This window comes from Nicotiana tabacum, chromosome 8 (genome assembly GCF_000715075.1).
Source record: "Nicotiana tabacum cultivar K326 chromosome 8, ASM71507v2, whole genome shotgun sequence".
Classification (NCBI taxonomy): domain Eukaryota; kingdom Viridiplantae; phylum Streptophyta; class Magnoliopsida; order Solanales; family Solanaceae; genus Nicotiana; species Nicotiana tabacum.
Window position 1 is genome coordinate 82,384,195 of NC_134087.1, and position 144,179 is coordinate 82,528,373.

The 144,179-nt window shown below is 40.0% G+C and overlaps 2 long non-coding RNA genes across 5 annotated transcripts; both read right to left on the reverse strand.

The window, feature by feature from the left end:
• Positions 1–49,817: 49,817 nt before the first annotated feature.
• Positions 49,818–100,908, reverse strand: LOC107829419 (uncharacterized). 4 transcript variants are annotated; one of them, XR_012694109.1, is made up of 8 exons: positions 100,724–100,908; positions 100,236–100,277; positions 100,052–100,140; positions 99,426–99,486; positions 84,103–86,801; positions 83,668–83,755; positions 57,048–57,117; positions 49,818–50,064 (listed from the first exon to the last, which is right to left on the reverse strand). It is a non-coding gene; the product is annotated as an uncharacterized LOC107829419 (long non-coding RNA). The 4 variants fall into 4 exon arrangements; XR_012694107.1 differs by lacking the exons at positions 49,818–50,064; positions 57,048–57,117 and adding exons at positions 68,139–72,864; positions 72,945–73,130; XR_012694108.1 differs by lacking the exon at positions 49,818–50,064 and having other exon boundaries at positions 56,870–57,117.
• On the reverse strand, positions 62,452–66,369 carry LOC107790212 (uncharacterized). Its single transcript, XR_001648981.2, has 3 exons — positions 63,260–66,369; positions 62,585–63,187; positions 62,452–62,502 (listed from the first exon to the last, which is right to left on the reverse strand). It is a non-coding gene; the product is annotated as an uncharacterized LOC107790212 (long non-coding RNA).
• Positions 100,909–144,179: the final 43,271 nt, after the last annotated feature.

A 144,179-nucleotide genomic window follows, 5' to 3' on the forward strand; every position in this document is an offset into this window, starting at 1 on the left:
ATGATATTCTGTATTTTAGAGATTGATACTACATATTTTGGGTTGTATGCCATGTTTGGGGCCTTGTACTGACCTGTTGAGACCCTTAGGGGAATTTTTACTATTTTCCACTCTATTTGTTTTGAAAGCATCCTCAGTCATGTTTTACCTGTTTGTTGTTTAAATCTGGTTTTATCACTCTACTTCTTAAAATGTGAAAAACGTTTGGGCTGAGTTTCCCTAATTTCCACTGTTATGCCCGAGTGGTTGTGAGGTTAATGACTGAGAGAGGTTGAGGACCTAATGGTGAGGATTATATATATTATGGATCGGGCTGCACGCCGCAGCAATAGTATATATATATTATTGATCGGGTTGTACATATATATATTGGATCGGGCTGCACACCGTAGTGATATGATGCTTGGGTTGTAGGATCCCCTCCGGTGTCTGTACACTCCCAGTGAGTGTAGTCGACTTTAAACTATGGATCGAACTGCGCGCCGCAGTGGTTATTATGATTATTACTATTATGAGATATTATTGAGCCGTAGTGCTGAGTGTGAGTACTTTGTGATGAGATCCGAGTCACGAATGACTGAGAGGCTTTCCCAAGAGGCTATATTTATGAGTGATACATTACCCGAGGGGCCCCTTTATGATATTTTTGCTTATTTCACTCTTCTTCTATAATGAGCCTCTGTTGAAAACTACTAAGTAAATGATTTAAAAGTATTTCAATTGAAACTGAAGTTTTACAAAGTAATTGGATATTAAACTGTGGAGTTTGACTTGATATTCTGTTGAATACCTTTACATATATGATTTTTAACTGCTCGTCACTACACTCAGACCTTATTTACTTTAGTTACTTACTGAGTTGGCGTACTCACGTAACTCCCTGCACCTTGTGTGCAGATCCAGGTGCCCGAGCAGCAGAGTGAGGGTCCCCAGCATTTTAAGAGCTTACCAGAGACTGCAAGGTAGCTGCACGGCATCCGCAACCCTGCTTTCCTCCTTCCTATCTTAGTTTTCTGCATTTTTAGACTTATTATGTATTAGTTAGTCAGATTGGGTTGTATTTAGAGGCTCTTGACTTGTGACACCGAATTGTTGGGTTGTGTTGGTATATTTTTGAACTGTTTTTCGCACATTTTAGTGATTTATATATTTCTAATGAAAATTCGAGACTTACTCAGTTTTAGAAAATGTTTTTATAAAAAGAATTCACTATGGTTACTTTTTTGGGTTGGCTTGCCTAGTATTGTGATAGGCGCCATCACGCCCAAGGTATTTGGGGTCGTGACAAGTTGGTATCAGAGCCTAGGTTACATAGGTCTCTCAAGTAATGAGCCGGTTTAGTAGAGTCTCGCGGATCGGTACAGAGACGTCTGTATTTATCTTCGAGAGGCTGCAGAACCTTTAGGAAAACTTCTAATTCTTGAATTCCTGTCGAGCGAATCTATTGATTCTAGTACTAAACTTTTGTCATTCTATTCTCTTATAGATGGTGAGGACACGTGCTACCGGTCAGGCTGGACTACCACCAGTACCACTAGTTGGGGACACTAGAGGCCAAGGACACAGTCGAGGCCGTGGTAGGGTCAGGGGTGTAGCCCGCACAGCAGCCAGGGTAGCACTTGCAGATCCACCAGTCGCCCCAGTTTAGGATCAGGTCCCAGTTGTGGACGCTCCAGCAGCACCAGCTCAGGCACCGGCTGTGCCATTGTGATTTCAGGCCTTCAGGAGGCTCTAGCTCAGATTCTATCAGTGTGTACTGGCTTGGCTCGGGCGGTCTTAGTTACTACGGTCATAGCTAATTCTTAGGCTGGGGGAGGCACTCATACTCCCATTGCTCGCACACCTAAACAGGTTGTGCAGGGACTTCTGACATAGGGGGAACCTCCAGCCCAGTCGGTTGCACCAGCTCAGGAGTATGTGGTACAGTTATGCCTGACAACAAGCAGCATCGATTGGAGAGATTTGGTACACTTCATCCTCCAACTTTCAGTGGTATTGAGGGCGAGGAAGCCCAGGGTTTCTTGTACAAGTGTTAGAGGCTCCTTCGTATAATGGGTATTCTAGAGACCAGTGGTGTAGCATTTACTACTTTTCAGTTTTCTGGAGCTGCCTTTACTTGGTAGGAGGCTTATGAGAGGTGTAGGCCTGTTGGTGTAGCGCCCCTTACCTGCCAGCAGTTCTCCATTCTCTTTTTGGAGAAGTATGTGCCACAGTATCATAGAGAGGAGCTGTACAGGCAGTTCGAGCAGTTGTGTCAAGGAGATATGACTGTGACACAGTATGAGATGCAGTTATCTGAGCTAGCTCATCATACGGTCTGGTTGGTTCCCACAGATCGAGAGAGGATCTGGAGGTTCGTTGATGGCCTCACATATCAGCTGCATATTCTTATGACTAGAAAGAGGGTGTCAAGTGCTACTTTTGAGGAGGTTGTTGACATCGCCCACGAGATTAAGTCAGTTCGTCGCTAGGAGTAAGAGAAAAGGGAGGCCAAGAGGCCTCGGGGATCTTGTAACTTTGATAGTGCTCCTTTGAGAGGTCAGTTTCTGCACGACAGAGGCCGCCCATTTAGGCATGCTGAGTCAGCTTGCCCAGGTTATCGTGGGGCATCGTCAGGTCATGGGTCTCACAGTTCTCATTAGGGCCATTCATCACTCGATGCTCTTCCAGCCCACAGTTCGTCCCGTGCTCCATCAGTTTAAGGCTCTTTTATGCTAGGTGTATCTGCTAGTCATCCTGGTGCTAGGGGTTCCCTTCAGTCCCCGTTTCCAGCACCGAGGAGTTGTTACAAATGTGGAGAGTTTAGGCATATGAGGAGGCAGTGTCCTCGTCTTTTTGAGGGTCCGTCTCAGCAGAGGGGTCAACCCTCGACTTCAGCTCCAGTTACTTCACCACCCGCTTAGGTAGCTAGGGGTAGGGGTCAGTGAGCTAGGGGTCGCCCTAGAGGGGGAGGTCGATCAGGTGGTGGTCAGGCTCATTTCTATGCACTCCCAGCTAGACCAGATGTTGTTGCTTTAGATGTTGTGATTACAGGTATTGTCTCAGTCTGCACAGAGATGCCTCTATATTATTTGATCCTGGTTCTACTTTTTCATATGTATCATCATACTTTGCCCGTTATCTGGATATGCCCCGTGAGTCTCTTGTTTCATCTGTTCATGTATCTACTCTGGTGGGCGATACTATAGTTGTGGACCGTGTATATCGGTCGTGTGTGGTGACTATTGAGGGTCCGGAGACCCGAGTGGACCTATTGTTGCTCTGCATAGTGGACTTTGATATGATATTGGTCATGGATTGGCTATCTCTGTGTCGTGCTATATTAGACTGTCATGCTAAGACAGTGACGTTTGCTATGCCGGGTGTGCCATGTATTGAGTGGCGAAGTTCGACTGATTTTGTCCCCAGTATGGTGATTTTGTTCTTGAAAGCCCAACGGGTGGTTGGGAAAGGTTGTATTTCATACTTAGCCTTTGTGAGGGATGTCAGTGCAAAGACTCCTAGTATTGATAATGTTCCTATTGGGAGGGATTTTCCCAATGTGTTTCCTACAAATCTGTCGGGCATGCCACCAAACAGGGATATTAATTTTGGTATTGATCTGGTGCCGGGAACCTAGCCCATTTCTATTCCACCGTATCGTATGGCACCAGCGGAGTTGAAAGAATGGAAGGAGCAGCTTCAGGAACTCCTTGATAAGGGGTTTATTCGGCCTAGTGTGTCACCTTGGGGTGCGCATGTTCTATTTATGAAGAAGAAGGATGGCACGATGAGGATGTGCATTGATTACAGGCAGTTGAACAAAGTAACAATAAAGAACAAGTACTCTTTGCCTCGCATTGATGATTTGTTCGACCAGCTTCAGGGAGCGAGAGTGTTCTCTAAGATTGATCTCCGTTCAGGTTATCACCAGTTGAAGATCATGGACTCGGATATTCTTAAGACAACTTTCAGGACTAGATATGGTCATTTTGAATCCTTGGTGATGTCTTTTGGGCTGACCAATGCCCCAGCAGCATTCATGCTTTGATGAACAGCGTGTTTCGGCCTTATCTTGACTCGTTTTCCATAGTCTTCATTAATGATATTCTGGTGTATTCGCATAGTCAGGAGGAGCACGTGGAGCATTTGAGGGTTGTGTTGTAGAGATTGAGGGAGGAGAAGCTTTATGCAAAGTTCTCCAAGTGTGAGTTTTGGCTTAGTTCAATAGCTGTCTTGGGGCATGTGGTGTCTAGTGAGGGTATTCAAGTTGATCCGAAGAAGATAGAGGCGGTTCAGAGTTGGCCCAGACTATCCTCAGGCATAGAGATTCGCAGTATTCTTAGTTTGGCAAGTTATTACCGCCATTTGTTCAGGGATTTTCATTTATTGCATCACCCTTCACCAAGTTGACTCAGAAAGGTGCTCCATTCAAGTGGCCGGATAAGTGTGAGGGGAGCTTTCAGAAGCTCAAGACTGTCTTGACCACAGCTCTAGTGTTAGTTTTTCCATCAGCTTCAGGTTCATATACCATGTATTGTGATGCTTTGAGAGTTGGTATTGGGTGTGTGTTGATGCAGGAGGGTAGAGTTATTGCTTATGCTTCCCGTCAATTGAAGCCCCATGAGAAGAACTACCCTGTTCATGATTTAGAGTTGGATACCATTGTTCACGCATTGAAAATTTGGAGGCATTATTTGTATGGTGTGTCTTGTGAGGTGTTTACTAATCATTGTAGCCTCCAACACTTGTTCAATCAGAAGGATCTCAATTTGAGGCAGCAGAGATGGTTGGAGCTGCTAAAATACTATGATATCACTATCTTGTAGCATCCGGGGAAGGCCAATGTGGTGGCCGATACCTTGAGTAGGAAGGCGGTGAGTATGGGGAGTTTGGCATATATTCCAGTTGGGGAGAGACCTCTTGTAGTTGATGTTCAGGCCTTGGCCAATCAATTCTTGAGGTTGGATATTTTGGAGCCCAGTCGGGTATTAGCTTGTGCGATTTCTTGGTCTTTCTTATTTGATCGCATCAGAGAGAGACAGTATGATGATCTACATTTGCTTGTCCTAAAGGACAGAGTTCAGCACGATGATGCCAGAGATGTGACTATTGATGATGACGGAGTATTGAGGATGTGGGGCCGGATATGTATGCCTACTGTGGATGGGCTTCGGGAGTTGATTCTAGAGGAGGCCCATAGCTTGCGATATTCCATTCATCCAGGTGCCGCGAAGATGTATCAAGATATGAGACAGTATTATTGGTGGAGGAGAATGAAGAAGTACATTGTAGGATTTGTAGCTCGGTGTCTCAATTGTCAGCAGGTGAAATATGAGCATCAGAGACCGGGTGGCTTGCTTAAGCAGATGGACATTCTAGAGTGGAAGTGGGAGCGGATCACCATGGACTTTGTAGTTCGGCTCCCATGGACTTTGAAGATGGTTGATGCTATTTGGGTGATTGTGGATCGGCTGACCAAGTCCGCGCACTTCATCCCAGTGTGTAATACCTATTCTTCAGAGCGATTGGCAGAGATATACATCCACGAGATTGTTCGTTCGCATGGTGTCCCAGTTTCCATCATTTGAGATAGAGGTACTTAGTTTACTTCATAGTTTTGGAGGTTTGTGCCGCGAGAGTTGGGTACTCAGGTTGAGTTGATCGTAGCTTTTCACCCTCAGACAGACGGGCAGTCCGAGTGCACTATTCAAATATTGGAGGACATGTTACGCACCTGTGTCATTGATTTTGGAGGTTCATGGGATCAGTTTCTACCGCTCGTAGAGTTTGCTTATAATAACAACTATCAGTCGAGTATTCAGATGGCTTCATATGAGGCTTTGTATGGGAGACGGTGTAGATCTCCGGTCGGTTGGTTTGAGCCGGGTGAGGCTAGACTATTGGGTACAGACTTGGTGCAGGATACGTTAGAGAAGGTGAAGGTTATTCAGGAGAGGACTTGGATAGCGCAGTCGAGACAAAAGAGTTATGCTGATAGGAAGGTTTGGGATATGTCCTTCATGGTTGGTGAGAAGGTTCTGGTTGAAGGTTTCACCCATGAAGGGTGTTATGAGATTTGGGAAGAAGGGTAAATTGAGTCCTCGGTTCATTGCGGTGCTTCGGAGGATTAGGGAGATGGCTTATGAGCTTGCTTTGCCACCCAGCTTATCGAGTGTGCATCCGGTATTTCATGTTTCTATGCTTCGGAAGTATGTTGGCGATCCGTCTCATGTTTTGGATTTTAGTACGGTCCAGTTAGATGATGATTTGACTTATGATGTGGAGCCAGTGGCTATTTTGGAGCGTCAGGTTCGAAAGTTAAGGTCAAAGGATATAACTTCAGTGAAAGTGCAGTGGAGAGGTCAGCCCATGGAGGAGGCTACCAGGGAGACCGAGCGAGAGATGTGGAGTAGATATCCTTACTTATTTGAGGCTTCAGATATGTTTCTTGACTTGTTCGAGGACAAACGTTTGTTTAAGAGGGGGAGGATGTAACGACCCGGTCGATCGTTTCATGAGTTGCCGCTCCATTTTCCCCATTTCTGCTTCTTATTGCCTTGTTCAGTTGTATAATGTGTTATTGGGTTGGTTGATTCAGGTTCAGAGAGGTTTTGGTAAGGTTTGAGACACTTAGTCGCTTTTGAGTAAGCTTAAGTTGAAAAAGTCAATTGGATGTTGACTTATGTGAAAAAGGGTTTGGATGTGAATTTCGATGGTTCGGATAGCTTCGGGAGGTGATTTGGGACTTAGGATCGTGATCGAAATGTGTTTTGGAGGTCCGGAGTAGATTTAGGCTTGAATTGGTGAAATTGGAATTTTGGAATTTTTCGGTTAATAGGTGAGATTTTGATATAGGGGTTGGAATGGAATTCCTGAAGTTTGAGTAGGTCTGTTGTATCATTTATGACGTGTGTGTAAAATTTTAGGTCATTCGGACGAGGTTTGATAGACTTTTTGATCGAAAGCGGAATTTGGAAGATTTTGGAATTTCTTAGGCTTGAATCCGATGTGATTTTGGTGTTTTGATGTTGTTTTGAGTGTTTCGAAGGTTGAAACAAGTTTGAATGAGGTTATGGGATATGTTGGCATGTTTGGTTGAGGTCCCGAGGGCCTCGGGTGAGTTTCGAGTGGTTAAACGGATCAAATTTCATGTTAAAAAGTTGCAGATTTTGGCTTTAGTTCTGTTGTAGGTTTTCCTTCTTCGCGATCGCGTGAGGAGGCTCGCGATCACGTAGAGCTTGGGTAGGGGGCTTTCCAGGTTGTTCATCGCGTTCGCGTATTTGGATTCGCGATCGCATGAGTTGTGCAGGTAATGAATCGTGAACCGTGGGTTCATTCGCTATCGCGTAGGTGTAAGACCTTGATCATCGCGTTCGCGTGGGAGATGACGCATTCGAGTAGAGTGAAATTTTCGGCCAGCAAAGTTTGTGCTTCGCGATCGCGATTAAGTAAATTTAATAGCTAGGCAGAATGTTTAAAAAGGTCATTTTCGGGATTTTTGGCCTAAGTTCACCATTTTGACTCGGTTTTGGAGCTTCTTGAGAGAGATTGAAGAGGGAATCAAAGAGAACTTCTTGGAGGTAAAAATTATGGACGTAATACTCGATCCTATTTTGATTTCTACCTAATTAAACATGAAATTTGGGGGATTTGAAGCCTAAAATTAGGGAGTTAGGGCTTGGAAACTTGAGACCTTAATCTAGGGATTTGAGGGGCCATTTGTGGTCGGATTTTGGTATTCTTGGTATGTATGAACTCGTGAGAGGATAAGGATTCCGTTGATGTAATTTGTATTGAATTTCGAGACGTCGGCCTTGGGGTCGGGTTAGACCAATTCCAGAATTTTTGGTATAATTTGATTATTTTCGTATGGGCTTCGTTCCCTTAGCATATTCTAATATTATGATTCTGATTTTGGGTAGATTCGACGTGAGTTAAGGCCGAGGCGAGAGTCAAAGGCGTCGTGGAGTAGTATTTCATCCGGTTTGAGGTAAGTAACCATTGTAAATCTGGACTTGAGGGTATGAAACCCCGATATTTCGTATTGTTTTGATAAATGAGGTGATGCACATGCTAGGTGATGAGCGTGTGGGCATGCACCGGTAGGGATTGTGACTTGGTCCGTCCTGTAGCGACTATTAAGCCGCATATTTGATTTGAAATCTTATGATATTATGTATTTTAGAGATTGATACTATATTTTGGGTTGCATGCCATGTTTGGGGCCTCGTGTCGACCTGTTGAGACCCTTAAGGGCATTTTTACTATTTAAAAATCATATATATAAAGGTATTCAACAGAATATCAAGTCAAACTCCACAGTTTAATAGCCAGTTACTTTGCAAAACTTCAGTTTCAATTGAAATACTTTGAAATCATTTACTTAGCAGTTTTCAATAGAGGCTCATTATAAAAGTAGAGTGAAATCAGCAAAAATGTCATAAAGGGGCCTCTCAGGCAAGGTATCACTCATAAATATAGCCTCTCGGGCAAGCCTCTCAGTCACGCGTGACTCAGATCTCATCACAAAGTACTCACACTCAGCACTCCGGCTCAATAATATCTCATAATAGTAATAATCATAATAACCGTTGCACCGTGCAGCCCGATCCATAGTTTATAGTCGACTACACTCACTGGGGGTATACAGACTCCGGAGGGGCTCCTACAGCCCAAGCGTCATATCGCTGCGGTGCACAGCCGGATCCAATATATATATCGCTACGGCGTGCAGCCCAATATATATATATATATCTACGGTGTGCAGCCCAATCCATATAAGTATTGCTGCGGCGTGCAGCCCGATCAAATATATATACATATAATATTGCTACAGTGTGCAGCCTGATCCATAATATTTATAATCCTCACCATTAGGTCATCAACCTCTCTCAGTCATTAACCTCACAGCCACTCGGGCATAACAGTGGAAATCGGGGAAACTCAGCCCAAACAGTTTTCACATTTAAGAACTGCTCGTCACTCCACTCAGACCTTATTTACTTTAGTTACTTTCTGAGTTGGTGTACTCACGTTACTCTCTGCACCTTGTGTGCCGATCCAGGTGCCCGAGCGGCAGAGTGAGAGTCCCCAGCATTCTAAGAGCTTACCTAAGAATGCAAGGTAGCTGCACGGCATCCGCAGCCCTACTTTCCTCCTTCCTATCTTAGTTTTCTGCATTTTTAGACTTATTATGTATTAGTCAATCAGATTGGGTTGTATTTAGAGGATCTTGACTTGTGACACCAGATTGTTGGGCTGTGTTGGCATATTTTTGTACTGTTTTACGAACATTTCAGTGATTTATATATTTCTTATGAAAATTCGAGACTTAATCAGTTTTAGAAAATGGTTTTATAAAATAAATTCACTGTGGTTACTTGTATGGGTTGGCTTGCCTAGTATTGTGATAGGCGCCATCACGACCGGGGTATTTGGGGTCGTGACATACTTTTACCTTGGTAATAAAAATTTTATAATTACCACAAAAAAAACTAATAGGATTATAAGGTTAATATCTAGAATTCTGATTATGTCATTTTATTATGAGTTATTATGCTTAATATTATAAGGTTATTTTTGTAAACCGATATTGTATTCATGCTTTTATAATAATATCGAAAGATATAAATTACCAAAAAATAATAGTTAATAATGTGAATATACTTGTTACCAAAAAAGTGTTAATATGAAACTCATGATATTAAGACTTACTTTTAGCTAATTCATTTTCTTTATCACTATTAGTCTTTTTAGTTACTTTTTTTTTTTGTCTTTTTAGTTACTTATACGAAAAAATGGGTAAGAAAGACTTTCGTGCATATTAGAAGACTTGAGAGATTGAACCATAAGAACTTACTTGGTGTCGTATCTTTTACAATATAAAGAAGAAAAAACGTTTGGTCTTTAAATATGTCAACATGACCTTGCAATTTATTTAGAATTGTTATCATTCATACTCTCATATAATTAATTAACCATTATTATTTTTGCTCTTTCTCCTTTATGTATGCAAGACGATTCGAACATCTAGGCGGTTCGAAGTGATTTTAAGCATCCAAAATGTATCCCTTTTTTGTTGTCGATTTTTCTGATAGTACAAAACATGGGTTATGATATAGACATTACCAAGATCAGTCATATAACGTTTAATGTTTGTTTACATGACTTATTTATGCATAAAAATATATAGTACACGAGTAAATAATGTTTGCTTTGGATTAAACAATTAATATTTAAATTTTAATGGGTTTTTAAACCTTTTTCCTGGGGATTAATATTCTCCCAAGGGACCACTTTGCTAATGGAACTTTTATGAAATAAATAAATTTAGTCGAAATAGCAACAACCAAATAAATAAATACACACAATAGAGCTTAAAGGAGTACTCCTACACTTCAACACATCCATAGAAAAAAAATAACTAATTGGTTGTTACAAAATTCAGTGTAGCAATTGAAAACACCGAGGGTTGTTTGGTAGGGTGTATAAGAATAATGCTGAACAGGGTGCATTAATTATGCTTGTATAAGTTATAGTAGTATTAGTTATGCTAACATATTTCTTATCTATTGTTTGGTTTGATGTATTAAAGCATTGCACAGTTTCTAAAAGAATTGTTTGTTTAAAAAATGCCCTCAAAGCTAGTCCACACTCTAACTTTTTAAAAAAACATATGTTGAGAAATGTTTTTATATGAAAAAGTTTTAAAAAAATTATTTTATTTGTCTACCTAATTGTAAAATAAAATTAAATATTTATTTATAAAAAGAGAAATATGCTAAGTATTTATTTATTTACTAGGGATATAATTTTATTTCTCATTATTTGGATTATTTTGAATTTGCATTAATATACTAACTAGCATATTTTAATCAAGCATAAATTTTGAAGGACAATTTTATCTTTAACTAAGCTAATGCATGTATTAAAACTTATTGCATTGTTAATACCATTGTTTTCTATGCATTAGTTATGCGTAGGCTAATACCAAATAAGATGTATAACTAATGCTTGCATAACTAATGCATAAATTAAAAATATCTACCAAACAATATATTATTAATACACAAAGCTAATACATGCATTAGCTTATCTAATACATCCTACCAAACGACCCCAAGTTTCTTGGAATTCCGACTAAGTTTGATAAGATGAATGCAGGGAGGTCTGATAATACCAAGCCACAAGTTACACAAATTAGTTGACACAAGTCATTCCTTCTCAAATTGAGACTCCTTTACCGAACAGTTTTCTTATCATTTAATCGATTTCCTTTCGACTTCAAATCCTAGATATTAGAGTATTACATATTAGGTAAAGTTTTGGGTGTTACAATTTTATCCATCATGGAGTTATTTATTTGAATAAATAATTCAATTTCATAAGGGTAAAAAAGTCTGTTAATATTTCAATGATATTTTGTCGTTCAATATTTGGCGTTTTACATTCGTGTTTTTTTAATAACTAGTCAATATTTTATGTAAAATATTACAAAACGCGTAGTAAAATTAAAAACTTTCACTTATCTAAAAATTCTAATTAACCTAGCTACTTGTTAGTGAATATGTATAAAAGTTCAATACCCATTTCCTTAAAACCAAACATATATATTATATAATTCTGACAACTCATTAATAAAAGTTTTACAACAATGTAAGGACAAAATGGAATTAAACATTATGAATGTTATGTTAAAAGTAGTAAAATCATTTTAAAATCCAACTTATAGGGATATTATTTTGCTTCAATTTTGTAATACTCCTAATAAATTTAATTTCAGTATTTTAAAAATATCTGACTATATACAATTGATCTAACTTCACCTGAATTGGAATGGACGTACTCTATGTTTACCTAGAGGAAAGTTTTGTATATTTAATCTTAGGTTTCGAATTTCACATAAGTTATTAAAGGATAACTTTTAGTTGAATTTAAAGTCGTAAATATTGGATAAACTTTTCATAACACAATCTTATCCAATATAGAATTGTCTTTAGAGGGAACTTAACTTTGAAAAGACATAAAAATCGATGAAGTGATATATATATTTTTAGGAAAAAAATTGATTTAATATATATTACTATAGTTTAAATATTAAATAAATATCTGTTGAACGTAAAAGCATAGCATAGGAGTAAGTACAAGCTCTTTGATCATTCAAATTTATAGCTTGTTTGATCAAGTTTTTGGGAAGCCAATTTCCTTAAAAAGTGCTTATTTTGGAGAATTGAGGTGTTTGACCAAGCTTTTAGGGGGAAAAATTACCTTTCAGTAGCAGCATAAGCTATTTTCAAAAGATTAAAAAAAGTAGTTTTTCCTTGGAAACATATTTTAAACTTAGCCAAACACAATTTGATGCTCTAATATTAGAAAATGTACTCTTCAAATTACCTAGACAAATTATAATTTTTTTTTAAAAGTACTCTATCGAAAAACACTTCAAATAAAAAAAATACATTTCAAAAAAAGTAAATTTTAAAAGCTTGATTGAACAAACTATTAATTTCTAATTTGTTTCCTAACCATATAGGCCAGAAAGCAGACCGAACACAATAACTAAGAAACAGTCAAAATTATTCATTACCGTCAAATTCATTGACCCAAATCCAAATACATGCTCAATTTCCAAAAAGGAAAACAAAAGGCAAAAGAGAGCTAAGAATAACTTCAAGAACTTTACCGTGTTTTGTCTGAAACTCCCTAAAAAGATTGGTGATGAATAATGTGGAATAATAATATTTTTTAAATAAAGTATTTGGCTTATCCTTTTTGTACATGAATTGATGTAATATATTTAATTTTCATACAAATTGGAGAACCGAAAATCAAGCGTACAACATGCATATTGCTATCCATAAAGTATAATGATACTATCCTTTAAGCCATATGCATATTGGCGGTGAGTACGATAGTAGTCCAAAACTAATTAGAATTTTATGTTCATGTGTAGTTAATATCGAATAAGAAGTTTATCCGCCGATAATGTTTTAAAAATTACATTTACATCCATTTTTAACTTGATTCATTAACAAATATTTTAATTTTTTAAGGGCATAAAAGTCTATCAATATTATAGGAATATTTTTGTCGTTCAACATTTAGCGTAAATTATTCATGCTTTTATAATAATATAGATATAGATACATATAGATTATCTTTATTTTATACAATTCTTTTTTACAAAATTTAAACATTTTCTTTGATATAGTCTCTCACAACGTTACAAAAAATAAAACATATTAATACTTCAGCTTTTAGTTCAATCGAACGCTGTTTTATAAAATGAATGGAGAGTAGTCTACTTTTTTTTCTTACATCTACCTACAGAATCTATGACGAGATCATATATTACTGCCACTAACTAGAAGATTAAGATAGTGGGATACATCAAATAACTCCCAGTGAGTTTCGGTTATACTTAGGTTGTCACTTGTCAGCACTATAATATAATTAATGTGATTTGGATCTCTTTCCAGTTGATTTCCTCAGATTATTTGCGCAACTGATCAAGAATGACAGTATTATAGTATTATCTTTTCGGGAAACCAAATATATCGAATATATGTTTTCATTAACTTTTCAATCTAATAAAACTTCCTGCGCTTCCTTTCTCTGCAGTTTTTAAGGATAGTACAAAGGGCAGCACAGCTGCAAAATTTTAACGTGTCCGAAACTTAAATGTTGTATTTTTGGACACAAAATACATAAATAGGTGAAAAAAATTTAGTGAACAAAATATGTAAAACACAGTTTTGAACCACGTTTTACCTTAACGGCCGTTTAGGACGATAAGATAAAACGCGGTTCATTAACGCATTTTATATAAAACACCTTTTGTAAGTATGTTTTACTTGTTTTGTGGGCCCACCAATAACTCTTCTGTGCTTAACTGACATAATAATAATTCAAATATGTAAAACGTCCTTTTAAAATGCGTTTTACTTCCAAAAATTTGATCTCCCCCCCCCCCTTGAGTATTCCTTATTTAAAGGCGTTAAGGGTTTTGCAAAAATTCATTCAAAAATACTCCAACTTCATGATAAATTTTTCTTATTGCTAAATTCTCATCCTTTTTTTCATAATGTCTGAAGAGCGAAAAGTAAGGTTTCATTATATTGGGGTGGGGGTGGGGGTTGAGGTTTTGGTGGCGAATAACTTAGTGAGCTATAGTTTATCTCCACAGAGTCATGTTAAGTTGTCACTTACAATGGAGCATAATAGACTGATATCGTTGTTATGCAATAAAATGAGGTTGAGCAAACGTTCGGCGAATCTTAAAATAACCGAAAGATATCCGTATTTTGTGGCTCCGCTAGGGGTTTCTTATTACGCTAAGTTTACATCGAGGATGATGAAACTCTGAGAGATTTTTTGGGACTCCGGATGAATACCGGGAACTTATTTTGATAAAAATGTTGGAAATATATGTGAAGGTTGAAGACATTCGCAATAATGAGGTTGCGCAAAGCAGGGATACCCCTCAATCATCGGATGGTTATTCTGGAGCAGTTTTAGCCGAACAGGTTCCGGCTGAAAGAGTTTGGCCGGATCTAAACTTATCTCCACGGGCGAACGAGGAGCGAGGAAATAATTTTTCTCCTACTTTACATAATGCACAAGACGACTAGTAAACTTCAATTTTCCTTTGTGTTACGATGTTTATTTTTGTTGTATTGAATTTGTATTATCACTCGTATATTCCACAGGGGATACCGTCCAGATATGAATTTTACAAGTTATGAACCCACACCCAATTGGAAAATGCGTAGTTTTGGTGTGTTAGATTACGATGGTCCATCCGGGAGTCATCACCAACAGGATAATGTCCATCATGGAATATCAACACATTACGACTTGCAAGTGAAGTGATATAGCTATATTTAAAGTATTTATCAATTTGAGTAGCTTATTATTTTGTTGTGTGTGCAGTGAAAATGAGCAACTTGATGATCATGTCCTCACTCAGTTTCCCATAGACGAAGTATTTACTCGGAATTTGGTAGATGTGTAGAGTCAAGAAAATAATAGTGATTATGACAACAATGCTGTCACGACCCTAAATCCAGACTCGGTCGTAATGGAGCCTCTCGTGAAGACAAGGCCAGCCGACACACTCCCAATTCAATTTAAGAAATTAAAATAATACAAATTAAGTCTTTAACATAATAATAATCCCAAAATAAGGTAAAACAGTACAATTGCGGAATAGACATAGCCCGACATCGGGGTGTCACCAGTCATGAGTTTCTACTAACCGATTTAAAAATAGGAAGGGTCTACATAGTCTGCCTTCGCGTTCGCGAAGATGGTTCCGCGATCACGAAGGGGTGAGGTCAATGGCCACCGCGTTCGCGAGGTGTATGCCGCTTTCGCGTAGAGGAAGAGGAATAGCTGGGTCCCCAAGGCGATTGTTCTACTCGTTCGAGTAGTAGAGGTCGCGTTTGCGAAGAGTTGAGTCAGCTGTGCATCGCATTTGCGTAGAAGGAATTCCGGTCAATGAAGCTGTGTGCTACGCTAACGCGAGGGAGATGTCACGTTCGCGATGAAGAAAAATCTGGGCAGACAGTTTATATTTAAAAATCGAGGATTTAAGTCCAATATCATAAAAGCCACTGGAGAGCTCAGGAGAAGGTGAAATTTGAGGGGATTTTCAGTGGAGCAATTAGGGTAAGTATTCTTCACTCATATTTAGTTTAATTCCATGATTTAGTCTTGAATTTCATCATTTAATTTGAGAAATTAGAGTGGAAATTGGAGGAAAATGGAAGAAAAGTTTGAGAATTCTTTTGGGGATTTGAATGGGCAATTGAGGTCGGATTTTGTTGAATTTAATATGGGTAGACTCGTGAGAGGATGAATATTCTATTAATGTGATATTTATCGGGTTCCGAGATGTGGGCCCGGGGGCGAGTTTGAGCAATTTCAGGATTTTTGATGTAAATTGAATATTTTCGAGTGGGCTTTGTTCCCTTAGCATATTTTAGAGGTTATGTACTGATTTTTGTTAGATTTGGAGCATCCGGAATTCGAGAGGGCAAAGGCATCATGGGCTAGAGTTTGGACCGGATCGAGGTGAGTAATGATTGTAAATGTTGTCCTGAGGGTATGAAACCCCGGATTACAGATCGTTGTGCTATATTGAGGTGACGTACATGCTAGATGACGAGCGTTGGGTCGTGCACCGTTGGGGATTGTGACTTAGTCCGTCCCAAATGACTGTTTTACTGCGTATTTGATGGAAAATTGTTTGCTATCATTATCTTTTGGGAGAAATGCCATATTTGGGCCTCGTGCCAACTATTTGGACCCTTAGGGGATCTTTACTGATATTTCCTCATTGTTTTGACTTTATACTTGTACTCAGTCATACTATATTCTACTATTTTCATAACTCAGCCATGTTTACTCTATTTTAATATATTAAATGATATTTTAAATGATAATTTAGGCTGAGCATCAAGTTTTACTGTTGTCCGAGTGGCTTATGAGATTCTGACTGAGTAAGGCCGAGGGCCTGTGTTGTGAGAATACACTGATTTTTGATTATGTGGTCGAGGGCCTGAGTTGTACGCCACGAGGTGGCTTGAGATGAGGCCGAAAGCCTATTGATTATGCCACGAGATGGCTTGATATTGCGCTTGGGCCGTAAAGAACCCCTCCCGGAGTCTGTACACCCCCAGTGAGCGCGGGTACCCATTGTGATATGAGATATAGCCCGATGGGCTGGTGTTGTTCCATGATATTGCCTGAGGGGCGAATTTTGTTGACATTGTGCTCAAGGGGCGGATTTTATGTGTTTATCTATTCTAGCTGCTTTTCATTTGATTGTTTAATTGTTAAAAAGGTATTTTAAAGAAGCTTCTTCTGAACTAAGGTGTCTTTATATGTTTTCACTGTTTCATTGATTTTTACTGGTTTTATACTGTTTCTTTACAGCATGTTGATGTGCTCTTACGTGATTTCTTATCACTCATCCTTTATTTATTATTATTACTCACCGAGTTGGAGTACTCACTTTACTCCCTGCACCCTGTGTGCAGATTCAGGCGTTTCAGGTCCCGCTAGCGAGTGTTGATTCTTCCAGCTCAGGCGGATTCGGAGATTCACTAGGTAGTTGCTCGGCGTTCGCAACCCAGTGCTTCTCCCTCTATCTTATTTTCTCTTGTTTTAATTCTGTAATCCAACTCCACATCCTCACACCCTAACCCATCGCGAATGCGGGACATGCATCGCTAACGCGAAGGCCAAAAACCTGCAACACCAACAGCAGTAATTCTACAATTTCCACCAACATGAAACGATCCATTTAACCTCTCGAAACTCACCCGAGGCCCTCGGGACCTCAACCAAACATGCCAACATATCCCATAACCTCATTCAAACTTGTTCCAACCTTTGGAACGCTTAAAACAACATCAAAACACCAAAATCATATCGGATTCAAGCCTAAGAATTCCAAGAACTTCCAGATTCCGCTTTCGATAAAAACATCTACCAAACATCGTCCGAATAACCTAAAATTTTGCACACATGTCACAAATGACACAACGGACCTACTTCATCTTCCGGAATTCCATTCCAACCCCTATATCAAAATCTTACCTATCAACTAGAAAAGGCCAAAATCTCAATTTCGCCAATTCAAGCCTAAACCTTTTGCGGACCTCCAAAACACCTTCTGACCATGCTCCTAAGTCCCAGATCACCTAACGGAGCTAACCAAATCATAAAAATTCTAATCTAAGGTCATCTACTAACAAGTCAAATCTTGGTCAAACCTTTCAAATTTTAAGCTTCAAACTGAGAACTGTTTCTTCCAAATTCATTTTGATTACCCTGAAAACCAAAACCGATGATTTACATAAGTCATAATACATCACACGGGTCTAGTCATGCCCGAGAACTGGCGAGCAAAGTGCAAAACCTCAAAATGACCGATCGGGTCGTTACATCTTCCCCCCACTTAAACATATGTTCGTCCCCGAACGTGCCCGGAGTTGCTTCAAAAGCCAGCCAATCGCTGAATAACCTTACCATGCACATACCCGGGGGTGATCCCACATCACCCTATCTCATGTATGTCTGATAACACAATGTAACTGAAATTTCACAATCCAACCTAGCCCATAAACCTTAGAACCACATTTCTACTTTTGAAATCATCCACAAGATCAGAATCTCACATCTATACTCTAAATAAGCCCGAACAAGCTGTAATAACCCATACACGCAACCTCAGATGCAATTACATGATATACCACATAACTCAAACATTTGTAACGATAACTTCTAATCATAACAGTTGCATACAAAAACCGAATACCGATAGTAAACCTCTTATCAACTAAAGTCTCATTCCAACACTTTCATATACTGCCAATGATAAATGAAACACGTAGAAAGTCAATAACCATTCCTCAGATCAACCATTCATGAAGTCACTCCTCTTTTGACAAGGACCGTAGCAAATTTTTGAGCCGAACATCGATATTATCCTTCCAACATATTGAAACCGAATCCGTTTGTATTCATTTTAGATCCCGGCAATCTCATCTAATCCAACACAACTACTCTGGTGACACAACACATCAATACAATCTAAAGCCACAACTCGTGCAACCCGCGCATCAATAAGCAACAATCCGAACGTACTCAAATCATAAAAAATGACTCAAAGAAGAGAGATGTAACGCAAGCTCAAGAGTACCACCACACACAATGCTGAGAACCCGTCACACATCGTAGAAACAGAGCATACACATCTAACCCGAAGGGTCATACCTCCACTTAACTTCGCTGCAATGCACGACCCTATCCAAACACTGGTCCACATGAAACACCTCAAGTCACTATGCTCAAAATCGACAACCATGTGCAACTTGATGTCTGGAACCAAAGCAAATCATCATACCCACAGTGAAGCAAATAACATACACGCCACACAAACCCAAAAGGAGACAACTGATACGCCATCCACTGAGTAATACCCAATACTCTTCTCGCTCGAACTCCACTGAGAGACCCTAATAAAACCGCACCACATGTGCCTATAACCAACAAATTCCAATGTCTCGCAACACATAAAGGTAACTTATAGATCTCTCCAGGTCACTAATAAGCTCAAAAACAATTGAATCAACACATCCCTCAATAATACAACTCGGAGTCAACCAAGCCGACTCAAGTTGGAACTCACATCCACATTGGTCTGCCAATGAACCCCTTATTAAGGAATCCCTGAAGTTGTTCCATATAATACGGTGCCCGGCACCAAATCAATACCGAAATCAACAACCCTGTCCGGCGACATGCCCAATAGCATGATACATATCCGGAAAACCCCTCATCACCGGAACTAAATCAGTGGTAGGAGTCTCTGCACTGATATCCATCACGAAGGCCAAATAGGAAAGACAACCCTTCCCAGCCATCCGCTGGGTCTTCAAAAATGAAACCACCCTACTGTGAACATAATCCGTCGAACTTCGCCACTCAATCCGTAGCATCCCCGGTGTTTCCAACGTCGTTGCCTTAGCGCAACAGTCCGGAATAATACGACATAGAGACAACCAGTTTATACCCAATATCACCTCCAAAACCTAACATACCAAGCAACAAAGATCCACTCGGGTCTCCAAACCTCTCATAGTTACCACACAAGACCGATATACGCGGTCCACAACCACGAACTAACCTGTTTATGAGAACTCCCAGTGTCCAACTTCATATAGCACACAAATCACCCTATCTGATCCTAACTCCGCTGTCCGAATATACAACACACATATAATATCCAATCATCCCAAGAGAGGTACTACTATAATTCTTCTATGCCACCAAGCAAACTCGAATATCAGTAGTCGATCCATCAAGAGAGTGCCACAATACTAATAATGTATCCTCAACTCAAACACATCGCCCTTTCTAAAATGTATACCCTCCTCAAGGCACACCAATCCGTGATCTCATTTATCTAGTCATCTAAAACTACCCATTCTATCTAAGAATTTGCGACCTTCCTTTCAAATCTGAACCGTGACCTTACACATACAAATCTCAATACTACACAACATATTACGCATACCATATCATCCTAGGATACACATGAGAACTTTATACCCCTTACGGGCTTCAAGCAGCTACGTACTCAACTAGCCAAGGACTTTCCATTGATCCCATCTAGAAGAAAATCATTAAACATCCCATGCTTCTCACACTAATAGAAAATATGCATCTCTAACCGTGGTAGACACAATCAAGAACTCTCTGAATTCCATTTGCACAAAACTAAACCGTCAGTACTAAATACTTCTAACTCAACCTAGCTACGCAGGCCACTAAAACCCAAGAACATTGCCATGAAACACTTGTGTAAACTCACTACCTCATAAACATCCAAAGAACTAATCATATCCTTACCATGTCGATCCGGCCTACTACCAAGCTATCCCATCTATCCGAGTTTCCTTTTGATTTACTTCAACTTGATACTCCTTCTTGCTATAACACCACAATTCCTCAACCCAGACTCACCACACGAGACCCAACCATAAAACTACATCGTCTAAGGCTCATAAGCCGCTGAGTACTCTCTTAAATATTTCCAAAAGCACTACGTTCAAAATACCTACCCCAAAGAGACTTCCTGCAAATCCAAAGTCATTATCTTCACCTTCCTGATACTGCTATATAGAATCCCCTAATGATATAGAAATACCACGAGTCTTGATACCCTCCAATGCAAACCTCAATTTCTAGCCAAACATACAACCTGAAAATCTCCGATTATTACATGTAAAATCTCTAACCCACTAGAACCATTCTCGAGAGTCATCCACTCTACTCAAACTTAAATTAGACTAATCAAATGAACCGAACAACCTGTGCCTCATTAGCACTCCGACGCCGCAGGATGTAACCTCACCTACAACCAAGTAGCTTCCTGCTCTATGCACCGCACATCCTTTACCAATAACCACTCAAGACATTTCGTGATTCTCATACACCTATGAAGCATAATATAACCTTTGTCAAAATTTTTCTTTACTCGAGCCATCCTCTGTCTCAATCTCCGTAAGCCATAACTGATTCACCAGCACGCCTCAAACTGGAACCAACATAGCACATAACAGTGCAATCAACTAATCAATAGCAGACTCCCCCACTTGGCTCGAAGCCATAGATCAAAACACATACAATAACTCATAACGCATATACTCTATTGCTACCATAATACCATAGTGAGATTAAACTCAATCCTTCATAAGCTCGTGAAGCACAGACCATCTAGTACTTTAAATCTTCTGCAAATCTCGCATTCACTCTCGTAACAGTTAAACCCACTCTCTTATGCGACCCAAATTCAAATTGCAACACATATATTTCCCTGGTAACAGAGATCTTCCAATAAACGACATAAAGGGTTACGCAAACTTTAGAACAATCCGCAGGAGATAACCCATATGCTTCGCCTCAACTAACATCTCTTTATATCCTTCCACCATCATAGACATTACGCAGTCACTTGATCTTCCTGAGTCTGAACTCATATCACAATGTGAAGTCCACTTCACTCCCCCAGATAGAAAATATGAAAAGATTCTTCACACACCCATAACTTGGGGCTATACCTCAAATCAAGATGGAAATCAAGCATCTAATAGTTCTTCTATCCTCCAGCAGACCCTTCTCGTCGCTTCCAAATCATATGAATACATTTTGCAGTCATAACATACTCATCACAAAGCCATCCAGCCATCACTTCTACTAATAGGGATACTACTGAACATATAAGTTCAAAAACACATGCTCACACAATCAGCACCTCGGTGCTCAAGCTGCAGGCAAAACCCGGCCTCAAGTCCTCCAGACTGGCCCAACATCAACGCACAGAAAATCACATCTTGCCCCTCGATCAAAGAATCAAAAGCCATCAATGCACATCTGATACTGAGCGCTCATGCGCGCATACGAATGCATGGAAGGAATCCAAAGAGTTACATTCCAAGCTTAATCAAGGACGCACGATAAGAATTCAAGAATGTAAAGTTTTTCCTAAAGGTTCTGCATCCTCCCGAGGATAAGTACAGACGTCTCCATACCGATCCGCAAGACTCTACTAAACCTACTCATGACTCGTGAGACCTATGTAACCTAGGCTCTAATACCAACTTGTCACGATACTAAACCCAGACCCAGTCGTGATGGCACCTCTCGTGAAGACAAGGCCAATCGACACACTGCTAATTCATTTTAAGCAATTAAAATAATACAAATTAAGTCTTTAACATAATAATAATCCCAAAATAAGGTGAAACAATACAATTGCGGAATAGACATAGCCCGACATCGGGGTGTCACTAGTTATGAGCATCTACTAACCGATTTAAAAATAGGAAGGGTCTACATAGTCTATTACAAAACTGGGTTTAGAATGCTGAGTAGCTACCTAGTGAATCTCCAAATCCGCTTGAGCTGGAAGAATCAATACTCGCTAGCGGGACCTGAAGCGCCTGAATCTGCACACAGGGTGCAGGGAGTAAAGTGAGTACTCCAACTCAGTAAGTAATAATAATAAATGAAGGCTGAGCGATTAGAAATAACATAAGAGTACATCAACATTCTATAAAAAGCAGTATAAAACCAGTAAAACGCAATGAAACAGTGAAAACATATAAATACACCTTAGTTCAGAAGAAGCTTCTTTAAAACACCTTTTTAACAGTTAAAAAAAAATCAGCTAGAACAAATAAACACATAAAATCCACCCCTCGGGCACAATGTCAACAAAATCCGCCCCTCGGGCAATATCATGGAACAACACCAGCCCCTCGGGCTATATCTCATATCACAATGGGTACCCGCGCTCACTAGGGGTGTACGGACTTCGGGGGGGCCCTTACGACCCAAACGCAATATCACGCCATTTTGTGGCATAATCAATAGGCTTTCGGCCTCATCTCAAGCCACCTCGTGGTGTACAACTCGGGCCCTCGGCCTCATAATCATAAATGAATGTATCCTCACAACACAGGCCCTCGGCCTTACTCAGTCAGAATCTCATAAGCCACTCGGGCAACAGTAAAACATGATGCTCAGCCCAAATTATCATTTAAAATATCATTTAATGTATTAAAATAGAGTAAACATGGCTAAGTTGTGAAAATAGTAGAATATAGCTTGACTGAGTACAAGTATAAACTCAAAATAGTTAGAAAATATCAGTAAAGATTCTCTAAGGGTCCAAATAGTTGGCACGAGGCTCAAATATGGCATTCCGCCCAAAACATAATGATAGCAAACAATTTTCGATCAAATATTTGGCAAAATAATCATTCAAGACGGACTAAGTCACAATCCCCAATGGCGCATGAACCCACGCTCGTCATCTAGCGTGTGTGTCACCTCAAAATAGCACAACGATCTATAATCCGGGGTTTCATACCCTCAGGACAACATTTACAATCATTACTCACCTCGATCCGATCCAAACTCTAGCCTGCGATGCCTTTGCCTCTCGAATCGACCCCGGATGCTCCAAATCTAACCAAAATCAGTACGTAACCATGAAAATATGCTAAAGGAACAAAGCCCACTCGAAAATATCCAATTTACATCAAAAATCCTGAAATTTCTCAAACCCGGCCCCCGGCCCATGTCTTGGGACCCGATAAAAATCAGATCAATATAATCCTCATCCTCTCACGAGTCTACCCATATCAAATTCATCAAAATCCGACCTCAATTCCCCATTCAAATCCCCATAAGAATTCTCAAACTTTTCTTCCATTTTCCCCAATTTCCACTCTAATTTCTCAAATTAAATGATGAAATTCAAGACTAAATAATGGAATTAAACCAAATATGAGTAAAGAATACTTACCCCAATTTCTCCACTAAAAATTCCCTCAAATTTCACCTTGGACTTAAACCCTCGATTTTTAAATATAAACCGTCTGCCCAGATTTTTCTTCATCGTGAACGCGGTATCTCCCTCGCGTTCGCAAAGCATACAACTTCACTAACCAAAATTTCTTCTACGCGAACGCGATGCACACCTGACTCAACTATTCGCGAAAGCGACCTCTACTACGCGAACGCGTAGAACAATCGCCTTTGGGACCCAGCTATTCCTCTTCCTCTACGCGAACGAGGCATAAGCCTCGCGAATGCGGTGGCCATTGACCTCACCCTTTCGCGATCGCGGAACCATCTTCGCGAACACGAAGGCTAACTCCACAGCCTCACACCCTAACCCTTCGCGAATGTGGGACATGCATCGCGAACACGAAGGTCAAAAACCTGCAACACCAACAACAGTAATTCTGCAATTTCTACCAACATGAAACGATCCGCTTAACCACCCGAAACTCACCCGAGGCCCTCAGAACCTCAACCAAACATGCCTCCCATAACCTCATTCAAACTTGTTCCAACCTTCGAAACTGTCAAAACAACATCAAAACACCAAAATCACATCGGATTCAAGCCTAAGAATTCCAAAAACTTCCAAATTCCTCTTTCGATCAAAAAGTCTACTAAATCTCATCCGAATGAACTAAAATTTTGCACACATATCACAAATGATACAACGGACCTACTCCAACTTCCGAAATTCCATTCCGACTACTATATCAAAATCTCACCTATCAACCGGAAAACGCCAAAATCTCAATTTCGCCAATTCAAGCCTAAACCTTCCGAGGACCTCCAAAATACATTCCGACCACGTTTCTAAGTCCCAAATCACCTAACGGAGCTAACCAAATCATAAAAATTGCAATCCGAGGTCATCTACTAACAAGTCAAATCTTGGTCAAACATTTCAAGTTTTAAGCTTCAAACTGAGAACTGTTTCTTCCAAATTCTTTCTGATTACCCTGGAAACCAAAACCGACGATTTACATAAGTCATAATACATTATACGGGGCTATTCATGCTTGAGAACTAGAGAGCAAAGTGCAAAATCTCAAAACAACCGGTCGGATCGTTACAAATGCCGACGAGTCTGGATATGGAACACCCTTCCTTGACGAGGGTGATGAGGAGGAGGAAGAGAATGCCGAACCTGAGCTGACAAGGGAGCATGCTCCACCTCCCGTTAGAATAAGAGTGTACCAGTCCCACTTGTCGTTTCATTCAAGGCATATTCCCTACCTTGATCATTTGCCAAGTATGCCGGATGTGGATGCCCTCACAACGGATCTTGATGAAATTCGGACAACAATGTGGGATGAGTCTAAACCAACGGTGCTAGCAAAGGTCATGCTTTTTCCTGACAAAGCTCGCCTAACAAGGGCTGCAAAAATGTACAGCATAAGAGAGTATCATGAGATGATAGTATGAGAGTCAAGTCTGAATGTATACAAGGTTGTTTGCCGTATATGGTTTACGGGTTGTCATTGGATACTGCATGTGAGCAAGAAGGAAACAGGGTTCTAAAAAGTGGGTAAATATATTGGCACCCACAACCGTGAAATGGACACATTCAATGGGAACCACTTCAACTTGGATGTTGACTTGATTTCTCTTCAACTCATTCTACACAATGAAGCGTCCATAAGATACAAGATCAAAGAGTGTATTACATCCTCCACCAGGAATATTGGTGTACTATTACCAAAAGAAACACATATCTCGGGCGCAAACGTGCATTTGAAATTGAGTATGGTGACTAGGATAAGTCATTTGCATCTTTACCGAGCTACATGGCCGCATTGAAACACTTTAAACCCAGGACTATTGTTGAATGGAAGCTTGAGCGAAGTGCAGAATTACCAGAATATATATTCATATACATGTTCTGGGCATTTAAACCAGCAATTGATGTTTTTATGCATTGCTGTTCGGTAATTTCCATAGACGGTACTCATGTCTATGGAAAGTATGATATTAAGTTGTTGATCGCAGTTACAGTAGATGCCAATGGACGTGGACAATATTTTTGAACCACTTGAAGCAGCACATTGTTAAATAACGTTCAGGTATTTGTCTAATATCTGATCGGTATGGTGGTATATTAAGTTCTGTAGAGCATTTGCCTGAATAGCAAGAACCTTATGCATACCACCGTTACTGTGTGAGGAACCTAAATGCCAATTTTTAGAAAAAATATCCCAACAAGGACATATATGATTTAATGTGGATGGCTGCAACTGATCACCAACAATGCAAATTCAGGATGTGCATGGAATCGATCTGGCAGTTAGACAAAAGAGCCTATCATTGGTTGATGCGACATGAGCTTCACAAGTGGACATTGTATGCGAATGGTGGCTGATGTTGGGAAACTCTAACTACAAATATGTCGGAGTCTTTCAACGGATTATTGAAGTTTGTATATGGATTGACTATCACTGCCATGGTACGAATGTCATTCAAACAGATGGCAGAGAGGTTTGTTGAAAGGCATAGAGGTGCATTAGAATTGATGGAGATCGGTGTTAAAAATTTATGTCAATACCAATAAAAGGATTTGAGAAATACAGGAGGCGAGCATATTGGCCTTTATTTTTACAATATGATCACGACTGGAGTATTTTTGAAGTTCACACCACTATCCATCAATACCAGGGGAATAATGTACACACCATAAATGAAGCCAGCAAGTTTGTTCTTATGGGAAATGGTCCATCTACCACATGATATGTTCGCATGCCATGAAGTGCTTTTAACATACAGGTTTAGGACCAACCAACTATGTTGATAGGCAATACAGTGTTGCTGCATACTTAAACACGTATAGTGGACAGTTGCAGGCAGTGGGTACTGAGAATTATTGGCCGCTGGAATAATTTAAAATAGTGCATAACAAGGACTATTTGCGTAAGCTACAAGGGCAAAAAAGAATGCGTATACGAAACCAAATGGATGTTGGTGATACCATTTATGCGCGTAAATATGGCATATGCTCGCAAACAGGACACGACCATCATAAATGTCCTTCAGCTGGTTGGGGTGACGGTGGTAATCCATCTCCTGGTGGAAGTTCATCTAATGTGCCCAACTATCAAGGATACACGTAGTGTTTTATTTTCTTAATTTGGTTGTAATAAGTGTATGTACTTGTTTATGTTGCAGGATATATCAAATAAAATTATGTTTTCATTGTTGTTAAATCTTATTAATATTTAACATTTTTCAGTTGAGTAAATTAATGAATTTCTCCCTCCCATTCATGTAATCAAAAATAGTATTGGATTAAAAAATGGAAAATTTTTACGTTCACTTTCGAATTTCACTCTAAAATTATTAGAAAACTACACTATCAGAGGAGGAAGATGTTTGATAAATAAGTGAATATATATAGCGCGATTAAATACTACGTTATGTGTGTTGTCTTGTCGATCTGAAAAGCTGCCCGACTGGGAAATAGCTGTTTTGTATCAGAAAGAATCTTTAACACGCGAAGCATAGCGCGGTTAAATACTATGTTATGTGTGAGCATATATAGCGCAGTTATATAATGTGTGTTTTCTTGTTGATCTGAAAAGCTGCCCGCCTACGAAAAAGTTGTTTTGTATCCGAAAGAATCTTTAACACGCGAAGCATAGCGCGGTTAAATACTACTTTATGTGTTAGCATAGCGCGGTATACTACGTTATGTGTGTTGTCTTGCCTATAAAAACGGGCGCATTCTAGTTATTTTATGCGCTTAACCATAACAAATAGCAATACTTTCCATAAAAGTAGGTTTTTTTCACTTTAACAAATGTCTAAATGCATGTATGTACCAATGTGCCAATGCGGCAAATGTTGTATGTGGCGGACTATGATGGTGAAGTTGGGCGCAGATACTGGATGTATGTGAACAGGTTTAGAGGCAACAACGAAAATTTTTGCAATTTTAAGGTATGGTTTGAAGAACCCTGTAAGAAGAAATGCTACAATAAGTCTTTGCAGTATTATCATGATTTGACCATAAAACAGTGGGAATATAAACGAGAAATTGCGGAGTTGAAGGAGAAACTCAAATAAACGGAAGAAGAAAAAATAAGCTGGAAGAGAAATTTAAGTGATTGGAGCAAAGAATAATAGGTGGTGGTGACTAAACAATGACATGTATGTGTTGAGTGTAGTGACGTCACTTTTTGTGTCCTTTGAATTCTAAGACTTGTACATGTATCTTGATTTAGGATAATTATCATTTCCTAGGTTTCCACATAGGTTATTTTAATTGCTTCGTCACTTCATGTGTTGCCACATGTCTTTGGAGTATAATTAATTAAATTTTATACACTTATTAGTTAACCGGGTAATGTCCTGTTACCCGATAATTAATCAATTACCCGCATAATTTAAAAATTATCACAAATTACTTAAAATTCTTCTTATTTTTAATATACTTCATATATACTTTATACATTATACTACCGTGGTCATATAGTACCTTGCATGGTACTAGTTCATAATTATCGGGTATTATCGCTTGACCCATATTTTATTCCAAATTGGCCACTTTCAACTAAACTCGTTTTCTTTAATTCGTGTACCCCTTTATCCTTCATTAAACTTATTTATTGCTTGTTATAAATAGCATAAGTACGTTAACGTCAAGATGATCTCATCCCCGAGTCTACATCAATTAACTGAAGACGAAGCTTTTAACATACGAAAACGCGACATGTAACAAGTTTGGACTGGATTGAGGTAAGTAATGATTGTAAATATTGTTCTGAGGGTATGAAACCCTAGATTTCACATTGTTTCACTACTTTGAGGTGATGCACACACTACATGACGAGCGTGGGGTCGTGCACTATTGAGAATTGTGACTTGGTCTGCCCCTTACGACTGTTAAGTCGCGTATTTGATTGAAAACTATTTGATACTATTGTGTTTTGGAAAGAATTATTATGTTTTGAGCTAAATGTCATATTTGGGCTTTGTGCCAACTGTTTGGACCCTTAGGGGCTTTTTTTAACTACTATTCCTTACTGTTTTGACTTAATATTTGTACTCAATCATGCTGTATTTTACTGATTTCATAATCAGCCTTATTTACCCAGTTTTGATGATATAAATGATATTTTGGGCTGAACGCCCTGTTTTACTGATAGTCCGAGTGGCTTGTGAGGCTGATGGCTGAGAGAGGCTGAGGGCCTGATTGTGAGGTTAACGACTGAGAGAGATAGAGGGCCTGGTTGTGAGGAATATATATTTATGGATCGGGATGCACGTCGCATCAATATATATATATATATATATGTGTGTGTGTGTGTGTGTGTGTGTGTGTGTGTGTGTGTGTGTGTGTGTGTGTTTGTATGGATCGGGCTGCATGCCGCAGCGATATGTTGGATCAGGCTGCTCGCCGCAGCGATATAGTGCTTGGGCTATAGGAGCCCCTCCGGAGTCTGCACACACCCAGTGAGCGCATTTGACTATATATATGGATCGGGCTACATGCCGTGACGATATATGGATTGGGCTGCATGCCGCAATAGTTATGATAAGGTACCTATTGAGCGTGAGTACTGAGTGTGAGCGCTAACTGCTGAGAGTTGAGTCATGAGTGACTGAGAGACCTGCTCGAGGGGCTATATATATACACATATACGAGTGATGCTTTGCCTGAGGGGCCTGTTTATAAAATTACTGTTTTCACTCCTCCTTAAAGTGAGTCTCTATTGAATATATTGATTAAACTACGGCTTTCCCTCATCTTTATACTAAGCCTTTATTGAAAATATTAAACAAATATTTTAAACAACTTTCATTTAAATTGGAGTTTTTACGAGGTGTTCGGAATTTAGTTACCTATTTGGCTTTGTTATTTCCACTGAGATTTTTAAGTTATAAGATGGTTATGAATTTCTGTTTGCCCGAGGGGTTGTATACGAACTATGTTTTGGCAGAGGGGCCGATTATGATTTTACCACTTTCAATATAAATTGCATTGAACTTCTACTGAAACTGTTAAAAAGACATTTTTCAAAGGATTTTCCCATAATGGGAGTTGAACGAGATGATTTCATTTGTATCTTATTTTGTAAACAAGTTGTACCCACTGTGGTGCTATGATGTGGTTTACGTGATTTCTTACTGCTCAGTCTTTATTTACTTTTATTATTTACTGAGTTAGCGTATTCAGATTACTCCCTGCACCTTGTGTGTAGATTCAGGTATTTCTGAGCTCGGTGGCAGGTTCATCGGAGTTAGCAAGGTAGTTGCCTGGCGATCGCAACCCTGTTTTTCTCCCTCCTTATTTTCCCTTAGTGTATTCTTGTGATTTTCCCAGCCATATTGGTCTTGATGTTGTTAGACAGTTGTAGTAGATGCTCATGACTAGTGACACCACAATGTCGGGCTTGTTTATTTATTCTGCACTGTTCATTTAGACTTGCATCATGAGATTATTGATTAATAAATGGTATAAAAATGACTTTTATTGAATAATGGTTGATTCAGGAATTGTATCGGCTGACCTAGTTTCACAATAGGCGTCATTACGATCGGGTCGGTTTTGGGTCGTGACAACACTTAATGATTAAGGGCTGAATAATTAAGATTCAAACTTTAAAAATAAACACACTCAATGTCTGAGATCTGGATGATTAAGATTTAAACCTTTTTTAAGTTCAAATAGATGAGGCCTTAGTGTTTTTCAAAAGAAGGTGAGGAGTGCTGATAATCTCATCAAGCAAATTGTGCAAGATATTCATTGTAGAAGAAGTAGATGGCCAAGAATTGCTAAGCAGTTGGAGAAAGTGAACTATTATCCTTAGTTTCTAGCTGATAGATGGAGGTGAAATAGGAGTTTGGTTAGTGCAGTGATACTAAATTTGGGGCCTTTTGTCCATCTTTAGAGGTTTTAGTAGTCTTGTTTGTAAATACTTTGTAACGACCCGATCGGTCGTTTCATGAGTTACCGCTCCGTTTTTCCCATTTCTGCTTCTTATTGCCTTGTTCAACTATATTATATGTTATCGGGTTGGTTGGTTCGGGTTCGGTAAGGTTTTGGTAAGGTTTGAGACACTTAATCACTTTTGAGTAAGCTTAAGTTGGAAAAGTCAACCGAATGTTGACTTATATGAAAAAGATCTCGGATGTGAATTCCAATGGTTCGGATAGCTTCGGGAGGTGATCTGGGACTTAGGAGCATGATCAGAATGTGTTTTGGAGGTCCGGAGTAGATTTAGGCTTGAATTGGCGAAATTGGAATTTTGGCGTTTTTCGGTTGATAGGTGAGATTTTAATATAGGGGTCGGAATAGAATTCCGGAAGTTGGAGTAGGTCTTTTGTGTCATTTTTGATGTGTGTGTAAAATTTCAGGCCATTCGGACGAGGTTGATAGACTTTTTGATCAAAAGCGGAATTTGGATGTTTTTGGAATTCTTAGGCTTCAATCTGATGTGATTTTGGTGTTTTGATATTGTTTTGAGCGTTCCGAAGGTTGGAACAAGTTTGAATGAGGTTATGGGATATTTTGGCATGTTTGGTTGAGGTCCCGAGAGCCTCGAGTGAGTTTCGAGTGGTTAAACGGATCAAATTGTATGTTAAAAAGTTACAAATTTTGGCTTCAGTTTTGTTGCAGGTTTTCCTTCTTCGCGATCGTGTGAGGAGTCTTGCGATCGTGTAGAGCTTGGGTAGGGGGCCCTCCAGGTTGTTCATCGTGTTCGCGTATCTGGATTCGCGATCGCATGAGTTGTGCAGGTGATGAATCGCGAACATGTGGGTTCATTCGCGATCGTGTAGGTGTAAAACCATGTGCATCGCGTTCGCGTGGGAGATGACGCATTTGCGTAGAGTGCAATTTTGGGCCAGTGGAGTTTGTGCTTCGCAATCGCGATGGATTTCCCGCGATCGCGATTAAGTAAATTTAATAGCTGGGCAGAATGTTTAAAAAGGCATTTTCGCGATTTTTGGCCTAAGTTCACCATTTTGTACTCGGTTCTGGAGATTCTTGAGAGAGATTGAAGAGGGAATCAAAAGGAATTTCTTGGAGGTAAGAATTATGGACTTAGTACTCGATCCTATTGTGATTTCTACCTAATTAAACATGAAATTTGGGGGATTTGAAGCCTAAAATTGGGGAGTTAGGGCTTGGAAACAAGAGACCTTAATCTAGGGATTTGAGGGGAAATTTGAGGTCGGATTTTGGTATTCTTGGTATGTATGAACTCGTGGGAGGATAAGGATTCCGTTGATGTAATTTGTATCTAATTTTGAGATATGGGACCGGGGGTCGGGTTGGACCAATTTCGGGATTTTCTGTATAATTTGATTATTTTCGCATGGGCTTCGTTCCCTTAGCATATTCTAATGTTATAATTCTGATTTTGGGTAGATTCGACGCGAGTTGAGGCCTAGGCGAGAGGTAAAGGTGTCGTGGAGTAGTATTTCATCCGGTTTGAGGTAAGTAACCATTGTAAATCTGGACCTGAGGGTATGAAACCCCAGTATTTCGTATTGTGTTGATAAATGAGGTGACACACATGCTAGGAAACGAGCGTGTGGGCGTGCACCGGTAGGGATTGTGACTTGGTCCGTCCCGTAGCGACTATTAAGCCGCGTATTTGATTTGAAATCTTATGATATTCTGTATTTTAGAGATTGATACTATATATTTTGGGTTGTATGCCATGTTTGGGGCCTTGTGCCGACCTGTTGAGAACCTTAGGGGCATTTTTACTATTTTCCTCACTCTATTTGTTTTGAAAGCATATCCTCATTCATGATTTACCTGTTTATTGTTTAAATCTGGTTTTATCACTCTACTTCTTAAAATGTGAAAACCGTTTGGGCTGAGTTTCCCTAATTTCCACTGTTATGCCCGAGTGGTTGTGAGGTTAATGACTGAGAGAGGTTGAGGACCTAATGGTGTATATATATATATATATATATATATATATATATATATATATATATATATATATATATATATATATGTATATATATATATATATATATATGCACACCGTAGCAATATTATATGTATATATTATGGATCAGGTTGCACGTCGCAGCGATACTTATATGGATCGTGCTGCACGCCGCAGCGGTACTTATATGGATCGGGTTGTACGCCACAACGATATATATATTGGATCGGGTTGCGCGCCGCAGTGATATGATGCTTGGGCTATAGGATCCCCTCCAGTGTCTGTACACTCCTAGTGAGCGTAGTCGACTATAAACTATGGATCGGACTGCACGCCACAACCGTTATTATGATTATTACTATTATGAGATATTATTGAGCCGGAGTGCTGAGTGTGAGTACTTTGTGACAAGAGCCGAGTCACGAATGACTGAGAGGCTTTCCTGAGAGACTATATTTATGAGTGATACCTTGCTCGAGGGGCCCCTTTATGACATTTTTGCTGATTTCACTCTTCTTTTATAATGAGCCTATGTTGAAAACTGCTAAGTAAATGATTTCAAAGTATTTCAATTGAAACTGAAGTTTTACAAAGTAACTAGCTATTAAACTGTAGAGTTTGACTTGATATTCTGTTGAATACCTTTACATATATGATTTTTAACTGCTCATCACTGCACTTAGACCTTATTTACTTTAGTTACTTACTGAGTTAGAGTACTCACGTTACTCCATGCACATTGTGTGCAGATCTAGGTGCCCAAGCAGAAGAGTAAGGGTCCCCAGCATTCTAAGAGCTTACCAGAGACTGCAAGGTAGCTGCACGGCATCCGCAGCCCTTCTTTCCTACTTCCTATCTTAGTTTTCTGCATTTTTAGACTTATTATGTATTAGTTAGTTAGATTGGGTTGTATTTAGAGGCTCTTGACTTGTGACACCGGATTGTTGGGCTGTGTTGGTATATTTTTGAACTATTTTTCGCACATTTCAGTGATTTATATATTTCTTATGAAAATTCAAGACTTAATCAGTTTTAGAAAATGGTTTTATAAAAAGAATTCTCTATGGTTACTTTTTTGGGTTGGCTTGCTTAGTATTATGATAGGCGCCATCATGCCCAGGGTATTTGGGGTCGTGACAAGTTGGTATCAGAGCCTAGGTTACATAGGTCTCGCGAGTCATGAGGCTGTTTGGTAGAGTTTCGCGTATCGGTACAGAGACGTTTGTATTTATCCTCAGGAGGTTGCAGAACCTTCAGGAAAACTTCTCATTCTTGAATTCCTGTCATGCGAATATATTGATTCTAGTACTAATCTTCTATTATTTTATTCTCTCATAGATGATGAGGACACGTGCTACCGGTCAGGATGGACGACCACCAGTACCACTAGTTGGGGCCACTAAGGCCGAGGACACAGTCGAGGCCGTGGTAGGGAAGGGGTGTAGCCCGCACATCAGCTAGGGCAGCACCTGCAAATCTACCAGCCACCACAATTCAGGATCAGGTCCCAGTTGTGGATGCTCCAGCAGCACCAGCTCAGGCACCGACTGTGCCTATTGTGATTCCAAGCCTTGAGGAGGCTCTAACTCAGATTCTATCAGTGTGCACTGGCTTGGCTTAGGCGGTCTCAGTTACTATGGTTGCAGCTACTTCTCAGGCTGGGGGAGGCACTCAGACTCCCGTTGCTCGCACACCTGAGCAGGTTGTGCAGGGACTTCAGACATTGGGGCCACCTCCAGCCCAGTCGGTTGCACTTACACAGGAGTATGTGGTACCAGTTATGCCTGACGACGAGCAACATCGATTGGAGAGATTTGGTAGACTTCAGCCTTCGACTTTCAGTGGTATTGCGGGTGAGGATGCCCAGGGTTTCTTGGACAAGTGTTAGAGGATCCTTCGTACAACGGGTATTCTAGAGACCAATGGTGTAGCATTTACTACTTTTCAGTTTTCTGGAGATGCCTTTACTTGGTGGGAGGCTTATGAGAGATGTAGGCCTGTTGGTGCAGCGCCCCTTACCTGGCAGCAGTTCTTCATTCTTTTTCTGGAGAAGTATGTGCCATAATCTCGTAGAGAGGAGCTGCACAGGCAGTTCGAGCAGTTGCGACAGGAATTTATGACTTTGACACAGTATGAGATGCGATTCTCTGAGCTAGCTCATCATGCGGTCTGATTGGTTCCCACAGATCGAAAGAGGATCAGGAGGTTCGTTGATGGCCTCACATATCAGCTTCATATTCTTATGACTAGGGAGAGGGTGTCAGGTGCTACTTTTGAGGAGGTTGTTGACATCGCCCGTGAGATTGAGTCAGTTCGTCACCAGGAACGAGAGGAGAGGGAGGCCAAGAGGCCTCGGGGGTCTAGTAGCTTTGGTAGTGCTCCTTCGAGGGGTCAGTTTCAGCACGGCAGATGCTGTCTATTCAGTCATGTTGAGTCAGCTTGCTCAGGTTATCGTGGGGCATCGTCGGGCCATGTGTCTCACAGTTCTCATCAAGGCCATTCATCACTCAGTGCTCTTCTAGCCTAGAGTTCGTCCTGTGCTCCATCAGTTCACGGATCTTTTATGCTAGGTGCATCTGCTAGTCATCCCGGTGCTATAGGTTCCCTTTAGTCCCCATCTCCAGCACCGGGGAGTTGTTATGAGTGTGGAGAGTTTGGGAATATGAGGAGGCAGTGTCCTCGTCTTCTTGAAGGTCCGTCTTAGTAGAGGGTTCAACCCTCGACTTCATCTCAATTTACTTCACCACCCGCTCAGGCAGCTAGGGGTGGTAGTCAGGCTCATTTCTATGCACTCCCAGCTAGAGCAGATGTTGTTGCTTCAGATGCTGTGATTACAAGTATTGTCTCAGTCTGCCATAGAGATGCCTCTATATTATTTGATCCTGGTTCGACTTTTCCATATGTATCATCATACTTTACCCATTATCTGGATACGTCCCGTGGGTCTCTTGTTTCATCTGTTCGTGTATCTACTCCGATGGATGATACTATAGTTGTGGACCATGTATACCGGTCGTGTGTGGTGACTATTGAGGGTCTGAAGACCCGAGTGGACCTATTGTTGCTCTGTATGGTAGACTTTGATGCGATATTGGGCATGGATTGGCTATTTCCGTGACGTGCTATATTGGACTGTCATGCTAAGACAGTGACATTGGCTATGTCGGGTGTGCCATGGATTGAGTGGCGAGGTTCGACTGATTTTGTCCCCAGTAGGGTGATTTCGTTCTTGAAGGCCTAGTGGATGGTTGGGAAGGGTTGTATTTCATACTTAGCCTTTGTGAAGGATGTCGGTGCAGAAACTCCTAGTATTGATTATGTTCCTGTTGTGAGGGATTTCCCCGATGTGTTTTCTACAGACCTGACGGGCATGCCACCAGACAGGGATATTAATTTTGGTATTGATATGGTGTCGGGCACTCAGCCCATTTCTATTCCACCGTATCGTATGGCACCAGTGTAGTTGAAGGAGTTGAAGGAGCGGCTTTAGGAACTCCTTGATAAGGGGTTTATTCGGCCTAGTGTGTCGCCTTGGAGTGCACCTATTCTATTTGTGAAGAAGAAGGATGGCACAATGAGGATGTGCATTGATTACAGGCAATTGAACAAAGTAACAATCAAGAACAAGTACCATTTGCCTCGTATTGATGATTTGTTCGACTAGCTTCAAGGAGCGAGAGTGTTCTCCAAGATTGATCTCCGTTCAGGTTATCAACAGTTGAAGACCAGGGACTCGGATATTCTTAAGACAGATCTTAGGACCCGAATGGTCATTATGAGTTTTTGGTAATGTTTTTTGGGCTAACCAATGCCCCAGCAGTATTCGTGCATTTGACGAACATCGTGTTTCTGCCTTATCTCGAATCATTTGTCATAGTTTTCATTGATGATATTCCGGTGTATTCGCATAGTCAGGAGAAGCACGCGATGCATTTGAGGGTTGTGTTGCAGAGATTGAGGGAGGAAAAGCTTTTTGCAAAGTTTTCCAAGTGTGAGTTTTGGCTCAATTCAGTGGCTGTTGGGGCACGTGGTGTCTAGTGAGGGTATTCAAGTTGATCCGACGAAGATAGAGGCGGTTCAGAGTTGGCCCAGATTGTCCTCAGCCATAGAGATTCGCAGCTTTCTTAGTTTGGCGGGTTATTACCGCCGTTTGTTCAGGGATTTTCATTTATCGCATCACCCTTCACCAAGTTGACTCAGAAGGGTGCTCCATTCAAGTGGGCGGATGAGTGTGAGGAGAGCTTTTAGAAGCTCAAGACTGCCTTGACCATAGCTCCAATGTTAGTTTTGCCATCAGCTTCAGGTTCATAAACTGTGTATTGTGATGTTTCGAGAGTTGGTATTGGGTGTGTGTTGATGTAGAAGGGTAGAGTTATTGCTTATGCTTCCCGTCAGTTAAAACCCCATGAGAAGAACTACCCTGTTCATGATTTGGAGTTGGCTGCCATTGTTCACGCGTTGAAAATTTGGAGGCATTATTTGTATGGTGTGTCTTGTGAGGTGTTTACTGATCATCGTAGCCTCCAGCACTTGTTCAAGCAGAAGGATCTCAATTTGAGGTAGCAGAGATGGTTGGAGCTGCTAAAGGACTATGATATCACTATCTTATACCATCCGGGGATGGCCAATGTGGTGGCCGATGCCTTGAGTAGGAAGGCAGTGAGTATGGGGAGTTTGGCATTTATTCCAGTTGGGGAGAGACCTCTTGTAGTTGATGTTCAGGCCTTGGCGAATCGGTTTGTGAGGTTGTATATTTCGGAGCCTAGTCGGGTATTAGCTTGTGTGATTTCTCGGTCTTCCTTATTTGATAGCATCAGAGAGAGCCAGTATGATGATCCATATTTTATTGTCCTAATGGACAAAGTTCAGCATGATGATTCCAGAGATGTGACTATTGATGATGATGGAGTATTGAGGATTCAGGGCCGGGTATGTGTTCCCACTGTGGATGGACTTCGGGAGTTGATTCTAGATGAGGCCCATAGCTCGCGATATTCCATTCATCCGAGTGCCGTGAAGATGTATCAGGATCTAAGACAGCATTATGGTGGAGGAGAATGAAGAAGTACATTGTAGGATTTGTACCTCGGTGTCTCAATTGTCAGCAGGTGAAATATAAGCATTAGAGACCGGGTGGCTTGCTTAAGCAGATGGACATTCCAGAGTGGAAGTGGGAGCGAATCACCATGGACTTTGTAGTTGGGCTCCCACGAACTAAGAAGTTTGATGCTATTTGGGTGATTGTGGATCGACTGACCAAGTCCGTGCACTTCATCCCAGTGTGTACTACCTATTCTTTGGAGCGATTGGCAGAGATATACATCCAGGAGAATGTTCGTTCGCATGGTGTCCCAGTTTTCATCATTTCAGATAGAGGTACTCAGTTTACTTCACAGTTTTGGAGGTCTGTGCAGCGTGAGTTGGGTACTCAAGTTGAGTTGAGCGCAGCTTTTCACCCTCAGACGGACGGCCAATCCGAGCGCACTATTCAAATATTGGAGGACAAGTTGCGCACCTGTGTCATTGATTTTGGAGGGTCATGGGATCAAGTTCTACCGCTCTCAGGGTTTGCTTATAACAACAACTATCAGTCGAGTATTCAGATGGCTCCATATGAGGTTTTGTATGGGAGACGGTGTATATCATTGGTCGGTTGGTTTGAGCCAGGTGAGGCTAGGACATTGGGTACAAACTTGGTGCAGGATACTTTAGAGAAGGTGAAGGTGATTCAGGAGAGGCTTTGTATAGAGCAGTCGAGACTAAAGAGTTATGTTGACAAGAAGGTTCGAATGTGTCCTACATGGTTGGTGAGAAGGTTCTATTGAAGGTTTCACCCATGAAGGGTGTTATGAGATTTGGGAAGAAGGGTAAATTGAGTCCTTGGTTCATTGGGCCTTTTGAGGTGCTTCGGCGGATTGGGGAGGTGGCTTATGAGCTTGCTTTGCCACCCAGCTTATCGAGTGTGCATCCGGTATTTCATGTTTCTATGCTCCGGAAGTATGTTGGCGATCCGTCTCATGTTTTGGATTTCAGCACGGTCCAGTTAGATGATGATTTGACTTATGATGTGGAGCCAATAGCTATTTTGGAGCGTCAGGTTCGAAAGTTGAGGTCAAAGGATATAGCTTCAGTGAAAGTGCAGTAGAAAGGTCGGCCCCTGGAGGAGGCTACCTGGGAGACCGAGTGGGAGATGAGGAATAGATATCCTCACCTATTTGAGGTTTCAGATATGTTTCTTGACTCGTTCGAGGATGAACGTCTGTTTAAGAGTGGGAGGATGTAACGACCCGGCCGGTCATTTCATGAGTTGCTGCTCCATTTTTCCTATTTCTGCTTCTTATTGCCTTGTTTAGTTGTATTATGTGTTATCAGATTGGTTGATTCGGGTTCAGAGAGGTTTTGGTAAGGTTTGAGACACTTAGTCTCTTTTGAGTAAGCTTAAGTAAGAAAAGTCAACTAGATGTTGACTTATGTGAAAAAGGGCTCGGATATAAATTCCGATGGTTCGGATAGTTTTGGGAGGTGATTTGGGACTTAGGAGCGTGATTGGAATGTGTTTTGGAGGTCCGAAGTAGATTTAGGCTTGAATTGGCGAAATTGGAATTTTGGAGTTTTCCGGTTGATAGGTGAGACTTTTGATATAGAAGTCGGAATGGAATTCTGGAAGTTGGAGTAGGTCTGTTGTGTCATTTGTGACATGTGTGTAAAATTTCAGGTCATTCGGACGAGGTTTGATAGACTTTTTGATCGAAAGCGGAATTTGGAAGTTTTCGGAATTCTTAGGCTTGAATCCGATGTGATTTTGGTGTTTTGATGTTGTTTTGAGCGTTCTGAAGGTTGAAACAAGTTTGAATGAGGTTATGGGATATGTTGGCATGTTTGGTTATGGTCCCGAGGGCCTCGGATGAGTTTCGAGTGGTTAAACGGATCAAATTTCATGTTAAAAAGCTGCAGATTTTGGCTTCAGTTCTGTTGCATGTTTTCCTTCTTCGTGATCGCGTGAGGAGGCTCATGATCACGTAGAGCTTGGGTAGGGGCACTCCAGGTTTTTCATCACGTTCGCGTATCTGGAGTCGCGATCGCGTGAGTTGTGAAAGTAATGAATCGGGAACGCGTGGGTTCATTCGCGATCGCGTAGGTGTAAAACCCTGTGCATTGCGTTCGCGTGGGAGATGACGCGTTTGAGTAGAGTGAAATTTTGGGCCAGCAGAGTTTGTACTTCGCGGTCGCGATTAAGTAAATTTAATAGCTGGGCAGAATGTTTAAAAAGGTCATTTTCGCGATTTTTGGCCTAAGTTCACCATTTTGACTCGGTTTTGGAGCTTCTTGAGAGAGATTGAAGAGGGAATCAAAGAGAACTTCTTGTAGGTAAGAATTATGGACTTAATACTCAACCTATTTTGATTTCTACCTAATTAAACATGAAATTTGGGGGATTTGAAGCTTAAAATTAGGGAGTTAGGGCTTGGAAACTTGAGACCTTAATCTAGGGATTTGAGGGGTCATTTGTGGTCGAATTTTGGTATTCTTGGTATGTATGAACTCGTGGGAGGATAAGGATTCCTTGGATGTTATTTGTATTGAATTTCGAGACGTGTGCCTGGGGGTCGGGTTGGACCAATTTCAGAATTTTTGGTATAATTTGATCATTTTCGCATGGGCTTCGTTCCCTTAGCATATTCTAATGTTATGATTCTGATTTTGGGTAGATTCGACGTGGGTTGAGGCCGAGGCAAGAGGAAAAGGCATCGCGGAGTAGTATTTCATCCGGTTTGAGGTAAGTAACTATTGTAAATTTGGACCTGAGAGTATGAAACCCCGATATTTTGTATTGTTTTGATAAATGAGGGATGCACATGCTAGGTGACGAGCGTGTGGGTGTGCACCGGTAGGGATTGTGACTTGGTCTGTCCCGTAGTGACTATTAAGCCGCATATTTGATTTGAAATCTTATGATATTCTGTATTTTAGAGATTGATACTATATTTTGGGTTGTATGCCATGTTTGGGGCCTTGTGCTGACCTGTTGAGACCCTTAGGGTCATTTTTACTATTTTCTTCACTCTATTTGTTTTGAAAGCATATCCTCAGTCATGTTTTACCTATTTATTATTTAAATCTGGTTTTATCACTCTACTTCTTAAAACTTAAAAACCGTTTGGGTTGAGTTTCCCTGATTTCCACTGTTATGCCCGAGTGGCTGTGAGGTTAATGACTGACTGAGAGAGGTTGAGAACCTAATAGTGAGGATATTATATGTATATATATTATGGATCGGGTTGCAAGCTGCAGCGATACTTATATGGATTGGGCTGCACGCCGCAGCGATATATATATTGGATCGAGTTGCACGCGCGCAACAATATATGTATTGGATTGGGCTGCACGCCGCAGCGATATGATGCTTGGGTTGTAGGAGCCCCTCCGGACTATGGACCGGGCTGCACGCTCGCAACGATTATTATGATTATTACTATTATGAGATATTATTGAGTCGGAGTGTTGAGTATGAGTACTTTGTGATGAGAGCTGAGTCACGCATGACTGAGAGGCTTGCCCGAGAGGCTATTATTTATGAGTGATACCTTGCCCGAAGTGCCCCTTTATGACATTTTTGCTGATTTCACTCTTCTTTTATAATGAGCCTCTGTTGAAAACTACTAAGTAAATGATTTCAAAGTATTTCAATTGAAACTGAAGTTTTACAAAGTAACTGGCTATTAAACTGTGGAGTTTGACTTGATATTCTGTTGAATACCTTTACATATATGATTTTTAACTGCTCGTCACTGCACTCAAACCTTATTTACTTTAGTTACGTACTGAGTTGGCGTACTCACGTTACTCTCTGCACCTTGTGTGCAAATCCAGGTACCCGAGTGGCAGAGTGAGGGTCCCCAACATTCTCAAAGCTTATCGGAGAATGCAAGGTAGCTGCACGGCGTCCGTAGCCCTACTTTCCTCCTTCCTATCTTAGTTTTCTGCATTTCTAGACTTATTAAGTATTAGTCAGTCAGATTGGGTTGTATTTAGAGGATCTTGACTTGTGATACCGGATTGTTGGGTTGTGTTGGTATATTTTTGTACTGTTTTTCGCACATTTCAGTGATTTATATATTTCTTATGAAAATTCGAGACTTAACCAATTTTAGAAAATGGTTTTATAAACAGAATTCACTGTGGTTACTTGTTTGGGTTGGCTTGCCTAGTATTGTGATAGGCGCTATCACGACCGGGGTATTTGGGGTCGTGACATACTTTTACCTTGGTAATAAAATTTTATAATTACCACAAAAAAACTAATAGGATTATAAGGTTAATATTTAGAATTCTGATTATGTCCTTTTATTATGAGTTATTATGCTTAATATTATAAGGTTATTTTTGTAAACCGACATTGTATTCATGTTTTTATAATAATATCGATAGATATAAATTACCAAAAAATAATAGTTAATAATGTGAATATACTTGTTACCAAAAAAGTGTTAATATGAAACTCATGATATTAAAGACTAACTTTTAGCTAATTCATTTTGTTAATCACTATTAGTCTTTTTAGTTACTTTTTTTTTTTTTTTGTCTTTTTAGTTACTTATACGAAAAAATGGGTAAGAAAGACTTTCGTGCATATTAGAAGACTTGAGAGATTGAACCATAAGAACTTACTTCGTGTCGTATCTTTTACAATATAAAGAAGAAAAAACGTTTGGTCTTTAAATATGTCAACATGACCTTGCAATTTATTTAGAATTGTTATCATTCATACTCTCATATAATTAATTAACCATTATTATTTTTGCTCTTTCTCCTTTATGTATGCAAGACGATTCGAACATCACGGTCATCAAGACAATCTAGGAGGTTCGAAGTGATTTTAAGCATCCAAAATGTATCCCTTTTTGTTGTCAATTTTTCCAATAGTACAAACATGAGTTATGATGTAGACATTACTAAGATCAGTCATATAACGTTTAATGTTTGTTTGCATGACTTATTTATCCATAAAAATATATAGTACACGAGTAAATAATGTTTCCTTTGGATTAAAAAAATTAATATTTAAATTTTAATGGGTTTTTAAACCTTTTTCCTGGGGATTAATATTCTCCCAAAGAACCACTTTGCTAATGGAACTTTTATGAAATAAAAAAATTTAGTCGAAATAGCAATAACCAAATAAATAAATACACACAATAGAGCTTAAAGGAGTACTCCTACACTTCAACACATCCATAGAAAAAAAAAAAAAAACTAATTGGTTGTTACAAAATTCAGTGTAGCAATTGAAAACACCAAGTGTCTTGGAATTCCGACTAAGTTTGATAAGATGAATGCAGGGAGGTCTGATTATACCAAGCCACAAGTTATACAAATTAGTTGACACAAGTCATTCCTTCTCAAATTGGGACTCCTTTACCGAACAGTTTTCTTATCATTTAATCGATTTCTTTTCGACTTCAAATCCTAGATATTAGAGTATTACATATTATGTAAAGTTTTGGGTGTTACAATTTTATCCATCATGGAGTTATTTATTTAAATAAATACATCAATTTCATAAGGGTAAAAAAGTCTGTTAATATTTTAATGATATTTTGTCGTTCAATATTTAGCGTTTTAATATTCGTGCTTTTTTAATAACTAGTCTCTATGTTCATGCGTTGCACGAAATATTTTATGTCAAATATTACAAAACACGTAGTAAAATTAAAAACTTTCACTTACCTAAAAATTCTAATTAACCTAGCTACTTATTAGTGAATATGTATAAAAGTTCAATACTCATTTTCTTAAAACCAAACATATATATTATATAATTCTGACAACTCATTAATAAAAGTTTTACAACAATGTAAGGACAAAATGGAATTAAACATTATGAATGTTATGTTAAAAGTAGTAAAATCATTTTAAAATCCAACTTATAGGGATATTATTTTGCTTCAATTTTGTAATACTCCTAATAAATTTAATTTCAGTATTTTAAAAATATCTGACTATATACAATTGATCTAACTTCACCTGAATTGGAACGTATGTACTCTACGTTTACCTAGAGGAAAGTTTTGTATGTTTAATCTTAGGTTTCGAAATTCACATAAGTTATTAAAGAATAACTTTTAGTTGAATTTAATGTCGTAAATATTAGATAATCTTTTCATAAGACAATCTTATCCAACATGAAATTGTCTTTAGAGGGAACTTAACGTTGAAAAGACATAAAAATCGATGAAGTGATATATATATTTTTAGGAAAAAAATTGATTTAATATATATTACTATAGTTTAAATATTAAATAAATATTTGTTGAACGTAAAAGCATATCATACGAGTAAGTACAAGCTCTTTGATCATTCAATATTATAGCTTGTTTGGTCAAGTTTTTGGGAAGCCAATTTCCTTAAAAAGTACTTATTTTGGAGAATTGAGGTATTTGACTAAGCTTTTAGGGGGAAAAATTACCTTTGAGTAGCAGCATAAGCTGTTTTCAAAAGATTTAAAAAAAAAGTAGTTTTTCCTTGGAAACATATTTTAAACTTAGCCAAACACAATTTGATGCTCTAATATTAGAAAATGTACTCTTCAAATTACCTAGCCAAATTATAATTTTTTTTTAAAAGTACTCTATCGAAAAACACTTCAAATAAAAAAAATACATTTCAAAAAAAGTAAATTTTAAAAGCTTGATTTAACAAACTATTAATTTCTAATTTGTTTCCTAACCAGATAGGCTAGAAAGCAGACCGAACACAATAACTAAGAAACATTCAAAATTATTCATTGACCCAAATCCAAATATATGCACAATTTCCAAAAAGGAAAACATAAAGCAAAAGAGAGCTAAGAATAACTTCAAGAACTTTATCGTGTTTTGTGAAACTCCCTAAAAAGATTGGTGATGAATAATGCGGAGTAATAATATTTTTTAAATAAAGTATTTGGCTTATCCTTTTTGTACATGAATTGATGTAATATATTTAATTTTCATACAAATTGGAGAACCAAAAATCAAGCGTACAACATGCATATTGCTATCCATAAAGTATAATGATACTATCCTTTAAGCCATATGCATATTGGCGGTGAGTACGATAGTAGTCCAAAACGAATTAGAATTTTACATCCATGTGTAGTTAAAATCGAATAAGAAGTTTATCCGCGGATAATGTTTTGAAAATTACAATTACATCCATTTTTAACTTGATTCATTAACAAATATTTTAATTTTTTAAGGGTATAAAAGTCTATCAATATTATAGGGATAATTTTGTCATTCAACATTTAGCGTAAATTATTTGAGCTTTTATAATAATATAGATATAGATAGATATAGATTATCTTTATTTTATACAATTCTTTTTTACAAAATTTAAACATTTTCTTTGATATAGTCTCTCACAACGTTACAAAAAATAAAACATATTAATACTTCAGCTTTTAGTTCAATCGAACGCTGTTTTATAAAATGAATGGAGAGTAGTCTACTTTTCTTTCTTACATCTACCTACAGAATCTATGACGAGATCATATACTACTGCCACTAACTAGAATATTAAGATAGTGGGTTACATCAAAGAACTCCCAGTGAGTTTCGGTTATACTTAGGTTGTCACTTGTCAGCACTATAATATAATTAATGTGATTTGGATCTCTTTCCAGTTGATTTTCTCAGATTATTTGCGCAACTGATCAAGAATGACAGTATTATAGTATTATCTTTTCGGGAAACCAAATATATCGAATATATGTTTTCATTAACTTTTCAATTTAATAAAACTTCATGTGCTTCCTTTCTATGCAGTTTTTAAAGGCGTTAAGGGTATTCCTTATTTAAAGGCGTTAAGGGTTTTGCAAAAATTCATTCAGAAATACTCCAACTTCGTGATAAATTTTTCTTATTGCTAAATTTTCAACCTTTTTTTCATAATGTCTGAAGAGCGAAAAGTAAGGTTTCATTATAGTGGGGTGGGGATGGGGGTTGAGGTAGTGGTGGCGAATAACTTAGTGAGCTATAGTTTATTTCCACAGAGTCATGTTAAGTTGCCACTTATAATGGAGCACGATAGACTGGTATCGTTGTTATACAATAAAATGAGGTTGAGCAAACGTTCGGCGAATCTTAAAATAACCAAAAGATATCCGTATTATGTAACTCCGCAAGGGGTTACTTGTTACGCTGAGTTTAACATCGAAGATGATAAAACTTTGAGAGATTTTTTGGGGACTCCGGATGTGCGATGACCCAAAAGGTCACCTCGATTTGTGTACGCAGTCCGGGCGCGTAGTCGGAAAGCTTAAATATGAAATTTTGTGAAAAATGATAATTTTTGACTGTAAAATGAATAAATTTGACTCCGGTCAACATTTTGGGTAAACAGACCCGAAAATATGGGACTTGGGCGTATGCCCGAAATCAAATTCCGAGGTCTCGAACCCGAGAAATGAATTTTAAAGGAAATTGTTTTCTGAAATTTTTTAAGGAAATTTTAAATGAAGTTTGATTAGAAAGAGATGATATCGGGCCCGTATTTTAGTTCTGGCGCACGGTACAGGTCTTATATATGGTTTAAGTCATTTCTGTAAAGTTTGGTCGAAAACAGATGTCGTTTGACGTGATTCGGACCTAAATTGCTAAATTTGATACTTGATGAAGTTTGAGAAAAAGTTCTTGATTTTGAGGTTTGATTCATTGTTATTGAGGTTATTTTGGCGATTTGATCGCACAGATAAGTTCATATGATGTTTTTGAGTTAGTATGACATTTGGTTTGGAGACCCGAGGGCTCGGGTGAGTTTTGGCATATTTTTACACTTAGGAAAAAGTTGCAGATTCAGAGAAGTTGAAGGTCTCTGAAGCCAGGTCTCGGGGTCCGCGGTGGAAGCTTCGCGGCCGCGGTGAGGACTTCGCGACCACGGTGGGATATGTTCGGTCCGCGGTGAGCAAGGCCAAGCCTTCGCAGCCACGCTCGATTTCTTGCGGTCCGCAATGGAGCTCCGCGGCCACAGTCCTTTTTATGCGGTCCGCGGAGAGGGTCTGAGTGGAGTATATTTAAACGGACTTTTCAGTTATTTTTCACTTTTCAAAACCCCAAAAACATAAGAGGCGATTTTTCAAATAACCTTTCTTCTCCAAATCAATTTTAAGTCATTTCTAACTAGTTTTCTTTAATCATTAACATCTTTTAACATGATTTCAACTTCAAATCAATTATTTTCATGGGGGAAATTGGGTGTTTTGGGTAGAACCTAGGTTTTTCAAAAAAAAAAATGGGGATTTGGACCTCGATTTGAGGTCCGATTTCAAAACAAATTACATATTTGAGCTCGTGAGGGAATTGGTAATCGGGTTTAGGTCCGAATTTCGGGTTTGGACCAAGCGGCCCGGGGTCGATTTTTGACTTTTTGGGGAAATCTTTATAAAACCTATTTTCATGCATTAGAATTGATTCATTTAGCATTTATTGATATCGTTAAGCAAATTGTGGCTAAATATAATCGAGTTGGTGATGGAAACAAGAGGTAAAGCGGTAGTTGAGGCTTGAATTGTGTTCGTTGCATCGAGGTAAGTGTTTGGTCTAACCTTAGCTTGAGGGATTAGGAGTTGTGTCATGTTTGCTATTTGCTTCTTGTCGAGTACGACGTACAGGCAAGGTGACGTGTATCTATACGTTGGTGTCAAGCATGATCGTGTGTCTTATATTGTGGTTTTCATGATTTCATTGTATTATCCATGCCTTGATGAAGATTCCTAATTGTTGTATAAAGCTTGTGGAAAGAATTGTGACCTATGAACATTGAGGAGCGTTGGCTCAAATTGTATAGTAAAATTGTGAAAGTACAAGTGACAATTGATCTTCTAGAGCATTGGCTCGAGTTGTGAAATGAGTTGTGAAAGAATAAGTGATAATCGAACCTCTAGAGCATTGACTCGAGTTGTGAAGTGAATTATGAAGTAAAATTGAGAAAAAGTTATTAAATTGTTCCCTTGCCAGGATACTGTTGCTTTGTTAATTATCTCCCTTGCCGGGATGTTGAGATTATTGATGTTGTTCTCTTACCGGGATTTAATTGTTTAATTGTGTTCCCTTGCCGGTATTTCTATTATTATTTTGTTTATTCCCTTGCCATTTTGTTTGTGATTGTTATTTGGGTGAGGAAGAGTGTTAAAGCACGAAGGGTGATACTGTACATTGTTTGTTATTGTGAAGAAAGAGTGTAAAGCACGAAGGGTGATGCCGTGCATTGTTTGTTATTGTGAGGAAAGAGTATAAAGCACGAAGGGTGATGCCGTGCCGCACAACGTACCATTCCGTGCCGATTCTATTGATTATATGGTGAGGAAAGAGAGTAAAAGCACGAAGGGTGATGCCATGCACATTTTGATTATATGATTATTTTGGTGAGAACGAGAGTAAAAGTACGAAGGGTGATGCCGTGCAAATTGTTGATTTCTGCTTCCTTGTTGATATTCTAGTTATGTTCTTTCATTCCTTACTTGATGCCTTTCTATTCGGAACTATTATCTCCCCCACAGCATGTTTCCCTCTCCCACATTGACTGGTTATTTTTTGTATTTCTTTTTCGTGTATATATATATATATATATATATATATATATATATATATATATATATATATATATATATATATATATATGAACTGCACAGGTTTATTTGGTAGTCTGGTCCTAGCCTCGTCACTACTTCGCCAAGGTTAGGCTAGACACTTACCAGCACATGGGGTCGGTTCTGCTGATGCTACACTCCACACTATGTGCAGATCCCAGAGCAGCTCTTAGACCGTAGTTTGGAGGCTACCTTCAGTCCACGCGGAGACCCAAGGTAGACCTGCAGGCGTCCGCAGGCCCTGGCGTCTCCCTCTATCTCTATTTCCTGTTTCATTTCCTTTTGTTCAGAAACAATGTATTGTATTTCTTCAGACCTTGTATATAGTAACTCTTAGACAGTCTGTGACACCAGGTTTTGGGGTATTTGAGGTTTTAAAAGTTGTAATAGATGTAGCCTTAAGATATATAATTGTTGACTTCCGCTTATTTATTTAAAATTTCGCTTTTATCATATTATCGACTTGTGTTTGTTAAAAGGAAGAAAAAAAATGAAAGTGTAGCAATTAGTTAAGGATTGGCTTGCCTAGCTCCCATTAGTATGCACCATCACGACTCCCGATGGTGGGAAATCCGGGTCGTGACAGGATGAATACCGGAAACTTATTTTGATAAAAATGTTGGAAATATACGTGAAGGTTGAAGACATTCACAATAATAAGGTTGCGTAAAGTAGGGATAGCCCTCAATCGTCGGGTGGTTATTCTGGAGCAGTTTTAGCCGAACAGGTTCCAGCTGAAAGAGTTTAGCCGGATCTAAACTTATTTCCACAGGCGAACGATTAATGAGGAAATAATTTTTCTCCTACTTTACATAATCCACAAGACGACTAGTAAACTTCAATTTTCCTTTGTGTTACGATGTTTATTTTTGTTGTATTGAATTTGTATTATCCCTCATATATTCCACAGGGGGTACCGTCTAGATATGAATTTTACAAGTTATGAACCCACGTCCAGTTGGAAAATGCGTAGTTTTGGTGTGTTAGATCACGGTGGTTCATCCGGGAGTCATAACCAACAGGATAATATCCATCATAGAATGTCAACACATTACAACTTGCAAGTCAAGTGATATAGCTATATTTAAAGTATTTATCAATTTGAGTAGCTTATTATTTTGTTATTTGTGCAGTGAAAAATGAGCAACTTGATGATCATATCCTCACTCAGTTGCCCATAGATGATGTATTTACTCGGGATTTGGCAGATGTGCAGAGTCATGAAAATAATAGTGATTATGACAACAATGCTGTCATGACCCTAAATCCAGACTCAGTCGTGATGGAGCCTCTCGTGAAGACAAGGCCAACCGACACACTCCCAATTCAATTTAAGAAATTAAAATAATACAAATTAAGTCTTTAACATAATAATAATCCCAAAATAAGGTAAAACAGTACAATTGCGGAATAGACATAGCCCGACATCGGGGTGTCACCAGTCATGAGCATCTACTAACCGATTTAAAAACAGGAAGGGTCTACATAGTCTATTACAGAACTAAAACAAGAGAAAATAAGATAGAGGAAGAAGCACTGGGTTGCGAACGCCAAGCAACTACCTAGTGAATCTCCGAATCTACCTGAGCTGGAAGAATCAACATTCGCTAGCGGGACCTGAAGCGCCTAAATCTGCACACAGGGTGCAGGGAATAAAGTGAGTACTCCAACTCGGTGAGTAATAGTAATAAATGAAGGCTAAGCGATAAGAAATCACGTAAGAGCACATCAACATGCTATAAAGAAACAGTATAAAACCGGTAAAAAATAATGAAATAGTGAAAACATATAAAGACACCTTAGTTCAGAAGAAGCTTCTTTAAAACACATTTTTAACAATTAAACAATTAAATGAAAAGCAGCTAGAACAGATAAACACATAAAATCCGCCCATCGGGCACAATGTTAACAAAATCCACCCCTCGGGCAATATCATGGAACAACACCAGCCCCTCGGGCTATATCTCATATCACAATAGGTACCCGCGCTCACTGGGGGTGTACAGACTCCAGGAGGGGCCCCTTATGGCCCAAGCGCAATATCAAGCCATCTCGTGGCATAATCAATAGGCTCCCGGCCTCATCTCAAGCCACCTCGTGGCGTACAACTCAGGCCCTCGACCTCATAATCATAAATCAATGTATCCTCACAACACAGGCCCTCGGCCTTACTTAGTCAGAATCTCATAAGCCACTCGGACAACAGTAAAACATGATGCTCATCCTAAATTATCATTTAATGTATTAAAATAGAGTAAACATGGTTGAGTTATGAAAACAGTAGAATATAGCATGACTGATTACAAGTATAAAGTCAAAACAATGAGAAAATATTAGTAAAGATCCCCTAAGAGTCCAAATAGTTGGCACGAGGCCCAAATATGCCATTCCGCCCAAAACATGATGATAGCAAACAGTTTTCCAACAAATACGCAATAAAACAGTCATTCGGGACGGACTAAGTCACAAACCCCAACGGTGCATGACCTCACGCTCGTCATCTAGTATGTGCGTCCCCTCAATATAGCACAACGATCTGTAATCTGGGGTTTCATACCCTCAGGACAACATTTACAATCATTACTCACCTCGATTCGGTCCAAACTCTAGCCCGCGATGCCTTTGCCCTCTCAAATCGACCTTTGGATGCTCTAAATCTAACCAAAATCAGTACATAACCATTAAAATATGCTAAGGGAACAAAGCCCACTCGAAAATATCCAATCTACATCAAAAATCCCGAAATTGCTCAAACCCGGCCCCCGGGCCCACGTCTCGGAACCCGATAAAAATCACATCAATAGAATCCTCATCCTCTCACGAGTTTACCCATATCAATATCATCAAAATCCGACCTCAATTGCACACTCAAATCCCCAAAAGTATTTTCAAACTTTTCTTCCATTTTCCCCCAATTTCCACTCTAATTTCTCAAATTAAATGATGAAATTCAAGACTAAATCATGGAATTAAACCAAATATGAGTGAAGAATACTTACCCCAATTGCTCCACTGAAAATCCTATCAAATTTCACCTTCTCCCGAGATCTCCAATGGCTTTTATGATATTGGACTTAAACCCTCGATTTTTAAATATAAACTATCTGCCCAGATTTTTCTTCATCGCGAACGTGACATCTCCCTCGCGTTCGCGAAGCACACAGCTTCACTGACCGGAATTCCTTCTACGTGAACGCGAGAACCCACTCGCGAACGCGATGCACAGCTGACTCAACTCTTCGTGAACGCGACCTCTACTACGCGAACGCGTAGAACAATCGCCTTGGGGACCCAGCTATTCCTCTTCCTCTATGCAAACCCGACATAAGCCTCACGAACGCGGTGGCCATTGACCTCACCCCTTCGCGATCGCGGAACCATCTTCGCGAACGCGAAGGCCAACTCCACAGCCTCACACCCTAACCCTTCACGAATGCGGGACATGCATTGCGAACGCGAAGGCCAAAAACGTGCAACACCAACAACAGTAATTCTGCAATTTCCACCAACATGAAACGATCCGTTTAACCATCCGAAACTCACCCGAGGCCCTCGGGACCTCAACCAAACATGACAACATATACCATAACCTCATTCAAACTTATTCCAACCTTCAGAACGCTCAAATAACATTAAAACACCAAAATCATATCGGATTCAAGCCTAAGAATTCCAAGAACTTCCAAATTTCGCTTTCTATCAAAAAGTCTACCAAACCTCGTCCGAATGACATGAAATTTTGCACACACATCACAAATGACACAACGGACCTACTCCAATTTTCGGAATTCCATTCCGACCCCTATATCAAAATCTCACCTATCAACCGGAAACGCCAAAATCTCAATTTTGCCAATTCAAGCCAAAACCTTCCGCGGACCGCCAAAACACATTCCGACCATGCTCCTAAGTCTCAAATTACCTAACAGAGCTAACCAAATCATAAAAATTCCAATCCGAGGTCATCTACTAACAAGTCAAATCTTGCTCAAACCTTTTAAATTTTAAACATCAAACTGAGAACTGTTTCTTCCAAATTCATTCTAATTACCCTGAAAACCAAAACCAACGATTTACATAAGTCATAATACATCACACAGGGCTAGTCATGCCCGAGAACTGGCGAGCAAAGTGCAAAAGCTCAAAACGACCGGTCGGGTCGTTACATCCTCCCCCACTTAAACATACGTTCGTCCTCGAACGTGCCCAGAGTTGCTCTAAAAGCCAACCAATCGCTGAATAACCTTACCATGCACATACCTGGGGGTGATCCCACATCACCCTATCTCATATAGGTCTGATAACATAATGTAACTGAAATTTCACAATCCAACCTAGCTCATAAACCTTTGAACCATATTTCCACTTCTGAAATCATCCACAAGATCAAAATCTCACATCTCTACTTTGAATAATCCCGAACAAGCTGTAATAACTAATACCCGCAACCTCAGGTGCAATTACATGATATACCACATAACTCAAACACTTGTAATGATAACTTCTAATCACAACAGTTGCACACAACAACCGAATACCGATAGTAAACCTCTTATCAACTAAAGTCTCATTCCAACACTTTCATATATTGTCAATGATAAATTAAACACGTAGAAAGTCAATAATCATTCCTCAGATCAACCATTCATGAAGCCCTTCCTCTTTTGACAAGGACTCTAGTTAATTTCTGAGCCGAACATTGATATTATCCTTCCAACATACAAAAACTGAATCCGTTTGTATTCATTTTAGATCCCGACAATCTCATCTAATCCAACACAACTACTCTGGTGACACGACACATCAATACAATCTAAAGCCACAACTCGTGAAACCCGCGCATCAATAAGCAATAATCCGAACGTACTCAAATCATAAAAAATGACTCAAAGGAGAGATATGTACCGCAAGCTCACCAGTACCACCACACACAATGTTGAGAACCCATCACACCTCGTAGAAACAAAGCACACGAATATAACCGGAAGGGTCATACCTCCACATAACTTCGCTACAATGCACGACCCTATCCAAACACTAGTCCACATGAAACACCTCAAGTCACTATGCTCAAAATCGACAACCACGTGCAACTTGATGTCTAGAACCAAAGTAAATCATCATACCCACGGTGAAGCAATGACATAATGCCACACAAACTCGAAAGGACACAGCCGATACACCATCCACCGAGTAATACCTAATACTCTTCCCCCTCAAACTCCATTGAGAGACCCTAATAAAACCGCACCACATGTGCCTATAACCAACAAGTTCCAATGCCTCGCAACACGTAAAGGTAACTTATAGATCTCTCCAGGTCACTAATAAGCTCAACAATAATCGAATCAACACATCCCTCAATAATACAACTCGGAGTCAACCAAGCCGACTCAAGTTGGAACTCACATCCACATTGTCCTGCCAATGAACCCCTTATTAAGGAATCCCTGAAGTTGTTCCTTCAATTCTTTTAACTTCGCCGGTGCCATACGATGCGGTGCCCGACACCAAATCAATACCAAAATCAACAACCCTGTCCGGTGACATTCCCGACAGCAGGATACATATCCGGAAAACCCCTCATCACCGGAACTGAATCTATGGTAGGAGTCTGTACACTGATATCCATCACGAAGGCCAAATAGGAAAGACAACCCTTCCCAGCCATCCGCTGGGTCTTCAAAAATGAAACCACCCTACTGAGAACATAATCCGTCGAACTTCGCCACTCAATCCGTAGCATCCCCGGTGTTGCCAACGCCACTACCTTAGCACAACAGTCCAAAATAACACGACATAGAGACAACCAGTCTATACCCAATATCACCTCCAAAACCTAACATACCAAGCAACAAACATCCACTCGGGTCTCCAAACCTCCCATAGTTAACACACAAGACCGATATATGCGGTCCACAACCATGAACTAACCTGTCTATGAGAACTCCTAGTCTCCAACTCCATATAGCACATGAATCACCATATCCGATCCCAACTCCGCTGTTCGAATATACAACACACCTATAATACCCAATCATCCCACGAGAGGTACTACTATAATTCTTCTGTGCCACCAAGCAAACTCAAATATCAGCAGTCGATCCATCAAGAGAGTGCCGCAATACTAATGATGTATCCTCAACTCAAACACATCGCCCTTTCTAAAATGTATACCCTCCTCAAGCCACACCAATCCGTGATATCATTTATCTAGTCAACTGAAACTGCCCATGCAGTCTAAGAATTTGCGACCTTCCTTTCAAATCTTAACCGTGACCTTACACATGCAAATCTCAATACTACACAACATATCACACATACCATATCATCCTAGGATACACATGAGAACTTTATACCCCTTGCAGGCTACAAGTAGCTACGTACTCAACTAGCTAAGGACTTTTCATTGATCCCATCTAGAAGAAAATCACTACACATCCCATGCTCTTCACACTCGTAGAAAATACGCATCTCTAATTGTGGTAGAGACCATCAAGAACTCTCCGAATTCCATTTAAACAAAACTAAACCGTCAGGACTGAATCCTTCTAACTCAACCAAGCTACGCAGGCTACTAAAACCCAAGAGCATTGTCATGAAACACTTGTGTAAACTCACTACCTCATAAACATCCAAAGAACTAATCATATCCTTACCATGCCGATCCGGCCTACTACCAAGCTATCCCATCTATCCGAGTTTCCTTTTGATTTACCTTCAACTTGATACTCCTTCTTGCTATAACACCACAATTCCTCAACCTAGACTCACCACACAAGACCCAAGCATAAAACTACACCATCTAAGGCTCATAAGTCGCTGAGTACTCTCTTAAATATTCCCAAAAGCACCACGTTCAAAATACCTACCCCGAAGAGACTTCCTGCAAATCCAAAGTCATTTCTGATACTGCTATATAGAATCCCCTAATGATATAGAAATACCACGAGTCTTGACACCCTCCAATGCAAACCTCAGTTTCTAGCCAAACATACAACCTGAAAATCTCTGATTATTACATGTAAAATCTTGAACCCACTAGAACCATTCTCGAGAGTCATCCACTCTACTGAAACCTCAATTAAACTGATCAAATGAATCGAACAACCTGTGCCTCATTAGCACTCCGACACCGCAGGATGTAACCTCACCTACAACCAAGCAACTTCCTGCTCTATGCACCACATATCCTTTACCAATAACCACTCAAGACATTTCGTGATTCTCATACACCTATGAAGCATAATAAAACCTTTGTCAAAATTTTCCTTTACTCGAGCCATCCTCGGTCTCAATCTCCGTAAGCCATAACTGATTCACCAGCACGCCTCAAACTGGAACCAACATAGCACATAATTGTGCAATCAACTAATCAATAGCAGACTCCCCCACTTGGCTCGAAGCCATTGGTCAAAACACACACAATAACTCATAACGCATATACTCTATTGCTGCCATAATACCATAGTGAGATTAAATTCAATCCTTTATAAGCTCGTGAAACACAGACCATCTAGTATTTTAAATCTTCTGCAATCTCGCATTCACTCTCGTAACAGTTAAACCCACTCTCTAAGGCGACCCAAATTCAAATTGCAACATATATATTTTCCTGGTAACAGAGATCTTCCAATAAACGACATAAAGGATTACGGAAACTTCAGAACAATCCGCAGGAGATAACCCACATGCTTCGCCTCAACTAATATCTCTTTATATCCTTCCACCATCATAGACATTACGCAGTCACTTGATCTTCCTGAGTCTGAACTCATATCACAACTTGAAATCCACTTCACTCCCCCAACTAAAAAACATGAAAAGATTCTTCACACATCCATAACTCGAGGTTATACCTCAAATCAAGATGGAAATCAAGCATCTAATAGTTCCTCTATTTTTCAGCAGACCCTTCTCGTCGCTTCCAAATCATATGAATATATCTCGCAGTCATAACAGACTCATCGCAAAGCCATCCAGCCAGCACTTCTACTAATAGGGACACTACCGAACATATAAGTTCAAAAACATATGCTCACACAATCAAAGAATAACAAGCCATCGATACACATCTGATATTGAGTGCTCATGCACACATACGAACGTGTGGAAGGAATCCAAAGAGTTACATTCCAAGCTGAATCAAAGACGCACGATAAGAATTCAAGAATGCGAAGTTTTTCCTAAAGGTTCTGCAGCCTCTCGAGGATAAGTACAGAAGTCTCCGTACTGATCCGCGAGACTCTACTAAAACTGCTCATGACTCGTAAGACCTAGGTAACCTAGGCTCTAATACCAACTTGTCACGACCCTAAACCCAAACCCGGTCGTGATGACGCCTCTCGTGAAGACAAGGCCATCCGACACACTCCCAATTCATTTTAAGCAATTAAAATAATACAAATTAAGTCTTTAACATAATAATAATCCCAAAATAAGGTGAGACAATACAATTGCGGAATAAACATAGCCGGACATCGGGGTGTCACTAGTCATGAGCATCTACTAATCGATTTAAAAATAGGAAGGGTCTACATAGTCTATTACAGAACTAAAATAAGAGAAAATAAGATAGAGGGAGAAGCACTAGGCTTAGAACGCCGAGTAGCTACCTAGTGAATCTCCGAATCCGCCTGAGCTGGAAGAATCAACACTCGCTAGGGGGACCTGAAGCGCTTGAATCTGCACACAGGGTGCAGGGAGTAAAGTGAGTACTCCAACTCAGTGAGTAATAATAATAAATGAAGACTGAACGATAAGAAATCACGTAAGAGCACATCAATATGCTATAAAGAAGCAGTATAAAACTAGTAAAAAGCAATGAAACAGTGAAAACATATAAAGACACCTTAGTTCAGAAGAATCTTCTTTAAAACACCTTTTTAACAGTTAAATAATTAAATGAAAAGCAGCTAGAACAAATAAACACATAAAATCCACCCCTCAGGCATAATGTCAACAAAACCCGCCTCTCGGGAAATATCATGGAACAACACCAGCCCCTCGGATTGAAGTTATGAAAACAATATATATAGCATGACTGAGTACAAGTATAAACTCAAAACAGTGAGGAAATACCAGTAAAGATCCCCTAAGGGTCCAAATAGTTGGCACGATGCCTAATTATGACATTCCGCCCAAAACATAATGATAGCAAACAATTTTCCATCAAATACTCAATAAAACAGTCATTCGGGACGGACTAAGTTACAATCCCCAATGGTGCACGACCCTACGCTCGTCATCTAGCATGTGCGTCACCGCAATGTAGCACAACGATCTGTAATCCGGGGTTTCATACCCTCAGGACAACATTTACAATCATTACTCACCTCGATCCAGTTTAAACTCTAGCCTGCGATGCCTTTGCCGTCTCGAATCGACCTCCGGATGCTCCAAATCTAACCAAAATCATTAAAATATGCTAAGGGAACAAAGCCCACTCGCAAATATCCAATTTACATCAAAAATCCCGAAATTGCTCAAACCCGGCCCCCATGCCCACGTCTCGGAACCCGATAAAAATCACATTAATAGAATCTTTATCCTCTCACGAGTCTACCCATATCAAATTTATCAAAATCCGACCTCAATTGCCCATTCAAATCCCCAAAAGAATTCTCAAACTTTTCTTCCATTTTTCTCCAATTTCCACTCTAATTTCTCAAATTAAATGATGAAATTCAAGACTAAATTATGGAATTAAACCAAATATGAGTGAAGAATACTTACCCCAATTGCTCCACTGAATTTCACCTTCTCCCGAGCTCGCCAATGGCTTTTATGATATTGGACATAAACCCTCGATTTTTAAATATAAACTGTTTGCCCAGATTTTTCTTCATCGCGAATGTGGTATCTCCCTCGCGTTCGCAAAGCACACTGCTTCACTGACCGGAATTTCTTCTACGCAAACGCGAGAACCCACTCACGAACGTCATGCATAACTGACTCAACTCTTCCCAAACACGACCTCTACTACGCGAACGCGTAGAATAATCGCCTTAGGGACCCAGCTACACGAATGAGGCATAAGCCTCACGAACGTGGTGGCCATTGACCTCACCCCTTCGCGATCGCGGAACCATCTTCGTGAACGTGAAGGCCAACTCCACAGCCTCACACCCTAATCCTTTGCGAATGCGGGACATGTATCGCGAACATGAAGGTCAAAAACATGCAACACGAACAGCAGTAATTCTGCAATTTCCACCAACATGAAGCGATCCGTTTAACCACCCGAAACTTCCCCGAGGCCCTAGAGACAACCAAACATTCCAACATATCCCATAACCTTATTCAAACTTGTTCCAACCTTTGGAACTCTCAAAACACCAAAATCACGTCAGATTCAAGCTTAAGAATTCCAAGAACTTCCAAATTCCGCTTTCGATCAAAAAATCTACCAAATCTCGTCCGAATGACCTAACATTTTGCACATACATCACAAATGACATTATGGACATAGTCCAACTTCCAAAATTCCATTCCGACACCTATATCAAAATCTCACCTATCAACCGAAAAACGCCAAAATCTCAATTTAGCCAATTCAAGCCTAAACCTTCTGCGGACCTCCAACACACATTCCAACCACGCTTTTAAGTCCCAAATCACCTAACAGAGCTAACCAAATCATAAAAATTCCAATCTGAGGTCATCTACTAACAAGTCAAATCTTGGTCAAACCTTTCAAATTTTAAGCTTCAAATTGAAAACTGTTTCTTCCAAATTCTTTCTGATTACCCTGGAAACCAAAACCGACGATTTACATAAGTCATGATACATCACACGGGGCTAGTCATGCCTAATAACTGGAGAGCAAAGTGCAAAAGCTCAAAACGACCGATCGGGTCTTTACAAATGCCGACAAATCTAGATATGGCACACCTTTCCCTGACGAGGGTGATGATGAGGAGGAAGAGAATGCCGAACCTGAGCTGACAAGGGAGCATGCTCCACCTCCCATTAGACCAAGAGTGTACGAGTCCCACTTTCTGTTTCATTCAAGGCACATTCCCTACCTTGATCATTTGCCAAGTATGCCGGATATGGATGCCCTCACAAGGGATCTTGATGAAATTCGCACAACAATGTGGGATGAGACTAAACCAATGGTGCTGGCAAAGGTCATGTTTTTTCCTGACAAAGCTCGCCTAACTAGGGCTGCAAAAATGTACAGCGTAAGAGAGTGTCGTGAGATGATAGTATGGGAGTTAAGTCTGAATGTATACAAGGTTGTTTGCCATAGATGGTTTATGGGTTGTTATTGGATACTACGTGCAAGCAAAAAGTAAACAGGGTTCTGGAAAGTTGGTAAATATATTGGCACCCTCAACTGTGAAATGGACACATTCAATGGGAATCACTTCAACTTGGATGTTGACTTGATTTCTCTTCAACTCATTCCACACATTGAAGTGTCCATAAGGTACAAGATCAAAAACTGTATTACATCCATCCACCAGGAATATGGGTGTAGTATTACCAAAAGAAAGGTATATCTCGGGCACAAACGTGCATTTGAAATTGATTATGGTGACTGGGATAAGTCATTTGCATCTCTAGCGAGGTATATGGCCGCATTGAAACACTTTAACTCCGGGACTATTATTGAATGGAAGCTTGAGCGGAGTGTAGAATTACCGGAATATATATTCAGATACGTGTTCTGGGCATTTAAACCAGCAATTGATGGTTTTGTGCATTGTCGTCCGGTAATTTTCATAGACGGTACTCATGTCTATGAAAAGTATGATATTAAGTTGTTGATCGCAGTTGCAGTAGATGGCAATGGACAAATATTTCCACTAGACTTTGCCATCTGTGCCAATGCGATGCACAACTGACTCAACTCTTCGCGAACGCGTTCTCTACTATGCGAACACATAGAACAATTGCCTTGGGGACCCAACTATTTCTCTTCCTCTACGCGAACGAGGCATAAGCCTTGCGAATGCGGTGGCCATTGACCTCACCCTTTCGCGATCGCGGAACCATCTTCGCGAACACGAAGGCCAACTCCACAGCCTCACACCCTAATCCTTCGCGAATGCAGGACATGCATCGCGAACACGAAGGTCAAAAACTTGCAACACCAACAGCAGTAATTCTGCAATTTCCACCAACATGAAACGATACGTTTAACCACCCAAAACTCACCCGAGGCCCTCGGGACCTCAACCAAACATGCCAACATATCCCATAACCTCATTCAAACTTGTTCCAACCTTCAAAACTCTCAAAACAGCATCAAAACACCAAAATCACATCGGATTCAAGCCTAAGAATTCCAAGAACTTCCAAATTCCGCTTTCGATCAAAAAGTCTACCAAATCTCATCCGAATGACCTGAAATTTTGCACACACATCACAAATGACACAACGGACCTACTCCAACTTCCAGAATTCCATTCCAACCCCTATATCAAAATCTCACCTATCATCCAGAAAATGCCAAAATCTCAATTTTGCCAATTCAAGCCCAAACCTTCTGCGGACCTCCAAAACACATTCTAACCACGCTTTTAAGTCCCAAATCACCTAATGGAGCTAACCAAATCATAAAAATTTCAATCCGAGGTCATCTACTAACAAGTCAAATCTTGGTCAAACCTTTCAAATTTTAAGCTTCAAACTAAGAATTGTTTCTTCCAAATTCTTTCTGATTACCCTGGAAACCAAAACCGACGACAGGTCAGGTCATTACAAATGCCGACGAGTCTGGATATGGCACACCCTTCCCTGACGAGGGTGATGATAAGGAGGAAGAGAATGCCGAACCTAAACCGACAAGGGAGCATGCTCCACCTCCCATTAGAATAAGAGTGTACGAGTCCCACTTGCCGTTTCATTCAAGGCATATTCCCTACCTTGATCATTTGCCAAGTATGCCAGATGTGGATGCCCTCACAAGGGATCTTGACAAAATTCAGACAACAATGTGGGATGAGTCTAAACCAATGGTGCTGGCAAAGGTCATGCTTTTTCCTGACAAAGCTCGCCTAACCAGGGCTGCAAAAATGTACAGCATAAGAGAGTGTCGTGAGATGATAGTATGGGAGTCAAGTTTGAATGTATACAAGGTTGTTTGCTGTAAATGGTTTTCGGGTTGTCATTGGATACTGTGTGCGAGCAAGAAGGAAAAAGAGTTCTGGAGAGTGGGTAAATATATTGGCACCCACAACTGTGAAATGCACTCATTCAATGGGAATCACTTCAACTTGGATGTTGACTTGATTTCTCTTCAGCTCATTCCACACATTGAAGCGTCCATAAGGTACAAGATCAAAAAGTGTATTACATCCATCCACCAGGAATGTGGGTGTACTATTACCAAAAGAAAGGCATATCTCGGGCGCAAGCGTGCCTTTTAAATTGATTATGGTGACTGGGATAAGTCATTTGCATCTCTACCGAGGTACATGGCCGCATTGAAACACTTTAACCCCATGACTGTTGTTGAATGGAAGCTTGAGCGGAGTTTAGAATTACCAAAATATATATTCAAATACGTGTTCTGCACATTTAAACCAACAATTGATGGTTTTGTGCATTGTCGTCCGGTAATTTCCAAAGACGGTACTCATGTCTATGGAAAGTATGATATTAAGTTGTTGATCGCAGTTGTAGTAGATGCCAATGGAGAAATATTTCCACTAGCCTTTGCCATCTGTGCCAATGAAAGCCAAGAGACGTGGATGCTATTTTTGAACCACTTGAAGCAACACGTTGTCAAACAAACACAAACTGGCCTGAGGCGCATCCCATCCCGCCCGGATACGCTATTAGGATAATCCTCATCACGTTGCCTCTTTATCGCAGGATGCGCTGTAGCATGATTGTGAGTAGTGCTGGTAGGAACGGTAGAAGGGGATATCGGTCCATCAGCAACCTACAGAAGAATAAATCAGCTCAGTATATAAAAATATATATTAGTAATGTACGTGTTAAGTCAACAAAATTTTAAATTATTTTACCATGGTCTCGTCGGTCTCCTGAATAAGTATCCTTTGCATCCTACTCAACATCGCACAAAGTGGCCTCCGTAACGGGCTAGGATGAAGCCTTAATAAGAAAATTATAATGTTATTTATGGCGAATCAATGAGATAAAAACAAATGTAAATTTAATAGTAATACAAACATACCTACGTCTGTGAAAGATCCCCAGCACCCGTCGACGATAAGCCATAACTCAGCCGGCGCCCACCATCCATATCTTTGGTCGACCGATCCTCAGCAATGGTCGCTAGGCCTGAAAAGTACTTCTCCCAATCATCTCCGGTAATGCTCATGACCGTGATCAACAATGGATCTGACGGGGTCACCTGCGATGCTGTTGGAGTGAACGACAACTGAAGGCTGAATGACGGCATGCTGCAGTGATGCTCGTCTGGCTGATGGAGGTTACCCAGCAGATCACCTCCAACATCCTCAATAGGTGCCTCAACGCCCCCTTGCTGGGGACCACCTCCTTGTCGGCCCCCACGACCCCATGGGACAGCCCTGCCTCATGGGAAAACCCTACCTCGTGCTCCCCTACCTCGTGGGACAGGCCTACCTCGATGGTACTGCTCTGGAACCACATAATCAGGGACGTGCACTAAGCGATCATTCTCTCGGGCTCGTTGTAGTGTCCGGGCAACTAGATTTGTAACCTGCTGGCCATACTCGTGCAAAATGGTCGCTCCCTCACCGGCATGCTGATGCATCTACAGTCCCAACCGGTGGAATAAATGTAGGCCAATAGCCTACACAACATGTAAAATATAAACTACGGAACGCTAGGTGATAGTTATAAGTAAGAATACCAAATAACATACCAGTGCCTCGTGCCTCCCGACGTATGGGACGTATCGACCGCCAGCTCGATGAATGGTATTCCCAATGAAAAGTCGGGTAATGCCGCGGTACCAGCCCATATAATCATGCCCAATATCCGGCCGACTCGGTAAATGGGGCAGAATCAGGTCAAATCACCGGTCCCAAGTAAATATTTGCTCCTGTAGCCATGCCAAATATTCGGCGTCCACTTTGGTACGATCATCCAGCTGGTAATGTGTGGTTTGTCAGGTGGGCAGTGTTGATACTATGACAACCAGGCCAGTCGTCTCATGAGTTACCGCTCTGTTTTTCTCATTTCTGCTTCTTATTGCTTTGTCTATCGGTTCTATATGTGATCGGGTTGGTTGGCTCGGATGTTGACTTATGTCTTAAAGGGCTCGGATGTGAGTTCTGATGGTTCGGATATTTTCGGGAGGTGATTTGGGACTTAGGAGCATGATCGAAATGTGTTTTGGAGGCCCGGAGTAGATTTAGTCTTGAATTTGCGAAATTAGATTTTTGGCGTTTTCTATTTAATAGGTGAGATTTTGATATAGGGGTTGGAATGGAATTCCGAGAGATGAAGTAGTTCCGTTGGGTCATTTGTGATGTGTGTGCAAAATTTCAGGTCATTCGGATATGGTTTGGTTGGATTTTTGATCAAAAGTGTAATTTAGAAGATTTTGAATTCTTAGGCTTGAATCCGATGCGAATTTGGTGTTTTGATTTTTTTTAGCATTCCGAAGATTGGAGAAAGTTTGAATGATATTATGGGATATGTTGGCATGTTTGGTTGAGGTCCCGGGGGCCTCGGGTGAGTTTCGGGTGGTCAATTAGACCATTTCATGTTGTTGAGAATTGCAGAAATTGCTAATAAGTGTTGCAGAAAAATGGACTTCACATTCGCGAGTAGGCCCTCGCGTTCGCGAAGGGTTAGTTGAGGAGGCAGATGATTTAGCCTTCGCATTCGCAAGGAAGGCTCCGCATTCGCAAAGGGCTGTAATCAGGTGCATCGCGTTCGCTAGGTGGAGTCGCATTCGCATAGAGGGAATTGAACAACTGTTTTTCAAGGTATTTTGTTCATCGCGTTCGCGAGAGAGGGAGCACGATCGCGAAGGGTCAAGCTGAGGAGCCATCGCGTTCGCGAGTGGCTGGTCGAGTTCGCATAGAGGATTTTTCTAGTCAAAATTGGTTTGTGCAATGCCTCGCGTTCGTGAAGAAGAAATTAAGGCCTGGGCAGAATGTTTAAATAGTCATCTTGTCCGCGATTTTTGGGGTTTATTTCCACCATATTTGAGAAATTTTGGAGCTTTTTGAAGAGGATTGAAGAGGGATTCAAGGGGAAACGCTTGGAGGTAAGGTTCATGGACTTAATACTCTATTCTAATGTGAATTCTACCTAATTAATCATGGAAACTAAGCCTAAAATTGAAGAACTAGAGCTTGAAATTGGAGACCTAGAATTTGGGATTTGAGGGGTCGTTTGTGATTGGATTTTGATGCTTTTGGTATGAATGAACTCGGGGAGTGATAAGGAGTACACTTATGTAAATTTTATCGGTATCTGATACGTGGGCCCGGGTGTCGGGTTTGGCCAATTTCGGGATTTATGTTGTAATTTGATTTCTTTCGAGTAGGCTTTGTTCCCTCAGCATATTTTGATAGTTTTGCACTGATTTTTGTTAGATTTGGAGCATCTGGAGGCTGATTCGAGGGGCAAAGGCATCGCGAGCTAGAGATTTGGACCGGGTAGAGGTGAGTAATGATTGTAAATATTGTTCTGAGGGTATGAAACCCCGGATTGCACATCGTTGTGCTATATTGAGGTGGCTCACATGCTAGATGACGAGCATGGGGTTGTACACTGTTGGGTATTGTGACTTAGTCCATCTTGAATGATTGTTTTACCGCATATTTGACTGAAAGTTATTTGTTATCATCATGTTTTGGGCTGAATGTCATATTTGGGCCTCATGCCCACTATTTGAACCCTTAGGGGATTTTTATTGATATTTCCTCACTGTTTTGACTTTATACTTGAACTCAGTCATGCTATATTCTACTGTTTTCATAACTCAGTCATGTTTACTCTGCTTTATCACTTAAATGAGATTTTAAATGATATTTTGGACTGATCACCACGTTTTACTGTTGCCCGAGTAGCTTGTGAGATTCTAACTGAGTTAGGCTAAGGGCCTATGTTGTAAAGGAAACACTGATTATGATTATGAGGCTGAGGGCCTGAGATTTGTACGTCGCGAGGTGGCTTGTTGATATGAGGCCGAGAGCCTAGTGATGATGCCACGAGATGACTTGATATTGCGCTTGGGCCATAAGGGGCTCCTTCAGGAGTCGGCACACCCCCAGTGAGCGCGAGTACCCATTGAGATGTGAGATATAACCCAAGGGCTGGTTATTATTCCATGTGTTGCCCGAGGGGCTGATTCTGTTGGTATTGTGCCCGAGGGGCGTTTCTTTATGTGTTTACCTTTTCTAGTTGGCGTCTTTACTTGCTTAACTGTTTTAAAAGGGATTTTAAGAAGCTTAAACTAAACTAAAGTAACGTTGCATAATTTCACTGTTTCATGACTTTTATTGGCTTTTACTGCTTCCTTATAGCCTGTGATGTGCCTTACGTGATTTCTTACTTCTCAGTCTTTATTTATGATTATTACTCATTGAGTTGGAGTACTCACTTTACTCCCTGCACCTTGTGTGTCGATTTAGGTGTTGTTGATCTTGCTTACGAGGGTTAAGAGATCCCGGCAAATTTCGGAGTTCACGAGGTAGCTGCTCGGCATTCGCAACCCCGTGCTTCTCCCCCTTTATCTCGTTTCCATTCTCTTGTTAGTGATTCTTTAATAGCTTGATAGACTCTTCAGACTTGTAGTACATTGTTAGATGCTCATGACTAGTGACACCCCGATGTCGGGCTGTATTCGTTTTAATTTTGCAAATTATACTGTTCACTGCTTATTTTGGGATTTTATCATGTTTAAGACTAATTACTTATTATTTTAATTGCTTAAAATGAAGTGAGAATGTGTCGGCTGGCCTTGTCTTCACGAGAGGAACCATCACGATCGGGTCCGGTTTGGGATCGTGACAAGTTGGTATCAGAGCCTAAGTTACATAGGTCTCATGAGTCATGAGCAGGTTTAGTAGAGTCTCCCGGATCGGTACGGAAACGTCTGTATTAATCCTCGAGAGGTTGTAAAACCTCTAGGAAAAAACTTCACATTCTTGAAGGGGTGTGGCCTGCACAGTAGCTAGGGCATCACAGTTGCAGATTAGTGAGGCCCGTTTCTATGCACTTCTAGCTAGACTGGATGCTATTGTTTCCGATGCTGTTATTACAAGTATTGTCTCAGTCTGCCACAAAGATGCTTTTGTATTATTTGATCCTGATTCCACCTTTTCTTATGTGTCATCATAATTTTCTCGTTATTTGGATATGCCTCATGAGTCTCTTGTTTCACCTGTTCATATATCTACTTTGTTGGGAGATAACGTTGTTGTAGACCGTGTGTACCGGTCATGTGTAGTGACTATTGGGGGCCTGGAGACCCGAGGGATCTGTTGTTATTATGTATGGTAGACTTCGATATTATTTTGGGCATGGATTGGCTATCTCCGTGTCATGCTACTGTCATGCTAAGACAGTCATATTGGTTATACCGGGTGTGCCACAGATTGAGTGGCGAGGTTTGACTAATTATGTTCCCAGTAGAGTGATCTCATTCCTGAAGGCCCAGCATATAGTTGGGAAGGGTTGTCTTTCGTATCTAGCCTTTGTGAGGGATATCGGTGCAGAAATTCCCAGTATTGATTTTGTTCCAATTGTGAGGGATTTTCCCAATGTGTTTTCTGCATACCTGTCAGGCATGCCATCGGACAGGGATATTAACTTTGGTATTGACCTGGTACTGGGCACTCAACCCATTTCTATTCCGTCGTATCATATAGCACCAGCGAAGTTGAAGGAGTTAAAGGAGCAGTTTTAGGAACTCCTTGATAAGGGGTTCATTCGATCTAGTGTGTCACCTTGGGGTGCGCCGGTTCTATTTGTGAAGAAGAAGGATGACACTATGAGGATATGCATTGATAGGCAGTTGAACAAAGTAACAGTTAAGAACAAGTAGCCTTTGCCTCGCATTGATGATTTATTCGACTAACTTTAGGGAGCGAGAGTGTTCTCCAAGATTGATCTCCGTTCAGGTTATCACCAGTTGAAAATCAGGGACTCGGATATTCTTAAAACAGCTTTTAGAACCCGATATGGTCATTATGATATCTTGGTGATGTCTTTTGGGCTGACTAATGCCCCAACAACATTCATGCATTTGATGAACAGTGTGTTCCGGCCTTATCTCGACTCATTTGTCATAGTCTTCATTGATGATATTCTGGTATATTTGCATAGTCAGGAGGAGCACACAGAGCATTTGAGAGTTGTGTTGTAGAGATTGAGGGAGGAGAAGCTTTATGCAAAATTCTCCAAGTGTGAGTTTGGCTCAATTCAGTGGCTTTCATGGGGCACGGGGTGTCCAGCGAGTGTATTCAGGTTGATCCGAAGAAGATAGAGGTAGTTTAGAGTTGGCCCAGACCGTCCTCAGCCACAAAGATTCGTAGCTTTCTTGGTTTGGCAGGCTTCTTCAGGGATTTTCATCTATAGCATCACCCTTAGCCAAGTTGACTCAAAATGGTGCTCCATTCAGGTGGTCGGATGAGTGTGAAGCGAGCTTTTAGAAGCTCAAGAGTGCCTTGACTACAGCTCCAGTGTTAGTTTTGCCATCAGCTTCAGGTTCATATACAGTGTATTGTGATGCTTTGAGGGTTGGTATTGAGTGTGTTTTGATGTGGAAGGGTAGAGTTATTGCTTATGCTTCTCGTCAGTTGAAGCCCCATGAGAAGAACTACCCCGTTCATGATTTGGAGTTGGCTGCCATTGTGCACGCGTTGAAGATTTGGAGGCATTACTTGTATGGTGTGTCTTGTGAGGTGTTTACTGATCATCGTAGCCTCCAGCACTTGTCCAAGCAGAAGGATCTTAATTTGAGGCAGCGGAGGTGGTTGGAGTTGCTAAAGGATTATGATATTACTATATTGTATCATCCGGGGAAGGCCAATGTGGTGGCCTATGCTTTGAGCCAAAAGGCGGTGAGTATGGGAAGTTTGGCATATATTCCAGTTGGGGTGAGACCTCTTGCAGTTGATGTTCAGGCCTTGGCCAATCGGTTCGTGAGGTCAAATATTTTAGAGCCCAGTTGGGTATTAGCTTGTGTGGTTTCTCGGTCTTCCTTATATGATCGCATCAGAGAGCGCCAGTATGATGATTTGCATTTGCTTGTCCTTAAGGATAGAGTTCAGCACGATGATGCCAGAGATGTGACTATTGGTGATGATAGGGTGTTAAGGATGCAGGGCCGGATATGTATGCCCAATGTGGATGGGCTTCGGGAGTTGATTCTGGAGGAGGCCCATGACTCAAAATATTCCATTCATCCGGGTGCCGCGAAGATGTATCAGGATTTGAGGCAGCATTATTGGTGGAGAAGAATGAAGAAGGATATTGTGGGATTTGTAGCTCGGTGTCTCAACTGTTAGCAGGTGAAATATGAGCATCTGAGACCTGGTGGCTTGCTTCAGCGGATGGATATTCCAGAGTGGAAGTGGGAGCAGATCACCATAGACTTTGTAGTTGGGCTCACACGGACTTTGAAGAAGTTCGATGTTATTTGGGTGATTGTGGATCGGTTGACCAAGTATGTGCACATCATTCCTGTGTGTACTACCTATTTTTCAGAGCGGTTGGCAGAGATCTATATCCGAGAGATTGTTCATTTGCATGGTGTCCCAGTTTCCATCATCTCAGATAGGGGCACTCAGTTTACTTCAGAGTTTTGGAGGTCGGTGCAGCGAGAGTTGGGTACTCAGGTTGAGTTGAGCACAGCTTTTCACCCTCAGACGGACGGGCAGTCCGAGTGCACTATTTAGATATTGGAGGACATGTTGCATGCTTGTGTCATTGATTTCGGAGGGTCATGGGATCAGTTTCTACCACTTGCAGAGTTTGCTTATAACAACAGCTACTAGTCGAGTATTCAGATGGCTCCATATGAGGCTTTGTATGGGAGGCGGTGTAGATCTCCAGTTGGTTGGTTTGATCCAGGTGAGGCTAGGCTATTGGGGACTGACTTGGTGTAGGATGCTTTAGAGAAGGTGAAGGTAATTCAGGAGAGGCTTCGTACAGCACAGTCGAGACAAAAGAGTTATGCTGTATTTCAGCACGGTTCAGTTGGATGATGATTTGACTTATGATGTGGAGCCAGCAGCTGACTTATGATGTGGAGCCAACAGCTATCTTGGAGTGTCAGGTTCGAAAGTTGAGATCAAAGGATATAACTTCAGTGAAAGTGCAGTGGAGAGGTTGGCCCGTGGAGGAGGCTACTAGGAGACCGAGAGAGAGATGTGGAGCAGATGTCCTCACCTATTTGAGGCTTCAGGTATGTTTCTTGACTCGTTCAAGGACGAACATTTGTTTAAGAGGGGGAGGATGTGACAACCCATCTAGTCGTCTCATGAGTTACCGCTCTGTTTTCCCCATTTCTGCTTCTTATTGCTTTGTCTATTGGTTCTATATGTGATCGGGTTGGTTGTCTCGGGTTCGAAAAGGATTTGGTAAGGCTTGAGACACTTAGTCTCTTTTGAGGAAGCTTAAGTTGAAAAAGTTAAGTGGATGTTGACTTATATGTTAAAGGGCTCGGATATGAGTTCTGATGGTTCAGATAACTTTGGGAGGTGATTTGGGACTTAGGAGCGTGATCGGAATGTGTTTTGGAGGTCCGGAGTAGATTTAGGATTGAATTGACAAAATTGGATTTTTGGCATTTTTCGGTTGATAGGTGAGATTTTGATATAAGAGTTGTAATGGAATTCCGAGAGTTGCAATAGTTCCGTTGTGTCATTTGGGATGTGTGTGCAAAATTTTCGATCATTCGGACGTGGTTTGGTTGGGTTTTTTTATCAAAATCATAATTTAGAAGATTTTGAAATTCTTAGGCTTGAATCCGATGCGAATTTGGTGTTTTGATGTTGTTTTGAGCGTTCTGAAGATTGGAGCAAGTTTGAATGATGTTATATATGTTGGCATGTTTGGTTGAGTTCCTGGGGGCCTCAGGTGAGTTTCAGGTGGTCAATCGGACCATTTCATGTTGTTGAGAATTGCAGAAAATTGCTGATCAGCGTTGCAGAGAAATGGCCTTCGCGTTCGCGAGTAGGTTCGCGTTCGCGAAGAGTTAGTTGAGGAGGCAGATGATTTAGCCTTCGCGTTCGCGAGAAAGGATCCGTGTTCGCAAAGGGATGGAATGAGGGGCATCGCGTTCGCGAGGTGGAGTCGAGTTCACATAGAGGGAATTGAGCAGCTGGGTTTCAAGGTATTTTGTTCATCACGTTCGCGAGAGAGGGAGCGCGACCGCGAAGGGTCAAGCTGAGGAGCCATCGTGTTCGCGGCTGGTTGCGTTCGCGTAGAGGATTTTTCTGGTCAAAGTATGTTTGTGCTTCGCGAACGCGAGGCGTTGACCGCATTCGCGAAGAAGAAATTGAGGCATGGGCAGAATGTTTAAATAGTCATCTTGTCCGCGATTTTGGGGTTTATTTCCACCATTTTGAGCGATTTTGGACCTTTTTGAAGAGCATTGAAGAGGGATTCAAGGGGAAACTCTTGGAGGTAAGATTCATGGACTTAATACTCGATTCTAAAGTGAATTCTACCTAATTAATCATGGAAATTAAACCTAAAATTGAAGAACTAGGGCTTGAAATTGGAAACCTAGAATTTGGGATTTGAGGGGTCGTTTGTGATTGGATTTTGATGCTTTTGGTATGAATGAACTCGGGGAGTGATAAGGAGTCTATTGATGTAAATTTTATCAGAATCCGAGACGTGGGCCCGGGAGTCGGGTTTGGCCAATTTTGGGATTTGTGTTGTAATTTAATTTCTTTCGAGTGGGCTTTGTTCCTTTAGCATATTTTGATGGTTTTGCACTGATTTTTGTTAGATTTGGAGCATCCATAAGCCGATTCGAGGGGCAAAGGCATCGCAAGCTAGAGATTAGGATTAGGTAGAGGTGAGTAATGATTGTAAATATTGTCTTGAGGGTATGAAACCCCGAATTGCACATCGTTGTGCTATATTGAGGTGGCGCACACCCTAGATGACGAGCGTGAGGTCGTGCACTGTTAGGGATTGTGACTTAGTCCATCCCGAATGATTGTTTTACCGCATATTTGACTGAAAGCTATTTGCTATCATCATGTTTTGGGGTGAATGCCATATTTGGGCCTCATGCCAACTATTTGAACCCTTAGGGGATTTTTATTGATATTTCCTTACTGTTTTGACTTTATACTTGAACTCAGTCATGCTATATTCTACTGTTTTCAAAACTCAGCCATGTTTACTCTGCTTTAACACATTATATGATATTTTAAATGATATTTTGGGCTGAGCACCATGTTTTACTGTTGCCCGAGTAGCTTATGAGATTCTAACTGAGTTAGGTCGAGGGCCTGAGATTTGTACGCCGCGAGGTGGCTTGTTGATATGAGGCCGAGAGCCTAGTGATGATGCCACGAGTTGGCATGATATTGCGCTTGGGCCGTAAGGGGCTCCTCCACGAGTCTGCACACCCCTAGTGAGCACGGGTACCCATTGTGATGTGAGATATATCCCGAGGGGCTGGTTATTGTTCCATGTGTTGCCCGAGGGGCTGATTCTGTTGGTATTGTGCCCGAGGGGCATTTCTTTATGTATTTACCTTTTCTAGTTACGTGTCTTTTACTTGTTTAACTGTTTAAAAAGGGATTTTAAGAAGTTTAAACTAAACTAAAGTGACTTTGCATAATTTCACGGTTTCATGACTTTTACTGGCTTTTACTGCTTTCTTATAGCCTGTGATGTTTACGTGATTTTTTACTTCTCAGTCTTTATTTATGATTATTACTCACTGAGTTGGAGTACTCACTTTACTCCCTGCACCCGGTGTTCAGATTCAGGCGCTGCTGATCCTGCTTGCGAGGGTTGAGTGCTCCCGGTAGGGTTCGGAGTTCACGAGATAGCTGCTCTCCGTTCGCAGCCCCGTGCTTCTCCCCCTTTATCTCATTTCCTTTCTCTTGTTAGTGATTCTGTAATAGCTTGATAGACTCTTCATACTTGTAGTACATTGTTTGATGCTCATGACTAGTGACACCCAATGTCGGGCTGTGTTGGTTTTAATTCCGCAAATTGCACTATTCACTGCTTATTTTGGAATTTTATCATGTTTAAGACTAATTACTTATTATTTAATTGCTTAAAATAAAATGGGAATGTTTCGGCTCGCCTTGTCTTCACGAGAGGCGCCATCATGACCGGGTCCGAGTTTAGGGTCGTGACTGATACGAGCTGTGAACTGCCAAATTGGCGAAATACCCGCTTGGTGGCATGATGCTCCACTATATCAAGGCAGATCAATGGGACAGAAGAGCCCCACATAAGCCGGCCGGCCGAGCAATAACTGGGCAAGCCAACTATCAATACGTCGATGTATGACGTCCAGATGAACTATTAAGTAAGAACAGAAAACATCAGTATACGCAACTTGTATTTGAATCTATGAAAAGTAAACTTAGATATACATTTACCTATGCGCCATCCAGCAAATCCAAAATATCCCTGCACAAGGAGAGACTATGCTGAGCCTCGTACTCGCGCGTATGTCCCTGCCGGAGAACCCACCTCCTAGCTAGAGGGAGCAACGCTGGTGGTACACCCAGATATAATAGTGGTAGAGGTGGCTGCAATTGTAGAAACTGCTCCCAGGCCCAAACCTAACATAAAAAGTTGACGTAAAATTTAAAATACATTTTTATTAGGCATGTTAAAATGAATAGAGTATTCGAATATGTTGTCATTTGTAGTAGCGGTAAAAATCCAGCAACGTCATGCTGGGTGCCCATGCTCGCCCGACACATCTTCTTGTACAAGTAGGCGAGAACAGCAGCACCCCAACTGTACGGGGGTAAATCATCTAGATGCTCAAAATGATGAAGAAATCTCAAGCTGACTAGGTTCCCCGAAGTGTTCGGGAACAAGTCCCCTCCAAACATAAGGAGTAGCAGCAACCTTGTATACCCGCGAAGCAATCTACAAAGAATTGGAGTTCATGCTTGGCGTAATTATCAATCAGGATGTGTATATTTGGCAGTGGAAAGTCGTCCTTGGGACTTGCTCTGTTTAAGTCTCGATAGTCAACACATACTTTGACTTTTCCATATTTCTTCGGAACTGGTACAATGTTGGCTAACCAGGTTGGGTATTCAACTACCTTGAGGACTTTGGCTTTGATCTGCGTACTAACTTCCTCCTTGATTTTCAGGCTCATATTTGGTTTAAATTTTCTGAGTTTCTGCTTCACCGACGGACACATGGGATTGGTAAGCAACTTGTGAGTCACTATGGACGTGCTCAAACTGGTCATGTCATCATATGACCATGCAAAGATATCCTCATACTCCTTCAAGAAACGAATGTACTCCTCCTTCTCTATCGGTGATAAGTGAATGCTTATGTGAGTCTTCTTGACGGTTTCGGCGTCTCCCAAATTTACTGCTTCAGTTTCGTCCAGGTTGGACTTAGGCTTATTTTCAAAGTTCTCAACCTCTCTGACAATCTCCTCAACTATTTCATCTTCTTCATCCGAGTCGCTATCCTTACATTGCGTTGCCTCATTACATATCACAGTCACTGGTTCATCAGGAAAAGTAATAATAACGTTGTAGAAAGAAAAGTGTGGAAGATAATAATGAATAGTAAATAGCAATGCATTGATTAAAACTGAAAACACCCAAAACAAGTACGGTTCGATGAATCGAGCAATTATTTTGAAACAAGTGATTCTTTAAAACAAAATTACTGAAAATATCTTAGATGCCTAGCATGGCTATAGAAATAAAATTAAGTTGATTGCCAAGTAATCCCGGGACTCGGCGGGCCCGGGATGGTGTGGCAGTCCAGTTCGTGAGAACAACTCCCTTCTCCACAGTCTGAATAGTGAGGCCTTCTTCCTCCTCCTCAATTATTGCACTGCAATCCATGTCTTCGTCCTCCAGGAACAGATTCCTCAGCCCAGCTAACAATTCTTCTTCTGCAGTTCCCAATATTGTATCAGCTTGGTGAAAAGTCTGACCCAGATATGGCACTAGTTGCTCGAGAGGATAATAAGATCCACGCCATGGAGGCGACCAGTCATCATACTCTTGCCATGTATACTGGTATCCGAGCCCGAAGGTAGGACCATGACGTTTTAGCTGTATTGGTTTGGTGATGCCTTGGAGATTCTTCCCAAGCCCTTTGCCGGGTTCATACCCAGACCATGCTAGTATGATTTCTATTTTGTTACTCCACCATTTGTCTTTCTCAACGGCATTGACGCGTTCGATGTGATGATAGGTTTCCCCTCCTAGCCTTCTTCTGTTCCCGATAGCTGGGATGGTTTGATTGGTGTAAATGGAGTTACTCCCGTCCTCGTGAAAGTTCACCCCCTAATGGTTACATTCGAACTTCATGGCCTGGTGTAGTGTGGAAGCCACAGCCACAGCGGCATATATCTACGGTCGGCCCAACACAAGATTTTATGAAATTGATATGTCAAGCACTTGGAATTCAGCGTCGAACCAAGTGTGCCCCATCTGCAGACAAACACTAATCTCCCCAATCATGGCCCTTTGAGACCTATCAAAGGCTTTCACGTTCATGCTTCCTGCCCGTATTTCATGGAAACCTTTGAACAATCTTTTAAGAGTATCCAACGGACAAATATAGAGTTTTGAACCTCTATCAATCAGAACTCTGGCAATGAATTTGTCTTCAAATTATACCGTGATATGCAATGCTTGGTTATGATTCAACCCTTCAGGCGGTAGTTCGTCCTCGTGGAAGATTATTTTATGACTTTCCAGCACCTGTCCTACCATGTTGGCCATCTCTCTGCAGGTGATATTGTTGGGTACATAAGCTCCACTTAACACCTTCATCAAAGCATTTTTGTGCGCCTCTGAATTTTGCAACAGTGATAGAATGTATATCTGAGCTGGGGTTTTGCTCAAATGATCAATGAGGGAGTATTCCCTCGCTTGTACTTTCCTCCAAAGGTCATCTGACCTGTTTCAATGACATGTTGCTTGGTAGTGGCATCCTTACTTGGTCCTCCCAAGTGTTCAGGTGTATAGATTCTTCCAGTCCTGGTCATTCCTTATGCAACATCAGATTCTTTCATCTTTGCCTTTCCTTTTCGATTAGCTTCGACAACGTAATCCCAGGGTATTGCTTTTGAATCGAAAGGAGGTGTGGTTGATACTGTCACTGTGAAAGTTGTGGCCACTTCTACTTCAAATGGAACAGGGGTGGCTGTAGATGGAGCTACCTCTACCTCAAATGGAACCGATGCAGCTACCTCAACCTTGACTGGTGACTGAGTCTGTACTACAAAAGGAGTAAGTGTGACTGCGCGTTTAAAGTCATCGCCTTCTCGAATAAGCCCGATTGACCCCTTAGGATCTCATTCTTCATCCATCCCGATCACATGTATTCCACCGCCCCTATGATTCAGGAGAGGATTATTGCGGATATTGGGTGTAGCTTCTTTCGCATGTATGACCTTGTTGTCAATCAGTGTCTGGATTTTATCATTCAATGTTAGGCACTCGTCAATGATGTGCCCCTTCATACTAGAATGGTATGCACATGTTTTGTTTGGGTTGACCCATTGGGATGAGTTCTCCACTGCCACAGCAGGAATAAGAGTGACGTAACCAGCGGCCTTTAACCTTTCATACAGCTGGTCGATGGGTTCATCAATGGCTGTGTATTGTCTGGGTGGTTTGCGATCAAAATTGGGTCGTGGTCTTGGATAATTTTGGCGAGTTGGAGGAGATTGGAATTGAGATGGTTGAGAATTATAGGTGTGATAGACAATGGTTGGTTGGGGATATCTGGGAGATGAGGGTTGATATGTAGGTGGAGGTGTTTGGTATGTGGGTGGAGGTGTTTGGTATGTGAGTTGAGATTTTAGGCCCTGAGCCACCATTACTGCCTCGACGTCTTTTTTTATCGATATGCCTCCTGATTGTAATGCTTTGTTTGCGGCCTGTAGTGCCTCAAAGTTTGTTACCATCCCGCTTTTGATGCCTTCTTCGATCCTTTCACCAAGTTTGATGATATCAGAGAATTTATGGTTTTCAATAACCATCAACCTTTCATAGTATTGCTGGTCCTGTGCTTTGACGAAGAACTTGTTCATCTGTTCCTCGTCCAATGCTGGCCTGACCTTGGCCGCTTTTGACCTTCAACGAGTAGCAAACTCGCGGAAAGTCTCGGTGGGCTTCTTCTTAAGGATTTGAATGTAGAAAACATCTGGTGCATTTTCTGTATTGAACCTGAATCAGTCCATGAAATCAGACGCCATACTCACCTATGGCTTGGCTTTCAACCTGCTACTATCTAGCCTTGGCTTTCAACCGGCTAGACCCACAATTAGCACAAATAGCAAAGAAAGAAGAGAGAGCTTGAATGTATGTGTGTGTATTCTGAACTACTGTTTTTGTTTAGGAGAATCAGAATGAGAGTATATATAGCACTTAGTGAGGTAAGAACAAATAAGGTAAGGATATGTCAGTTCATAAGACAAGGGTAATCGAATAAATCAACCAGTTAATTGGGGATTTAACCAATCAAATCATGCAGAAGAATCTGGGAAAGACCCTTTAGAATAGGGAGAGCCAATCAATGGTACAAATTAGGGCTCAAATAAGGTAAGAGAATCAATCATACCATATAAAACTTCTGAATCAGAATAATAGTCTAATTAAGGAAAATTGTACTAATTAAAGTCACGAATAAGGTAAACAAGAAAATCACAAAGAAATACTAATTTGAACGGGAAAATATGATTCAAATGACTAATAAAATCATCCATGATGATTAATTGACAAAAATAAATAGATAACGGAAGAAAATTTGAAGAAATTAGTGCCATAAACAGAAGTACCTAGGGTTTAAGCATATACATGAAAATCGGCCCAACCAGTAAAGGAATAATCAGGTTTAACACTTGAAAATTAAGAAAAAATCATTTGAAGAGAACTTAGGACAAACCCTAGCTCTGAGAAGTCACTGAAATTGAATAATGATAAGGAAAATAGAAATTTTTTCCGAAGAAAATACCAAATAATGTTCAAAACGTTTCAAATCTACAAAGATCTGAACAGACCCAATTAGCCATGAGATTAGGGTTTTGAATATAACAGATGTGAAAGAGACTTGGTCCAAAGTCATAGATTCGTATTGAAAATAGGAAGAAATAGCAATCACAAACGATAATGGCCATAGGTAGACCTTTGAACGGTCTTTGAACAAAATATGAGTTGGATCCTTTCAAGATCCCTTCATGCAACAAAAGGGTCGAATAACCAGGAGAGGTAAGAGGCCGGTAGGGAATCAAATCACCATGGAATCTCATGGAATAGGTAGGAATCGAAGGGATTTAGGGTAGATTTTAGGTGACGACGCTAGGGTTTGGGCGAGTCTATGAGAGAATAGGGAGACGAGGGATTCAAGGGCGTCGAAAGTGATAAATGAGTCGGGTTAGGGTGTCCTAATGCACCATAATCATTAGGTGAAGACTCTTCAAATTCAAACCCAGTTCCCAAAAGGAATGAGTTGTCCTTCCAAATATCATAAACCCGATTTCGCTCTAGAAAAAGGGAGCGCGTCAGCGTGGCGACTCTGCTGGGGATATTTAGGCTTTTACCATTTCAGACTATTATTGTGGATTCATAACTCATTATGTGCAATTACTTGTTTAATTCTTTTAAGCATTCAATTCCCTTTTCAACTGCAAAACTGACTTGTCTTCTTTGTTTCTTTCCTTACTACTACTTTAAATTATGAAGTTGCTGTATTTACTACTATCTTAACGTGAAATTACGTGACAACATGCTTTTAATTATTGCATGATCATGCTCAACATCATACTTCACTCGTGGGAAATAAATACCATAGCAACGCTTATAATGAGTGGTTGTGATCTTCCTATATTATTACCCCCTAAATCCGAAAAAGGCATATTTGCGGTAAAACCAGTCGATCAACGGTGTAGTCGACGGTTCTGTGCCTTTCCCCCTTGAGTTGTCCGCTCAAGGGTACCAGTCTAAAACCCCATAGAAACATTACTCTATTTAAATTACGCATGCATCATGGCCAAACCTAGCTGGGTCAGTTATGTTGTCCACATAATGATCCTTTAAGATAGTCTTGTCCAAAGTCCACTGGGTTTCCCTAAACCCAAACGGATATCATCACGTTCTGTGCATATATTTGCAGAACTAAAGGCTTCATGCTAATTGTTGATATTAAATAGTCGAGTTTGGTAGGGGTATGGTCTTAACCCTTTTGTTTTGTAGAAAATGAAGAACGAGGTCCCTAATTTCGGTATGGTTAGCACGCCCCCACTCTAGCTAGACTGTTGGAGGAGTCTTCCATCAGATGACCAAATCAATGAGTGGAAAGAGAGGGTCGCCAGAGCTAGCGAAAAGTTGGAATATCTGGAATACAGTCTGCTGGAATTAGAAGGAAAAGTGAGGAAGAGAGTCACCGACTGCCAGAACGCTAAGGGAAACGAAGGAGAACACCTGGCAAAGACATTTTTACTGGTGAACCTAAGTGAACTGGAGGATTTGATCAACGAGAGCATTCAACCTGAGGAAGGTCCTTCTGGGACCAAGTAGATAGGAGTTTTTCTTTTCGCTTTATAAAATGTAATAAGGCCAATGGCCATTAGTAATTTTCATTTCCTGTTTATTTAGTGTCATTTTGGGATTCGTCTACTTTTTATCAATGAAATGAGGCATTTAGCATCCTAAGTTCTCCAAATCAATTTGTCGCTAGGCCTAACTCGGGCACTAAGAGGTTCCCAAATTAGGACATGCTTTACATTCTTGCACTATGTGTTTAAATATTGCAATACTTTTTATAAACCTCACTAACTTGGTTACCTTTTTGTTTTTACTTTTTGTTTTATTATTCCCCTCCCCAAAGGTTAGTTCGTGCACTCTGGCAACATTATCCTATTCCACGAGATCCAGGGGCCCTCCACCCACTCCTCCTCTTAGTCCCATTAAAGGCAAGAACAAAGGGCTTGGCAAGAACCTTCAAGGAATCTCTAAACCCATAAAACTCAAGAAACATGGCACTACCTTCGGTTTAGGATATGGATACACTTGGGAGGAATTCGGTCGCCACCATGGCGTGGTCCTTATTATCCACTAGAGCAGCCAATACCGCATCTGGAGCAGACTTTCCAACAGGCTGACATTATTTATGGATCAGATGAAGAAGAAGCACTTGCAACGGTGAAGAACTTGTTCCTAGAAGACAATGATATGGACTGTTGTGTTGTTCTCGAGGAAGAGGGGGAGGAAGGCCCTTCCATACAGGCTGTAAGTAGAGGGGCATGCCTCAATAACTGGACCATCAGGACAACCAGAGCCCGATGAGCCTCGGGGTAGCAAGGCTAAAACAAGCATTGTCTTCTTTACTAAAAGATTTTATTTTTCGCATATTTTCAATTCCCGCAATAAGATCTCCAATGTTCAAAACGATTATGCAATTTATCAAAGCATTTTTTATCTTATGAATCGACGCACATTATTATTTTTCTCTCATTAGTTTACTTATACATCATTACTATTACTTATTTTGGTGAACCAATGACTGTGACATGCAACGAGACAACGCAACAAATGGACATAGATTCAGAGGAAGATGACATACTAGAAAAGATTGTTAAAGATGTTGAGAATTTTGAAAATAGACCGAAGTCTAACCTGGACGAAACTGAGATTATCAACCTGGGAGATGCAGAAAACGTCAAAGAAACACGAATCAGCGTTCACTTATCGCCGTCAGAAAAGAAGGAAAACACAGAATTTCTAAGAGAATATGAGGACATATTCGCCTGGTCGTATGATGACATGACTGGTCTGAGTACATCTATTGTGGCTCACAAACTGCCAACCGATCCAACATGTCCGCCGGTAAAGCAAAAGTTCAGAAAGTTCAAGCCTGATATGAGTTGGAAAATCAAAAAAAAGTCACTAAGCATGTCAAAGCTAAGGTTCTCAGGGTAGTAGAATACCCGACATGGTTAGCCAACATTGTACCGGTGCCAAAGAAGGATGGGAAGGTCAGAGTCTGTGTCAACTACCGGGATCTCAATCGGGCCAGTCCAAAAGACGACTTCCCTTTGCCAAACATACACATCCTGATCAACAATTGCGCCAAGAATGAGTTGCAATCATTTGTAGATTGTTTCACGGGTTATCATCAGATCTCTGGATGGATGAAGAAGATGCTGAGAAAACAGCTTTTATTACGCCATGGGGAATGTATTGTTACAAGATGATGTCGTTTGGGTTGAAGAATGCAGGGGCCACCTACATGAGGGCCATGACCACCATTTTCCACGATATGATACACAAAGAGATTGAGGTATATGTAGATGATGCCATCATCAAGTCCAAGAAAGCTACCGATCACATGGAAGATTTGAGGAAGTTCATCAATAGACTAAGAAGGTACAACCTAAAACTGAATCCCGCAAAGTGCGCATTTGGGGTTCCTGTTGGAAAATTACTTGGGTTTATTGGGAGTCGCCGAGGAATAGAACTAGATCCATCAAAGTCAAAGCCATTCAAGAACTACCACCGCCAAAGAACAAGAAGGATGTGATGAGTTTCTTGGGAAGGCTTAACTACATCGGTCGGTTCATAGCACAGTCTACAATTATCAGTGAGCCAATCTTTAAGATATTGAAGAAAGACACCGCTACCAAATGGACTGATGACTGCCAAAAAGCTTTCGACAGGATCAAGGAATACCTGTCAACACCACCAGTTTTAGTCCCGCCTGAGCCGGGTAGACCCTTATTACTCTACCTTGCAGTATTGGATGGAGCTTTCAGTTGCGTTCTAGGGTATCATGACAAAACGGGGAGGGGGAGGGAGGGAAGGAGCAGGCCATCTATTACCTCAGTAAGAAGTTCACCCCGTACGAGGCCCGGTATTCTCTATTAGAACGCACTTGTTGTGCTTTGACTTGGGTAGCTCAGAAGCTGAGGCATTACTTCTGTGCCTATACTACATATCTCAGATCAAGGATGGATCTTTTGAAGTACATCTTTCAGAAGCCCATGCCCACTAGCAAGCTAGCCAAGTGGCAAATCCTGTTGAGTGAGTTTGACATTGTTTACGTCACTCAGAAGGCAATCAAGAGACAGGCACTAGCAGATCACCTTGCTTAAAACCCCGTGGACGGAGAATATGAACCCCTAAAAATGTATTTTCTTGATGAAGAGGTATTGTTCATTGGAGAAGACATTGCAGAATCCTATGACAGTTGGAGAATGTTTTTCGATGGAGCAGCAAATTTCAAAGGAGTTGGCATAGGAGCAGTCCTTGTATCAGAAACCTGTCAGCATTATCCGGTGTCCACCAAGCTCAGGTTTCCCTGCACCAACAACATGGCCGAGTATGAAGCCTGCATCCGAGGGCTCAAAATGGCCGTTGACATGAACATTCAAGAGTTTCTAATGATCAGAGATTCAGACCTACTTATAAATCAGGTCTGGGAAGAATGGGCAACCAAGAACTCCAAGATACTTCCGTATCTGCATTATGTACATGAATTGAGAAAGAGGTTCGTAAAGACAGAATTCCAACATGTTCCCAGGGTTCAGAATGAGTTTGCCGATGCATTGGCTACCTTATCATCCATGATACAACATCCAGACAAGAACTTCATTGATCCCATTCCAATAAAGATCCATGATCAGCCTGCTTATTGTGCGCATGTTGAAGAAGAGGCAGACGAAAAACCTTGGTTTCATGATATCAAGGAATACTTGGCGAAAGGAGAATACTCAGAACTTGCAAATCCTACTCAGAAACCTTTTAGGATTAGTAGTCCTAAGTGCCTCCAGGACTGATAGGAATGGGACAAGTAATAGCATGCAATAAGTAATCGAGACTAACCCGCGCTTTAAATACCTTAACAGGGTGGGAAGGGTAGATATGGATATGATGACCGCGCGATAACGTCACGTGTAGCCCCTCATTGAGGAGTGATTACCGGACGTTGTGTCGGGTGATCCATATTTTTAGTAAACCTAGGACCGACCCCCCCTTTCCTTTACTCTTATTTCTTTAACATTTTCATTCTAGAATCCGCTTCCTCAAACTGCTCTTTAAACTTTGTCTATTTTCAAACTTTTATATGTGAAATCCCCTCCTATCTGAGCTTTATTTGTCTACATGTTAATTGTACCCCAAATTCACAATAATTGTCTGGCCGGGAACCACACTAGTGGATTCTGAGGGGTGCCTAATACCTAAGGGCTTGGAATAATTTCAAGCCCTTACCCTATCTCTGGTTTTTCAAAATCAAACTCTTTTGGTGTCCTAATGCACCCTAATCATTAGGTGGAGACTATTTAAATTCAAACCCGTTCCCAAAAGGAACGAGTTGTCCTTCCAAATGTCATAAACCCAATTTCGCTCTAGAAAAAGGGGGCGCGACAACACTCAAATCACTCAGCACTCGGCACTCAATCACTCGGCACTCGGTACATGCACTCACTGCTAGTATGTCAAACTCCGGATGGGCGGATCTTGCCCAAGCGCTAAAATAAGCCATCATGGTCTGTTGCGCCGTGCAGCCCGATCCCATCATGAATCAATAAAACCTATTGCAGCGTGCAGCTCGATCCCATCAATAATAATATATATAAAGCCAATATTGCCGGTTGCGGCATGCAGCCCAATCCACAATATCTCTCATAACACGACCCTCAGGCCCCAACTCAGTCATCAATCTCTCCAGTCTCTCGGGCTAACAAATCTCATGCCAATCAACCCAAACAATGATAACATGATGTGACAACAATTGATAACAAAGACTGAGATATGATATGCAAATGAATAGATATGACTGAGTACATAACTGTAATTTAAGCAAATAACTCAACAGCAGAAATGACCTCGGTGGGTCTCAACAGAATAAGCATGTAGCCTAAACATGATTTCTAACATGATTCACAGCTCATATAATCAATCAAGTAGGGATAACATGGAGGTAACAAGATATAACAGCAAAACAAGTCTGATCATAGTGTAATAGTCGACTAGAATCATGATTTCCTCAGTGCATGTCCGCACGCTCGTCACCTAGCATGTGTGTTACCTCAATACATCTCTTATAACACAGTTTCCATGGTTAAATACCCTCAAATTTAAGTTTAGATATGTTTCTTACCTCGAGCAAGCCAAATCCAATACCGAGCAAGCCAACCCATACTCTAGGAATGCCATCCCACGCATATCAACCTCCGAACGGCTCGAAACTAGCCAAAAGAAACTCAACTACATCAAATAATGCATAAAGAAACAATCCCAAATGATATTGGTGGTATCTCAAAAATAAAAAGCCCAAAGTTAACCAAAAAGTCAAAACAGAGCCTACACCTCGGAACCCGACAAAACTCACAAAATCCAATGACATATTCAATTATGAATCCAGCTATACTAGTTTCACTCAAAATCTGGCTCGGAATCGATATTCAAAACTCAAAAATTCACATTATGAAAGTTTAGTCAAAACCCTCGATTTCTCTTTCAAAATTATCAATCAAATGCCAAAAACGAAGATGAAATCACAAAATAAAATCAATACCGAATAGAAAATACATACCCCATTCCATGTGGTGAAAATCGCCTCCAAAATTTCCTAAATCCCAGCTTCATAGCTCCAAATATGATAAAATGCCCGAAACCTTCGAAATAGAGTACTTTAAGGTCTGCTCCAAGTATACTTTTCACGCACGCGGAAGGACCATCGCGTTTGCGATGCACAAAAATACTTTGCCACAAAAGACCCGACGCGTTCGCGGCATAGACCTTGCGAACGCGATCTGCACCAGATCCAAACCTTCGCGAATGTTGCTGATACTTCACGAATGTAAAGGCATTTCTTCTAGTCCCCAGCTTCTCAACTCACTCTATGCGAACCCGAGCTAAAGAAGGCGAACACGATGCTCAGGTCTCACAAAGGTACGCAAACGTGAGAACACAATCGCGAACATAATGAAGAAAAAAAGGTTAGATCCAATAATACACTATGCAATGAAAAGGGTCAGCTACACCAGAAATTAGCAGTGCCAAAGAACATGGAAATTATCTGAAACTTACTTGAGCCCCTCGGGATCCCGTCCAGACATGCAAACAAGTCCCAAAACATAACACGGACCTTCTCGAGGTCTCAAATCACACATAACAAGATCAAAAATCACGAATCGCACCTCAAATCGAACTTAATGAATGGTTGACTTTTAAACCTACAAAACTTGTGCCGAACAATATCAAACCAACTCAGAATGAACTCAAATTTTGCACACAAGTCCCAAATAATATAATAAAGTTGTTGAGATTCCAAATCATCAAAGTCAACTCTCAATAAAACTTATGAATATTCCAAACCTTCAAATTTCCATCTTTCGCCAAATAGTGCCAAAACCTTCTAGAAATATCCAAATGCAAGTCCGGGCAAACGCCCAAGTCCAAAATCACCATACGGACCTAACAGAACTATTAAAACTTTGATCCGAGTTCAAATACTAATAAGCCAAATTTGGTCAATTCTTCCAACTTAAAGCTTTCTAGTTGAGAATCACTTTTCCAAATCAATTCTGAATCACCTGAAAACCAAAATTGATGATTCACGCAAGTCATAAACATCATACGAAGCTACTCAAGACTTTAAATAGCTGAATAGAATGCAAATGCTCAAAACGACCAGTGGGGCCGTTACATTCTCCTCCCACTTTAATGTACGTTCGTCCTCGAACGCGCCTAGAGTCGTTCCAAATCCATCAAATCGCCGTGTAACTTTACCACGCACATATCCGAGGGTGATCCCACGTTACTCCAATCCATGTAAGCCTGAAAACACAACATAATTGAAGATCATTACTTTAACCTTAGTTCATAAGCCTTAGAACCCAATTTCCAACATCCAAAATTCCTTACAAGACCTGAACTCGCATTTACACACTGTATAAGTCTCAACAAGCAGTATCAAGCCATAATAATCACCCAAGATATAATCACATGATATACCACACAACTCGCATACTCGTAGCAATAATTGCTGATCACAGTAGCTGTTCAAAACAAACCCGACACTGGTAGTAAACCTTATATCAAATAAAAACTCATTCAAAACCTTTGTACACTGCTGAGGATGAAAGAAACACGCATAAACTCATAACCACTTATTAGATCAACAAGTCATGGAGCTCTCTCTCTTGTCCGACAAGAACCAAAGCCAAATCCCAAGCTGACTTCCGATATTATTCTTTCAAACATACTGTAATCAATTCCGATAGTATCCATTTTGGGTCCAATGACCATATATCATCAAACACAACTATTCTATTGACATGCCACACCAATACAACCTAAAGCAACAACTGTACAATCTGTGCACCAATAAGTAACAATTCAAAAGTATTCAAACATGGAAAATGACTCAAATGAGAGAACCATCCCGCAAGCTCAACAAGTGCCACCACAAACGCAATGCTACGAACCCATCACACATAGTAGAACCAAAACACATGAATCTATCTAAAATGATCATATCTCAACATAACTCTGTTGCAACACGTGACCCCATCCAAACAATGGTCCTATGAAATACCTCAAGCCACAATGCTCAAAATCGACAATCAGACGCAATTCCACATCAAGTACACGAAGTGCATGACCATAACCATGGAGGAGTGAATAACATTATATACCACGGCCCGAAAAGACCATAGCCAAGGCACAATCAACCATTCAACTCCCCAATAACTATCTCACTCAAAATTCGCTACAAGGCCCAAATAAAACCGCATCTTATAAGCATATACCCAATAAATCACAAGCCCTCGTAGCATAGAAGAGTAATATATAGAACATATCCGAACACGAGCAAGATCAACTCTAACTGAATGACACACCTTTCAGTAATAACAGTGCTGAGTCAACAAATCCGACTCGGTGTAGAATACACATCCTCATTGGGCCTACCAATGGGCCGCCAAATCAACTCCAGTCATCCCCAAATGGACAAATGGCCCTCCAAAAGTCCACAATGACCTAACCATAACACATACTACCTTCTAGTTAACTTTGGGCACGTCTTCACAATCCACAAACACGTCCCAGTCTCCAAATCCATAGATAACATGAATTACCATAGCCGGTCCCAACTCCACCACACCATATGAAAACACGAGAACTGCATTATCGACCCTTGGTCACAAGCAAATTACATACTCGATTAGTTGGAAACCTTCCTTGATCCCATCCAGGAGAAAATCATAACATGTCACATATCCCTCATACCTGTAAATAAATCCATCTCAAGTTATGGCAAAAATCACCAAGAACACTTCGAAACCCATTTACACATAACCAAGCCATTAGAAACTCTCTCAGAAGGTGCTGATAACTATTACCCATCAGCACCTTCTGAGTAAGAATGCTCTGGCGTGCATGATAACTAACCTGTGCACGCCATGGGTAAGAGTGCTCAGATTCTTACTCAGAAGGTGCTGATGATGCAAGCAGTAACTTTGCAATGAGGTATTCAGGCTAGGAAGAGAGGAAACAACGCAAAAACAACATCAATTGAAAAACAAAGCATAACCGAAGAAGAGATTAGCCAAATCGAGGAGGTAATCATAGAAGAAAAGGAAATTCCTAAATCCCCCTTGTTAATAGAATGGGATCGAATTGTGCAATCCCCGATGAGTAGCCGCAAACTCACATGGGCGGAAGAGGTGATGCAGCAGAAAGCCAAGTGAAATGACCATCAATTTGGGATAATTTTGATGTTACAAAAAATTTCAAACGCAGGTTTCAAGTTGGAGTATGTTCAACCGGAAGTACATGGACAAACAAAAGTTTGCGCAATTGATGTTGAGAATATCAGTTCAGAAATAGATTACTTGAGTACTGTCGTTGTATGTTACGTACTTGGTGCCCGCCCCCATTCTCTATTTTGAATGGATTCATCCAGCGACTGTGGGAAAAATATGGTATAAACAAAATTTCAATGTTGAGGAATGGCATAATTTTGGTGAGGTTCAACTCAGAAGCAGGGGAAAATGATGTCCTTGAAGGAGGAATTTATCACTTTGACAACAAGTCGTTCATTGTTAAAGCATGGAGTGCCGCCATGGAATTCACAAAAGAGGAATTACAAACGCTACCAATTTGGATTAAGCTTCCTAGGCTTGATTTCAAATGTTGAAATCCAAAAGGGCTCAGTAAGATAGGAAGCTTAATTCGAAAACCATTAATGGTGGATCGTAACACTAAGAAGAAGAAGGGTTTAAATTTTTCTAGGCTACTGGTTGAAGTGGAACTAGATTCCAATCTACTGGGCACATTATTTTTTAGAAATGAGAAAAGGGATAGTGATTAAACAAAAAATACAGTATGACTAGAAGCCAACCCTATGCAAATTTTGTCAAATATATAGACATTCAGAGGATGAATGTAAGAAGAAGAAAGCTCCCAAACCAAAGGTGCCCAAAGAGCAAGGGGAACACCCTGATCAAGCTAATTATAGGAACAAGGGAGTCGAGCAAAAAGAAGGTACAAAGGCAGTAAAGGGGAAAAAATAGGTGGAAGTTAATGTACAAGAAAGGGCGGGCACATAGAGAACAAATAAACAGGTTGACAAAGGCAATACACCAACAGCTGGTTGGGTTACCCCTGTGAATAGGCATGCAGCAAGACAAAATCCATAATTGACAAAGTAAAATTAGATAGTGGTAGCACAAAATTCGTTTCAGGCACTTGGTAAAAAGGAACAACGAAGGAAACAGTTGGTGAGTCAAGCTATAAATGAGGGAGGACATGACTTTCCTCCCTTAGCTAATGGTTAGCATCCTAGCATGGAATGTTAGTGGCCTCAATGCCCCTAACAAACAAAAGGAGGTTAGACTCCATTGTAATGAACAAAATATTGGTCTAATAAGATTGTTGGAAACTAAAGTTAAGGTATGAAGACTTGATAATGTGATTAACAATATGTTAGGGGGTTGGCAGTACATCTAATTTGGAGCAGCATTAGAATTGAAAAATTTGTATTGTGTGGAGGCAAGATATTTATCATGTTATAGATGTACCTAAGTTAGCCCAAGCTATAACATGTCAGGTGACTAGTATAGCTGAACATGTGGAGTTTTATATAACTTTTGTGTATGCTTATAATCACAGAAGTGAAAGAAGAGAATTATGGGAATACTTAATTAGAGGTATGGTGGTATGCACTGGTGCTTGGATAGTATCAGGTGAATTTAGTTTAGTCCTTGATTTAAAGGATAGATTAGGAGGCAATCTAGTTACAGTGGCTGAGGTGGTGGAGTTTAAGGAATGCGTGGAAGATTGTGAGATCATGAAACTTCCACATCATGGGAACAGGTACACCTGGAATGACAAGCAAGGTACAATGTCTCCACTGAGTGACCATTTTCCAGTGAAAATAGCAGCACTAAGTGACTCCTCAAGAACAAAGAAAGCCTTTTAGTTTTGTAATATTTGGGTCAGTCATCCTCAATTTTTGGAAAGGGTGGAAAATGTGTGGGATACAGAGATTCTGGGGGTATAAGATGTTTCAAGTTATCAAGAAATTAAAACTTTTGAAGGGGAACTTAAAGAAGCTAAATGGTCAGCAGTTCAGCAGATTCATAACTGATGCTGAAAAGAATAAAATAGCTTGTTAAAAATTCAAAGCGCATTGCAAGAGGATCCTATGAACATGCAGCTGCAACAAGCAGAACAAGCAAAATATCAGGAATACAGAAGAACCTCTTACTTGGCTGAAATATTTCTGAAGCAAAGAAGCAAGGCTAGATGGATACGACTTGGGGATGATAACACTAAGTACTTCTTCTCTGTCATTAAACACAGGAAATTGTAGCATGCCATAGTACAACTACAAGATAAGAACGCTATCACTCAGAATGATCCAATAGCTATTGCAAATAAATTTGCTTAGCATTATGAAGAACTAATGGGCAAAAGGAGGAATCAAGATGTAAGGCTAATGTAGGTGTATTAAAAATGGGTACATACTAATAGTGGAGTAGCAGGTATAGCTATTACAAAAGTATAATGCAAATGATGTTAACAGGGCTATGTCTGAGATAGATAGCAATAAAAGACCAGGTCCAGATGGATATGGAAGTGGCTTTTATAAGGCTGCATGGAATGTAATTGGTCAGGACATCTCAACAGCAATTTTGGAGTTCTTTGACAATGGGCAGTTGTTGACACAAATTAACTCCACCATGATAGCACTCAACCTTAAGGTGAAAGTTACTACTATTAATTCAAACCAATATAGGCCTATTTCACGTGCAATGTTATATACAAATGCATCTCAAAGATGACCTGTCAGAGATTAAAGAAAGTTTTTGGGCACATAGTAGTTGAAAACCAAGCAATGTTTGTTGAGAGGAGATCTTTGGTACATAATGTCCTAATATGCCATGATTTACTTAGGAATTATAATAGAAAAACTTCTCCTAAATGTCTAATGAAAATTGATCTATGGAAAGCATATGACATGGTTAGCTGGGAGTTTGTAGAAGAAGATCTGAAAGGGTTTGGTTTCCAGATAAATATTTCTTCTTAGTAATGGCTTGTATTTTATCCACAAAATTCTCTGTAATGTTCAACGGTGAGGGGCATGGATATTTTGAAGGCAAGAGGGAATTAGACAAGGTGACCCAATGTCACCCATGCTATTTGTGATTGTTATAGAGTACCTGTCCAGAACTCTTAAAAAATGAGTCATTTACCTGATTTTATGTTTCTTCCCATGTGTAAAACACTCAGTCTTACTCACTTGATATTTGCTAATGATTGTACGATCTTTTCTAAATGTGATCATACATCAGTAACACGAGTTATGGAGGCACTACAACACTTCGATCATGCTACTAGGCTAAAGGCTAACTTAGACAAGTCGAGTATGTTTCTTGCTGGAGTGATGAACAAACAAAGCAGGTGCCACTAGCTCAAACACGTCTCACATTAGGTACATTTCCCATAAGATATTTGGGATTGCCATTGTCAAAGAAATGGAGTAGAATGGAATGTCACCAACTGGTGGAAAAACTCACAAATAGGATAAACGTTAGTTACTCTAGGCAGTTATCATATGCTGCGGGTTGCAAGTCATAAGTGTTGTTCTGTTTTCTATTTTTAATTTCTGGGGTACAATGTTTATTCTTCCCCAGTGTATTTTGAAAGAGGTGGATCAAAAATGCAGAAGCTATCTATGGGGTTCCTCAACTGAGAAACGAAAGGTGGCACTAGTAGCATAGGAGAAAGTTTGCATACCTAGGAAATTTGGTGGACTCAATATTAAAAGCAACAGGTGTTGGATTGTGGCTTCTATTGGGAAATTAGTATGGTAGTTAGCTCTAAATATAGATGTGTTGTAGGTAAAGTGGGTCAATGGCCTCTATATGAGAAATCAAAACGATATTTGGAATCATTCTCCTTCTCAAGATTCTAGCTAGTACTGGAAGAAGATTACTGCTATAAAACAGGACATGTCAACTTGGGATTAATTGACACCTAATGGGAACTACTCTATTAGCAATAGCTACATTTCTTTGCAAGGGACTTTGAGCAAAATGAAGGCGGCAAATTTAATTTAGTGCAGAGTTATACAACCTAAACATAGAGTTATCTTATGGTTAGTAGTACAAAGCAAATTATTACCCAAAGATAGAACGGTAAAGATGAATATTCATGTAGATGATGGTGAAGATGAATATTCATGTAGTTGATACCACATATTGCCTATGTGATGAGAATGTCACTGAATCACACCTGCACTTGTTCTCAGAGTGTGGATGGTACAAAGAGATAAGAGAGACTTGCAGCATGGACTAGAATCAATGGACAACAACAAGGAGTGAAGCATAGGCTAGAATGGTTGAAGCGGATGAGATGGGGTCTGTTCAAGAATGAAGTCATTGTTGTTGTTTGGAGTGCTACAATATATCACATCCGGAGGGCTAGGAATTGGAAGTTATTTAGAGATTAATTTGTAAATAGCTGTTATATAGTAGCACAGATAAAAAAAAGAGGTCGTAGATAGAATTATATTTTTGAAAGAGACTAGGAAACCCCAAAACATAAGAGGCAATTTTTCAAACAACCTTTCATCTCCAAAACGTTGGTAAGTGATTTCTAACTCATTTTCTTCACTCATTAACATCTTTTAACATGATTTCAACTTCAAATCAAAGATTTTCATGGGGGAAATTGGGTGTTTTGGGTAGAACCTAGGTTTTCTAAAATTGGGGATTTGGACCTCAATTTGAGGTCCGATTTCAAAACAAATTATATATTTGGATTTGTGGGGGAATGGGTAATCCGTTTTGGTCCGAACCTCGGGTTTTAACCACGTAGGCCCGGGGGGGTGATTTCGTGATTTCTGACTTTAGGGTAAAACTTTAGAAAACTCATTTTCATGCATTGGGGTTGATTCATTTAGCTCGTATTGATGTAATTAAGTAACTTATGACTAGATTTGAGCGGATAGGTGGTGGAATCAAAGATTAAAGCTATAGTTGAGACTTGAGTGGTGATCAAGGCGTCGAGGTAAGTGTTTGGTCTAACCCTAGCTTGAGGGATTAGGAGTTGAGTCATACTTGCTACTTGCTTCTTGTTGAGTACGACGTATAGGCATGGTGACGAGTATCTATACGTTGGTGTCAAGCATGACCGTGAGTCTTAAATTATAAGTTGTTGTGTTCTTAAATGACACTTGGGTGCTTTACTTAATGATCTTCTATGATTGAGCATTTTCAATAATTGAACTGAGTACAAGTTGAGTTGAGGTTGGTTATAGCTAATTCTCTCTTGCCAGGATGACTAATTCAATATTGTTGTTCCCTTGCAGAGAAAATTATAACATTGTTGTCTTCCCTTGCCGGGAAGTTATTATATTATTTATGTTCCCTTGCCGGGATTTCTTGTGATTATGTGATGAAATGTAAAAGGGAGCGGGTGGTACGCCTACCACGAGATATAATGAAATGGGAGCGGGTGGTACGCCTACCACGAGATATAATGAAATAGGAGCGGGCGGTACGCCTACCGCGAGATATAATGAAATGGGAGCCGGTGGTACGCCTACCACAAGATATAATGAAATGGGAGCGGGTGGTACGCCTACCACGAGATATAATGAAATGGGAGCAGGTGGCACGCCTACCACAAGATATAATGAAATGGGAGCGGGTGGTACGCCTACCACAGGATATACTGAAATGGGAGCAGGTGGTACGCCTACCACAAGATATGAGAAATGGGATCGGGTTGCACACCTGCAACAAGATGAAACTGAAAGTGAAAGTTGCCTTATTTCTCTTTATCCGTCTTAGAAGTTAAATTGTAGTTTCTTTACTATTCTTTGTTATTCTATTTTACCTGCTACCCCCGGAGCATGTTTCCCCTTTCCCAGCTTTGATTGCTTATTGTCTGTTTACTTTCCCGTCATATAGTATATAACTGCACAGGTTTATTTGGAGTCTGGTCCTAGCCTCGTCACTACCTCTCTGGGGTTAGGCCAGACACTTACCAACACATGGGGTCGGTTGTGCTGATACTACACTCTGTGCTCTTTTGCACAGATCCAGGTCTTGGACAGTAGCAGTAGCGCGGGAGCCAGCTTTCAGTCTAGTGAGACACCGAGGTAGCCTTGTAAGCGTCCGCAGGCCCGGCGTCTCCTCTCTCTTTATTTTAGTCTGTTATCTCATGTATTCGAGACAAACAGTTTATATTTTTCTTTCAAACGGTTGTATTTAGTACTCTTAGAAGTTCGTGAGTAATGTGACACCAGTTCTTGGGTAGAGGCATATGTTGATTTCCGTATTATTGTTCCGTTTCTTTAATTTAAGTCTTCCGTACATTTACTAAATTCCGCTGTTTTCATGCTATCACTGATAATCGTTAAAAGAAGTGATTTGTTAATGAAGTAAGCTGTTAAGGATTGGCTTGCCTAGCTCATATTAGTAAGCGTCATCACGACTCCCGAGGGTGGGAAATCCAGGTCGTGACAAATTTCTTTTCTATACCTCCTAGATCTGTACAAATATAGGACAATTTGAGTTTGTTTCTTGTGTGTTTTACAATATCCTTGAGATTCTCTACCAGAATCGTTTGATTTCAAGTGAATTCTTCACTTTTTCTAAAATTAGGATTTTCAGAATTTCTTTTAAAACTTTGTTTGATGATTCTTTGTGTTTAAACTTCTGATTCTCACACGTTTTTGACTAATTTTATAAACTTGTTGCAACCCTAGCCCGTTTGTACTGAAAACCCTAATGTTAGGGTTTTTTCGTTTGGTTTCTGATATGGGTACTTCTGACTGTGTTCTTGCCTTAGTTTCTTGTGACTTCTCATGATTTACTTTTCCTAGTATGCTTCTATTGAATCTTCTTTGTTCAAACTTCCAGTGATATTATGAATTTGTGTTTGTATTATCCATTCATGCAAAACTTGCATGCTTCTCTTTGCATCAGTGTCGTTTAACCATGGGTTTTGTCGAGGCTGTGTGAAACTCTGACTGTTCATGCCTTACCTCATTTTGTATGCTAAGCATGCTGCTTCTTTCACGATTTTTTGAACCCTTGATTACTCTGAATCCCTTATTTTCTGGTTTAATTTGACTACTTTCCTTTAAACGTTTGATTCTTGCTTCTTTACTCAATTTGATTGATTTGCTTGCCTTAATTAAACTTCCCTTACCTTGTCCGCATTATGAATTGATTCTTACTGATTATTTCCCTAATTAGAACTTTATGTACCTAGCCCTTAATTACCTATTCTATACCTAAGGCTTTACTTTATTCTTTTCCTTAAATGCCTGGCATGTTTACCGTTGATTGAATTGTCCCTTGATTAAGGGAAGATCTTGCTTATTTATGGGTAACTTCCTTGATTTACTACTCAATTGATCTCTTGCCTTGTTTTGTTAAGTTTTCGACTCCTATATAAATCTCCTCTTCCTTTAAGTTAACAACCATAACAAGGCACCCTAGTTCATCTATACTATTATACTCCTAAAACCCTCTATTCTCTTCTGTTCCTTACAATTCCTACTAGTTCAGCCGGCTGTAACCCAAGGTTGACTACTGGCATTATCTTTACTCTGTATTCTGCATACTCTCCTGACTGGTATGTTCTGATTAAATTCACATTCCAAGTTATGTGTTTACTTTGTTACTGCACTTTATCAATCTTGATTTCCAGTTTTATGAGTTATTCTACTTAGATGCAATCAGTATGCCTAGATTACTGTATCACAAAGCATGTTTCAAGCTTATGATTTCATACTATTTAGCATGACCAAACCCTGCTTGTTCTAATACCTTGAATGTTTTTCATGAAATGTTTGTCTGGTACAGTTTGTTCTAATGTAATTCTGCTTGTGTCTTAAACCTATGTGTTCCCAACTTAACTTTGTAACTACCATCTCTATACTTGATTGACATCACTAAGGTGTATGCTAGGTGTTCCCCTACCTCTATCCCTTGTGTGAGATTTGTTCTGAAGCTGTATGTTCTCTAACCTGATTTCTGACTGTTTAAATGTCTTCTTAAACTATTCCTACTCTTAAAACTCTATTATGTCTTTCCTAAAAGTTCTTTCTATTACTAAGACCTTCTTTCTCTGTCTACTAAACTTTTTCTGTGTCAAGCACTCTCCATTACTCCTAGAATATTTAGATCATGCCCCTCTAGCATGTGTACTCCCTTGAGATCCATGAGATTTCTCTGAACTCTAGCATGTCAGAGCTGGCCCTTCCATACTACACTTAAATCAGTTATTTTTGAAAAAGGGTCTAGGTGTGAGCACTGCCCGGGATCCTTGAGGTCCTTAGGGAACTTTGACACACCTGGACAAGATATTGTCTATGGTACTGTGGCACTTGAGGCTATTGGAGGCTTGAGAAGTCATTTGGGCCTACTTCAGGCTCCCTATAATTAACTTCTTCTTTTTTCTTCTTTATTTGTTTATGTAATTTGTTCAGCTGGTCTGTAATAATTATTTGTAAACAACATTGGAGGTGATTAGTGAAAAGGGGTGGGTAGTTACATATCTGTGGGGTAATTCAGGAAGATACCATGTTTATAGAATTATATATTAATATACTTGCTATGTTTGCTTTACCACACTAGAAACCATGCCTATAGGGTTTAAAAGGTTCCCATATTAGAAATTATGTCTATAGGGTTTAAATGGATTCAATAATAGAAACCATGTCTATAGGTTAAAAATCAACTTCATAATTAGATACCATGGCTATATAGAGTGTAAATTGATTGAGTTCAATTCCTGCTACTGCATGTGTTTACATTTGTCTCACTAAAATCATGCCTATAAGTTCCAACATCAACTCTTAACAATTAGATATCATGCTTATAGGAATTAAAATCAGAAATTCTGCCTATAGAATTAAAATCAATTTAGTTACACAAGTCAGTCTAATTCATGTTAGTTCACTTTGAAATTGGCTTAAGCAACTATCAACTTCATTAATTGAGTTTTTTAAAACAATGCCTTAACTCATTACTGCTAGAAAGCATGCCTATAGGATCTCAAATGTCCGTTTAACATTGTTCATTGATTTACTGCACCCACATAGATACCTTGCTCTTAGGACATCACTGTTCTGCGTTTAGGCAAGCCTATAAGGTGATTTTAAATTCTGCAACTCTGAAACTGTGTTTTGCTACTTAAGCTATCCAGATTTAACAGGTTTAAACCACTAGGCAAGTTAAATAGGATTTTGATACTTTGTCCTAATTCAAGGTTGTATAACCCCTGCTCACCTAGATATCTTCTTCTAGGATTTTCTCTTAAGCATTGAAATGTTGTTTGAAGACGTACACTTACTTGCTAAGTTTGAGGAGGTAACTGTCAGCCTATAACTTATTCTTTTTTATATGAAGTCCTAACTGTTCTTGATTGACGCCTAGATTTTATCCTTTAAAACCTTAGGAAAGTCTAGAACTGTCCAAAGAATAGAGGTCCTAAAATACCTCCAAGGCCACAAGGAAGGGATGGGTAGTGCACGCGTAGGACATTGTCAAGGTTACTAGAACACTTTAGGCTATGACCAACGGGAGGGAATTGGGTAGAAAAGATATGATGACTATGCGCTAATGTCACGTGTAGCCCCTCATTGAGGAGTGTTTACCGGGCATTGTGTGGGGTGATCCTGTAGGCTAACCAACCTAGGACTCCTTTTCCAATTCCCAATGTTTAAACTTTACTCTTTTGTATGCAACTCGTTGAAATTCCTTATCTTATTGTTATTTGTGTCAAACAATGTCCAACATGCTTTTATTTACAAACTATGTGTTTCAACTTCTTGTTTGTTAAAGGACTAATTCATAAGTATAAATTCGGCCGAGACCCACTGTTGTGGATCAAGAGAGGTGCCTAACACCTTCCCCTCTAGGTTATTTCGAGCCCTTACCCTAAATCTCTGGTAATGCAAACCAATCCAAGAGTTAATCGCTCTGGGTGCCCTAACGCACCATAATCCGTTAGGTGGCGACTCTTCAAATACTCAAATCCCAAAAGAAAATGAGTTTTTTACCCCCATGAATGTCGGAACTCGGACTTTCTCTGCGGAGGAACAAACGGGGCGCGACAGGCGTAAGGAGCATGTGATGTATAGTGATTTTCTCCTGGATGAAATCAAATGGAAGGTCCTTGGATAATTGAGTATGTAGTTGCTTATACCCGGAGTGGATTATGAAGTTCTCGTATTTTTCATATGATGGCATGGTATATATGGTGTATTGTGTGGGATGGAGATTTGCATGAGCAAGGTCACAACTCAGTTTTGAAGAGAAGATCATAAAATTCTTAGGCAACATGGACGGTTTTAGATGATTAGGTAATTGATATTACTATTTGGTATGGTTTGATGATAGTGCACATTTCAGAAGAGGCGATGTGCTTTGATTTATGGATACTTCATTGGTATTAAGACATCCTCCTAGTTGATCGACTGCTGATATTTAGATTTTGCTATGTGGCACGGAAGAATTCTAGAAGTATTCCTCGCAGGATGATCCTATATGAGAGATGTGTTAGATATTCGGGCGGTGGAGTTGGGATCAGATATGGTGATTCATGTGCTCTATGGATTTGGAGACTGGGAGTTCTCATAAATAGGTTATTTCGTGGTTGTGGACTGTGAAGATGTGGGCAAAGCTAGTCAGATGATAGTATGTGTTATGATTCAGTCATTGTGAACTTTCGAAGGGTTATTCATCTATTTGTGGGTGACTAGAGCTGATTTGGGGGTCCATTAGTAGGCCCAATTTGGATGTGTATTCTATACAGAGCCAGATTGGTTGGCTCCATATTGCTATTGTTGAGGGATGTGCCATTCGGTTAGAGTTGATTTTATTCGTATCGGATATATTCTATGTGCTACTCTTCCATGTTGTGAGGGGTTGTGATTCGTTGGTTATATGCACACACGGTATGGTTCCATTTGGGCTTTATAGCGAAATTTGAGCGAGATGAGTATTTGGTTGTTGCATGATTGATTGGACATTGGTTATGTTCTTTCAGTCTTGTGTGGCATTTGCGTCATTTGCTTCTCCGTGGTTATAGTAATTCACTTTGGGAACTTGATGTCGAATCACGCATGTTGTTGATTTTGATCAAGGTGGCTTGAGGCATATGCCATGGACCAGTGGTTGGATGAGATGAGGTCATTGGACCTAGAATGAATACTATCGAAATTGATTACAACATGTTGGAAGGATAATATCGAAAGTCGGCTTAGAAAATTTGCTATAGTTCTTGTCGAAGGAGGCAGAGATTCCATATCAGGTTGATCTGATGAATGGCTATGAGTTTCTGCGTGTTTCTTTTATCATTGGCAGTATATGAAGGTGTTAGACCGAGGTTTTGTTTGATAAAAGGTTTATTACCGGCATGGAGTTGTTTTGAGCAGAACTATGATTGAAAATTATCTCTATGCGTATTTGAGTTTTGCTGTATATCATGTGATTACATCTTGGGTTATGGATAAGGCTTGATACAACTTGTTCAGACTCAAACAGTGTGTAGATGCGAGATTCTAATCTTATAGTAAATTCCGGATATTGGAAATTGAATTCTAAGGCTTATGGGCTAGGTTGAATTAAGAAATTTCAGTTATGTTATGTTATCAGACCTATATGGGATAGGGTGACATAGGATCACCCCCAGGTATGTGCATGGTAAGGTTACACTATGGTTTGATGGCTTTGAGAACAACTCTGGGCACGTTCGAGGACGAACGTATGTTTAAGTGAAGGAGGATGTAACGACCCGGCCGGTCGTTTTGAGCATTTGCACTTCGCTCGCTAGTTCTCGAGGAGAGCTTGTGAATGTCTTTTGATCTTGCATCAACTTTCCTAACTCCTGCTTCTATTTTTTTAGGTTTTGGATCATGTGCAAGATTGTGAACTGAGTGGAGTTTATACTTTCCTAACTCCTGTCTCTTGTGCAGTTTATACTCTTCTCCATTTTCTATCTTTACCATTTAACCTCCAATTTTACCTTATACAATTTGATGCACCAAATCATAGTGGAATGTCATTTAGCATTAAAAAGAATATGCGGCTATATCACCGAATGCAACGAAAAGATCATGCAGCTCTAACTGGCTTTCACCTGGCAGAAGGGTGCTAATTCTCAATGCTACTCATCGAACTAAAGCTAACCAGAAATCTATAATGTACTCCTCCCTCCATATTCTGTTTATCCTTCCTTCACATCATTTTTAGTTTCATTCTGTTTACTTAAAAATTCCTCAATCCTTTATTGAATTCTCAATTTTACTTAGATAATTCAGACAGAATAAGAAAGAGGAAAGGAAATAAGACGAAGAAAGAAAAGTCATGCATTGACGCTCACCTACAACTGCAATGTCTTTCCAGTTCACTCATTAAAGTGTCAAAGTGGCGAATGAAGCTCACTGAAATTCATCAGAGAAGAAGGTAGAATAAAGTCATGTACCATTAAAAATTACATAAATAATGAAAATATATGGATGTAAAAGCTTAAATATGGAACATAGAGAAGAGTTACTTGGATTATAGAGAAAGGTCGGGCAATTCCAAGATAGGAAAATAAATTCCACCTAATTGTCAAGTTCTCACTTCCGTAATAGGTAAATAGTAACACTTAGTCACAAGGAAACAACTCAGTATCTAATGAGAATCAGTAACCAACCAAACAAAAAATGCTTAAAAGAAATCCTTAGAGAAAACTGCTTAAAAGAAAATATTATAAAAAATGCTTAAAAGAACTAATTCTAGGGCAATCTTGAAATGTCGATTCGTGAAACCATAGCACACTTCTTCCACATAATCACACATTCATGTGCGCAACCAAGGAAATTACGCAATAAATTAATTATTGTAACAGAAAAATACAACCGAAAAGGTATCTTAGCTATAATGCAACCCTTTGAGAAGTTTTTAAACACGATCAAAAGTGTAATTATTGTTGAGCTAGATAATTCAATCATCATTACATACCGAATAGAAAAATGGATCAAAAAAAGAACTCCATGCCAGTTTGGATTGTATCTGATTTTCCCTGTTTATTTAGACAAACAGTAGTAATACTGCAATAAACATATAGGAAAATTAAATGCATTTCAAATAAATATAATGCACATTATTGCTCAGTATTCCTATCCAATAGGAATAAGTAATATACCTTTGGTGCTGCCAGATGATAGATCTCTGCCTTATAGATTACCTACAAGTAAAAAGAAATGAAATTAAAAAATTACAATAGTTGAGGCATATCGTCAAACATCTTTGCTGCATCTAAGTTCTTCCCTTTTCAGTACGATTTTTTCTTTCTGATGGTAAATTCACTGTACTTTTATAGAAGCATTTAAACAATCAACCACATGCATGTACAAAATCCACTAAGAGAACATAAAGAAAGAGCAATGTCCATATATGAAAGAACCAAATAATAAAAATTATATACGACTAACTGACAACAAAATAAAGCAAAAATACAAGGAGAATTTCAGAGGCAGAATGATAATTGTAGATCAATATTATCTAAAAAGGATAGAATCGCAGGTTTAGATGTCCGTCGAGATATAACAGATAAAACTAAGCAAAATTTACAAATGCCACTAAAAACAGGAATCAAAATGTAAATGCATAAGACTGTAACATCGTGGTTACCTCATGTTTGTACTCCTAAATCCTAATGCACAATCTATCGTCTTAGTGACATTTCTCTATTATTATTTGGAATTAGGCCTCCATAGCCTGTGCCTAAGTGACCCTTTATTTATTAGTTAGTAACAGAGAAGTGTAAGTAAGAGAGGAAGGGAGAGAAGCGAGAGAATGAGGAGATGGAATTAGGTATTAACCATTTAGTTCAGTGGGAGAGGTAAGGGTTACACGTGTTTGTAGAAGCAGTACACGTCTTGGAGTGAGAGAGGTAAAGGTATACATGTCTATATAGAAACCACATGTATATATAGAAACCAATCCAAGAATACAACTTTTAAGGCTTCTTGTACAATAACATCTAGCACATGTTCGTCCCATCAACTCTCATTTCTAAAATATAGTAATAAAGAAAAGGAATTCAATATATACAATATTGATAGCATCACTTCGATCAAAATACGAACAATGTCTACCAGAATTCTTTTTGATTAATATGTCTATCAACGTAAGATTACAAATATTGTGCTCATGATCTTACTTTTGTAAGTAGAAAATCAAAGTAATCGAATTATAAGTTGAGAGCAGACCGATAATGAAGTACTTATTAATAATGTTACTGTCCTCCACCTAAAATTGTAGCTGTGGCAAATCATTTTTTTTAACGATAAGAAAGCATATCTATATCTATATTTATCTTGTATCTATCTATTTATATTTATATTTTTATAAAAATACGAATAATTTAGGCTAAATGTTGAACGACTAAAATATCCTTGAAATATTGATCGACTTTTATAACCTTATTTATTTGTATAATTTAAGGATATAATTGTAAATTACCTAAGGCTGATTTTTCTTTCCATTTAAATTAGGTATACATTAATGTCACATAGTTAATTTTGGGTCAAATTCTACGCGCCTACTTTTTGGCCGATTTGGTTTACAATTTGGCCGATTTGGTTAGCTCAACATTTTTTTTAAGCCTTTTCCTTGCCGATTTGGTTTACGGTTGGTTTCTTTAGCTCAACTTTTTTTTAAGCCTTTTCCTTTTTTTACAAAAATATTTTTCTTTATTTATCTTATCCCATAAAATTCAGTCTCACCGCCAATGTTTTTCCTGTAGCCCTTTCCTTTTTTGACAATAATATTTTTCCTTATTTAATCTTCTCCCATAGAATTCAGCTTAAATGCACGAATCCATGTAGGAAAAGAATACGCCAATTATTTCTATAAAAGATGATATGGTTTCACATTATTCATTATTCTCTAAAGGTTTTGGCGTAGAACGAAGTAATTTTTTCCAAAGGTATTATTAGTTCTCTTTATTGTTCCCGTTTTTCGTAATTGAGTAATGCTTTAGGGTCATGTATATGAACTAGAGAGAAAAACAATGACATCTTAACTTTTATTGTAATTGTTTTTTGTCTTGTACTTCTTTCTTTTTCGGCGTAGTTTTTAGTTTTACATATCAAAGTCTTTTACATTGAAGTAGTATTATGTGTAAATTGTATAGCTTTAGAGATTAATGGTTTATGTTATTTCAACTAATGTTAGTGTAACAATATTAATTTTCAGCTATTACATAATATTTTGCAGCTTTTACTTATATATTGCAGGTATTTCACGCAGTGTAATGGAATCGAATTTGAAAAACAATGTGTCTCAATAAATAACCTTAAACTTTATGATGTTGAATGGGTAATTAAGCTATTGGTTATTCGAAGAGGACCAATAATAAAATATAAGAACGACAAAGGAGAGAGTTTGCGTTGGCATTTAACATTTGTTGACGAAGAGGTAGGCTTATTTTGTATATTATTTTGATTTAATTTATTACTTATTTGTGTTATTTTTAATTAATCTAAAATTATTTTTATATTAATTTATAAGGGACAAAGATCCAGGCAGTACTGTTCAATAAAAATGTTGAAGATTGAAAAACTTTATTTCAACAAAACAAAAGCTATTACATTATAAATGGTCGCGTGAAGGCTGCTAATTCTACATATTTATCTGTGCACAAGGAGTTGGAAATATCCTTTAGCAATTATACTACAGTTACGGAATGCACCAACCACTTTTCCACCACAAAATTTTTGAATAATTTTCTATCTTTAGAAGAGGCAACAAAATCCACTTCTATTTGTATAATCGGTGACAACGAGCCAGGCAGAGATGGAAAAGGATATAATTGTAAATTATCTAAGACTGATTTTTCTTTCCATTTAAATTACGTATACATTAATGCCACATAGTTGACTTTGGGTCAAATTCTACACGCCTACTTTTTGGCCGATTTGGTTTACGATTTGGCCGATTTGGTTAGCTCAACTTTGTTTTTAAGCTTTTTCCTTGCCGATCTGGTTTACGATTGGTTTCTTTAGCTCAATTTTTTTTAAGCCTTTTCCTTTTTTTACAAGAATATTTTTATTTATTTATCTTATCCCATAAAACTCAGTCTACTCACCGCCAACGTTTTTCCTGTAGCCTTTTCCTTTTTTGACAGCAATATTTTTCCTTATTTAATCTTCTCCCATAGAATTCAGCCTAATTGCACGAATTCATGTAGGAAAAGAATACGCCAATTATTCCTATAAAAGATGATATGGTTTCACATTATTCATTATTCTCTAAAGGTTTTGATGTAGAACGAAATAATTTTCTCCAAAGGTATTATTAGTTCTCTTTATTGTTCCCGTTTTTCGTAATTGAGTAACGTTTTAGGGTCATGTATATGAACTAGAGAGAACAACAATGACATCTTAACTTTTATTGTAATTGTTTTTTGTCTTGTACTTCTTTCTTTTTCGGCGTAATTTTTAGTTTTACATATCAAAGTCTTTTACATTGAAGTAGTATTATGTTTAAATTGTATAGCTTTAGAGATTAATGGTTTATGTTATTTCAACTAATGTTAGTGTAACAATATTAATTTTCAGCCTTTACATAATATTTTGCAGCTTTTACTTATAAATTTCAGGTACTTCACGCAGTGTAATGGAATCGGATTTGGAAAAACAATGTGTCCCAATAAATAACCTTAAACTTTATGATGTTGAATGGGTAATTAAGCTATTGGTTATTCGAAGAGGACCAATAATAAAATATAAGAACGACAAAGGAGATGGTTTGCATTGGCATTTAACATTTGTTGACGAAGAGGTAGGCTTATTTTGTATATTATTTTGATTTAATTTATTACTTATTTGTGTTATTTTTAATTAATCTAAAATTATTTTTATATTAATTTATAGGGGACAAAGATCCAGGCAGTACTGTTCATTAAAAATGTTGAAGATTGGAAAAATTTATTTCAACAAAACAAAAGCTATTACATTATAAATGGTCGCGTGAAGGCTGCTAATTATACATATTTATCTATGCACAAGGTGTTGGAAATATCTTTTAGCAATTATACTACAGTTACGGAATGCACCAACCACTTTTCCACCACAAAATTTTCGAATAATTTTCTATCTTTAGAAGAGGCAACAAAATCCATCATCGTAACATTATTTGTTAATTTTCTTCTCGCTATCTTTTGATAATACATTAATACTTTTATTTTGTTGTATTTAAGTTTCACATTAATTCCTTTTAATAGTTACTTTGTAACTTATGTGTGATTTCTCTTTATACTTTTCACAGACGTAATCTGCATACCGATAAAAGCAAATGAACCATCGATGGTGGGAGAAAAAAAGAGGCTCAAAATAATAGTTACAGATGAAATGTAAGTAAAAATTAGTTAAGCCATTTAATTTTTATATTAAGTAACTACAACAGATAAAATATTTACTTATTTCTTGCACAACTAATACATATTTCAATTGTAAAATTTAGGCATGATCGTAAAATTATAACCATGTGGGGGTGAGCTAGCTGAAAAAGATGGTGAAATTCTACAACAACTGATAGATGAGAAACTTGTCGTAGCATTTTGTGATGTGAAAGGGTCGATTTTTCAAGGTATTATATAAGAAGTTTTTATAAGAACAATTAATTCTTTATCAATTAAATTTATACTAAGCTTTATTTGTCTTTTGTGAGTAGGGGATTTTGGTATATCTACGACTCATATTAGTAGTGTGTTGATCCACCCGACATTTCAAAGAGCAAAAGAGATGCAAACTTGGTAAGATATGACATTATTTGTTGACCAAAATGTTACTTCTTAAGATGCCAGAAAATATTTGATAATCCATTAAATTTCATATTTACAGGCATGATGGTATGAAAGCACAAAATAAGGATATTACTTTAATGTCATCTAAGCTAATTAGAGAAGCCAAAGAAGTGAAGATCAAAGATATCATAAATGGTTCATCTGCAACTATGAAGGTAAGTTTTGTCAAATACTTTAGAATAATTATACTCCTTTTGAACGTGCTAAACAAAATTAAATAATTGTTATTTGTAGGATTCATATTGCAGATTTAATGCACGAATAACAACGCTTGTAGACAAAGATGAGTCGTGGTATTCTTCTTGCAAGAAATGCTATAAGAAAGTCAATATTGAAAATAAAATTGCAAATTGTAGCAGTTGTATGTCAAAAAACATTGACCACGAAGAAAGGTAATATTCATACTCATTCACTTCCTTTATATCTCTTGATATTAAGAAAGAGTCTGTATTTATCCTCGAGTGGCTGCAGAACCTATAGGAAGATTCTTCATACTCTTGAAATTTTTGTCGTGCGAACTTGTTGATCCGAATACTAAACTTCTGTTATTCCATTCTTTCACAGATGGTGAGGACACGTTCTACCGGGCAGGGTGGACGACCACCAGTTCCACCAGTTGGGGCCACCAGAGGGCAAGGATGCGGTCGAGGCTGTGGTAGGGGCAGAGCAACTAGGGTAGCACCTGCAGATCCACCAGCTGCCCTAGTTCAGGATCAGGTCCTAGTTGTGGATGCTACAGCAGCACCAGCTCAGGCACCAGCTGTGCCCATTGTGATTCTAGGCCTTCAGGAGGCTTTAGCTCAGATCTTATCAGTGTGTACCGGTTTGGCTCAGGCGATTTCAGTTACTATGGACGCAGCTACTTCTCAGACCGGGGGAGGCACCCAGACTCCCGTTGCTCGCTCACCTGAGCAGGTTGTGCAGGGACTCCAGACACGGGGGCACCTCTAGCCCAGTTGGTTGCACCAGCTTAGGAGTTTGTAGTACCAGTCATGCCGGACGACGAGCAACGTCGACTTGAGAGGTTTGGTAGACTCCAGCCTTCGACCTTCAGTGGTGCAGAGGGCGAGGATGCCCAGGGTTTCTTGGATAAGTGCCAGAGGATGCTTCATACAACTGGGATCCTAGTGACCAGTGGTGTAGCTTTTACCACCCTTCAGTTTTCCGGGGCTGCCTTCACTTAGTGGGAGGCATATGAGAGACGTAGGCCTATTGGTGCAGCGCCCCTTACTTGGCAGCAGTTCTCTATTCTCTTTCTGAAGAAGTATGTGCCAGAGTCTGACCGAGAGGAGCTCCATAGGCAGTTTGAGCAGTTGCGTCAATGAGAGATGACTGTGATGCAGTATGAGATGCGGTTCTCTAAGTTATCCCATCATGCGATTTGGTTGGTTCCTATAGATCGAGAGAGGATTCTGAGGTTTGTTGATGGTCTCACATGTTAGCTTCAGATTCTCATGACTAGGGATAGGGTGACAGGGGATACTTTTGAGGAGGTTGTTGACATCGCCCGTGAGATTGAGTCGGTTCGCCTCTAGGAGAGAGAGGAGAGGGAGGCCAAGAGGCCTCGGGGATCTGGTAGCTTTAGTGGTGCTCCTTCGAGGGGTCAGTTCCAGTAGGGCAGAGGCCATCCCTTCAGACAGGCTCATTCAGCTCGCCCAGGGTACCGTGGAGCATCACCGGGTCATGGCTTTCACAGTTCTCATCAAGGCCATTCATCCCTTAGTGCCATTCCAGCTCAGAGTTCGTTCCGTGCTCCATCAGTCGAGGGTTCTTCCATGCCAGGTCCTTCTATTGGTCACTCCGGTGCCAGGGTTTCCCTTCAGTCCCCATCTCCAGCATCGGGGAGTTGTTATGAGTGTGGAGAGTTTGGGCATATGAGGAGGCAGTGTCGCCATCTTCGTGATGGTCAGTCTCAGCAGAGGGATCAACCCTTGACTTCTGCTCCAGTTACTTCACCACCCGCCCAGCCAGCTAGGGGTGGAGGTCAGTTAGCCAGGGGTCGCCCTAGAGGGGGAGGTCGATCAGGTGGTGGTCAGGCCCATTTCTATGCTCTTCCGGGTAGATCAGATGTTGCTGCTTCAGATGTAGTGATTTCAGGTATTATTACAGTCTGCCATAGAGATGCCTCTGTATTATTTGATCCTAGTTCCACCTTTTTTAATGTGTCATCATACTTTGCTTGTTATCTGGATACGCCCCGTGAGTCTTATGTTTCACCTGTTCATTTATCTACTCTAGTGGGCGATACTGTTGTCGTAGACCGTATGTACCGGTCGTGTGTGGTGACTACTGGGGGTTTAGAGACCCGAGTGGATCTTTTATTGTTGTGTATGGTGGATTTCGATATCATTTTGGGCATGGAGTGGTTATCTCCGTGTCATGCTATTCTGGACTTTCATGCCAAGACAGTCACATTGGCTATATGGGGTGTGCCACGGATCGAGTGGCGAGGTGTGACTGATCATGTTCCCAGTAGAGTGATCTTATTCTTGAAAGCCCAGCGTATAATTGGGAAGGGATGTCTTTCGTATCTAGCCTTTGTGAGGGATGTCGGAACTGAGGCTCCCAGTATTGATTCTGTCCCAATTGTGAGGGATTTTCCCGATGTGTTTGCTGTAGACTTGCCGGGCATGCCACCAAACAGGGATATTGATTTTGGTATTGACCTAGTGCTGGGCACTCAACCCATTTCTATTCTGCCGTATCGTATGGCACCAGTGGAGTTGAAGGAATTAAAAGAACAGCTTCAGGAACTCTTTGATAAAGGGTTCATTCGGCCTAGTGTGTCACCTTAGGGTGCGCCGGTTCTATTTGTGAAAAAGAAGGATGTCACTATGAGAATGTGCATTGACTATAGGCAATTGAACAAAGTAACAATTAAGAACAAGTATTCTTTTCCTTGCATTGATGATTTATTTGACCAGCTTCAGGGAGCGAGAGTGTTCTCCAAGATTGATCTCCGTTCAGGTTATCACCAGTTGAAGATCAGGGACTCGGATATTCTTAAGACAGCTTTTAGGACCCGATACGGTCATTATGAATTCTTGGTGATGTCTTTTGGGCTGACCAAAGCCCTAACAGTGTTCATGCATTTGATAAACAGTGTGTTCCGGCCTTATCTTGACTCGGTTGTCATAGTCTTCATTGATGATATTCTGGTATATTCGCGTAGTCAGGAGGAACACGTGGAGCATTTGAGAGTTGTGTTGCAGAGATTGAGGGAGGAGAAACTTTATGCAAAATTCTCCAAGTGTGAGTTTTGGCTCAGTTCAGTGGCTTTCTTGGGGCATGTGGTGTCCAGCGAGGGTATTCAGGTTGATCCGAATAAGATAGAGGCGGTTCAGAGTTGGCCTAGACCGTCCTCAGCCATAGAGATTTGTAGCTTTCTTGGCTTGGCAGGCTATTATTATCGGTTTGTTCAAGGATTCTCATCTATCGCATCGCCCTTGACCAAGTTGACTCAGAAGGGTGCTTCATTTGTATGGCCGGACGAGCATGAGGAGAGCTTTTAGAAGCTCCAGACCGGCTTTGACCACAACTCCAGTATTGGTTTTGCCATCAGCTTCAGGTTCATATACCGTGTATTGTGATGCTTCGAGAGTTGGGATTGGATATGTGTTGATGCAGGAGGGTAGAGTTATTGCTTATGCTTCTCTTCAGTTGAAGCCCATGAGAAAAACTACCACGTTCATGATTTGGAGTTGGCTGCTATAGTTCACACATTGAATATTTGGAGGCATCACTTTTATGGCGTGGCTTGTAAGGTGTTCAATGATCATCGCAGTCTTCAGCACTTGTTCAAGCAAAAGGATTTTAATTTGAGGCAGCGAAGATGGTTGGAGTTGCTTAAGGATTATGATATCACTATATTGTACCATCCGGGAAAGGCCAATGTGGTGGCCGATGCCTTGAGACGAAAGGCGGTGAGTATGGGGAGTTTGGCATATATTCCAGTTGGGGAGTGACCTCTTGCAGTTGATGTTCAGACCTTGGCCAATCGGTTCGTGAGATTAGATATTTCGGAGCCTAGTCAGGTATTGGCTTGCGTGATTTCTCAGTCTTTCTTATATGATCGCATCAGAGAGCGCCAATATGATAATCCACATTTGCTTGTCCTTAAGGACAGAGTTCAGTATGATGATGCTAGAGATGTGACATTGGTGATGATGGGGTGTTGAGATGCAGGGCCCGATTTGTGTCCCCAGTGTGGATGGGCTTCGGGAGTTGATTCTGGAGGAGGCCCATAGCTCGCGGTATTCCATTCATATGGGTGCCGCGAAGATGTATCAGGATTTGAGGCAGCATTATTGGTGGAGGAGGATGAAGAAAGACATTGTGGGATTTGTAGCTCGGTGTCTCAATTGTCAGCATGTGAAATACGAGCATCAGAGACCGGATGGCTTGCTACATTAGATGGATATTACCGAGTGGAAGTGGGAAAGGATCACTATGGACTTTGTTGTTGGACTTTCACGGACTTTAAGAAAGTTCTATGCTATTTGGGTGATTGTGGATCGGCTCACTAAGTCCGTGAACTTCATTCCTGTGTGTACTACCTATTTTTCAGAGCGATTGGCAAGGATCTATATCCGAGAGATTTTCCGTTTGCATGGTGTCCCAGTTTCCATCATTTTGGATAGGGGCACTCAGTTTACATTGTAGTTTTGGAGGTCTGTACAGCGAGAGATGGGTACTCAGGTTGAGTTGAGCACAACTTTTCACCCTCAGACGAACGGGCAGTCCGAGCGCACTATTCAGATATTGGAGGACATGTTGCGTGCTTGTGGCATTGATTTCGGAGGGTCATGGGATCAATTTCTACCGCTGGTAGAGTTTGCTTATAACAACAACTACCAGTCGAGTATTCAGATAGCTCCATATGAGGCTTTGTATGGGAGGCGGTGTAGATCTCCAGTTGGTTTGTACGAGCCCGATGAGGCTAGACTATTGGGGACAGACTTGGTGCATGATGCTTTAGAAAAGGTGAAGGTGATTCAGGAGAGGCTTCGTATAGCGCAGTCGAGGCAAAAGAGTTATGCTGACAGGAAGGTTTGGGATGTGTCCTACATGGTTAGCGAGAAGGTTCTGTTGAATTCACCCATGAAGGGTGTTATGAGATTTGGGAAAAAAGGGAAATTGAGTCCGCGGTTGGACCTTTTGAGGTGCTTCGGAGGATTGGGGAGGTGGCTTATGAGTTTGCTTTGCCATCCATCTTGTCGAGTATGCATCCGGTATTTCATGTTTCCATGCTCCGGAAATATATTGGGGATCCGACTCATGTTTTGGATTTCTGCACAGTTCAGTTGGATGATGATTTGACTTATAATGTGGAGCCAGTAGCTATTTTGGGTCGTCAGGTTCGAAAGTTGAGGTCAAATGATATAGTTTCAATGAAAGTGCAGTGGAGAGGTCGTCCCATGGAGGAGGTACCTGGGAGACCGAGTGGGAGATGCAAAGTAGATACCCTCACCTATTTGAGGCTTCAAGTATGATTCTTGACTCGTTCGAGGACGAACATTTGTTTAAGTTGGGGAGGATGTGACGACTCGGCCAGTCGTCTCATGAGTTACCGCTCCATTTCCCCCATCTCTACTTCTTTATGCTTTGTTTATCCGTGTTATGTGGTATCGGGTTGGTCGGATCGAATTCGGAAAGGATTTGGTAAGGTTTGAGACACTTAGTCTCTTTTAAGGAAGGTTAAGTTGGAAAAGTCAACCGTATGTTGACTTATGTGATATAGGGCTTGGATGTGAATTCCGACGATTTGGTTAGATTCGGGAGGTGATTTGGAACTTAGGAGCATGATCGGAATGAGTTTTGGAGGTTCGGAGTAGATTTAGGCTTGAATTGGCGAAATCAGATTTTTGGCAATTACTGGTTGATAGGTTAGATTTTGATATAGGGGTCGGAATGGAGTTTCGAGAGTTGCAGTAGTTCCGTTGTGTCATTTGGGATGTATGTGCAAAATTTCAGGTCATTCGGACGTGGTTTGGTTGGGTTTTTGATCAAAAGCAAAATTCGGAAGATTTTAGAAAGTTTGGCTTGAATTCGATGTGTTTTGGGTGATTTGATGTTGTTTGAAGTTATTTGATGATCGAAACAAGTTTGGATAAGGTATTAGGATATGTTTGTGCTTTTGGTTGAGGTCTCGGGGGCCTCGGGGTGACTTCGGATGGTTAACAGAGAAGTTGGATTTTTGTTGCAGTTGCTGAATTTGTTGCTTCTGATATTTCCGCACCTGCGGATTGGGGACCGCAGGTGCGGCGCCGCACGTACGTGAGAGGAGTCGCAGAAGAGGATTTTGAGGACTTGCCAAGAACCGCAGATGCGGTATGGGACCGCACCTGCGGAGCCGCAGGTGCGGAAGGCCGAGCGCAGAAGCGGGAGTGGGATTTTAAGTGAAGACCACAGAAGCGGCAGTTTGGACGCATATGCGGTACCGCAGAAGCGGTTAAAGGATCGCAGATGCAAAAATCCCTGGCCAGAAGGTATATATTGTCTTCTTCGCGAAAATTTGCCAAGTTCATCATTTTTGAAGACGGGAAAGAGGCTAAGACATAGGATATCAGTTGGGTAGGTTCCCTAAGTTTAATTACTTGGGTTTAAGATCATTTTTCCATTGTTTAATCATGGTTTTAGTGGAGATTAAGGAAGAAAAAATTGGGGATTAGGGATTGAGATTAAGAGACCTTTAAGTGGGGATTTGAGGGGTCATTTGGACTCCGATTTCAGTGTTCTTAATATGTATAGACTCGTGGGAGGATAAGGATTCCGTTGATATAAAAATTATCGAATTTCGAGACGTGGGCCCGGGGGTCGGGTTTTGGTAATTTCGGGATTCTTGGTATTATTTGATTGTTTTCGCTTGGGCTTCGTTCCCTTGGCATATTTTGATGTCCTCGTTCTGATTTTGGTTAGATTCGATGCGTGTGGAGGCCGATTCGAGGAGCAAAGATGTCGCAGAGTAGTATTTTCACCGGTTTGAGGTAAGTAACCATTGTAAATCTGGAACTGAGGGTACAAACCCCGGTATTTGACTTGTTTTGATAAATGCGGTGACACACATGCTAGGTGACGAACGTGTGGTAGTGCACCGGTAGGGATTGTGCCTTGGTCCGTCCCGTAGCGACTATTAAGCTGCGTATTTGATTTGGAAATATTATATTATTTCGTATTTTGGATATTTATACTATATTATGGGTTGTATGCCATGTTTGGGGCCTTGTGCCGACCTGTAGAAACCCTTAGGGGCATTTTGACTATTCTTCCTCACTTTACTTCCTAAAAACATATCCTCAGTCATGTTTTACCTTTTCAAATGTTTAAAACTGGTTTTATCTTTCCATTTCTAATAGTGGGGACTGTTTGGGCTGAGTTCCATAATTTCTATTGTTGTGACCAAGAGGTTGTGAGGTTAATGACTGAGAGAGGTTGAGAACGTAATAGTGAGGATATGATATGTATACATTATGGATCAGGCTGCACGCTACAGCGATACTTATACGGATCGGGCTGCACGTCGCAGCGATATGTATATTGTATTGGGCTGCGCGCCGTAGCGATATGACGCTTGGGCTGTAGGAGACTTTCCGGAGTCTGCACACCTCCAGTGAGCATAGTCGACTGTGAATTATGGATCAGGCTACACGCCACAACGGTTACTATGATTTCTATTATTATGAGATACTAAAGAGTCGAGTTCTGAGAGTGAGTACTGAGTGACGAGAGTTGAGTCACGAGTGACTGAGAGGCTGCCTGAGGGTCCATATTCTGAGTGATTCCTTGCCCGAGGGGCCCGTTCATGACGATTTCACTGATTTTACTCTTCTTTTAAACAAGCCTCTGTTGGAAATATTGCTAAGTATATGATTTCAAGTATTTTAAACTGAAAATGTTGATTTATGACAAGATTGGTTTTTAAACTTTAACATTGATCCGATATTCTATTGATTATTTAGTTATATGTTTTATTCGAACTGCTCGTCACTGCTTTCAATCATTATTTACTTTAGTTACTTACTGAGTTGGCGTAATCACGTTATTTCCTACACCTTGTGTGCAGATCCAGGTGCCCGAGTAGTAGAGTGAGGGTCCTCAGCTGATTCAGAGGTTGCCGGAGATTTCAAGGTAGTTGTGTGGCGTCCGCAGCCCTGTTATCTCCTTCTTATCTTGTTCTTTTTTCTGCATTTTAGATTTTTGTTGTATCAGACAGTCAGTTATGTAATAGAGGCTCTAGACTCGTGACACCAGATATTTGGGGTTGTGTTGTCTTATGTTTTTATTGGATTTCACATTATTTTAGCTATTTTAAACACTTCTTATGAGACCAGCATTTAATCCTATGTTGGAAAAATAGTTTATCAAAGAAAGTCGATGTGATTGATGGTTTGGGTTGGCTTGCCTAGTAATGTGATAGGCACCATCACGACCGGGTATTTGGGGTCATGACATTTATCAAGAAATTCCCATCATGATTCAGCAAAAGAATGAAACTTTACACTTTTGTTAAGAAGAGTACCTTGACAACAACAAGAAAACAAACAGAAAGAAAATAGGTCTCTGAAAAGTTGAGTGAGAAACAACAGCCAACCCAAACAGAAAACCAAAATCAGCTTCCAAAAACCCAGAAATCCAAAAGATAGTGTGAAAACCAGTTGGAGTTCTTTGCTAATAGTGAAAGAAAGAGACTCCAAGGTATTGCAGAATTAGTGTATTTTTAGGTCTAAAATGCATATCCAGCCCTGTGTATAATTAAAAGAAGGTGTGTATTTATAGAATGAGGAGGTGAAAAAGGATTAGAATTTTTGTCCAAAGAATCTGTCAAAATTCCCTATAAATTAGGGAAAATGGCATCTTCTTTATAGAAATGGATAGTTGTCCAATTTCTGGCACCTTCTTTATCTCAGAAAATGGACAAGTGTCCTATTTTCGGATTTTTTTTGGATCTTATCACTTTTCTTACTCAGCATTGGGACAGTTGTCCCTATTCTAGAAAGTTCTAGCATTTTCTGAATGATTTTTTAGAATTTAGATTTCCAAAATTGACCCTTAAGGGTCTTGGAATTACCTCAAAATCGGATTGGTTTTCGGGCCTTAGTTAGATGACTCTTGGCCTAAAGAGCTTGGGCTCTTAAACTTTAACAAAGCTATGGGCCTGTCCATTTAGCCAGGCCAAATTTTAACACGAAAATAAATAAATAAATAACAACATATCTATATCTATATTTATCTTGTATCTATCTATTTATATCTATATTTTTATAAAAATACGAATAATTTAGGCTAAATGTTGAACGACTAAAATATCCTTGAAATATTGATCGACTTTTATAACCTTATTTATTTGTATAATTTAAGGATATAATTGTAAATTACCTAAGGCTGATTTTTCTTTCCATTTAAATTAGGTATACATTAATGTCACATAGTTAATTTTGGGTCAAATTCTACGCGCCTACTTTTTGGCCGATTTGGTTTACAATTTGGCCGATTTGGTTAGCTCAACATTTTTTTTAAGCCTTTTCCTTGCCGATTTGGTTTACGGTTGGTTTCTTTAGCTCAACTTTTTTTTAAGCCTTTTCCTTTTTTTACAAAAATATTTTTCTTTATTTATCTTATCCCATAAAATTCAGTCTCACCGCCAATGTTTTTCCTGTAGCCCTTTCCTTTTTTGACAATAATATTTTTCCTTATTTAATCTTCTCCCATAGAATTCAGCTTAAATGCACGAATCCATGTAGGAAAAGAATACGCCAATTATTTCTATAAAAGATGATATGGTTTCACATTATTCATTATTCTCTAAAGGTTTTGGCGTAGAACGAAGTAATTTTTTCCAAAGGTATTAATAGTTCTCTTTATTGTTCCCGTTTTTCGTAATTGAGTAATGCTTTAGGGTCATGTATATGAACTAGAGAGAAAAACAATGACATCTTAACTTTTATTGTAATTGTTTTTTGTCTTGTACTTCTTTCTTTTTCGGCGTAGTTTTTAGTTTTACATATCAAAGTCTTTTACATTGAAGTAGTATTATGTGTAAATTGTATAGCTTTAGAGATTAATGGTTTATGTTATTTCAACTAATGTTAGTGTAACAATATTAATTTTCAGCTATTACATAATATTTTGCAGCTTTTACTTATATATTGCAGGTATTTCACGCAGTGTAATGGAATCGAATTTGAAAAACAATGTGTCTCAATAAATAACCTTAAACTTTATGATGTTGAATGGGTAATTAAGCTATTGGTTATTCGAAGAGGACCAATAATAAAATATAAGAACGACAAAGGAGAGAGTTTGCGTTGGCATTTAACATTTGTTGACGAAGAGGTAGGCTTATTTTGTATATTATTTTGATTTAATTTATTACTTATTTGTGTTATTTTTAATTAATCTAAAATTATTTTTATATTAATTTATAAGGGACAAAGATCCAGGCAGTACTGTTCAATAAAAATGTTGAAGATTGAAAAACTTTATTTCAACAAAACAAAAGCTATTACATTATAAATGGTCGCGTGAAGGCTGCTAATTCTACATATTTATCTGTGCACAAGGAGTTGGAAATATCCTTTAGCAATTATACTACAGTTACGGAATGCACCAACCACTTTTCCACCACAAAATTTTTGAATAATTTTCTATCTTTAGAAGAGGCAACAAAATCCACTTCTATTTGTATAATCGGTGACAACGAGCCAGGCAGAGATGGAAAAGGATATAATTGTAAATTATCTAAGACTGATTTTTCTTTCCATTTAAATTACGTATACATTAATGCCACATAGTTGACTTTGGGTCAAATTCTACACGCCTACTTTTTGGCCGATTTGGTTTACGATTTGGCCGATTTGGTTAGCTCAACTTTGTTTTTAAGCCTTTTCCTTGCCGATCTGGTTTACGATTGGTTTCTTTAGCTCAATTTTTTTTAAGCCTTTTCCTTTTTTTACAAGAATATTTTTATTTATTTATCTTATCCCATAAAACTCAGTCTACTCACCGCCAACGTTTTTCCTGTAGCCTTTTCCTTTTTTGACAGCAATATTTTTCCTTATTTAATCTTCTCCCATAGAATTCAGCCTAATTGCACGAATTCATGTAGGAAAAGAATACGCCAATTATTCCTATAAAAGATGATATGGTTTCACATTATTCATTATTCTCTAAAGGTTTTGATGTAGAACGAAATAATTTTCTCCAAAGGTATTATTAGTTCTCTTTATTGTTCCCGTTTTTCGTAATTGAGTAACGTTTTAGGGTCATGTATATGAACTAGAGAGAACAACAATGACATCTTAACTTTTATTGTAATTGTTTTTTGTCTTGTACTTCTTTCTTTTTCGGCGTAATTTTTAGTTTTACATATCAAAGTCTTTTACATTGAAGTAGTATTATGTTTAAATTGTATAGCTTTAGAGATTAATGGTTTATGTTATTTCAACTAATGTTAGTGTAACAATATTAATTTTCAGCCTTTACATAATATTTTGCAGCTTTTACTTATAAATTTCAGGTACTTCACGCAGTGTAATGGAATCGGATTTGGAAAAACAATGTGTCCCAATAAATAACCTTAAACTTTATGATGTTGAATGGGTAATTAAGCTATTGGTTATTCGAAGAGGACCAATAATAAAATATAAGAACGACAAAGGAGATGGTTTGCATTGGCATTTAACATTTGTTGACGAAGAGGTAGGCTTATTTTGTATATTATTTTGATTTAATTTATTACTTATTTGTGTTATTTTTAATTAATCTAAAATTATTTTTATATTAATTTATAGGGGACAAAGATCCAGGCAGTACTGTTCATTAAAAATGTTGAAGATTGGAAAAATTTATTTCAACAAAACAAAAGCTATTACATTATAAATGGTCGCGTGAAGGCTGCTAATTATACATATTTATCTATGCACAAGGTGTTGGAAATATCTTTTAGCAATTATACTACAGTTACGGAATGCACCAACCACTTTTCCACCACAAAATTTTCGAATAATTTTCTATCTTTAGAAGAGGCAACAAAATCCATCATCGTAACATTATTTGTTAATTTTCTTCTCGCTATCTTTTGATAATACATTAATACTTTTATTTTGTTGTATTTAAGTTTCACATTAATTCCTTTTAATAGTTACTTTGTAACTTATGTGTGATTTCTCTTTATACTTTTCACAGACGTAATCTGCATACCGATAAAAGCAAATGAACCATCGATGGTGGGAGAAAAAAAGAGGCTCAAAATAATAGTTACAGATGAAATGTAAGTAAAAATTAGTTAAGCCATTTAATTTTTATATTAAGTAACTACAACAGATAAAATATTTACTTATTTCTTGCACAACTAATACATATTTCAATTGTAAAATTTAGGCATGATCGTAAAATTATAACCATGTGGGGGTGAGCTAGCTGAAAAAGATGGTGAAATTCTACAACAACTGATAGATGAGAAACTTGTCGTAGCATTTTGTGATGTGAAAGGGTCGATTTTTCAAGGTATTATATAAGAAGTTTTTATAAGAACAATTAATTCTTTATCAATTAAATTTATACTAAGCTTTATTTGTCTTTTGTGAGTAGGGGATTTTGGTATATCTACGACTCATATTAGTAGTGTGTTGATCCACCCGACATTTCAAAGAGCAAAAGAGATGCAAACTTGGTAAGATATGACATTATTTGTTGACCAAAATGTTACTTCTTAAGATGCCAGAAAATATTTGATAATCCATTAAATTTCATATTTACAGGCATGATGGTATGAAAGCACAAAATAAGGATATTACTTTAATGTCATCTAAGCTAATTAGAGAAGCCAAAGAAGTGAAGATCAAAGATATCATAAATGGTTCATCTGCAACTATGAAGGTAAGTTTTGTCAAATACTTTAGAATAATTATACTCCTTTTGAACGTGCTAAACAAAATTAAATAATTGTTATTTGTAGGATTCATATTGCAGATTTAATGCACGAATAACAACGCTTGTAGACAAAGATGAGTCGTGGTATTCTTCTTGCAAGAAATGCTATAAGAAAGTCAATATTGAAAATAAAATTGCAAATTGTAGCAGTTGTATGTCAAAAAACATTGACCACGAAGAAAGGTAATATTCATACTCATTCACTTCCTTTATATCTCTTGATATTAAGAAAGAGTCTGTATTTATCCTCGAGTGGCTGCAGAACCTATAGGAAGATTCTTCATACTCTTGAAATTTTTGTCGTGCGAACTTGTTGATCCGAATACTAAACTTCTGTTATTCCATTCTTTCACAGATGGTGAGGACACGTTCTACCGGGCAGGGTGGACGACCACCAGTTCCACCAGTTGGGGCCACCAGAGGGCAAGGATGCGGTCGAGGCTGTGGTAGGGGCAGAGCAACTAGGGTAGCACCTGCAGATCCACCAGCTGCCCTAGTTCAGGATCAGGTCCTAGTTGTGGATGCTACAGCAGCACCAGCTCAGGCACCAGCTGTGCCCATTGTGATTCTAGGCCTTCAGGAGGCTTTAGCTCAGATCTTATCAGTGTGTACCGGTTTGGCTCAGGCGATTTCAGTTACTATGGACGCAGCTACTTCTCAGACCGGGGGAGGCACCCAGACTCCCGTTGCTCGCTCACCTGAGCAGGTTGTGCAGGGACTCCAGACACGGGGGCACCTCTAGCCCAGTTGGTTGCACCAGCTTAGGAGTTTGTAGTACCAGTCATGCCGGACGACGAGCAACGTCGACTTGAGAGGTTTGGTAGACTCCAGCCTTCGACCTTCAGTGGTGCAGAGGGCGAGGATGCCCAGGGTTTCTTGGATAAGTGCCAGAGGATGCTTCATACAACGGGGATCCTAGTGACCAGTGGTGTAGCTTTTACCACCCTTCAGTTTTCCGGGGCTGCCTTCGCTTAGTGGGAGGCATATGAGAGACGTAGGCCTATTGGTGCAGCGCCCCTTACTTGGCAGCAGTTCTCTATTCTCTTTCTGAAGAAGTATGTGCCAGAGTCTGACCGAGAGGAGCTCCATAGGCAGTTTGAGCAGTTGCGTCAATGAGAGATGACTGTGATGCAGTATGAGATGCGGTTCTCTAAGTTATCCCGTCATGCGATTTAGTTGGTTCCTATAGATCGAGAGAGGATTCTGAGGTTTGTTGATGGTCTCACATGTTAGCTTCAAATTCTCATGACTAGGGATAGGGTGACAGGGGATACTTTTGAGGAGGTTGTTGACATCGCCCGTGAGATTGAGTCGGTTCGACTCTAGGAGAGAGAGGAGAGGGAGGCCAAGAGGCCTCGGGGATCTGGTAGCTTTAGTGGTGCTCCTTCGAGGGGTCAGTTCCAGTAGGGCAGAGGCCATCCCTTCAGACAGGCTCATTCAGCTCGCCCAGGGTACCGTGGAGCATCACCGGGTCATGGCTTTCACAGTTCTCATCAAGGCCATTTATCCCTTAGTGCCATTCCATCTCAGAGTTCGTTCCGTGCTCCATCAGTCGAGGGTTCTTCCATGCCAGGTCATTCTATTGGTCACTCCGGTGCCAGGGTTTCCCTTCAGTCCCCATCTCCAGCATCGGGGAGTTGTTATGAGTGTGGAGAGTTTGGGCATATGAGGAGGCAGTGTCGCCATCTTCGTGATGGTCAGTCTCAGCAGAGGGATCAACCCTTGACTTCTGCTCCAGTTACTTCACCACCCGCCCAGCCAGCTAGGGGTGGAGGTCAGTTAGCCAGGGGTCGCCCTAGAGGGGGAGGTCGATCAGGTGGTGGTCAGGCCCATTTCTATGCTCTTCCGGGTAGATCAGATGTTGCTGCTTCAGATGTAGTGATTTCAGGTATTATTACAGTCTGCCATAGAGATGCCTCTGTATTATTTGATCCTAGTTCCACCTTTTTTAATGTGTCATCATACTTTGCTTGTTATCTGGATACGCCCCGTGAGTCTTATGTTTCACCTGTTCATTTATCTACTCTAGTGGGCGATACTGTTGTCGTAGACCGTATGTACCGGTCGTGTGTGGTGACTACTGGGGGTTTAGAGACCCGAGTGGATCTTTTATTGTTGTGTATGGTGGATTTCGATATCATTTTGGGCATGGAGTGGTTATCTCCGTGTCATGCTATTCTGGACTTTCATGCCAAGACAGTCACATTGGCTATATGGGGTGTGCCACGGATCGAGTGGCGAGGTGTGACTGATCATGTTCCCAGTAGAGTGATCTTATTCTTGAAAGCCCAGCGTATAATTGGGAAGGGATGTCTTTCGTATCTAGCCTTTGTGAGGGATGTCGGAACTGAGGCTCCCAGTATTGATTCTGTCCCAATTGTGAGGGATTTTCCCGATGTGTTTGCTGTAGACTTGCCGGGCATGCCACCAAACAGGGATATTGATTTTGGTATTGACCTAGTGCTGGGCACTCAACCCATTTCTATTCTGCCGTATCGTATGGCACCAGTGGAGTTGAAGGAATTAAAAGAACAGCTTCAGGAACTCTTTGATAAAGGGTTCATTCGGCCTAGTGTGTCACCTTAGGGTGCGCCGGTTCTATTTGTGAAAAAGAAGGATGTCACTATGAGAATGTGCATTGACTATAGGCAATTGAACAAAGTAACAATTAAGAACAAGTATTCTTTTCCTTGCATTGATGATTTATTTGACCAGCTTCAGGGAGCGAGAGTGTTCTCCAAGATTGATCTCCGTTCAGGTTATCACCAGTTGAAGATCAGGGACTCGGATATTCTTAAGACAGCTTTTAGGACCCGATACGGTCATTATGAATTCTTGGTGATGTCTTTTGGGCTGACCAAAGCCCTAACAGTGTTCATGCATTTGATAAACAGTGTGTTCCGGCCTTATCTTGACTCGGTTGTCATAGTCTTCATTGATGATATTCTGGTATATTCGCGTAGTCAGGAGGAACACGTGGAGCATTTGAGAGTTGTGTTGCAGAGATTGAGGGAGGAGAAACTTTATGCAAAATTCTCCAAGTGTGAGTTTTGGCTCAGTTCAGTGGCTTTCTTGGGGCATGTGGTGTCCAGCGAGGGTATTCAGGTTGATCCGAATAAGATAGAGGCGGTTCAGAGTTGGCCTAGACCGTCCTCAGCCATAGAGATTTGTAGCTTTCTTGGCTTGGCAGGCTATTATTATCGGTTTGTTCAAGGATTCTCATCTATCGCATCGCCCTTGACCAAGTTGACTCAGAAGGGTGCTTCATTTGTATGGCCGGACGAGCATGAGGAGAGCTTTTAGAAGCTCAAGACCGCTTTGACCACAACTCCAGTATTGGTTTTGCCATCAGCTTCAGGTTCATATACCGTGTATTGTGATGCTTCGAGAGTTGGGATTGGATATGTGTTGATGCAGGAGGGTAGAGTTATTGCTTATGCTTCTCTTCAGTTGAAGCCCATGAGAAAAACTACCACGTTCATGATTTGGAGTTGGCTGCTATAGTTCACACATTGAATATTTGGAGGCATCACTTTTATGGCGTGGCTTGTAAGGTGTTCAATGATCATCGCAGTCTTCAGCACTTGTTCAAGCAAAAGGATTTTAATTTGAGGCAGCGAAGATGGTTGGAGTTGCTTAAGGATTATGATATCACTATATTGTACCATCCGGGAAAGGCCAATGTGGTGGCCGATGCCTTGAGACGAAAGGCGGTGAGTATGGGGAGTTTGGCATATATTCCAGTTGGGGAGTGACCTCTTGCAGTTGATGTTCAGACCTTGGCCAATCGGTTCGTGAGATTAGATATTTCGGAGCCTAGTCAGGTATTGGCTTGCGTGATTTCTCAGTCTTTCTTATATGATCGCATCAGAGAGCGCCAATATGATAATCCACATTTGCTTGTCCTTAAGGACAGAGTTCAGTATGATGATGCTAGAGATGTGACATTGGTGATGATGGGGTGTTGAGATGCAGGGCCCGATTTGTGTCCCCAATGTGGATGGGCTTCGGGAGTTGATTCTGGAGGAGGCCCATAGCTCGCGGTATTCCATTCATATGGGTGCCGCGAAGATGTATCAGGATTTGAGGCAGCATTATTGGTGGAGGAGGATGAAGAAAGACATTGTGGGATTTGTAGCTCGGTGTCTCAATTGTCAGCATGTGAAATACGAGCATCAGAGACCGGATGGCTTGCTACATTAGATGGATATTACCGAGTGGAAGTGGGAAAGGATCACTATGGACTTTGTTGTTGGACTTCCACGGACTTTAAGAAAGTTCTATGCTATTTGGGTGATTGTGGATCGGCTCACTAAGTCCGTGCACTTCATTCCTGTGTGTACTACCTATTTTTCAGAGCGATTGGCAAGGATCTATATCCGAGAGATTTTCCGTTTGCATGGTGTCCCAGTTTCCATCATTTTGGATAGGGGCACTCAGTTTACATTGTAGTTTTGGAGGTCTGTACAGCGAGAGTTGGGTACTCAGGTTGAGTTGAGCACAACTTTTCACCCTCAGACGAACGGGCAGTCCGAGCGCACTATTCAGATATTGGAGGACATGTTGCGTGCTTGTGGCATTGATTTCGGAGGGTCATGGGATCAATTTCTACCGCTGGTAGAGTTTGCTTATAACAACAACTACCAGTCGAGTATTCAGATAGCTCCATATGAGGCTTTGTATGGGAGGCGGTGTAGATCTCCAGTTGGTTTGTACGAGCCCGATGAGGCTAGACTATTGGGGACAGACTTGGTGCATGATGCTTTAGAAAAGGTGAAGGTGATTCAGGAGAGGCTTCGTATAGCGCAGTCGAGGCAAAAGAGTTATGCTGACAGGAAGGTTTGGGATGTGTCCTACATGGTTAGCGAGAAGGTTCTGTTGAATTCACCCATGAAGGGTGTTATGAGATTTGGGAAAAAAGGGAAATTGAGTCCGCGGTTGGACCTTTTGAGGTGCTTCGGAGGATTGGGGAGGTGGCTTATGAGTTTGCTTTGCCATCCATCTTGTCAAGTATGCATCCGGTATTTCATGTTTCCATGCTCCGGAAATACATTGGGGATCCGACTCATGTTTTGGATTTCTGCACAGTTCAGTTGGATGATGATTTGACTTATAATGTGGAGCCAGTAGCTATTTTGGGTCGTCAGGTTCGAAAGTTGAGGTCAAATGATATAGTTTCAATGAAAGTGCAGTGGAGAGGTCGTCCCATGGAGGAGGTACCTGGGAGACCGAGTGGGAGATGCAAAGTAGATACCCTCACCTATTTGAGGCTTCAAGTATGATTCTTGACTCGTTCGAGGACGAACATTTGTTTAAGTTGGGGAGGATGTGACGACTCGGCCAGTCGTCTCATGAGTTACCGCTCCATTTCCCCCATCTCTACTTCTTTATGCTTTGTTTATCCGTGTTATGTGGTATCGGGTTGGTCGGATCGAATTCGGAAAGGATTTGGTAAGGTTTGAGACACTTAGTCTCTTTTAAGGAAGGTTAAGTTGGAAAAGTCAACCGTATGTTGACTTATGTGATATAGGGCTTGGATGTGAATTCCGACGATTTGGTTAGATTCGGGAGGTGATTTGGAACTTAGGAGCATGATCGGAATGAGTTTTGGAGGTTCGGAGTAGATTTAGGCTTGAATTGGCGAAATCAGATTTTTGGCAATTACTGGTTGATAGGTTAGATTTTGATATAGGGGTCGGAATGGAGTTTCGAGAGTTGCAGTAGTTCCGTTGTGTCATTTGGGATGTATGTGCAAAATTTCAGGTCATTCGGACGTGGTTTGGTTGGGTTTTTGATCAAAAGCAAAATTCGGAAGATTTTAGAAAGTTTGGCTTGAATTCGATGTGTTTTGGGTGATTTGATGTTGTTTGAAGTTATTTGATGATCGAAACAAGTTTGGATAAGGTATTAGGATATGTTTGTGCTTTTGGTTGAGGTCTCGGGGGCCTCGGGGTGACTTCGGATGGTTAACAGAGAAGTTGGATTTTTGTTGCAGCTGCTGAATTTGTTGCTTCTGATATTTCCGCACCTGCGGATTGGGGACCGCAGGTGCGGCGCCGCACGTACGTAAGAGGAGCCGCAGAAGAGGATTTTGAGGACTTGCCAGGAACCGCAGATGCGGTATGGGACCGCACCTGCGGAGCCGCAGGTGCGGAAGGCCGAGCGCAGAAGCGGGAGTGGGATTTTAAGTGAAGACCACAGAAGCGGCAGTTTGGACGCATATGCGGTACCGCAGAAGCGGTTAAAGGATCGCAGATGCAAAAATCCCTGGCCAGAAGGTATATATTGTCTTCTTCGCGAAAATTTGCCAAGTTCATCATTTTTGAAGACGGGAAAGAGGCTAAGACATAGGATATCAGTTAGTGGAGATTAAGGAAGAAAAAATTGGGGATTAGGGATTGAGATTAAGAGACCTTTAAGTGGGGATTTGAGGGGTCATTTGGACTCCGATTTCAGTGTTCTTAATATGTATAGACTCGTGGGAGGATAAGGATTCCGTTGATATAAAAATTATCGAATTTCGAGACGTGGGCCCGGGGGTCGGGTTTTGGTAATTTCGGGATTCTTGGTATTATTTGATTGTTTTCGCTTGGGCTTCGTTCCCTTGGCATATTTTGATGTCCTCGTTCTGATTTTGGTTAGATTCGATGCGTGTGGAGGCCGATTCGAGGAGCAAAGATGTCGCGGAGTAGTATTTTCACCGGTTTGAGGTAAGTAACCATTGTAAATCTGGAACTGAGGGTACAAACCCCGGTATTTGACTTGTTTTGATAAATGCGGTGACACACATGCTAGGTGACGAACGTGTGGTAGTGCACCGGTAGGGATTGTGCCTTGGTCCGTCCCGTAGCGACTATTAAGCTGCGTATTTGATTTGGAAATATTATATTATTTCGTATTTTGGATATTTATACTATATTATGGGTTGTATGCCATGTTTGGGGCCTTGTGCCGACCTGTAGAAACCCTTAGGGGCATTTTGACTATTCTTCCTCACTTTACTTCCTAAAAACATATCCTCAGTCATGTTTTACCTTTTCAAATGTTTAAAACTGGTTTTATCTTTCCATTTCTAATAGTGGGGACTGTTTGGGCTGAGTTCCATAATTTCTATTGTTGTGACCAAGAGGTTGTGAGGTTAATGACTGAGAGAGGTTGAGAACGTAATAGTGAGGATATGATATGTATACATTATGGATCAGGCTGCACGCTACAGCGATACTTATACGGATCGGGCTGCACGTCGCAGCGATATGTATATTGTATTGGGCTGCGCGCCGTAGCGATATGACGCTTGGGCTGTAGGAGACTTTCCGGAGTCTGCACACCTCCAGTGAGCATAGTCGACTGTGAATTATGGATCAGGCTACACGCCACAACGGTTACTATGATTTCTATTATTATGAGATACTAAAGAGTCGAGTTCTGAGAGTGAGTACTGAGTGACGAGAGTTGAGTCACGAGTGACTGAGAGGCTGCCTGAGGGTCCATATTCTGAGTGATTCCTTGCCCGAGGGGCCCGTTCATGACGATTTCACTGATTTTACTCTTCTTTTAAACAAGCCTCTGTTGGAAATATTGCTAAGTATATGATTTCAAGTATTTTAAACTGAAAATGTTGATTTATGACAAGATTGGTTTTTAAACTTTAACATTGATCCGATATTCTATTGATTATTTAGTTATATGTTTTATTCGAACTGCTCGTCACTGCTTTCAATCATTATTTACTTTAGTTACTTACTGAGTTGGCGTAATCACGTTATTCCCTACACCTTGTGTGCAGATCCAGGTGCCCGAGTAGTAGAGTGAGGGTCCTCAGCTGATTCAGAGGTTGCCGGAGATTTCAAGGTAGTTGTGTGGCGTCCGCAGCCCTGTTATCTCCTTCTTATCTTGTTCTTTTTTCTGCATTTTAGATTTTTGTTGTATCAGACAGTCAGTTATGTAATAGAGGCTCTAGACTCGTGACACCAGATATTTGGGGTTGTGTTGTCTTATGTTTTTATTGGATTTCACATTATTTTAGCTATTTTAAACACTTCTTATGAGACCAGCATTTAATCCTATGTTGGAAAAATAGTTTATCAAAGAAAGTCGATGTGATTGATGGTTTGGGTTGGCTTGCCTAGTAATGTGATAGGCACCATCACGACCGGGTATTTGGGGTCATGACATTTATCAAGAAATTCCCATCATGATTCAGCAAAAGAATGAAACTTTACACTTTTGTTAAGAAGAGTACCTTGACAACAACAAGAAAACAAACAGAAAGAAAATAGGTCTCTGAAAAGTTGAGTGAGAAACAACAGCCAACCCAAACAGAAAACCAAAATCAGCTTCCAAAAACCCAGAAATCCAAAAGATAGTGTGAAAACCAGTTGGAGTTCTTTGCTAATAGTGAAAGAAAGAGACTCCAAGGTATTGCAGAATTAGTGTATTTTTAGGTCTAAAATGCATATCCAGCCCTGTGTATAATTAAAAGAAGGTGTGTATTTATAGAATGAGGAGGTGAAAAAGGATTAGAATTTTTGTCCAAAGAATCTGTCAAAATTCCCTATAAATTAGGGAAAATGGCATCTTCTTTATAGAAATGGATAGTTGTCCAATTTCTGGCACCTTCTTTATCTCAGAAAATGGACAAGTGTCCTATTTTCGGATTTTTTTTGGATCTTATCACTTTTCTTACTCAGCATTGGGACAGTTGTCCCTATTCTAGAAAGTTCTAGCACTTTCTGAATGATTTTTTAGAATTTAGATTTCCAAAATTGACCCTTAAGGGTCTTGGAATTACCTCAAAATCGGATTGGTTTTCGGGCCTTAGTTAGATGACTCTTGGCCTAAAGAGCTTGGGCTCTTAAACTTTAACAAAGCTATGGGCCTGTCCATTTAGCCAGGCCAAATTTTAACACGAAAATAAATAAATAAATAATAACATATCTATATCTATATTTATCTTGTATCTATCTATTTATATCTATATTTTTATAAAAATACGAATAATTTAGGCTAAATGTTGAACGACTAAAATATCCTTGAAATATTGATCGACTTTTATAACCTTATTTATTTGTATAATTTAAGGATATAATTGTAAATTACCTAAGGCTGATTTTTCTTTCCATTTAAATTAGGTATACATTAATGTCACATAGTTAATTTTGGGTCAAATTCTACGCGCCTACTTTTTGGCCGATTTGGTTTACAATTTGGCCGATTTGGTTAGCTCAACATTTTTTTTAAGCCTTTTCCTTGCCGATTTGGTTTACGGTTGGTTTCTTTAGCTCAACTTTTTTTTAAGCCTTTTCCTTTTTTTACAAAAATATTTTTCTTTATTTATCTTATCCCATAAAATTCAGTCTCACCGCCAATGTTTTTCCTGTAGCCCTTTCCTTTTTTGACAATAATATTTTTCCTTATTTAATCTTCTCCCATAGAATTCAGCTTAAATGCACGAATCCATGTAGGAAAAGAATACGCCAATTATTTCTATAAAAGATGATATGGTTTCACATTATTCATTATTCTCTAAAGGTTTTGGCGTAGAACGAAGTAATTTTTTCCAAAGGTATTAATAGTTCTCTTTATTGTTCCCGTTTTTCGTAATTGAGTAATGCTTTAGGGTCATGTATATGAACTAGAGAGAAAAACAATGACATCTTAACTTTTATTGTAATTGTTTTTTGTCTTGTACTTCTTTCTTTTTCGGCGTAGTTTTTAGTTTTACATATCAAAGTCTTTTACATTGAAGTAGTGTTATGTGTAAATTGTATAGCTTTAGAGATTAATGGTTTATGTTATTTCAACTAATGTTAGTGTAACAATATTAATTTTCAGCTATTACATAATATTTTGCAGCTTTTACTTATATATTGCAGGTATTTCACGCAGTGTAATGGAATCGAATTTGAAAAACAATGTGTCTCAATAAATAACCTTAAACTTTATGATGTTGAATGGGTAATTAAGCTATTGGTTATTCGAAGAGGACCAATAATAAAATATAAGAACGACAAAGGAGAGAGTTTGCGTTGGCATTTAACATTTGTTGACGAAGAGGTAGGCTTATTTTGTATATTATTTTGATTTAATTTATTACTTATTTGTGTTATTTTTAATTAATCTAAAATTATTTTTATATTAATTTATAAGGGACAAAGATCCAGGCAGTACTGTTCAATAAAAATGTTGAAGATTGAAAAACTTTATTTCAACAAAACAAAAGCTATTACATTATAAATGGTCGCGTGAAGGCTGCTAATTCTACATATTTATCTGTGCACAAGGAGTTGGAAATATCCTTTAGCAATTATACTACAGTTACGGAATGCACCAACCACTTTTCCACCACAAAATTTTTGAATAATTTTCTATCTTTAGAAGAGGCAACAAAATCCACTTCTATTTGTATAATCGGTGACAACGAGCCAGGCAGAGATGGAAAAGGATATAATTGTAAATTATCTAAGACTGATTTTTCTTTCCATTTAAATTACGTATACATTAATGCCACATAGTTGACTTTGGGTCAAATTCTACACGCCTACTTTTTGGCCGATTTGGTTTACGATTTGGCCGATTTGGTTAGCTCAACTTTGTTTTTAAGCTTTTTCCTTGCCGATCTGGTTTACGATTGGTTTCTTTAGCTCAATTTTTTTTAAGCCTTTTCCTTTTTTTACAAGAATATTTTTATTTATTTATCTTATCCCATAAAACTCAGTCTACTCACCGCCAACGTTTTTCCTGTAGCCTTTTCCTTTTTTGACAGCAATATTTTTCCTTATTTAATCTTCTCCCATAGAATTCAGCCTAATTGCACGAATTCATGTAGGAAAAGAATACGCCAATTATTCCTATAAAAGATGATATGGTTTCACATTATTCATTATTCTCTAAAGGTTTTGATGTAGAACGAAATAATTTTCTCCAAAGGTATTATTAGTTCTCTTTATTGTTCCCGTTTTTCGTAATTGAGTAACGTTTTAGGGTCATGTATATGAACTAGAGAGAACAACAATGACATCTTAACTTTTATTGTAATTGTTTTTTGTCTTGTACTTCTTTCTTTTTCGGCGTAATTTTTAGTTTTACATATCAAAGTCTTTTATATTGAAGTAGTATTATGTTTAAATTGTATAGCTTTAGAGATTAATGGTTTATGTTATTTCAACTAATGTTAGTGTAACAATATTAATTTTCAGCCTTTACATAATATTTTGCAGCTTTTACTTATAAATTTCAGGTACTTCATGCAGTGTAATGGAATCGGATTTGGAAAAACAATGTGTCCCAATAAATAACCTTAAACTTTATGATGTTGAATGGGTAATTAAGCTATTGGTTATTCGAAGAGGACCAATAATAAAATATAAGAACGACAAAGGAGATGGTTTGCATTGGCATTTAACATTTGTTGACGAAGAGGTAGGCTTATTTTGTATATTATTTTGATTTAATTTATTACTTATTTGTGTTATTTTTAATTAATCTAAAATTATTTTTATATTAATTTATAGGGGACAAAGATCCAGGCAGTACTGTTCATTAAAAATGTTGAAGATTGGAAAAATTTATTTCAACAAAACAAAAGCTATTACATTATAAATGGTCGCGTGAAGGCTGCTAATTATACATATTTATCTATGCACAAGGTGTTGGAAATATCTTTTAGCAATTATACTACAGTTACGGAATGCACCAACCACTTTTCCACCACAAAATTTTCGAATAATTTTCTATCTTTAGAAGAGGCAACAAAATCCATCATCGTAACATTATTTGTTAATTTTCTTCTCGCTATCTTTTGATAATACATTAATACTTTTATTTTGTTGTATTTAAGTTTCACATTAATTCCTTTTAATAGTTACTTTGTAACTTATGTGTGATTTCTCTTTATACTTTTCACAGACGTAATCTGCATACCGATAAAAGCAAATGAACCATCGATGGTGGGAGAAAAAAAGAGGCTCAAAATAATAGTTACAGATGAAATGTAAGTAAAAATTAGTTAAGCCATTTAATTTTTATATTAAGTAACTACAACAGATAAAATATTTACTTATTTCTTGCACAACTAATACATATTTCAATTGTAAAATTTAGGCATGATCGTAAAATTATAACCATGTGGGGGTGAGCTAGCTGAAAAAGATGGTGAAATTCTACAACAACTGATAGATGAGAAACTTGTCGTAGCATTTTGTGATGTGAAAGGGTCGATTTTTCAAGGTATTATATAAGAAGTTTTTATAAGAACAATTAATTCTTTATCAATTAAATTTATACTAAGCTTTATTTGTCTTTTGTGAGTAGGGGATTTTGGTATATCTACGACTCATATTAGTAGTGTGTTGATCCACCCGACATTTCAAAGAGCAAAAGAGATGCAAACTTGGTAAGATATGACATTATTTGTTGACCAAAATGTTACTTCTTAAGATGCCAGAAAATATTTGATAATCCATTAAATTTCATATTTACAGGCATGATGGTATGAAAGCACAAAATAAGGATATTACTTTAATGTCATCTAAGCTAATTAGAGAAGCCAAAGAAGTGAAGATCAAAGATATCATAAATGGTTCATCTGCAACTATGAAGGTAAGTTTTGTCAAATACTTTAGAATAATTATACTCCTTTTGAACGTGCTAGACAAAATTAAATAATTGTTATTTGTAGGATTCATATTGCAGATTTAATGCACGAATAACAACGCTTGTAGACAAAGATGAGTCGTGGTATTCTTCTTGCAAGAAATGCTATAAGAAAGTCAATATTGAAAATAAAATTGCAAATTGTAGCAGTTGTATGTCAAAAAACATTGACCACGAAGAAAGGTAATATTCATACTCATTCACTTCCTTTATATCTCTTGATATTAAGAAAGAGTCTGTATTTATCCTCGAGTGGCTGCAGAACCTATAGGAAGATTCTTCATACTCTTGAAATTTTTGTCATGCAAACTTGTTGATCCGAATACTAAACTTCTGTTATTCCATTCTTTCACAGATGGTGAGGACACGTTCTACCGGGCAGGGTGGACGACCACCAGTTCCACCAGTTGGGGCCACCAGAGGGCAAGGATGCGGTCGAGGCTGTGGTAGGGGCAGAGCAACTAGGGTAGCACCTGCAGATCCACCAGCTGCCCTAGTTCAGGATCAGGTCCTAGTTGTGGATGCTACAGCAGCACCAGCTCAGGCACCAGCTGTGCCCATTGTGATTCTAGGCCTTCAGGAGGCTTTAGCTCAGATCTTATCAGTGTGTACCGGTTTGGCTCAGGCGATTTCAGTTACTATGGACGCAGCTACTTCTCAGACCGGGGGAGGCACCCAGACTCCCGTTGCTCGCTCACCTGAGCAGGTTGTGCAGGGACTCCAGACACGGGGGCACCTCTAGCCCAGTTGGTTGCACCAGCTTAGGAGTTTGTAGTACCAGTCATGCCGGACGACGAGCAACGTCGACTTGAGAGGTTTGGTAGACTCCAGCCTTCGACCTTCAGTGGTGCAGAGGGCGAGGATGCCCAGGGTTTCTTGGATAAGTGCCAGAGGATGCTTCATACAACGGGGATCCTAGTGACCAGTGGTGCAGAGGGCGAGGATGCCCAGGGTTTCTTGGATAAGTGCCAGAGGATGCTTCATACAACGGGGATCCTAGTGACCAGTGGTGTAGCTTTTACCACCCTTCAGTTTTCTGGGGCTGCCTTCACTTAGTGGGAGGCATATGAGAGACGTAGGCCTATTGGTGCAGCGCCCCTTACTTGGCAGCAGTTCTCTATTCTCTTTCTGAAGAAGTATGTGCCAGAGTCTGACCGAGAGGAGCTCCATAGGCAGTTTGAGTAGTTGCGTCAAGGAGAGATGACTGTGATGCAGTATGAGATGCGGTTCTCTAAGTTATCCCGTCATGCGATTTGGTTGGTTCCTATAGATCGAGAGAGGATTCTGAGGTTTGTTGATGGTCTCACATGTTAGCTTCAGATTCTCATGACTAGGGATAGGGTGACAGGGGATACTTTTGAGGAGGTTGTTGACATCGCCCGTGAGATTGAGTCGGTTCGCCTCTAGGAGAGAGAGGAGAGGGAGGCCAAGAGGCCTCGGGGATCTGGTAGCTTTAGTGGTGCTCCTTCGAGGGGTCAGTTCCAGTAGGGCAGAGGCCATCCCTTCAGACAGGCTCATTCAGCTCGCCCAGGGTACCGTGGAGCATCACCGGGTCATGGCTTTCACAGTTCTCATCAAGGCCATTCATCCCTTAGTGCCATTCCAGCTCAGAGTTCGTTCCGTGCTCCATCAGTCGAGGGTTCTTCCATGCCAGGTCCTTCTATTGGTCACTCTGGTGCCAGGGTTTCCCTTCAGTCCCCATCTCCAGCATCGGGGAGTTGTTATGAGTGTGGAGAGTTTGGGCATATGAGGAGGCAGTGTCGCCATCTTCGTGATGGTCAGTCTCAGCAGAGGGATCAACCCTTGACTTCTGCTCCAGTTACTTCACCACCCGCCCAGCCAGCTAGGGGTGGAGGTCAGTTAGCCAGGGGTCGCCCTAGAGGGGGAGGTCGATCAGGTGGTGGTCAGGCCCATTTCTATGCTCTTCCGGGTAGATCAGATGTTGCTGCTTCAGATGTAGTGATTTCAGGTATTATTACAGTCTGCCATAGAGATTCCTCTGTATTATTTGATCCTAGTTCCACCTTTTTAATGTGTCATCATACTTTGCTTGTTATCTGGATACGCCCCGTGAGTCTTATGTTTCACCTGTTCATTTATCTACTCTAGTGGGCGATACTGTTGTCGTAGACCGTATGTACCGGTCGTGTGTGGTGACTACTGGGGGTTTAGAGACCCGAGTGGATCTTTTATTGTTGTGTATGGTGGATTTCGATATCATTTTGGGCATGGAGTGGTTATCTCCGTGTCATGCTATTCTGGACTTTCATGCCAAGAGAGTCACATTGGCTATATGGGGTGTGCCACGGATCGAGTGGCGAGGTGTGACTGATCATGTTCCCAGTAGAGTGATCTTATTCTTGAAAGCCCAGCGTATAATTGGGAAGGGATGTCTTTCGTATCTAGCCTTTGTGAGGGATGTCGGAACTGAGGCTCCCAGTATTGATTCTGTCCCAATTGTGAGGGATTTTCCCGATGTGTTTGCTGTAGACTTGCCGGGCATGCCACCAAACAGGGATATTGATTTTGGTATTGACCTAGTGCTGGGCACTCAACCCATTTCTATTCTGCCGTATCGTATGGCACCAGTGGAGTTGAAGGAATTAAAAGAACAGCTTCAGGAACTCTTTGATAAAGGGTTCATTCGGCCTAGTGTGTCACCTTAGGGTGCGCCGGTTCTATTTGTGAAAAAGAAGGATGTCACTATGAGAATGTGCATTGACTATAGGCAATTGAACAAAGTAACAATTAAGAACAAGTATTCTTTTCCTTGCATTGATGATTTATTTGACCAGCTTCAGGGAGCGAGAGTGTTCTCCAAGATTGATCTCCGTTCAGGTTATCACCAGTTGAAGATCAGGGACTCGGATATTCTTAAGACAGCTTTTAGGACCCGATACGGTCATTATGAATTCTTGGTGATGTCTTTTGGGCTGACCAAAGCCCTAACAGTGTTCATGCATTTGATAAACAGTGTGTTCCGGCCTTATCTTGACTCGGTTATCATAGTCTTCATTGATGATATTCTGGTATATTCGCGTAGTCAGGAGGAACACGTGGAGCATTTGAGAGTTGTGTTGCAGAGATTGAGGGAGGAGAAACTTTATGCAAAATTCTCCAAGTGTGAGTTTTGGCTCAGTTCAGTGGCTTTCTTGGGGCATGTGGTGTCCAGCGAGGGTATTCAGGTTGATCCGAATAAGATAGAGGCGGTTCAGAGTTGGCCTAGACCGTCCTCAGCCATAGAGATTTGTAGCTTTCTTGGCTTGGCAGGCTATTATTATCGGTTTGTTCAAGGATTCTCATCTATCGCATCGCCCTTGACCAAGTTGACTCAGAAGGGTGCTTCATTTGTATGGCCGGACGAGCATGAGGAGAGCTTTTAGAAGCTCAAGACCGCTTTGACCACAACTCCAGTATTGGTTTTGCCATCAGCTTTCAGGTTCATATACCGTGTATTGTGATGCTTCGAGAGTTGGGATTGGATATGTGTTGATGCAGGAGGGTAGAGTTATTGCTTATGCTTCTCTTCAGTTGAAGCCCATGAGAAAACTACCACGTTCATGATTTGGAGTTGGCTGCTATAGTTCACACATTGAATATTTGGAGGCATCACTTTTATGGCGTGGCTTGTAAGGTGTTCAATGATCATCGCAGTCTTCAGCACTTGTTCAAGCAAAAGGATTTTAATTTGAGGCAGCGAAGATGGTTGGAGTTGCTTAAGGATTATGATATCACTATATTGTACCATCCGGGAAAGGACAATGTGGTGGCCGATGCCTTGAGACGAAAGGCGGTGAGTATGGGGAGTTTGGCATATATTCCAGTTGGGGAGTGACCTCTTGCAGTTGATGTTCAGACCTTGGCCAATCGGTTCGTGAGATTAGATATTTCGGAGCCTAGTCAGGTATTGGCTTGCGTGATTTCTCAGTCTTTCTTATATGATCGCATCAGAGAGCGCCAATATGATAATCCACATTTGCTTGTCCTTAAGGACAGAGTTCAGTATGATGATGCTAGAGATGTGACATTGGTGATGATGGGGTGTTGAGATGCAGGGCCCGATTTGTGTCCCCAATGTGGATGGGCTTCGGGAGTTGATTCTGGAGGAGGCCCATAGCTCGCGGTATTCCATTCATATGGGTGCCGCGAAGATGTATCAGGATTTGAGGCAGCATTATTGGTGGAGGAGGATGAAGAAAGACATTGTGGGATTTGTAGCTCGGTGTCTCAATTGTCAGCATGTGAAATACGAGCATCAGAGACCGGATGGCTTGCTACATTAGATGGATATTACCGAGTGGAAGTGGGAAAGGATCACTATGGACTTTGTTGTTGGACTTCCACGGACTTTAAGAAAGTTCTATGCTATTTGGGTGATTGTGGATCGGCTCACTAAGTCCGTGCACTTCATTCCTGTGTGTACTACCTATTTTTCAGAGCGATTGGCAAGGATCTATATCCGAGAGATTTTCCGTTTGCATGGTCCCAGTTTCCATCATTTTGGATAGGGGCACTCAGTTTACATTGTAGTTTTGGAGGTCTGTACAACGAGAGTTGGGTACTCAGGTTGAGTTGAGCACAACTTTTCACCCTCAGACGAACGGGCAGTCCGAGCGCACTATTCAGATATTGGAGGACATGTTGCGTGCTTGTGGCATTGATTTCGGAGGGTCATGGGATCAATTTCTACCGCTGGTAGAGTTTGCTTATAACAACAACTACCAGTCGAGTATTCAGATAGCTCCATATGAGGCTTTGTATGGGAGGCGGTGTAGATCTCCAATTGGTTTGTACGAGCCCGATGAGGCTAGACTATTGGGGACAGACTTGGTGCATGATGCTTTAGAAAAGGTGAAGGTGATTCAGGAGAGGCTTCGTATAGCGCAGTCGAGGCAAAAGAGTTATGCTGACAGGAAGGTTTGGGATGTGTCCTACATGGTTAGCGAGAAGGTTCTGTTGAATTCACCCATGAAGGGTGTTATGAGATTTGGGAAAAAAGGGAAATTGAGTCCGCGGTTGGACCTTTTGAGGTGCTTCGGAGGATTGGGGAGGTGGCTTATGAGTTTGCTTTGCCATCCATCTTGTCGAGTATGCATCCGGTATTTCATGTTTCCATGCTCCGGAAATACATTGGGGATCCGACTCATGTTTTGGATTTCTGCACAGTTCAGTTGGATGATGATTTGACTTATAATGTGGAGCCAGTAGCTATTTTGGGTCGTCAGGTTCGAAAGTTGAGGTCAAATGATATAGTTTCAATGAAAGTGCAGTGGAGAGGTCGTCCCATGGAGGAGGTACCTGGGAGACCGAGTGGGAGATGCAAAGTAGATACCCTCACCTATTTGAGGCTTCAAGTATGATTCTTGACTCGTTCGAGGACGAACATTTGTTTAAGTTGGGGAGGATGTGACGACTCGGCCAGTCGTCTCATGAGTTACCGCTCCATTTCCCCCATCTCTACTTCTTTATGCTTTGTTTATCCGTGTTATGTGGTATCGGGTTGGTCGGATCGAATTCGGAAAGGATTTGGTAAGGTTTGAGACACTTAGTCTCTTTTAAGGAAGGTTAAGTTGGAAAAGTCAACCGTATGTTGACTTATGTGATATAGGGCTTGGATGTGAATTCCGACGATTTGGTTAGATTCGGGAGGTGATTTGGAACTTAGGAGCATGATCGGAATGAGTTTTGGAGGTTCGGAGTAGATTTAGGCTTGAATTGGCGAAATCAGATTTTTGGCAATTACTGGTTGATAGGTTAGATTTTGATATAGGGGTCGGAATGGAGTTTCGAGAGTTGCAGTAGTTCCGTTGTGTCATTTGTGATGTATGTGCAAAATTTCAGGTCATTCGGACGTGGTTTGGTTGGGTTTTTGATCAAAAGCAAAATTCGGAAGATTTTAGAAAGTTTGGCTTGAATTCGATGTGTTTTGGGTGATTTGATGTTGTTTGAAGTTATTTGATGATCGAAACAAGTTTGGATAAGGTATTAGGATATGTTTGTGCTTTTGGTTGAGGTCTCGGGGGCCTCGGGGTGACTTCGGATGGTTAACAGAGAAGTTGGATTTTTGTTGCAGCTGCTGAATTTGTTGCTTCTGATATTTCCGCACCTGCGGATTGGGGACCGCAGGTGCGGCGCCGCACGTACGTGAGAGGAGCCGCAGAAGAGGATTTTGAGGACTTGCCAGGAACCGCAGATGCGGTATGGGACCGCACCTGCGGAGCCGCAGGTGCGGAAGGCCGAGCGCAGAAGCGGGAGTGGGATTTTAAGTGAAGACCACAGAAGCGGCAGTTTGGACGCATATGCGGTACCGCAGAAGCGGTTAAAGGATCGCAGATGCAAAAATCCCTGGCCAGAAGGTATATATTGTCTTCTTCGCGAAAATTTGCCAAGTTCATCATTTTTGAAGACGGGAAAGAGGCTAAGACATAGGATATCAGTTGGGTAGGTTCCCTAAGTTTAATTACTTGGGTTTAAGATCGTTTTTCCATTGTTTAATCATGGTTTTAGTGGAGATTAAGGAAGAAAAAATTGGGGATTAGGGATTGAGATTAAGAGACCTTTAAGTGGGGATTTGAGGGGTCATTTGGACTCCGATTTCAGTGTTCTTAATATGTATAGACTCGTGGGAGGATAAGGATTCCGTTGATATAAAAATTATCGAATTTCGAGACGTGGGCCCGGGGGTCGGGTTTTGGTAATTTCGGGATTCTTGGTATTATTTGATTGTTTTCGCTTGGGCTTCGTTCCCTTGGCATATTTTGATGTCCTCGTTCTGATTTTGGTTAGATTCGATGCGTGTGGAGGCCGATTCGAGGAGCAAAGATGTCGCGGAGTAGTATTTTCACCGGTTTGAGGTAAGTAACCATTGTAAATCTGGAACTGAGGGTACAAACCCCGGTATTTGACTTGTTTTGATAAATGCGGTGACACACATGCTAGGTGACGAACGTGTGGTAGTGCACCGGTAGGGATTGTGCCTTGGTCCGTCCCGTAGCGACTATTAAGCTGCGTATTTGATTTGGAAATATTATATTATTTCGTATTTTGGATATTTATACTATATTATGGGTTGTATGCCATGTTTGGGGCCTTGTGCCGACCTGTAGAAACCCTTAGGGGCATTTTGACTATTCTTCCTCACTTTACTTCCTAAAAACATATCCTCAGTCATGTTTTACCTTTTCAAATGTTTAAAACTGGTTTTATCTTTCCATTTCTAATAGTGGGGACTGTTTGGGCTGAGTTCCATAATTTCTATTGTTGTGACCAAGAGGTTGTGAGGTTAATGACTGAGAGAGGTTGAGAACGTAATAGTGAGGATATGATATGTATACATTATGGATCAGGCTGCACGCTACAGCGATACTTATACGGATCGGGCTGCACGTCGCAGCGATATGTATATTGTATTGGGCTGCGCGCCGTAGCGATATGACGCTTGGGCTGTAGGAGACTTTCCGGAGTCTGCACACCTCCAGTGAGCATAGTCGACTGTGAATTATGGATCAGGCTACACGCCACAACGGTTACTATGATTTCTATTATTATGAGATACTAAAGAGTCGAGTTCTGAGAGTGAGTACTGAGTGACGAGAGTTGAGTCACGAGTGACTGAGAGGCTGCCTGAGGGTCCATATTCTGAGTGATTCCTTGCCCGAGGGGCCCGTTCATGACGATTTCACTGATTTTACTCTTCTTTTAAACAAGCCTCTGTTGGAAATATTGCTAAGTATATGATTTCAAGTATTTTAAACTGAAAATGTTGATTTATGACAAGATTGGTTTTTAAACTTTAACATTGATCCGATATTCTATTGATTATTTAGTTATATGTTTTATTCGAACTGCTCGTCACTGCTTTCAATCATTATTTACTTTAGTTACTTACTGAGTTGGCGTAATCACGTTATTCCCTACACCTTGTGTGCAGATCCAGGTGCCCGAGTAGTAGAGTGAGGGTCCTCAGCTGATTCAGAGGTTGCCGGAGATTTCAAGGTAGTTGTGTGGCGTCCGCAGCCCTGTTATCTCCTTCTTATCTTGTTCTTTTTTCTGCATTTTAGATTTTTGTTGTATCAGACAGTCAGTTATGTAATAGAGGCTCTAGACTCGTGACACCAGATATTTGGGGTTGTGTTGTCTTATGTTTTTATTGGATTTCACATTATTTTAGCTATTTTAAACACTTCTTATGAGACCAGCATTTAATCCTATGTTGGAAAAATAGTTTATCAAAGAAAGTCGATGTGATTGATGGTTTGGGTTGGCTTGCCTAGTAATGTGATAGGCACCATCACGACCGGGTATTTGGGGTCATGACATTTATCAAGAAATTCCCATCATGATTCAGCAAAAGAATGAAACTTTACACTTTTGTTAAGAAGAGTACCTTGACAACAACAAGAAAACAAACAGAAAGAAAATAGGTCTCTGAAAAGTTGAGTGAGAAACAACAGCCAACCCAAACAGAAAACCAAAATCAGCTTCCAAAAACCCAGAAATCCAAAAGATAGTGTGAAAACCAGTTGGAGTTCTTTGCTAATAGTGAAAGAAAGAGACTCCAAGGTATTGCAGAATTAGTGTATTTTTAGGTCTAAAATGCATATCCAGCCCTGTGTATAATTAAAAGAAGGTGTGTATTTATAGAATGAGGAGGTGAAAAAGGATTAGAATTTTTGTCCAAAGAATCTGTCAAAATTCCCTATAAATTAGGGAAAATGGCATCTTCTTTATAGAAATGGATAGTTGTCCAATTTCTGGCACCTTCTTTATCTCAGAAAATGGACAAGTGTCCTATTTTCGGATTTTTTTTGGATCTTATCACTTTTCTTACTCAGCATTGGGACAGTTGTCCCTATTCTAGAAAGTTCTAGCACTTTCTGAATGATTTTTTAGAATTTAGATTTCCAAAATTGACCCTTAAGGGTCTTGGAATTACCTCAAAATCGGATTGGTTTTCGGGCCTTAGTTAGATGACTCTTGGCCTAAAGAGCTTGGGCTCTTAAACTTTAACAAAGCTATGGGCCTGTCCATTTAGCCAGGCCAAATTTTAACACGAAAATAAATAAATAAATAATAACAAATCCATGGGCCTATCAATTTAGTCAGGCATAAAAAATTAACAACAATAACAAAAATGAAACATTGAGGAAGAAATGAAGCACTGTTTTTTTTATATTTTTACTTTATTTTTTATTTTTGATTAATCAGTCTAATTAATTAATTAACAAATGAAATAACAGCTACATAATAATATAAATCTAATATAATATGATTATACTAACTTTACATATACTTTAACTAATTAATTAATTATAACGGAAATAACTAAACATGATAATTAACAAAATAAATACAAAAATGCGTTAAAAATAAATAACAGAAATAAAATTATAGAAATAATTAAATAGAAAAACAGAATGCGTAAATAAATTAAAAAAATAAAATAAAATGCAGGAAAAAATAATAGAAATAAATGTGGAAATTAACGGAAATAAAAAATGCGTAAATGACGGAAATGAATAACAAATGGTTAAATAAAATTACAAAATTAAAAAGGGTCTAATTGTGAAAAAACCCTCAAGCCAAGACTCCTGTGTTGGATCTAAGATCCTTGATGGAAGATCTTGACCAGATGATTTTTTAACGGCTAGAAAACTGGAAAAGGGGTAGATCTAAGGTTTTGGCTTTTTTAGATCCAAGATTTACGGATTTTTGTTGTATTTTTGGGGATTTGGTTGGTAGGATGAGGTTTAGGAGGATGATAGGAGTGTATGGTGTGAGTTTGAAGGGTTTTGGAGTTCCACCGCTGCCTTGGGCAATTTTCGGTGGCGGAGTATTAGTGGTGGGAGAGTTTCAGCCACTTTTTGGTTTTAGGGGGGTTGATTTTCTATGGATTTAGGTTGTGGGATGAGGTAGAGGAGAAGAAGAGGAGAAGATTAAAGTTATTTTGAAGTTTTTTGGAGGTCGGTCGCCGCCGGTGGAGAAAATTGAAGAGAAGATCATTGGGTAACAATTCTTTGATCCTTTCTAGTTATATTCCATCAATCTATAGTTAGTTTCCTCATTTAATTTCGGATTGGAGATGAAAATTGGGGAAAAGTTGGAAGAAAGTTCTTAGACCTAGAATTCGACTTTTGATTGGGAATTTACCTTAGATTTGGATAATTTTGGTATGCATGAACTTGGGAGAGTGTGAAGATTTTGAAAATATAAATTTTACCCGATTCTGAGACGTGGGCCCGAGGGGTGTTTTGGTTATTTTACCTAATTTCACGTATTAGCTTAGAATGTCTTTGTAGAATCAGTTACTTGAAGTGTTATTTACATTATGCAATTGAATTGAATAGATTTGGGCCATTTGGAGTTGAGTACTCATGGCAAGAGCGTGGTTTCGGTTTGATTATTGAGCCGGTTTGAGGTAAGTGGCTTGTCTAACCTTGTGGGGGGGACCTTCCCCTTAGGATTTGGTATATTTGATATTTGAAATGCCTTGTACGTGAGGTGACGAGTGCGTACTTGAGCTAATTGTTGAAAATCCGGTTTTCTTTAAGTAATTTCGATTGTGTCCCTTTCCCTGTTTCATTTTACTTGCAATTTAAACCTGATGTTAGCTTAGAAAAAGCATGTCTAATTGTCTTAACTATTTGTTTACTTAAACTACCTTAATTGAATTATGTGAAGCATGTTGGATTAGAATTACCTGTTTACTTGATACGAAATTGAGCTTAATTGAGTATTCTTGTGTTTGCTGCTGTGTGTTTTACTTTGGGACTACAGAACGACATCCCGGGAGATCCCCTATACGTATTTATGATTTGAACTGAGGTGCGGTATACCGAGAGATCCCTAACACTTATATTGAGGATACCAAGGGATCATCGGGATGCCGAGAGATCCCTAGCACATATTGAGGATACCAAGAGATCCCTAACGTATATTGAGGATACCGAGAGATCCTGGGGATACCAAGAGATCCCTGGCATACATTGAGGGTAATGAGAGTTCCTCAGGATACTGAGAGATCCCCCGGTTATTTCCTTGTGATTGTTTATGCCTCTATTTCAGTTATTGAATTCTTTGTTTTCCTATATTAGATTCTTATCATTAGTTTTCAACTATACTGCTTATTTTATACTATCATGACTTATATTCTTTATTTTATCTCAGTAGGGACCTGACCTTCCTTGTCACTACCCGACTGAGGTTACGCTTGACACTTATTGAGTAACGATGTGGGGTACTCATGCCCCTTATGCGCATGTTTTTTATGTGCAGATCCAGGTACTGCGACTCAGTCCTATCACCCTTGAGGCGAGGCAATTGCTCCAGCAACTTCGAGGTATATAAGCCCCGTTCGCAGACTAAGGAGTCCCTTTCCATTCTAGCTTTTAAACATTTGCCCTTCTATATTTCTTTCCTTGTTAGATATTCTGGAGTTAGAGTACTGTGTAGTGATCTTTAGCTTGTGATTCATGGGTTTCCGTGTCTTGGAGATATGTATTGGTTTCTGAGAGTTAAATATTGTGTATGCCGAGCGACACTTTTAAACACTGTCTTATTATTCTAATTCTGTTTTAAATCATTTTACTTCCGCAACTTGGTTTATTTTCCGCAATTTAAGATTACCTAGTGGTAGGGACTAGGTGCCTTTACGATGGTTCATGGAGGGCGAACCGGGGTCGTGATAAGTGGAGACCCTATGTCTAAAATAAAATCAACTAGGGAGTGGAGAACCTATGTTGGAAAAGCGACTAGGGAGTGCAGACCCTATGACTAAAATAAAATCAACTAGGGAATGCAGACCCTACGTTGGAAAAACGACTAGGGAGTGGAGACCCTATGCCTAAAATAAAATCAACTAGGGAGTGAAGACCCTATATTGGAAAATCGACTAGAGAGTGGAGACCCTATGTTAGAAAAGCAGACTAGGGAGTGGAGACCCTATGCCTAAAATAAAATTAACTAGGGAGTGGAGACCCTATGTTGGAAAAACGACTAGGGAGTAGAGACCCTATGTCTAAATTAAAATCAATTAGGGAGAGGAGACCATATGTTGGAAAAGCGACTAGGGAGTGGAGACCCTATGTCTAAAATAAAATCAACTAGGGAGTGGAGACTCAATGTTGGAAAAGCGACTAGGGAGTGGAGACCCAATGTTGGAAAAGCGACTAAGGAGTGGAGACCCTATGTCTTAAATAAATTCAACTAGGGAGTGGAGACCCTATGTTGGAAAGGTGACTAGGGAGTGGAGACCCTATGTCTAAAATAAAATCAACTAGGGAGTGGATACCCTATGTTGGAAAACGACTAGGGAGTGGAGACCCTATGTCTAAAATAAAATCAACTAGGGAGTGGAGATCCTATGTTGGAAAAGCAACTAGGGAGTGGCGACCCTATGCCTAAAATAAAATCAACTAAGGAGTGAAGACTCTATGCCTAAAATAAAATCATCTAGGGAGTGAAGACCCTATGTTGGAAAAGCGACTAGGGAGTAAAAACCCTATGTCTAAAATAAATTCAACTAGGGAGTGGAGACCTTATGTTGGAAATGCGACTAGGGAGTGGAGACCATATGTCTACATAAAATCAACTAGGGAGTGGAGACCCTATGTTTGAAAAGAGAATAGGGAATAGAGACTCTATGTCTAAAATAAAATCAACTAGGGAGTGGAGACCATATGTTGGAAAATAAGACTTAGGAGTGGAGATACTATGCCTAAAATAAAATCAACTAGGGAGTAGAGGCTCTATGTTGGAAAAGCGATTAGGGAGTGGAGACCCTATGTCTAAAATAAAATCAACTAGGGAGTGGAGACTCTATGTTGGAAAAGCGACTAGGGAGTGGAGACCCTATGTCTAAAATAAATTCAACTAGGGAGAGGAGACTCTATGTTGGAAAAGCAGACTAGGGAGTGGAGACCCTATGCCTAAAATTAAATCAACTAGGGAGTGGAGACCCTATGTTGGAAAATCGACTAGGGAGTGGAGACCCTATGTCTAAAATAAAATTAACTTGGGAGTGGAGACCCTATGTTGGAAAAGCGACTTGGGAGTAGAGACCCTATGTCTCAAATAAAATCAACTCGGGAGTGGAGACCCTATGTCTAAAATAAAATCAACTAGAGAGTAGAGATCCTATGTTGGAAAAGTGACTAGTGAGTGGAGACCCTATGTCTAAAAAAAGTAGACTAGGGAGTGGAGACCCTAGTTGGAAAAGCAGATTAGGGAGTGGAGACCCTATGCCTAAAATAAAATCAACTAGGGAGTGAAGACCCTATGTTGGAAAAACGACTAGGGAGTGGAGACCCTATATCTAAAACAAATTCAACTAGTGAGTGGAGACCCTATGTTGGAAAGACGACTATGGAGTGGAGACCCTATGTCTAAAATAAGATAAACTAGGGAGTGGAGACCCTATGTTGGAAAAGTGACTAGGGAGTGGACCCTATGTCTAAAATAAAATCAACTAGGGAGTGGAGGCCTTATGTTGGAAAAGCAGACTAGGGAGTGGAGACCCTATGCCTAAAATAAAATCAACTAGGGAGTGGAGACTCTATGTTGGAAAAAATGTAACTAGAGATTGAGGAACCTAGGCTACCATGTTTTTGAAATTTCTTTTTCTTTTCTTCTCTTTTTTCATCATTTTTCTTCTTCTTCTTCTTCTTTTTTTGTATTTTATAGAATGGGTAAATG